This window comes from Rhineura floridana, chromosome 4 (genome assembly GCF_030035675.1).
Source record: "Rhineura floridana isolate rRhiFlo1 chromosome 4, rRhiFlo1.hap2, whole genome shotgun sequence".
NCBI classification, from domain to species: Eukaryota; Metazoa; Chordata; class Lepidosauria; order Squamata; family Rhineuridae; genus Rhineura; species Rhineura floridana.
This window is the reverse complement of record NC_084483.1, coordinates 21129077-21273255: the sequence shown is the minus strand read 5'-3', so window position 1 is coordinate 21273255 and position 144179 is coordinate 21129077. Positions and strand designations below refer to the sequence as shown.

At 43.2% G+C, this 144179-nt stretch overlaps 3 protein-coding genes and 1 long non-coding RNA gene across 8 annotated transcripts; 1 reads left to right on the top strand and 3 right to left on the bottom strand.

The window, feature by feature from the left end:
• Nucleotides 1-264: 264 nt before the first annotated feature.
• Nucleotides 265-20229, bottom strand: LOC133384275 (protein spire homolog 2-like). 5 transcript variants are annotated; one of them, XM_061626194.1, is made up of 11 exons: nucleotides 20106-20229; nucleotides 8481-8573; nucleotides 7499-7671; nucleotides 7033-7249; nucleotides 5928-6070; nucleotides 4891-5028; nucleotides 4730-4797; nucleotides 4582-4609; nucleotides 4084-4199; nucleotides 3636-3752; nucleotides 265-1428 (listed from the first exon to the last, which is right to left on the bottom strand). In XM_061626194.1, the coding sequence occupies exons 1-11, from the start codon at nucleotides 20119-20121 to the stop codon at nucleotides 1224-1226; spliced, it is 1314 nt and encodes a 437-aa protein (XP_061482178.1). In that variant the 5' UTR covers nucleotides 20122-20229; the 3' UTR covers nucleotides 265-1223. The 5 variants fall into 5 exon arrangements, with proteins under 5 accessions (XP_061482178.1, XP_061482179.1, XP_061482180.1 ...); XM_061626195.1 differs by having other exon boundaries at nucleotides 4891-5025; XM_061626196.1 differs by having other exon boundaries at nucleotides 7072-7249.
• Nucleotides 20230-48522: 28293 nt separating this feature from the next.
• LOC133382931 (PR domain zinc finger protein 1-like) lies at nucleotides 48523-97074 on the bottom strand. Its single transcript, XM_061622622.1, has 6 exons — nucleotides 96745-97074; nucleotides 70328-70394; nucleotides 68729-68981; nucleotides 62716-63767; nucleotides 51683-51811; nucleotides 48523-51213 (listed from the first exon to the last, which is right to left on the bottom strand). The coding sequence occupies exons 3-6, from the start codon at nucleotides 68916-68918 to the stop codon at nucleotides 51199-51201; spliced, it is 1386 nt and encodes a 461-aa protein (XP_061478606.1). The 5' UTR covers nucleotides 68919-68981; nucleotides 70328-70394; nucleotides 96745-97074; the 3' UTR covers nucleotides 48523-51198.
• Nucleotides 85177-93066, bottom strand: LOC133382930 (uncharacterized). Its single transcript, XM_061622620.1, has 2 exons — nucleotides 89992-93066; nucleotides 85177-89256 (listed from the first exon to the last, which is right to left on the bottom strand). The coding sequence occupies exons 1-2, from the start codon at nucleotides 91091-91093 to the stop codon at nucleotides 87026-87028; spliced, it is 3333 nt and encodes a 1110-aa protein (XP_061478604.1). The 5' UTR covers nucleotides 91094-93066; the 3' UTR covers nucleotides 85177-87025.
• Nucleotides 92251-112457, top strand: LOC133382932 (uncharacterized). The gene is made up of 4 exons (XR_009762124.1): nucleotides 92251-92355; nucleotides 95396-95477; nucleotides 96264-96791; nucleotides 110706-112457. It is a non-coding gene; the product is annotated as an uncharacterized LOC133382932 (long non-coding RNA).
• The last annotated feature ends 31722 nt before the right edge of the window (nucleotides 112458-144179 follow it).

Below are 144179 nucleotides of genomic sequence, written 5' to 3'. Positions count from 1 at the left end.
AGGCTCGGTGGTACATGTGGAAATAGGGTGTTGGTATTTGCAGCCTTTGGGGAGCCAAAGCCCTGCTCTCAAGGAGGACAGGAGTTGCCAACTGAAGCACAGGATCCTGCTGCCACACAGAGCTGACATTCTGTAGGCACCTGGCTTGGCCCATTGCCATCAACCACGCAAACCCCCAATTACAGCTCTGGTAGGCAACCACCTCCCATCCACTGGCTGCACAAGACGCACCGTGCGGGAAGTGCTCAGTCTTTGTCCAAATGCTTACAAAAATGAGGTATTTTATTGTTTGCTGTACAAAACAAAACAAAACACATTAATTCACAGGAGGGGGCGGGGGGAAGACACGTTAATTCGCAGGGAGAGAAAAGACCCCCATTCCTCCTGAAGTCACAGCCCCAACAAAAGCAAGGATTAGAAGGCAGGAAGTGATTGTCTGAACAGGCGTTAAAAAGCACCTCCCACTGCTTGGAAGGGGGAGAAAGGCAGACAGGAAATGAGGGAAAGGACAAGAAAAGTAGCTTGGAGGAGGAGGAGGAGAGACTGTGACAGCGGCAAGCAGCAGACAGACTGCTGCATGATGGGTCCACTTTCCACAAGAGCAGAAGGCGCACCAATAGGACATCCCCTGCAGAGATCTCAGAAAGAGCCTCTCTCACTATCATTGCTGAAAGGGCAGAGTCTGCAAGAGAACTCCAAGGCAGGGCAGGGTGTGTGGGTGGCCTTGCGTTCTAGGCTGCATTTGCAGCAACAGAGACAGCCAAGCTCCCAAATGCTCTGGAACTATCCTGCCCCAAATCTGGCTTTCTTACAATCCAAAACAAGTGCGATGGTGGCGGCGGGGATGTGGGAATGGGAAGACTGCCAGGGAGTTTCCTCCAGTACAGTCCTCATTTGCCAGGCAGGGGCATCACCACAGCAACTGATCCACAAATATAAATATAGTGTCTCTATAGGTTATGTATATATGTACACAGGCAGGCAGGCAGGGGACATTCATAGGGGGTGGGCAAGGGGGAAGGGATGGGCTGGACATCTGAGCAGACACAAATAAGCAAGGAGGCCAGGATCCTCAGGGAGTCCAGACAAAGCCAGCCAGAGCTTCCTGGGCCAGGGAAAGTGTGTGTCCCCCTGACTGGTGCTTAAAAATATGGAGCAGCAAAAAGCAAAGGTTGGGTGCAGAGGGCACTGGAGGGGGGGGACCAGTGGCAGAGGTGGGACATCTAGCTGGATGGGATGTAGAGAGATTGGGTCTTGCGGCTCCTGCACGGGGTGGTATTCAGGATGTCCATGGTCTTGCGGCTGGAGCTGACAATGTCCTTGACGAAGCCAGAACAATCACTGCAAACATCCTTGAGCACAGAGCCATGCACGTAGATGTAGGGGAACTCCTCCTCCACGCTGCGCCAGTGCATGCCCTGCAGGGAGCTGAAAAGACAAGTTTATGGGGGGAGGAAGAGGAGGATTTGTCAGAAATGCCCCAAGAGGCAACTAAACCTGGTTACTGGCAGCCCCTTGGCTTGGCCACCATAATGATGTAGTGGTACAGGCAGATCCACAGCATACATTTAAAGCACATCCAACACACGTTTAAAGCACATGACTTCCCCCAAAGAATTATGGGAAGTGTAGTTTGTCAAGGTTGCTGAGAATTTGTAGCTCTGGAAGGGGGAAACTGCAGTTCCGACGGTTTTTGGGGGGAAGCCATGTGATTTAAATGTGCGTTGGGTGTGCTTTAAATGAATGGTTTGGTAGGACCTGAGAGACCTGGGTTCATAGAATAGCAGAGTTGGAAGGGGCCTATAAGGACATCAAGTCCAACCACCTGCTCAATGCAAGAATTCAAATCAAAGTGTACCCAACAGGTTGCTGTCCAGCTGCCTCTTGAAGGCCTCCAGTGTTGGAGAGCCCACGACCTCCCTAGATCATTGGTCCCACTGTTGTACCACTCTAACAGGTAGGACGTTTTTCCTGATGTTCAACCGAAATCTGGCTTCCTGTAACTTGAGTCCATTATTCTGTGTCCTGCACTCTGGGATGATTGAGAAGAGATCCTGGCCCTCCTCTGTGTGGCCCTCCTCTGTATCTCCCTTTAGTCTTCTCTTCTCCAGGCTAAACATGGCCAATTCCTTCAGTCTCTCCTCATAGGGCTTTGTTTCCAGTCCCCTGATAATCCTCATTGCTCTCCTCTGAACCTGTTCCAGATTGTTTGCATCCTTCTTAAAGTGCGGTGTCCAGAACTGGAGATGAAGATGAGACCTAACTACTACCGAATAGAGAACTAATACTTCACTCACTCAATTTGGAAACTATACTTCTGTTAATGCAGCCTAAAATAACACTTGCCTTATTTGCAGCCATATCACACTGTTGGCTTATATTCAGCTTGTGATCAACAACAATTCCAAATCCTCAATCAGCCATGAAGCTCACTGGGTGACCTTTGCCCAATCATTGCCTCTCAGCCTAACCTAACTCACAGGGTTGTTGTGAGGATAAAACAGAGAGGGGTAGAATCATGTGTGCCATCTGGAGCTCCTTGGAGGAAAGATGGGTAATAAACAATCATTTCATTTCTAAAGCCTTCTGAATCCTGTTTTACAAACAACCCCCATCTCTCCAGTTTTGGAGTGCTTGTATGAGGGTAACAGCTCCACTCTTTGGTGACATGTATCTCTGTGATCTCTCCTCAGTCCAGAGGCCTTTTTCACTCTCTAAACCTGTAAAAGGCCAGCTAACAAGAAAACCCATCTAATTCCTGCTACAGTAGATAGCAGACTTGGAAGTATGTTAGGTTAGAAAAAAGCCAGGGTATTTTAGTTATGCGATTTATTTATTTATGCGATTTATTTATTTATGCGATTTATTTGTCACCCATCTGGCTGGAGACCCAGCCACTCTGAGCGATGTACAAAGTAAAGGTATATAAACATCACAACATCAAAAAAACAAGCAATAAAACTAAAACAACCAGGTAAAAGCTACTACAGTAAGTACAGTAAAAGCTACTCTAATTTTAAGTTAGAGTGCATTGTTGTAAAATCTAAACACACTCGTTTATATATCCCTTTCCCATCCCCAAACCTCATTAATGCTTCTTTACAATGCAGAAGCTCACGCTCCCCCCATGCCAGCGGGTAAGAGACAGAGGCCTCTGCCTGAGGATAGATAAATAGGGTGGCAAGAGAGTGTCATTCCTCAAGGTAGCGTGGTCAGAAGGGAAGGTCACAAGAGGCACGTGTGGTTAATTCTGCTCCCACCACCATGAGCCAGGGCAGAGCTCTGAAGCTCAGCCCTCCTGAACACTCAGCCCCCTCTAGCTCAAATAAGATTTCCAGAAACAATCTGATCATCGTAAGGACTAGAAGACTGCTTTAAAACGGAGTGCTGATCCAGGATTTGGAGGTGTGTTTATTTATTTATTTTTATTTATTTAATTTAATTTATATACCGCCCTAAGCCCAAGGGCTCTCTGGGCGGTGTACATAAATTAAAGCAATCAGGAATATATAAATACAATAATACAATAAAATCAAGCCAACAAAGGTAAACAAAAATAATCAAACAGGAGCAAAATACAACAATACATATAATAAAACGCATTAAAATGCCTGGGAATATAAAAAGGTTTTCACCTGGCGCCGAAAAGATAGCAGCGTCGGCGCCAGGCGCACCTCATCGGAGAGACCATTCCACAGTTCACAGAATCGTGGACACACAAGAGTCCCAGCAGAAAGTCTGCCACCTCTGCCCTGCTTGGACATAAGAACATAAGAAGAGCCTGCTGGATCAGGCCAGTGGCCCATGTAGTCCAGCATCCTGTTCTCACAGTGGCCAACCTGGCTCAGACCATGGGCAATTTGCAGTGGTGGCAGTCCAGTCCCTATTTGTTTGCAACAGAGCAGAGTCTGCTGACTCCAGTCTTGGGCAACAGGTGGGGGAAAAGAAAAAATGTTGCACTATCCTATTTATGGCCTTTCACCCCACCACTGATCAAACAAAGCAGCCTCACAGTGCCCACATGGACCAGTGGAAATGCAGGGGGGGGGATAAATGCAAAGGAAGCAATGGGGCACTACTTACTGGAAAGCCTCCCTCCTCCAGAATGGGGGTGCCTTGGTACCCAATGAGCCTGGCACAGTCTCAAAGCCCAGGGCATAGACAGGGATATGGGCAAGCTTCTTGGAAGGCAACTTGATCTACCAGAACACAAGAAAAAAGGTTCTCAGCAAAGGGGAAGGTGGGGAGCCTTGGAGCTCTTTGCCATGACAGGGAGCCACCAGAGCAATGGCCCACTGTGTCCGACTGGCAAAGAGAAGTTCGTTGTAGATCAGGGAGTTTTTAGACTATAGCTCCAGTCATTCCTGACTTTGGGGGCTCGCTGGCTGGGGCTGAGGAGGGCTGGAGTCCAACACTCCATGGCCCAGCGGTGGAGCCTCTGTTTGGCATGCAGAAGGTCCCAGGTTCAATCCCTGGGAGGGGAACAGCTTCTGAGCCTCCAGTGGGGCTCACCTCCTTTTGCACTTATGCTGTCAGGCATATTCAGGTCATGGAAAAGAGCTAAGTGAGAGCCTGGCTTACCTTTAGACTGCAGGAGCTGCAGACAGACCTAAAATGAAATGGGGGGGGGAGAGAATCAGATCAGTAAGGAGCCCTTTGGACAGCCAGCCATCAACAGCGCTCCTGGCCTGGAACCGCCCCCCACACCTGAGCCCCAGAAGTTGCTCACCTCTTGCAGAAGAGGCAAGTCGGGGGCCAGGAAAACAGAGCAAACTTGGTTCTGCAGCAGCAGCAGATCTAAGAGGTGACAAAAGGAGACAGGTGAGCATCAAAGGTGGCTCTTGTGCAAGACGCGTCTTCCCCCCCCCACCGGGATCACCCAACACTCACCTTCCCTTTCTTCAGGCTGCTGTACAGCTCCTTGCTCTGCAGGAACTTCTCCATCTCTGCTTTCGCCAGCACCTGGCGCACGTTGATCATCTCCTCCACGGTGAGCGCCAGGCTCTCCACAGGGTGGCTGAACTCCTGCTGGAGAGAGAAGAGGAGGACCCTGGGACATGGGAGCTGCTTTCAGCCACCAGGCCAAGGCATGGGGCCCAGCTAGCCCTGACCAGCAGCAGCTCTCCAGGGCCCCTTGTAGCCATCAACTGCCAGCCCTTTTCCACTAGAGACTGAAACTGGGGATCTGCATCTATTGCTTCAGGGGGAAAGCCCTTAAACTAGGGAATGGCTCTCTGAACCCTACGTTGCTCCTTACGTTGTGTCCTGACAGTATATATGTTGGAAGGAAACAAGGGGTGGTATCCAGAGCAGACTCACTGAAATGAAAGAACCTAAGTTAGTCATGTCTATTAACTCCAATAGGTCTACTCTGAGTAGGACAAACACTGGATCGCACCCACCCAATTTAAGGAGCAATCTAATATAAGGATAGTTTCTTGGTTTGGCAGTAACTGTTGTTTTTGCTTGTTTATTTGTTCCATTTCTCATGTATCATGGGTTGAAAACTAATCCTATAACAAACCCAAAATATACGTGTGCATGTGTGTATGTCCTGTATCTATATATGGTAATCAAATAAGGGCTAAAACAAAAAACAGAGGCAGCTAATCTGTGGCCCATACCCTGCCAACCAAGGGTGTTTTTTTCTTTTTTCTTTTTTTTACTGACTGCATTAGTCTCCTGCTGGAATACTGTGTTGTCAAAAGGTTTTTTTGTGCCTCCCACCTTTGTCAATTGTTTGGTAATGTTTTTAAAAACCCAGCTTATCCTTTAATTTTGTTGCTGTTATAGCCACATCCACTTTTACATTTCAGCCACATCATTGGATGGATGCCCTGCCCAGCCTCCTGTAGAAAAGGTGGAAGTGTGCTCAGTGCTGAGGCACGTCATGCTCCACGAGAGTTTGGTTCATACCAGATACTTACCAGCCGCAAATCTTTCAAATTGGCATCTGAGGCAGTACTGGAACCAGCCTCTGACTTCTCCTCCACTGAGCTGAGAAAACCGTGCTCGCGGGGGAAAGATCTGGCATCACAGAGAGCCTGGGGGTAGCTAGCCGGAACTGAACCTGGAGGGGGAGGGTGGAATGTCAACAAGACAAGAGTCAGCACTATCTCGGGGAGTGTCTATATATACACACATATGCACATGTTGAGAGAGAGAAAGGAAGGTTCTTACTCATGTTTTCCACACTGGTCAATGCAGGACTCAGGGCATTCAAGATGATTACCCCCCCCCCATTTAGTGTCAAAACTGCAAACCCTACAATTGTGGGGATAACCAGTAGTAAAATGCCAAAGCAAAAGCACTCACATGTGGGGGCGTGGGGCAGATGCCTGGTTTGCTACAGTCTTCACAGCTATTTGCAGACAAGTTATAACCATTGGAGAAGAACGAAAAGGGCATTCTGAGAGAAGATTAAGGATGGTGGAGAATTCCCCCAAAAAACAGGAACGGAAATTGCCATTATTCCTTTATTCGTCCAATGTCCAGAATGGAAATCAATCCAGTGAATACGATTGGTATTTGCTGCTGCTGTTGTTTTCAGTCCACAAACAATACGTAATTGATTATGTGTGTCCCCTGCCCCAAATTTGCATTGGAATGAATGGGGTGCAATAATGGAACAACAGCATGATTACATAGGGTTGTCCCACTCAGATTGGAATTAATAGACCTACGTTAGTCATGTCTGTTAACTCCAGTGGGTCTGCTCTGAGTAGGACTCACAGTGGATATAACCCAGAATTCCTGTAAGTCGTGCAATTATGTAAATTCCATAAATTCCATAATTTTGCTACAGTAGATACCGAGATAAATAACATAGTTTTTGGCGGAAGGTGAACTGCAGCAGAATGGAAACAGCGCTGCATGCAACAAACCCAAGGTAGAATGGAAACAAGGCCTTCTTACATTAATAGAGAAGATACAGACAACAGGTGGGCCCTCAAGTCAACACGCTCCTGCCAGTGTATGGACAGCTCAGGAAGGAAGGCTTGGGTGGTGTAGGGGGAGAGGAAGTGCACTTGCCCGTATTTTCCATGCTGGTCCATGCAGGGCTCACGGTACCTGAGCAGGGTCTTGGCTCAGACCCACTGGGTCCCAAGTACTCCGAGTCAGGCTGGCTGCTGCTGCTGCTCTCACTCTGAAACTGGGCCAAGTCTTGCTCCGAGAAGGAGCGGTCACGCTTCAGGGGCATCAGTGGACCAGGTTCCTGCACAGCCTCAGGGCTCGGAGAGTCTTCTGCCTGCAGAAAAGAAAAAGAGGGGGAACATCAGCACAGAGAAAGGCAAGACACTGGCTGGGAACCAAGGCATTGGCAGAGAAAGATGGTTGGTCAGCAGCAGCATCTGGGAAGGGGGTGGCCTGGAGAGGGCTAGGGTGAGAAAGTGTCCCCTCGCAGCCCGGCACAAGTTCCTGCAGCTCAAGGAATTCTCTCCACTCCTTCCCCCTCCTCCTGAAAAAAACACCAAGAGAGGCAGAGCCAAGTACTCACTTCAGAGGTAATCATCTCCTCCATCTCTGCCAGTGTGGGAGCCTTCAACAAGACCCTTGGCCTCTGGCGCTGAGGAGGGATGTTGAAGCCCGAGACCTCCAAGAGGCTGATGCAGGTGGTCAACTTTGCACCATCGGAGCAGGCATTCATAATGCAGGGCAGAGAGCCGAACCCTGAAAGAGGGAAGAAGAAGGAGGGCACAACTGTGGAGGTCGGATGGGAGCAAAACGACATCTACTTAACTTTCCACAGATTGCTGGGCATACTGAACATTTTCAATATGAGAGCCTGTGTGGCGTAATGGTTAGAGTGTTGAAGATCAGGATTAAAATCCCCATTCAGGCATGAAGCTCTCTGGGTGACCTTGGGCCACTCACTGTCTCTTAGCCTAGCCTACCTCATAGGATTGTTGTGAGGATAAAATGGGGAAGATGAGGACCATTTATGCCACCTTGAGCTCCTTGGAGGAAAGGTGGGGTATAACATTAATAATAAATAAAACATTTTAACATGGTTTCCCTCTTCATAAAACATTTGGAGTATGCTGGGCACATGACAGAATTTTGCTCCAAATATCTTTCTTTGGAGAAAGTGTTCTGTGAAATTCTAAAGAAGGCTTCCTCAACCTGTTGGCCTCCAGATGTTTTAGGCTGATGGGAGTTGTAGTCCAAAACATCTGGATGGCATGATGTTGGAGAAGGCTGCTCTAAAATTTTCTTCCAGCTGTCCCAATATTAGTTGGTTCTACAAAGGGTAATCTCTTCAGTGTTGTGGATTTTGGGAACACCTTAGAATTGCTAAGATTTGCACTGCGATTTTGGAGCTTCTCCGTGGACCAAATAACTTGGCCCCCAATTTTTGCCCCTCCCAGTTTCCACCTCATTCCAGGATAGGGACTGAATTTACTCTCTACCGACGGACATGCAGCTCATTCGCTTTTAAGGTCTCCCCTCGTTCTTCCTTGTCACGGAGGCAGACTTACCTTTCTGATTCTGACACTGTGACTCCACAGGCCGGAGCTTCCTTTCCTGCTTGATCTCCTCCAGAATTTTCTCATGGAGTGTCTGTGATGATCCTGTATTAGTGTAAATAGGGTAAGTGCTGTTTGAATAGAAGATACATGGTAAGTGGAGTGAAAGAGGAGGGGGGGGTGAATGGGCAGTAGAATGCTGGATGATTGGCTGAGTGTTTAAAATGGCTGAGCGTATAAAAGGAAGAGTGACAGTGGAATCTGGGTGGATGTGATGTGATGAAAGTGAGTGGGTTGTTTTGGTGGGTTTTAGAGAGTTGTTTGCCAGAAGAGCGTGGAGAAGGAGGGGGTGGAGTTCGTATTAGTATTAGATAAAACCATATGCTTATGTGCCTTATGAAGAAATCTTGTTATCCTTGTTATCTGTGTTATTTAATAAATACTATATTTGGTTTACCGAAGGCCTGATCCTTGGCTGGGGTTTCACAGACCAGAAGGGAGGGTAAGGTAATGACCAAGGCTGAAGGAAAACTGTAACAAATGGTGGCAGCGGTGAAGAGAATAACACCACAAGTATTCTGAGTCTCTGGGAATACTGGTATTAGGACGTGACTGGTGGTGCTGCCTAGCAGGGGGATCTGTTGAGATCTGTGCTAGAGCGGGGAGAGAAACCATAAAAAGGGACAGTCCGGACTGGTGGAGTCCCTGGTGGTGCCTAGTGACAGGCAGTAGCCACAAGCAGGTAGGAACCTGACAGGGAGAGCCAGGGAAGGGCGTCACATGTGGTGGCAGTAGCGGTGGGATCCGAACAAAGGAGACTACGTCACAGGTGTTGGCTGTAGCGGTGGTACGAATACTAGAGAATCCCTAACAGTGGTGTGGCAAACAGAAATAACAAAACAAGATTACTTGTGAGAGTGACTGGCAAAGAGTGTGTGGCAAAGAGTGAGTGAACTCAAACACCATGGCTGAATATATAAAAATGAAAAGAGAGGAGCTGGTGGAGAAGTGCATAACATTCAATTTACCTCACGAGGGTAAAGGGGTAGATGAATTGAGGGTAGCACTTATAGGATTTGCAACTGCCCAGCAAAAACAACCTGTCAGGGAAGAGACCCCAGAAGGATACTTAAGCAATCCCGCTTATATAGAGTATTTGAGAGAGAAGTTGAGGATGGAAGCTGATGGGAAAGATAAACAGCGAGAGTTGGAAACTGAGAAGTTGAGGATGGAAACTGAGAGACTGAGGATGGAAGCTGAGGAAAAAGATAAACAGAGAGAGTTGGAAGCTGAGAGATTGAGGATGGAAGCTGAGGAAAAAGATAAACAGAGAGAGTTGGAAGCTGAGAGATTGAGGATGGAAGCTGAGGAAAAAGACAAGCAGAGGGAGTTGGAAACTGAGAGATTGAGGATGGAAACTGAGAGAATGAGAGTGGATGCGGAGATACAAGGGGAAAGATTAAAATTGGATAGAGAGAAATTTCACTCTGAGGAGACAAGGAAAGACAGAGATGGAGCAAAAATAAAAATTACTCCAAAGGACTTTGCTGTCTATGAGCCTGGACAAGATCCTCAAATTTATCTCACAACCTTTGAAAAGGCAGCTCAGTTGTGGGGGCTACCTGAAGATAAATACATGCAGTATTTATCAAATCTGATTAAAGGGGAATTGGCTGAAGTGTATCAGTACTTCCCCTCAGACAGGCCAGTAACATATGCTGAATTCAAAGAAGCAGTGTTTAAAAGATTCAGACTAGGGCCTGATTATTTTAGAAAGCTTTTCAGAAACTGCCAGATACAGACAGGGAGGTCTTTCATGGAGCTGGGGGCAAAACTGATGGACATATTTGGGAAATGGCTGACAAGTGCAAAAGCTCAGTCTGTGGAGGAGGTGAAAAACCTCATGATATTGGATCAGTTGTACCATCAATTGCCGCCCGAAATTAGGTTGCTGGTGAAAGATCATTCCCCTAAAACTGTAACAGAAGCAGTGGAGCTGGCCGATCATTTTGCCTCAAACAGATCTGGGTGGATGGCAAAACCACAAAGAGATTTTAAACCCAGACCATATAATGCTGGCAGAAAAGATGTGGTACCACAGAGAGTAAACCCTCAAATAAAATCAGAAGGGCACAAGACACCTCAGTTTGGGTCTGTGTTCCCTAAAACAGAGGAGAAAATCTGTTACCGATGTGGGAAGCCAGGCCATCTGCATTTTCAATGTGAGGTTGCCAACCCCATTAGTAATCCTGCTTAGACAAGGGCAGTGAAAGCAGAGCCCAAGGCTTTAGAAACAGCGAAAAAGGTTCAGTTCTGCCAGATAAACTGGACAAAAGTAACAGACTTGGATTCGAGTCTAAGAGAGGAAGTGTGTGTTCAAGGGGCAAATTATTGGGCATTGCTTGATACTGGTGCCGCTCAGACATTACTGAGGGCAGATTTAATAAAATCTGAGGAAATATTACCTTAGGAAACTGTGACTATCCAAGGAGTGAGGGGACAACCAGAAAGCTTGCCTATGGCCCTAGTGAAAATGGAATGGAGAGGAAAAGGGGGAGAATATAAAGTCGGTATTAATGCCCAACAACAAGAACCAGTGATACTGGGAAGAGATGTTATGGGGGCACAAGGAAAAATATATGTGGTGACCAGACAGCAGCTTGGCAAAGAAACAGAAGCCATGTTAACACAGGCTGAAAAGACCAGGGTGGAATCTGTTAGCCAGCCTCAGGTCACCATAGCAACCACTAGCAGGCCTGCTGAAGGAGACAAACTGTATCAAGTGGTCTCTGGGGAAGAAGCAGATCAATTCAGGGAAGAGCTGCATAAAGATATAAGTCTGAAGCAGATAAAGGAACAAGCGCTGACCCAACAGATTCCTTTCACTGACAAACTGAGGAATCAAGTTGTGTGTGAGAATGGGATTTTATATAGACTGTGGATGCCTGCTGAGAGAAAGGATGAATGTGAACCAGTGAAGCAATTGATAGTACCTAGCAAATACAGAACCAGATTGCTAGAGGTAGCCCACGATGTCCCATGTGCAGGACATCTGGGAATAAAAAAGACCAAGAGGAGATTGGCTGCACACTATTATTGGCCAAACATCTCCAAAGATGTAAAACAACATTGTCTATTTGTGGAATATGCCAAAAGGTGGGGAAAAGTGGAGTAAAGACTAAGGCACCCTCAAAGCCCCTTCCTATAATTGGACAACCCTTTTATAGAGTGGGAATAGATTTGGTGGGCCCTTTTTCCAAACCCACAAGGCATGGCAAGAAATATCTAGTGGTGGTGGTGGATTTTGCCACCAGGTACCCAGACGCAGAAGCACTAAGATCTGTAGAAGCCCCTGTAGTGGCAGAGGCTTTATTAAAAATCTTTATGAGGCTGGGTTTCCCTCATGAAGTGCTGACGGATCAAGGCAGTGTATTCATGGGAGAAGTGATGCAATGTATGTGGAAATATTGTGGTCTAAAACATCTAAAGACCACTACTTACCATCCCGCCACTAATGGGCTAACTGAGAGATTCAATGGCGTTTTGAAGGGCATGATAAGAAGCTATGTGCAAGATCACCCACAAGACTGGGATGAACGTTTGGGATGCTTCTTATTTGCATACAGAGAAGTCCCTCAGGAGTCAACAGGCTTCTCACCCTTTGAACTAATGTTTACTAGAAAAGTGAGGGGACCTTTGGAACTGTTAAAAAATTCATGGGAAGGAACCCTGGGAGAGTACAAAACATCTGTAGTAGATTTTGTATTGGAATTCCGCAATAAATTAACATCAATGATGGAAGTTGTGAAAGAGAATCTCAGTCAAGCTCAGCAGAAGCAAAGTTACTGGTATGACAGAACAGCCAGGGAACGTGTGTATGATGTGGGAGATATGGTTATGGCGTTCATACCCAGGAAACATGACAAATTACAGGCTAACTGGGAGGGACCCTATACCATAGAAGAAAAGCTTGACACAGTGACATATGTAATGACAACAGTATTAGAGGCATTAAGAAAGGCAGGCCTCACAATAAAAGCGAAGAAATGCCAGTTTGGGTTGAAGGAGGTGGTCTATTTAGGCCATAAGGTGGGGAGTGGGAAAATCACCCCCTTATGGAGCAAGGTGGAGGCAATACAAGCGTGGCCTATCCCCTTAACCAAAAAGCAAGTTAGGCCATTTCTAGGTGTGGCTGGTTTTTATAGAAAGTTTGTGAAAAATTTTGGGGAAATAGCAACCCCCTTGCATGAATTGACCAAGAAAAAGTGTTCTGAGCGTGTGGTATGGACGGATGAATGTCAGAAGGCTTTTGATCTGCTGAAGCAAGCCTTGTGCAAAGGACCCATATTAATAGCACCAGACTATGAGCAACCATTCATCGTGCCTACAGATGCGTCGGACCTCGCGCTGGGAGTCGTCTTGCTGCAGGAGAGAGAAGGCACCAGACATCCAGTGGCGTATCTGAGTCGCAAGCTGACACCGAGGGAGAAAAACTATTTGTCGGTCCAAAAGGAGTGCCTAGCGGTCGTGTGGGGACTGAACAAGTTGCGCCCATACGTGTGGGGATGAAGATTCATGGTAACAACGGATCATCGGGCCTTGTTATGGTTACAGACTATGAAAAACCATAATACTATGCTGCAGAGGTGGTCCTGGGCCCTACAAGACTATCAAGTGGACTTCCAGTTCATCAAAGGCAAGGACAATGTATTGGCCGATGGACTGTCAAGGCAGGTGGCTGGGACTGCAGTGACGTGACCAGACGGAGGAACAAAGAAAGACACTTTCCCCAGAGAGACTTGTTTTATTTGTTAACACGGCGTATGAATCCTGGAACAGGAATAATACTCTGCCGTTATGTTAAGGGGGGGGGATGTGATGATCCTGTATTAGTGTAAATAGGGTAAGTGCTGTTTGAATAGAAGATACATGGTAAGTGGAGTGAAAGAGGAGGGGGGGTGAATGGGCAGTAGAATGCTGGATGATTGGCTGAGTGTTTAAAATGGCTGAGCGTATAAAAGGAAGAGTGACAGTGGAATCTGGGTGGATGTGATGTGATGAAAGTGAGTGGGTTGTTTTGGTGGGTTTTAGAGAGTTGTTTGCCAGAAGAGCGTGGAGAAGGAGGGGGTGGAGTTCGTATTAGTATTAGATAAAACCATATGCTTATGTGCCTTATGAAGAAATCTTGTTATCCTTGTTATCTGTGTTATTTAATAAATACTATATTTGGTTTACCGAAGGCCTGATCCTTGGCTGGGGTTTCACAGACCAGAAGGGAGGGTAAGGTAATGACCAAGGCTGAAGGAAAACTGTAACAAATGGTGGCAGCGGTGAAGAGAATAACACCACAAGTATTCTGAGTCTCTGGGAATACTGGTATTAGGACGTGACTGGTGGTGCTGCCTAGCAGGGGGATCTGTTGAGATCTGTGCTAGAGCGGGGAGAGAAACCATAAAAAGGGACAGTCCGGACTGGTGGAGTCCCTGGTGGTGCCTAGTGACAGGCAGTAGCCACGAGCAGGTAGGAACCTGACAGGGAGAGCCAGGGAAGGGCATCACAGTGTCCTCCGTTTCTGAGGCAGGGGGCACAACCTCCGCTCTGAAGCCTGCAGTGGGGTGGAAGGCCGCCTGTTTTCCACTTTCAGAGGAGCTACATCTTTAACCACCAGCACCTTCCTTACTAAGGATTCCTAGCAGATGTCGATCCCACAAGACAAGGGTGATGGAGTGACCAAGCTCCAGAAACCACAGAAGTAGTCCCATGTGCCAAAGAGGAGCCACCATAGGTCACGTTGTAGAACAATCCTGAACCTGCAGAAGGGTCCAAGTTTCAAGCCCTGGCACATCCAGTTAGAACACTGCTAGCCTGCAGACAGGGTGTCTCTCTCCCCTCCAGCATCCTTTTCCATCCCCCGAAGACACCCCCTGACCTTGTCAGTGGCAGCAATGCCACAGTGGCAAGAAAAAGGTAAACCAATGGGGCTTCACAGGAGGATCCTCTTGCCCTGCCTTTGTCTGCATCACCCAGTCCCCATTAGGAGGAAACCACTGGAGGGACCCAGAGTGTGGCTTAAGTAGAGGCCCATTCCTCCCTTGCTGTGTGCGCACACACTGTGGGCATACCCAGTGGTGTTGGTGTCACCCGGTGCGGTAACTCATGGTGTCACCCCTATGGACCTCCTCCCATACCAGACCATACAGAATCCTTAGTAATGTTTTTTGTACTAATGTTACTCGTAAATCGTAATTCCCGTATATCACTGAATGTAATGGCAATAGTAGTGACATAAACAACTAGCAAAATTAAAATTACACCTTTACATTACAATATCATACGCACAGCCTAAATGTATTTACATTTATACATAGTTTCATGTGGTTAAAGTGAAAATTTGGTAAGAAAACAATAGAATTCGAAATAAAAACGTTTAAGAACTACATCAAAATTATGTTCATTTTAACATTAAACTTTACTGTTACATGAGATACATTAATGGATGAGGTTTGCATAATCAGTAACGGCCCAAATAATGTAGAAGTTGTAGACAAATGCATGTGGAAATATACTCATAAATGAAATAATACCAAAAAAATAAACAGGAACAAATACACAAGCATTTCAGCACTTAGCGAACATCTCGACTAAATCAGAACTTTCCTTTCCTGGCCTTCAAAGCTGCGAACTTGTGAATCACTTCATCAAAATCAATGCCTTTCGCCAACTCATGTTCAATTGATAATATCGCAAGATCGGAAAGCCTTGACTGTCCCATGGTAGATCGCAAATAGTTCTTTACAAGTTTCAGCCTTGAAAAGCTCATCTCACATGAAGCCACAGACACACAAATTGTCAGAAATAATTTTAGGCTTATTGAAGGGGTTGGAAGAGATTCTACAAAGTCCCATTCAGCTATGAATGTCAAAATGTCTAATATTGCCCAATCTTTGACTCCTTCCAGATCAATCTCTGCTGCTTTCAGGTGCCTTCTCAGCCTTGGTATTTCTATTAAAAGCGCAATCTCGGATACCTCATTATAGAAAGTGGTCAATTTTGGAATGGACACCTTTAACTCTTCTTCAGTGGCAGATATGAGACTCTTCACTTGAACAGCCTCAAACATGGCTGCTACTTCCTTGATGGCTCTTGATCTGATCTGGAGTTCAGAATGAAAGCGATCAATGCACTCAAGCATCACCCTCTTATTTTCTTCTTGCAGAGTGAGTCCAGCATCGCTTGCTTGCTCCCCTGCCATCCTCTTCTTGAACCTGGCTCTTCTCTCTACTGCAGTTCCATATTCGTCTGATTTTAAAAGCGCCTGTTCAATTGCATGCTCCACTAGGTGACTGCGCTCCTCGTGCAGAAAAAGTCTGAGAGCTTCTAGCTTTGTCACCACCTTGTCGAGAGTTAAGCCCTTAGTCTGCAGGTACTGCTGTGTAAGATTAACTTCCTGAAGTACATCACACCAGGAGTACAGGTAGCGCAGAAAAGTGAAATCACAGACAGCAGGCAAAAGATCTTGTGCTGCACCTCTTGTGTCCAAATTTTCATGTGGATCACAAAGAGCTTCAATGGCCCCCACAAACGTATCAAACTTTTCTTTAACTGGCTTAACTGCAGCATGATGAGCACTCCAGCGTGTTGTTGATAGCCTTTTCACTGACACTCCAGTATGGTCAGTTAACCTATCCCATCGATGGGTGGAAGCAGCAAAGAAAGAAAACATTGTCTCAAGAGTTCCAAAAAATGTCACACACGATACATTTTCAGCAAAAGAGTGCTGACCGCACAAGTTAAGCGAATGGTCCACACATCCATTAAAAATAGCTTTCTTGTTCTTTCCCTTAAGAATGGCTTGTACACCTCCATGGATTCCAGCCATGGTGGCACCATTATCGTAACCTTGAGCGTGGCACATCATTATGTCCACTCCAGTCCATCACTTTCCAGATTTTTTAGAATGTCAGAACTGAGGTCAGCAGCTTTTTTCCCTTTTAAAGGGAAAAATCCTAGAAATACTTTGTTTGCTTCAACTTAGTTGCATTTATATCCCACCTTAAGAAGGAAACATGTTTAAAAGTGTTGGTGCACTAAAATACAGGAGAATGCCGAACCATATATATTTCTGGGAACACTGCAGTTTTATTTATTTATTGCATTGATATCCCATCTTTAAACTGAAAGCATATTTACAATGTGTTGGTGCACTAAAAAACAGGGAAATGCTGAAGCATAAATGTATTGTTGGGAACATCGCTATTTATTTATATTTATCGTTGCAGCGGCGCTGCTGGGCATCCTAAGGAGGAGGAGGAGGAAGGGGAGGGCTGAGCTGGACTGGCTGCGGCATCGGTGCTTTGTCCTCCGCCCAGCCCAGCCCAGCCGGGCGAGGAGGGAAACCCGCAGCTGCAGCCTATGGAGAGGTCAAGGGAGGCTGGGAGGTGGGGAGTGGAGCGGCTCCGCCCTCCAGGGGCGCCATGGCAGAGGTCCAGTGCCGCCAAGCCTCAGCCCTGATCCGGGACTTCACCGCAGCACCTCTGAGCGCGTGCAGAGTGCGACTGAAAAACAACACACACCCTTCCTATGGCGAGCCCATAAATACATGGAAAATATTCATTCACATCATAGGAGGAGGGGGAAGGAAGCCTCTATGCTCCATCCTGAGTAATGGGGAGCCGTGTCCACCGGTCAGAAAAATGCCAGAATCTAGACTGATGAAGAGTTCTGGAGAGCTCGAAAGCTTGCAGACTATTCTGCGACATTTTGGTTGGCCTGATAAAGGTATCACCCTTGGAATTATACATATCCGTATCCAAATTAGATCTTAGAAAGCGACAGATCATAAGAGGGAGGCCACTTTTTCCATCCACCACCACAGCCTCTAGCTAGGATCTACCTTCTCTCAGAGGAATGCTTTCTGTTAATTTTGACATCTCCGCCATTCTTGCAAGGATGGAGCCAGGAAGGGTGGACTCTGGACCTGGATTTCCATGCCAGCCCCAAAATAGTCAGCATAATACAGAGTGCCTCTGAGCACATGCAGAGTGAATTTCTTACACATGTAATTACTACAAGAAACTGCCACAAGACACAATGAGGGCCACTAGCTTAGGAGGAAATTAAATTCCTTAGAAGGGAATTAAATGGGACAAATTCATGCAGGAATTTCCATGCCCAGAGGCTTTGCTCCTGTGCATGTTGTTTGTTGCCCTCATGTCCTTCCTGTGAAAATGGAAATGAACTGCCTTCAAGTCGATCCCGACTTATGGCGACCCTATGAATAGGGTTTTCATGGTAAGCGGTATTCAGAGGGGGTTTCCCATTGCCTCCCTCTGAGGCTAGTGCTTCCCAGCTGGCCAGGGCCTGCTCAGCTTGCCACAGCTGCACAAGCCAGCCCCTTCCTTGTCTGCAATTGCCAGCTGGGGGGCAACTGGGCTCCTTGGGACTGTGCAGCTTGCCCACAACTGCACAGGTGGCAGGGCATGTAACTCCTGAGCCACTCAATGTGGGGGTGATCTTTAGCTGGCCCTTTACACCCAGGAGACACGAGTGGGGATTTGAACTCACAGACTCTGGACTCCCAGCCAGGCTCTCCTCCCCACTGTGCTATACCAGCGACCTTCCTCCCAAATTCAACTAGTCACTATAGGAAGCAGATGGCTGGACTAGGTGGACCTTTGGTGAGATCTAGCAGGGCTACTCTTAAATATTTGTATTTATTATTATGTTTATGTCCCACCTCCAAAGAGCTCAACATGGTGTACATGTATCTCCTCCTCCATTTTATCCTCACAACAACCCTGTGAGGTAGGTTAGCTGAGAAGGCACTTGAACCGGGCTCTCCTGGGTCCTAGTCCAAAACTCTAACCACTGCATCACGCTGGTTGTCTCCAGAAAACCCTGTTCATCCTCACCAGTTTTCCAATCAGGAATCACTTTAGACATGCACAGTGCTGGGAGTGTGAAGTCAGCCCCAAGAGACAATGGATAATCCAATCCATCTCTAGAAAGGGGGAATGCCAAGGCTCAACTCTGCCTGGGGGAAAAGAAAAACACCTTCCTAAGCCTGGAGGCTACTCCTAGGCCCAGATGTGTGGGAGCTGGCTGCAGCAACTCAGGAGAATCATAAAGCTGAAAGGGTTCTTGTGAGGTCATCTAAGCCAACCTGCTGCTTCATGCAGGACCTGGAATACAGGAAGCATCCACAGCATCCCTAACAGATGGCTGTCTGACCTCTGCATGACTACCGCCAGCAAAAGGAGAGCCTATGACCTTCTGAAGCAGAAAAACACTCTGCTTATGCTCTGAAGCACAAGCATGCTTATACGTGGTTTAAATAAGCCCCAAAGTATAAGGAAGTGTGTTGTTGCCCAAGTGAGAAGACTGTTCTCAGTGAGTAACACGCTCACCTTTCATGCTGACTGGCTTGTATGTAGGGATGCTGCTCCTGAAAAAGTAAAGGGTCTACCCCCTCCATACTCTGCATGACTACACCTTGCCCTTAGGTGTGAGATGGGGACACTTTTCCAGCCAGAGGGCTGCATTCTCTTGCAGGCAACCTTGGAAAGGGCCACATGCCAACAGAGAGCAGAGCCAGAGGGGAAAGTGGAATAGGAAATGGGATGTAAATTGCATTCCAGCAATGCACAAGTCAGATTTCTACACCCCTCCCACATCCCTCCATCCACAGAAACAAGAGGCGTGAACACAGTTCAAGGACACCTTCTAGCCAGGGAAAAGCACTCCTCAGGGAGGGCACAGAGCAGTGCAGGTGAGGGGGGGGGGAACTAGAGACAGAGAGGCCTGAAGGCCGGAGAGGTTATCTGGTCCTGCCTTAAGATATTCAGACCCAGTCTTACTAATTATGGAAAACAAGAATGCCCGACAGTAGAGGGTACATGTGAGATTTGGGAAAATCTCTTAGAGCACTTGTGGTTAGTCTTTAGATTTTTTTTAAAATTGTATTGTTTTGCTGTTCTGTTTGCTGCCCTGGGCTCCCTCAGGAGGGAAGGTGGGGTATTGAATTATAACAACAAAAAACAAGTATAATAATAAATAGTTTACTGATGGCACCAGAATATTCATAGTTGGAAGGTTTTCAAAGAACAGGAAAATACAGGCATATGAAAATAAATAATTAGAACAAGCCACCCAAAGAAGTCCTTTGTCAGGCAGAATAAGTAAGTAACCCATTTACTATCTTATATGTAAAGCAAAGGTTCAGAAGTACTGTTGGCCCAGGGCACTATTAAAATAACATCAGGCCTAGGATTACAGACAGTTAACAACTCTGCATAACTCAGGTTTGCCTAGAGAAATTGGCCCCATAAAACATAAGATGATCTGAGAGTCCAGCATTGCAACACTTTTCTATACTAGCCCAAACAGAATCCAGTTGGTAAGGTCCTCTGGGGTCAGCTGAATCATAGAATAGTAGAGTTGGAAAGGGCCTATAAGGCCTATAATTAACACAGCACGCAGAGCTTGGAAAAGTTACTTTTTTGAACTACAACTCCCATCAGCCCAATCCAGTGGCCATGCTGGCTGGGGCTGATGGGAGTGACAGCAGTTAATTTTAAAAAAGTATTTGGGGGTAATATGGAACACAGCAAAGTAACCATCGTATTTAACAGCACATACCTACAGACTGTTCCATTAAAACTCAGTTTTGCAGAGAAGCACCAGCCCAACTAGACTCTGCTAATTCCTCGGATCACAATGCCTTCCTGGTGAGGGAGACATTAATGAGCAAACAGAAGTTCAGCTGGTTAGCTCTGTGTGTGTGGCCTGAATTAAGCCACAGTTTTAAAGGACCAGGCAGCACATGAAGTGCGAAGGTGGGCATGTTAGAAGAGCACAGGCTTCTGATAACTTCCTTGGTGGTCATCACCACAAAAGGAAGGTAAAAAGAAGGAGGCAGATCCACCCATCTGAGAACTGGGAGTCCTGCGCTTAGAAATAGGGGTGATGGTAGCTGTATGAGATTTGGAGGCTGAGATAAATTATTTCTATTGATCCCCTTTCCAGCTTCTGATTTGGGATCTGCAAAGAAGGAAAACCCTATTCATAGGGTTGCTATAAGTTGGAATCGACTTGGAGGCAGTCTAGTAAAGTCCGAAGGAAGAAGCCTGCTCTACTGGTCAGACTAGTTCCATTCATAAGAATAGATTCAGTGAAGTCTGTCAAGTGCCCTCATTAACATGTGTCAGGCTTGATTGGCCAGGAGAGCTAAGTGGGCCATAAGAACTATTTCAGGAGAGGGCCCCCCCCTCCCCCAAGAAGGAAGTACTGTAGTTTGTGCGTCTGTGTTAGAATTAGTCTGGTTTGGAGAAGCTGGGAACTGGGAAGACATGCAGAGAGGCCTGCTCTCTGCACCACGGCTTTGGGGTGCCCCTCTACAAGCCTGATGGAAAAGCAAGATCTATTGGACTGTTCATGCTGGAAACCCCACCATGTTACGCTCAGATTGTATATACAGGCAAATAAAAACCATAGACACCACAGTCTTTGCTGACCTTCTTTCCAAGGAAACCAAGCCTAGGGTAAGCGCTGGCACCCATGGAAGACTTGTTTTGGGGTGTTTTTGGCATTTCTGTTTGTTGCCCTGGGCTCCTGCTGGGAGGAAGGGCGGGATATAAATCAAATAATAAATAAAATAAATAAGTCTTGTGCTGCTCAGAGATTGGGGTGTGTGTAACACTTGTGTCAGAAGTGGTAGCTCTCTTAAGAAATGCAAATTGCCTTGAAACAGAGAGAACTGGGAACCCATGGAAGGCTCCTGCTTCTGTGGCCTGAGAAGCATTTTGCTACAGGACAGTTTGCAGTTAGCCTCAGAGTTCCTTCACATATTATGCAATGAGTGAATGCATCATGTTTACCCATGGTGTGCCCCATAAGGTAGAAGGACTGTGTGCGCACTGTATGTACATATCATAGGGCAGGGTGCTGTGACTGATGCTCCTTGAACATTAATATGTCCCTCCCTACTATTATTATAAATCTAATCAATAAATAAAAATAAATGATATTTTTAAAAAAATATTTTTATTCCACCTTCCTATCCAATTATCATCAAGGCAATTTACAATATGTTGTTATAATACAAACCCACAATCAGTAGTCCTCTGAACTGGGCACAGATGCCAAACCGTGCTTCTACTCTCAGGGCAGGGAGTAGTGGACCTCAATGTTCTGGGGGCAGAGGAAGAAGCAAATCTCCCCTCAACTGCTCCTTCTCCAGCCCATGGATGGGACTAGGCTGGTCTTGCCCTTGCTGTGATGTTCTTTCTAGGGGCAGGGGGTGCACCCTTCCAGTAAAGCTTGGTCCTGTAATCAGTGTTTGTTGTTGTTATGTGACTTCAAGTTGATTACAACTTATGGCGACGCTGCTATCTTTTCGGCGCCAGGTTAAAACTTTTCTCTTCACCCAGGCTTTTTAATATGTTTAGTATGCGCTGACATTGTTTAATTTTTAACATTTTAAACTTTTATTGTGTTTTATATTGTCACATGTTTGTATTTTTGATGTTTCTTGTCTTGTGAACCGCCCAGAGAGCTTCGGCTATGGGGCGGTCTATAAGTTTAATGAAATGAAATGAAAATGAAATGAAATGGAAATGAAATGAAATGAATCAGTGACCTCCAATTGCATCTGTCGTGAACCACCCTGTTCAGATCTTGTAAGTTTTAATCAGTGAACATGTGCAAATACAGATGTGATTGACCAAAAACCAATCTAGTATTTATTATTTATTTATTTATTTATTAGGTTTATATCCCACCCTTCCTCCCAGTAGGATAGACAAGTGCCTGCATTAGTCTGTGGAAAAAACCAACAATGAACTTTTTGGCTCCATAAAGATGAGCCAATTTACTGGGCAAAAGAAACCACATAATCTCTTTTTTTATGTATTACATTTACAAACCAAGAGTACATACCTAGGATGGTTTAACAGTGATTTCTGTTAAGTTATTCTGAGTCTGCTGCACTCTTGCTTAAAAAAAATGTAAGCAAGAGGCTTCCTGGATCTGATCGAGGTTGATAGAAAGTCTAGATACCAGCAACCAGCATGCATCAAATGGTCTGTTGGATATTGGCCAATAGTCTATTGATGGACTGTGATCTGTTTTTTAAACCAGTTAAATAATGCATTACATGCTACACTAGAGGTGAACATAGTGCATATGTGTATGCACACGCGTGCACACACACACACACACACACACAAACATGCATGAGGGTCTGGGGGAGCTGGGAGGAGGAAGGGATATAGTGGTAAATCTTGCTGTGAGCTTTTAGCCAACGTGATGGCTACATGATGCTGATGCTGATTATTATTTATACCCCACCTTTCGGCCCAAGGCCCTCAAGGCGGCTTACAAAAAACACAAATATCAAAATACAATATAAGAATACATCAATAAAACAATAAAGCAATACCATTTACAAAACACAATTTACAAGAGTTAAATAACAATAGCCATCACAATCTACATTTACAACTTAACACTTGCAGCGCTAAAATTCGCCCCAAGGTACCGTCTAAAAGCACATAAGTCCATGAGTCATATAAACAACAACTTTAATTTGCTCTTAGCCATAGGCCATAGCATTGCTTAAGCATTACAACAAAATATACAGTAACATTTCAACTCACCTAAAATACATAAAACATGGTTAAAATTCGAAACTATTGATTTTTACAATATTGAACTCTAATATGTTTTGCAGCAAGTGCGAAATTTGCTACTGCCAATATAATTTTGCTATCATTATCCGAAAGTAGGTCGGCTATTAAAATATCTGAGGAGAGGCCAGCTCTAGGGACTATAAAAGTTGCTAAGAATTTGTGCCTAGGGTCATTATACAAGGGGCACTTTAACATGTAGTGTGCCAGGTCTTCGATCTCCTTGTTTCCGCAAACGCAGAAACGGTCAGATCTCGGAACCCCTTTATATCTGCCTTCCAGATAAGCTGTATTCATGGTCTGGAATCTAATTTCAGTATAGGCTCTACGTATCTTTGGATTGGTAAGGATGGTGAAATAAGGGGCGATGGTATGATTTAATTTAAATAGAGGAAACCATTTCGAGAAAGAGGATGATTCAATAAAAAGCCTATCTTGCACCTCATGGAAATTAAAAATCCAATTACTCAGTTCCTTTGGGGAAAATGATAGGAGATTACTAGAAGAAAGGTTGTAAGAGTCCATTAACTTTAAAACAGTGTGGGCCCAACCTCCCGATTGTAGTTGTTCTTGCCAACATACTTTAACAATAGAAGATTCATCAAGAAAGGAAATTTTCTTCCAGAATCTTAATGCCGCAGAATCAATTTTGGCTATCAGTGGGGGAAGGCCTGTTTCGGCCCTCACATGGGCAGAAGGTGCACCTCGTGGTAGACCCAAAATCTGTTTCAAAAATAGATTTTGTAGCGGGTCAAAAGTTGACTGGAGAGCATGGCCCCAGATTTCTGCCCTGTATAGCAATTTAGGGAGAGCTTTAGCAGTAAATATTTTTATCATTGGTGTTATTAATTGACCCCCCACGGGAATAGAAAAACCTTTTTAATTGCCCTGTTATTCTGGCACTTGCTAATTTAATATCTTCCGCGTGGGGTTTCCACGAAAGGTTATTGGTCAGAGTTATGCCTAGGTATTTAAACAGGTGGACTTGTTCTAAAGGAACCCCATTTACAGTCCAAAGGTTTTTGGATAGCCTATTCTTCCCACAGATCATGACTTTAGATTTCAAATGGTTTATCTGGAGGTGGTTCACTCGACAATAATTTTCTAGAGAGACTAACATTCTCTTTAAGCCAATCTTATTTAAAGAGAATAAGGCCAAGTCATCTGCGTATAACAACGCAGATATTTTTTTTTTGCCAATTGTTGGAGGGAAAAACTTAAGAGAGGATAAAGTAGGGTTTATATCGTTAATAAAATAATTAAAAAGGAAAGGGGCCAGAATGCAACCTTGCTTCACCCATTTCAGGGACGGGATTTCCTGTGATAGAGCTCCATTTCTGCTCAGGCTATTAGATTGATGTAAAGATCTTATTAACCATGCCAATCTCTTGTCTACATTAGATTGATCCAATTTGTGCCACAATAACTCTCTATCTACCGAATCAAAAGCCGCGGCAAAGTCAATAAACACTATATAAAGTGATGAATTTTTTCCTTTTTGGGCTTTTGAGATTAAATGCTGCAGGATATAGACTTGATCTATCGTGCTCCTGCCTTTTCTAAATCCTGCCTGTTCCTGGTATATGATAGAGTATTTAGTATCCCAGTCCACCAATTTGTTCAAGAGGAAGCGTCCATATAATTTAGCTGTTACATCAAGGAGGCTGATAGGTCTATAGTTTCGGGGGTCTGTTGGATCCCCTTTTTTATGGATAGGTACTATAATACTAGTACTCCAGCCTTTGGGGAAATCCCCAATATTATTGATGTGAGTGAAAAGATTTGCTAAAAGGGGAGCCCACCAGTCGGTTTCTACTAGAAACAGCTCCGGTGGCAACATGTCCTCACCAGGGGCTTTATTTGGATGGAGCGTTGAGATCAAATCTCTTATTTCAGTGCAGGTGACTGGTGGCCACGAAGGCAAATCCGCCTTCTCAATTGGTAGGTGGGACTGGGGCGATGATACTGAGCCAAAAAGGGAGGTAAAATGTGTTACCCAAGTATCTGGAAGGATCGGAGGAATAGGTACTAAGTCACGTTGAGAAAGACCACCCTGGACTAGTCTTCAAAACTGCTGATCTTTTTTGTGCAGCAAGGCTTGGCCTAAATCCCTCCAGTTATTTACGAAGAAAGCTCGTTTCTTCTCTTTTAAAAGACATTTATAAGCCCTCTTCAAAATTAATACTTGGTGGATCGAGTCTTCTGATGGGTGTTGGTGCATGATTTTAATTCGGGTTGTCAGCTCTCTTTTTTTTGCACGGCAATCCCCGTCAAACCACGAATTTAGGGCCCTTTGGGGTCTAGGGGGGATAGAGGTAGACACCGTATATTTGATGGACATGGCTATATGATCATAAATTGTCAGAATATCTTCAGGGAAAAAAGTGGCCTGGAAATGAAGATCTAGGAGTGTTTCTGACTGAAGAGATTGCTTTACTAAGGTTTCGATATCCAGGGACCATTTAAGCCGTCTGGGCCCACTAAGGCTATCCAAAGTTGGAATGAACATTTCTGGTCTACACTGAGGGTCGGGGACCCTTAGACTTAGGCAGAGTGGAAGATGGTCACTGTCTACCCTGCTTAAGACTGTTAGATCGTTTACTAATGGGAGTAAGGAAGGGGATCCTATGAAATAATCAACCACGCTTGCCCCTCTACTAGTGGTGAAAGTATAACTGCCTTTGGACAAATCCAAATATGTCACATTAAAGCAGATTAGCTGGTGTCTAATCAATAATTGAAATAGTGATTTTCCATTTTGGTTTATAGATTTATCATTTGAAAAACATGGGAGGACCGGGTAGTCCTCGAGCGAAATCCCGGCTATCGCGCCCACTAGAGGGTAAGACTGGCCTAATCTTGCATTGAGATCCCCACTGATCAATACCAGATGTGATGGATAATTAGTTAAGAGTTTTTCAAGATAAGCTTCTAAACTTAACCAATTTGAAAATGCAATTTGGGGAGAAGAAGGGGGAAAATATATATTTAAACATATAGTTGTTTGATCGGGGAAAGCAATTATTAATGCTAAACAAAATTCCGGGGGTTGCTCAGTGGGGATAGATATCAACACATCTAGCGAGGTGGATATTAAAATTGCTATACCCCCCCTTGCACGACTCCTAGATGCATTCCTTGTTGCAGGCATGGACCAGCTTTTGAAACCTTGGAGCTGGGGTAAATTAGGATCTCTAATCCAAGTTTCTTGTAGACAAAGGATGTCAAAAGATTGAATAAAACATAGAAAGTCAGAATCAGCAGTTTTGTTATTCCATCCTGCAATGTTCCGTGAGAGGAAGGATATTCTAGCCAGAGTGGTGTTAGAGGGATTCGTGGTGTGAGTGTTTATACTGGGCGTTAATTGTAGATCCAAGTTCTGTGGAGTGGAAACTGAGCAAGGATGAGCAAGGTGGATTTGACTGGGTCTGTCAGTCCTGAGATGATTTTTCTTTGTTTTGAACTCGAGGGACATCTACATTATCCATTAAATGAGTTGCAGAGATAAGATTTTGTGCATCTGGTAAATTGGATTCATCCTCTGAATTTTCCATAAGTCTTATCAAGTTTTTAAGTCTATTTATTGTCTCCTTTTTCTCCTCAGCGTTGAATTTGGGATATAAATCAAAGTAGTAAGATTTCTTCTGAAGAGAAGGTCTGTGTATTCGTATTGTTTAAAGCAGATATTAAATTTAAGTGTTGATCTTCTGTAGTGGTGCGTGTGTTGGTTTCCACGATTGTTTCTCTTACTTTTCTCAGTTGATTTCCTTGATGGTAAGAGTCATTTGTTAAAGATGTCATTTTCAAGAGATTACGTGGTGGATTGGAGTTGTCAAAACATCTAGTGACCCAAATATTATGGAGGGAAAATTTGCCTCTATTTGTGTATATCTTGTTTAATGTTTTAGGGTCATGGAAAGTTACAATAGCTCTGGTCGCGGATTTGGGATAGAACAAATATTGTACATTGTTGATTGCAGCTATATCTAATGACCCTGGCATGAAACTCACCAAAAACTCGTACATGTGTTGTCTTCTTTGGTGGTAATTAAGCCATATCTTTGGCTTAGGAAATTTTATAAATGCTAATTTCTTCGTGTTCAAGATCAACTTCCAATATGGTTTTTCTTGTTTTTTACTTTCCATTATACCATTAATATAGTCATTTCCTACTTGTATTTGTTCCACAATGGCCTGGATGGGTTCCTCTGTCTTTTGTATATGTGATTCTTGTTGTGAATATTGACCTAGATCAGATATTTCCAATATTTGCGATATTTTGGGTTCTTGGGATTTCATATTTTCATTAGTTTTCCTAAGTCGCTTTCTTCTTTTCTTTCCCTTTTTATTTTTCTTTTTTTGATCTTGTCGAGGGGCATCCAGTAGCTGAAATAGCTTCCCATAATTCATATATGTCTTCTTAGGTTTTTTTGTATTTTTTATATTTTTACTTTTCTTTGTTTGTTGTCTAATTTGTTGTTTTTTACCAGACTTATTTGTAATAATCTCGTTTCGTTGTGTCTTAGTCTGAGTCTCTTGTGATTTCTGTGTTTTATTACAACTCCTAGAGTTAGTTTGCGCATCAATTTTTGTTACAAGTTGAATTAGCGTTATTATGAGAGAATTTGACTCTGCTATATATGTCCCTATTTGAGCGAAGTATTTCGTTACCGATGCAAACCATTCATCTCTTGGTGAGGGTTCTCTCGCTTTATTTCCAGCGATGATTTCAACTTCATTTAGATAGGTTTTTTGTGCGGCATTTGTGGCTTCTTGCTCGCCTTCTACATATATTGAGTTAATGTAGTCTATAAAATCACATACACTGAGATCTAATTGATCTACAACATTCTTTTTTGTGGGGGAAGTTGTTAGGATTTCTTCATTTCTTGTTAACGTTAATTCTTGTACCGTCTCTTTATGGGATGACTCTAAAGAGGGCATAGAGCTAGAAGTTGATAGGTTATACACCCAGTCCACTGTGTATATATCATCATAATTCGAGGTAGCATCTTTTTGGCCTGCTTGTTTTAGCTCCTCAGCCAGGTTCATGCCAGAAAAGTTCTTTCTCTTCCGCGTCAGAATGTCTATGTTAGTTAAAGAGACATCAAGGACGTTCTTATCTTGTGTCGAGTTACATAAGGGTTGTATAGCTGTCGGTTTTGCATTCTTTGTTATTTCACTTTCTTTCGTGCTGGCTTTGTCGTTTCCCTTGTAAAATTGTGTAATTTCAGTTTGTTTATGTTTAAGATGTGGTTGTCTGAGAGTAGGCGGCGTCGACTCGGGAGTAACAGAAACACCCAACTTATTACAAGCACTTCTGGTGAGAACCATTTCAATTTGCTGCTATACTTCTAAATGAATTATTGTTTGTCTTCAGCTATTTTATGTTATTTTCCTCCTTAGCTTTTCGTGGGTCGTTAGTGCTGTAATTGAATCTTTGTCCTTGTAATTTCTCCAGCTCTTAGTGGGGAAACTCAGCCTCTTTATCTCGTACTTGATTTGCGTTTGAACTTAGGTCAGATCACATTAGCAGTTGCCTTTCATATTCACTTTCTTCTTTATTTAATTTAATAGACTCGTTATATCCCTCTTATAGAAATCTCAATAAGATGAATCATTTATTTAATTCAACTCACTGAACCAGTAATCCGTTGTCCGGGGAGCACCAAACTTAACGTCTTTTCCTCTCGGCAGCCATTCTCATCAAAACACAATTTACAAGAGTTAAATAACAATAGCCATCACAATCTACATTTACAACTTAACACTTGCAGCGCTAAAATTCACCCCAAGGTACCGTCTAAAAGCACATAAGTCCATGAGTCCACTAGCTAGCTGGAACTGAGCAGGTCTGGGTATGTCAGGCCTATATGGATATCTGCAAAGAAACCTCACGTACGCTGCCTTAAGTCCCATGATGGAAGGAGGCCTGGTGCCTACGGTAGGCCCTTCCCAGTAGTTAACTATGGTAGCCAAGTTATGATGGCTACGTAAGGACTAGCCCAGTGGTCTGCTGGATACTGAGAATGGTGCCAGCCATCAGATTTCTTTTCACAGATGCCAGGTTTCAAAAAATCACAGGGCTGGCCCCTCCAAAGCCCCGTGACAGAACTATGGGCATGTTCACTGTCTTCTCCCACAGAATTAACCATAATTAAAATCAGTGATGTAGTGGCAAATTCAGTGCAGGGTCCTTTCACGGTAGTCACAGACACACCCACTTCTAAAATCATACAACCTTCTAAGATTATAGAATAATCTGCCCAGGCTTGAATTACTGTCACCATTTGACTGTCCTTAAGGAACTAATAGGGACCCCTTTCACTCTGATTGGCTCCAATCAGCAGGAAACAACAAGGAAATAAGTTGGAAGACTCTTCTCAGGAGCTAACACACTCCTCTTTCATTCTGATTGGCTCATAGGATGCTGGAGTCATAGGGGCCCTGCTGGGAAACTGCTCCCCAAAATGTAAGGGGTCTAAGACCCCCGAGACCCTGATAAACAGAGCTCACCTATCCTGCTAAGAATAAAAGTAGGACAATGATCCGTCTGTGGTTAAATGCCACCATCTAGATGCTGCAGTTAATGTGTGCATAAACTCATGGACATAGATGTGCATGTCAGAAGGGGGTCTGGTGCAAAGAACAACAGGGAATAGGTTAATCTGCTCCAGAAGCACCATATTTTACTACTAGCACATGTATGTCAGTTGCATTAAATCTGTGGGGTTAGACCAAGAACCCTTCGGGACCAGAGACAGAACCTGTAAGACGTTAAAACTCTAATCCTATGCAGCGTTAGCTGCATCTAAAGCCAACTGAAAAGAATTTTTAAGTGCACCTAAAGCTATAACCCTAATCCCAATTACCTGAGAGTAAGCTCCATTAAATTCAGTAGCTCCTACTTCTGAGTAGACATGGTTAGGATTCTTTTTCTTATTCTTAATTAAATTTATCTTCATCCCAGTGGGAGCTAACAAAAACATTAAAAACACTATAAAACATCATTAAAAGAAGACATTAAAACATATTTGAAAACATATTAAAACAAAACATATTTAAAATACCTTTTGAAAAAAAGTTTTAAAAACATCTTAAAAAGCAGTTGCAGCACAGACACAGACTGGGATAAGGTCTCTACTTAAAAGTGGATTGTGTGGTAGCCTGCATAGAATCAGGCTGCATGGCTGCAGTCCTATGCACAATTAGTGGGAGTTACTTCCGAGTAAACATGCAGAGGATTGTGCTGCATGTTGACTACTTGTTGAACATAGGAAGCTGATGAATTCCAAATCAGGCCGTTTGTTGGTCCATCTAGCTTTAGTGCTGTTTACAGTGACTTGCAGCAGCTCTCCAGGGCTTCATACAAGAGTAATTTCCTGCCCTACCTAGAGATGCCAGTGAGGTGGGTTTTCCAGGGGAAAAAAATATGCAAATCTGGGTAGTTTACATCAGGTAATTTGCATTGGAAATTTTTTCATTTGGTTTAGGAAATTTTCTGATGACCTACAATGTGATCTCCTGCTGGGAAAAACAGAAGGGAGCAGAAAAAGAGGAAGGCCAAACGAGAGATGGATTGATTCCATAAAGAAAGCCACAGACCTGAACTTACAAGATCTGAACAGGGTGGTTCATGACAGATGCTCTTGGAGGTCACTGATTCATAGGGTCACCATAAGTCGTAATCAGGGGCATCACTAGGGAGGTGCGCACTGCACCAGGTGACACCATGAGAGGGGGGTGACACCCCCAGAGCCACCCCATCCCCTAGGCACCAGGAAGCAACACTGAAGGGGCACCAGAGGCTCCTCTCTCCTGGCTCCTCCGGTTTATCAGAGGCGGGCCTAAACAGCTGGCAAAGAGGCAAGGCTTCCCTGTGCGCCACCCCAACCATAAAAGGAGATCCTGCCCACGTGGGAAGTTCCAGCGTCTTAGGCGAAGAGCAAGGGCCGGGATGATGCGTCACGGTGGGAGTGGTGATGCTGTGGGTGGGGTGGGGGGATTTCGTGGTCTAATTTTTAGATCCTGCATCCCCGGACGGGTGCCAGGTGCTGTGCTTAGATAAAAGAATAATGAAATTAGCCCTCGGCAAGAGGGGGAAGGATAACGACATGATAGGTGTGAAAGACTCCTCCGGAGATCAAAGAAAGGAGAAGGATTCTGGTGCTTGAAATTAGGAGGAAGACATGCATTTTATCCCTCCCAAAGCAGCCCAGGGCAGTAAACACATATTACCTAACATAATGCAATTAACAGCAATAAAATACAGGAGAATGCTGAACCATGTGTATTGCTGGGAACACGGCAATTTATTTATTAGTTGCATTTATTTATTTATTTATAGAATTTATTAGTCGCCCATCTGGCTGGCTGTCCAGCCACTCTGGGCAACGTACAACATAGGCATATAATACCTAGACATTGAAAATCTAAAAACAATGAAGATAAAGTCAAGCCCACCCCACAAGCCCACGTTAAGAAGGAAGCATGTTTAAAAGTGTTGGTGCACTAAAATACAGGAGAATGCTGGACCATATATATTTCTGGGAACACTGCAGTTTTATTTATTTATTTATTGCATTGATATCCCATCTTTAAACTGAAAGCATATTTACAATGTGTTGGTGCACTAAAAAACAGGGAAATGCTGAAGCATAAATGTATTGTTGGGAACATCGCTATTTATTTATATTTAACGTTGTCTTTATATCCCAAGGAACTTTGGGTGGCTATAAACGTGGGTCTCCCCCTCTTGATTTTATTCTCACAACCCTGCGAGGCATTTATTTATTTATATTATTACATTTGTGTATGTGTGTATTGAATATCCCACCTTAAAAATAAAAGCGTATTTAGTTGCACCAAAAGGCTGTTGGTGCATATAAAATACAGGAGAATTCAGAAACATATATATTACGGGGAATCCTGTAATTTATTTATTGTTACATTTATACCTCACCTTTCCTCCAAGTAGCTTCAGGTGGTGTACAAACATGGTTCTCCTGATTCTGTCCTCACAACAGCCCTGTGAGGTGGGTAAGGCTGAGAATGACTGGCCCAAGGTTACACGGTGAGCTTCATGGTTGAGTGGGGATTTGAACCCTGGTCTCCTCCAGATCTTCAGGGTATATTTTAAAACGAATTGTTACTGGTTATCCATTTTTTTCATTCGAATGGCTTGCACGTTGAAGACTCTCTACCATGTTCAAGCCCTGATATTTGCATTGAGGCAAAAATGGTTCAAACTAAAAAAAGGGGGGGGAGTGAAGATGTTACACCCAAAAAGGTTCCTTTCATCTGGAGGAAGCTCCAATAACTCACCAGATGGGAAACCAGTAATATAAAACAACACCTTTATTGATTACCAATATCTTTTGCAAAAGAGAGACGAAGCATTCGGCTAACGCCAGAATCCTAGTCTGAAGCATAGCTACAGAGGTACACTGATATATGGCTTCTCAAACACTCCTAAAACAGCCCCTCCCTTATTGCTTGTTAGCAACACTTTCAGTGAACTCCATTGTCTCTGCATTTAGAGCGTTCTGGCCTTGAGCGTTCCTGCGTGTTCCTACCTCCCTCTAGGCACAACACATTCCAGCCTGAATGTATCTTGCTACATGGGATGAACAAGCTAACTGCCTTCACAGCACTTTAGAAATTTTGTTTTTCTGCTTCTATGTGGATCAGGTTAACCCGTTTTCTACTGTGTCAAATTAACACTACATACTATAGTTCCCAAACTATATATTTCATTGCATCACAATCCCCCCTCAAAAAGCATGTGGGGGTTGGAACTTGATTGCTTAGGGCTTGTTTCAACTCCCTAAATGCTTTTTCCATTAATTTAGTCCATTTTCAATCCTCTTAGCCCCGCCTTTGTCAGGGACTCATACAAAACAGCCACTTTTACTCCAAACTCGGGGATCCATTGCCTACAAAACCCCACTAGTCCCAAAAAGCTCTCAGTTCTTCTGGAGTTCTGGGGCCTGGCATACCACATATTGCTTCCCTTCCTTCAGAGCCCAAGGCCCTTTTTGCCTTTCTTGATTTCGTATCCCAGAAACATGACTTCTTCCTGACACAAAAAACTAAGGCTCTTTCTAACGAACAATGGGATTCACTGTAGGTGGGGGTGTATATGCCAAGGAATAAGATAACATTTATGCAACAGAATTTAACTCTGCCCTTGTTTTGCTTTGCACAAAACCTCTGGAACACATCACCAGCCATGTCATCAGGTGTGGGTGTGTGTGAGATGGGGTGGGAGTTATGGCTCTTGGCCTTGCACCTCCTAGATTCCACTTGAACCAAAATGGGGTTAGCCAAGCCGTATCACTCCCCCCTCTTTGAAATGTAGACGTATACGTCCTTTCACAGTTCTGCCCCCAGGCTCCAATGCTGACTTCCAGTCTGCCATATGAGATGGAAACACATTACAAGAGCTAATTAGACAAAAATCAGAATTCTCTGGAAAGCCAAAACCTCCACAATGGGGTGCATTATAAGGTTAAACCTCCTTTGGCGTCCTCACCCCAGCCAAACAGGGAATTTTACCATCCATGTGCCTCTATCTGTGAGAGCTTATCTATGATTTGAGTGACTGCATGATGATCATGTGTTATCTGACGTGTAACTTGCACTCCTGAACATTGCACTATTACTAACCATTGTTATGACAGAATGGGAAAGCAAACAAATGGGCCAAAAAATAATGATGCAGTAGGCCAATACTCTACACTGGTGAACCCCACATCTGAAATAGCCAAATCCTGTAAATCCCCTGTTACAAAATCACTCAGAGGGATTTAAAAAGCTAAAACATAGGAGCAAAACAGCCATAACATAACTATAAAACATTACATTCAATATTACAATGGGAATAAAACAAGTGTCATGGTCTTGAATCATACTGCAGGGTAGCTTGCAGTTCATCCTCTGGAAACCAGCTGATCATGTTCAATACAAACTGCAACTGAACTGTGTATGATTTGCCAATCCTAGGCAAAAAGACTGGAATCATGAAGAATAGTCATTCCCCTCCCCCCGAGTGACCGTAATAGAAATTGCAAGCTTGCACAACGTGGGACATCTTGAGTGGTGTCCATTTCAGGTTGATGGCCAAAGTAGACTTGCCAGTTTCTATAGTTGGGGAAAAATGAAGCAGGCCTCTATGCTTGCTAGCACATGCTGGAGAATGGCACGCCAATTGCTATGAGGCTCCAGTCAAAAATGCCTGCATTAAATCTCCTGTGACTCACACAAAAGAAAATGCTCCTTTGGGAGAAAATACTTCAAAAGTGGACAAAAACCAAAATGTTGTGTTGCAACAGACAGACAAACACACAACAGGACTACACATTCTAAAGGCCTTCAAGTTTCTCTAGCCTCTGTAGTCATGTACAGAGGAATACAAGGAGAGAGAAAGAAAAACAATTTGCAGCTGCATTCTTAAAGTACCAAAATATACTTATACTTTAAATCAGACAATAAAAAAACTTCTTAATTTCTTAACACTATACCAGAGTGACATAAAGAGAGATCCAGGCGATTCTCTTCTATACCTATATAAAATCAAAACAAACATTGTATCACATGCTTCTGCTCCATCCTATAATAAGAAAGGCAAATGAGATAAAAAGATTAGACTTTTTGATCATGTACAAATGCATAAAGAAGACCCTCTGTCCATGCAGTTCAGGAAATCTTGGGTCAGTTCAAGAATTAATTCCTGTAATTAAATCATGATTTATATGCAGGGAAACAACCACAATTACACAATAAACTGAAAGATATAACAGAATTATATCAGGGTGCACGGAGCTGCTTTGCTCTCTTGGCTAATTGCCTATCAAGTGGGGGAAAGGAAGGAGGGGTTGTAGACACACACATACACAGAAAACGAGCTGCAGTGTGAGAACGAAACCCTGTACTGGAGCAAAGGAAAAAGACTCTCTTTTTCTTCTCCCTAAAACAACCCACTAATTTAACCAAGACATTTCTTACCCATCACAAATAGTCACTGACTCTTGAACCTGTTCACTGTTTTTCTATGTATCTCAAAACCTTCTGTCTACATCCTGTATGCCTCAATCTTACAACTGCCCTTGTTCCTCCATAGAAACTGGGGTTCCTTCCACGTATCACCCTTCATTAGAGGTGATGCCACTATGCTTTTGCCTACTGTAAGGAAGCTCAAAACTCCCAGAACCATCTCTGTACTCCCTTTTCCTCAGCCTGTCAAATGGAAACGCTCTATTTCAAAGGCTTCCTCTGCCTGAGCCAACTTACTCCTTGACTCTTGACTTTAACAAATCTCTAATTTCTAACAAATCTGACAAATCCTGACATGCATTATAAAGTCCCCAAGCGGCTGGAGCACTTTTCTTTGATTTGGAAGGCCTGCACTCTTTGCCATATCCCGCATAGGCCTCAGTCATAGTTTTCATAGGGTCATCTGTCTTAAAACAATCATCATCCCACACGCACCTTCCTTTCTTAATCAACCATTTCTCTATTTCTGATAGGCACTGTACTGGACTCATAAAACATTTTGCCACTTTTGCCATAGCTTAGAAATCTCCAACACCAAAAGCCAAATGCAAAGAATGAAACAGTGCACTCACACAAAACAACCAAACCTAGTTTCAAAATAAGTTCAGGGATGAGCCACCTTCAAATGCCACATTCCCAAATCAAGTCACTCATGAGTGAAGCTGTTGTCACCAGCTTTTTCTCCCAGATTGACTCTCAAAAGGAAAAAACAGAGGGGGGGTGTCTAAAGAGACAGGAACCAGTTAGAAGTCTCTGCCAGCCAGAGCACTGAACATTCCCAGTGCAAATCCTGTTTCCACCTTTTCCAAGTACCTAGCCCCACCGGCTCAAAATACTTGCAAGGCTTCAATTCCCCAGGACTTTGCGGAAGGGGAGGGAGACAGGGGGGCAGACACAATTATTATGCCAGGGAATTTCTATACCTTAATCTCTGGATTTACCAGCATTTAAAGGACATTTCCCCACTCACTTTAAAACAAGGAACAGCAAAACATAGTAAGAAAGAAAAGGAAATCACACTCATTCCAGTTACATTCAGAACTTGGCTACCTGTTTCCCTGGATTGCAGGACTGTACTTTGTTCCTGCAACCCTTGCTGCCCGCTTGATTCTCCACCAGTTTGTTACGACATGTGCTCTTGGGAACCTACGTGTGTGCATTTGCCACCCTCATATCCCATGAAACACACCTTCTTGAGAGGAGGGGATCTTTTACTAGAGACAAAACAAATGCTTTGCCCTGAAATGTGCTCAAATGGTGCATATCTTCAACCCATTCATAACTTTAAAGTTAAGAAATCAAAGGACCCTGTTACTATAAAAGGTGAAAGGTAAGAAAGAGATTACCTATCCTGTGCCCGGAGTGGGCGGTTGAATACAGCTGAAGCCATGTGGAAGAGCTCTGCTCCAAAACCAGGAAGGAATCTCTTGGTCTCAAGGTTTTGCACCGAGACCCAGAGTCTCCCCAGCTCTGCCCCTGCAGTCCTTGATGCGTTCCTTGAGAGCATAGTACACATGTGTGGGAGCTCTGATATTCCTCAGCCTCCCTTCCTCTATCTCTCTTCAAGCCTCAGTTTTTAAAAGACTTTTTCTTTCTTCTCTACCCCTCCAAGGAGGGTATGAAAGTCTGGCAAAAACCTCTCGTTCCTTTTCCTCACTATCTCTCTCTCCCTTGCTTAAACAAAACAGAGCAAATCTCTTAGGCACTCTTACTTAAAATATTGCTTTTAGCTACTAAAGGAACAAATTAAGTTCTTTGAGTCCTGTGCCAAACAGGGGCAGCAAACAGAAATAGTAGCATGGACAGCCGATCCACGCAGCAAGGAAAACAACAACAACATGTTTTATGAAGTGACAATAAAGGGAGGAAAGTTCCCTTGTCACATTCCCACAGAAAACCTTCATACAGACACTCAATTCACACCTGAGTACTCAGCTCATACTCTTCTATTTAAACAAGATCATTCCTTAAGATTCCAACCACATCTTGTGCTCAACCACATGCACCATATGCATTTTTAAAATCTTTAAAATTTCTCAAAAAACATGCTAACGGGTTCTGCAGCCTTTTTTCTTTCTTTCTTGAGACGCCTCTGCTCCCATTTTACTTGGGTTTTTCAACTGCCTGCTGTAGGTCAGTTCCCTTGGGCTTTTCAGCAGACCCTCGTCTTTCAAGCTTCCCTTGTGAAGTCACTCCCTACTCCCGCAAGCAAATCTTTACCGGGCTTTTCAGTAGGCCTCTGACTCTCACAACCACACAGTCATCTACAGCTTCCCCGTTACTCTCTAAGGTGTTGGTTTCTCTGGTTTCACTATTTGGAGCTCCGGTTGAAACTGCTGTGCCTTCTGCTCTTCGCACCCTTGGCCCCCAAGGCAGGTTAAAACAACCTGGAGCACTCTCCTTGGCCCGGCAGGGGCGACCCAGATGGCCAGTAGGTTAGCCAAAAAGCTCCTGGCTGGCTGCGCCAGAATTGTTACACCCAAAAAGGTTCTTTTCATCTGGAGGAAGCTCCAATAACTCACCAGATGGGAAACCAGTAATATAAAACAACACCTTTATTGATTACCAATATCTTTTGCAAAAGAGAGACAAAGCATTCGGCTAACGCCAGAATCCTAGTCTGAAGCATAGCTACAGAGATACATTGATATATGGCTTCTCAAACACTCCTAAAACAGCCCCTCCCTTATTGCTTGTATTACTAACGGGTGGTTTAGATGTATTGTTGTTTAATATGGTGACTGTTGTATGAATATGTTTTAAATTGTATTTTATATTGTGTAAGTCGCCCAGAGTGTCTGTTAAGTCAGACAGATGGGCGACTAACAAATAAAATTTTATTATTTATTATTATTATTATTGCTTGTTAGCAACACCTTCAGTGAACTCCATTGTCTCTGCATTTAGAGCGTTCTGGCCTTGAGCGTTCCTGCGTGTTCCTACCTCCCTCTAGGCACAACACATTCCAGCCTGAATGTATCTTGCTACATGGGATGAACAAGCTAGCTGCCTTCACAGCACTTTAGAAATTTTGTTTTTCTGCTTCTATGTGGATCAGGTTAACCCGTTTTCTACTGTGTCAAATTAACACTACATACTATAGTTCCCAAACTATATATTTCATTGCATCACAAAGACACCCTGCCCACCCTCCAGTAAATACATGAATTAAAATTAAATTAAATTAAAATTAAAAGCTGCTGCTTATGATTCATACCCTGCTGTAGCAGAGTTCTTACGAAAAAAGAACAAAGATACAGAGAACTAGACATCACAGTGTAAAGGGAGAGAGATTTTGTTAAGGCGTTTTTCAGAAAGACTCTGGGTTTGAAATAACCCTAAGAATTATTGTGTGAAATGTCCCCCTATGTTCTACTGTTTCTATTCAATTTCACACAAAAATCATACCTCTAGTCAGTGTTTCAGTGGCTTCCAATCTGAATTTGTGTTCTTGGTTCATTGATTAAATTTAATGTGTCTCATCTTTGTGTCCACAAGTTAGGCCTGGGTGTCCATTTGGATACACAACTCTTACTTAAAAATGCCTTGCAGATCCTAGTCCAGCATTCTGACCACTATGCTACACTAGCATGCACTTTTTCACCCCCACTTTGTTTCCATCTCTCCCTTCCTTTAGTTCTCTTTGCTTCCCACTTGTCTTCTAATGCTCAAATAGGTCATGTATGGGTATTGTAATGATACTGCTTTGCATTTGTATACATTTGGTCTGAAACACTTATTGAGTTCTGTGAAGCCAATAATTTGTTTCTTGCAAACACCTTTTTGATCAACCAAAAAGACAACCGTACATGTGGACAACACCAAATGGTCAATATGGGAATCAAATTGATTATATAATTGTGAGCAGAAGATGGAAAAGTTCCATACTTTCTGCGAAAACAAGACCAGGAGCAGACTGCAGTACAGATCATGAACTGGTCATATCAAACATCAGAGTAAAGCTAAAGAAGAACAACAAAGCAATCATAATGCCAAAATACAATTTAAATAACATCCCAGAAGAATATAACAATCAAATAAAGAACTGATTTGAGGCTTTAAACTTAGTTGACAGAGAACCAGAAGAACTATGGAGTGAAGTCAGAGACATTATCAGCTTTATTGAGCTGCTGCATTCTCAGACTGTGACCCCCTCAAGTGTGGCAGGAGCTGGCTCAGCCCCTTCCCTTTTTCTCCTTGGTTGCTCCTCACTATTATTTGATTTGCTGCTGTGAAGAATGTATGAGCGAATCTGATCTGATATTGGGAGTGGAGTATGTTGAGCACAGCTTGGAAAGTGCTGCTTCTGCACAACCATGTTCATTTTCATGGTGTTTTGGACCAGTTTTCAGTCATTGTTCTCTTTCTTGCCATTATCTCAAAGCCACTATCTGCCAGATCTGCAAATGGTAGGTGCCAGAAAATGGTATTGGTAGCCCTGAGGTCTAGAACTTCATTTCTTTCCCCACCTGGCTTAGGAGTCTCTTCCTTCTGCTGTATGACTTGGTAGCAAAGAGCAAGCATGCAAATTGGTGTTTCTTCTGCTTTGCATCTTCAGTAGCCTTCTCTTCCCCAGCTATCTTCTCTTGTTGAACATTTTAGATAACAATTTTGTAATCTTTGTTAAATGTGAAGATGTGTTAAAAATATTTATATATTATTTCAAAAGTTTGATTTTTAAATTTGCACATTTTTTTTAGTATGATTACTTTTTATTTCACTTTCCCTCCGAAACTCTGTGCAAGTGTGTAACTGGGGGAGAGGGAGGGAGGGAAGGGGAGAAAATTTGAAAGTAAAAATAAATTATTTAAGGATTCATTTGTTTCTTATTCTTACAATTGTTAGGAAATGTGTGTCATTCCAATCTAGCAACAGTTGTCCACAAGTAGGTAAATGTGTCTGCTTATACTTTTGGTCTATCAGGGTGGGCAGAGGAAACACCCGAACATCCAGCATGAACATCCAGCATGCTAACAGATTATCAGGGGCACTGGGTCCAAGAGCGCTGTTCACCTATTTTGCCTGCAGCAGAGGAAGGTGAGTAAGCAGCCTTTGCTAATTTGGGGCTCTGTAGCTCTGGCAAGGGTAGCAAGGAAAGGACAGGAGAATATTTATTTATTTATTTATTTATTTATTTATTTATTTATTTATTTATTATATTTGTATACCGCCCCACAGCCGAAACTCTCTGAGCAGTTTACAGCAATTAAAAACATTAAAAGAAATATGCAAATTTAAAAACACATTTTTCAAAAAACAATTTAAAAACACCATTTAAAAAATTTAAACACAATTTAAACAGAGATAAATAACAACAAAAGTGAACATGTAGTCAGGCTTCCAAGGAGGACAAGATAGTTGGACAGTGCTCTGTCACAGACCTGTGGCTGCTCCTTAAGGGTTTTGTAAGCAATAGGCAAGTGTTTGCCAACTTTTCTGTCCAGTGGGCACAACTCAAATTGGGAGAAAGTGAATAGTTATGTAACATGATAGGAACATGGGGGGGGGGGAAGTGAGAGAGTGTTCTCAATCTGTTCCATCAAACGATTTGAGCTGCTTTGAGGTTAAAGCTATGTTTTAAATCTGGAGGATATTTATTTATGTATTATTACATTTTATCCCCCCCCTTTCCTCCAAGGAGCTCATGGTAGCATACATGGTTCACTTCCCTCTCCATTTTATCCTTACAATAACCCTGTGAGGTAGATTAGGCAGAGAGACTGTGACTGGCCCAAGGTTGCCCAGCAAGCTTCCTGGCTGAGTAGAGATTTGAACCCTGGGTTCCCAGATCCTAATCCAACACTCTAACAACTACACCACACAGTCTCCAACCGAAGACCCTTTGCCCCTGCACTCTCCCCTACAAACAGAAATGATAATTACATTTCTGTAATTGTACTGTTACATAGTAGTATTATTTAGGCATTCGACGAACAAGGAGGGAGGGCAATATAGAATAAAGGGGGACACATGCATCTGCCCACATCTTGTCCCTGCTCCCTCCACTTCAGCTTTTCCACACTGAGTGGGGAGACTGGAGGGGAATTTAGCCGAGTTTGCTTAGAATCCGCCATGTCATCAGAAACCCTGATTCTGTGAAGTCCCCAGTCATGGGAAGGATTCTAAATGGGGGAGGGGTAAAAAGTTAACTCTCCTACTCCCCATCCCATCCTCTGACACTTTTGTACTTCCCAGGGGAGATGAACTGACAGCATTAAACCAGTTTAGGCCTGTGGTGTAAAGATGTCCTATGTGATAATAGGCTAGTTTAATTAGGAACTACAAGCACATGTGTTCCCTCTTCCCCTTGCAGATATAGTTTCATTTTTGTTTCTGCAGTTTAGCAAAAACCACAGTTTGCTGTGATGACTGAAATTGACAAACTATGGAACTATGCAACATTGCAAACCCTGGTTTTCTGGGCTTTGGAGCATGCCTACATAGCACCTGCATGTTCAACTTCTGCCCCTATGGAGCAAAGAGTTGTTAGAGTATTCAAATCAGAATTAACAGCACTTGTAGGGTCTGAACCCTTCCTCCCGAAGTGCCACAGCCCAGATCAAATCTCCTCCCCCTCTCATGGTGTCACCCGGTACGGTGCACACCTCCCTAGTGACACCTCTGCCGCAGAGGCCTGTGTAGCTGCGAGGACGCGGCGTCTGACTCCAGCAGCGACTTTGAGGAAGCGCTTCGGGCCCAGGGCGGGAAGAGACCGGCCCGGGGCACCCCGCAGCGGAGCCAGGTAGGCGTAGGTGTCTCATCCCAGTCCCCCACCCTCGCTCCCAGGCCTGGAGGGGCGCCTCTGACCCCCCCCACGAGGGCCTTCTCCTGCTGCCTGCCTGTGCCTGTTAACCCTGTCGGTGTGGGATGGGGGCTCTTGTTCTCCCGCCTCAGGTGGCCAAGCGGCCAAGGAGAAGCGGTGCTGCCCCGAAGGAGCCCTCTGCCCACAAGCGCCCCCAGGAGCCCAGGCAGCGACCTCTTTGAGGTGGTGAGGTTGGGCAAAAGCGCCATGGAGGTGACAGCGGGGTGGGTGAAAGAGACACAGCACGAAGGGCGCTCCTGGGCTCTTCCTCCAGGGAAGATGGCCAGGGAGGGCAGTGGGGGCCCCTCTCTGCCAGGCCCCCCAGGCTCGCAGGGAAGGCAGCAGGTGCAGTAGGGCTTTCTGTCTCTTTCGCGGTCACAGGTGTGCACCGCATCCTTTGTCTTCTGGGTTCAGAGGGCTTGGAGAGTGCCCTGCCTGGCACAAGATAGTATCGTGAGAGCCAGATGGCAACCAAGGGACTAGACGTGCAGTTGTTCCCTCATTCTGGCTTTCTTGTTGTAGTTCTTACAACATTTATATCCCATCTTTTCTCCCCAAGGGTGGTCTAGAAGCTACTGAAAGAAACCCCTGTGCTGCGTTTTAAGTCTGGAAGGCAGAAAAAGAGAAAGCAGTACAGAGTAATGTTCTCCCTTAACAAGGCCGAGCTCAGGCTGGTCTAGTCAAGGATATGAGGTGCTGGTTCTAGAAAGTATCCCCGCTTAGTTCAGGGCTCTTCCTTCTCACTTTCCAGGAAACAGCTAACCCTTGTATCTTCACCTGTGGGCAATTCTTTCTCATGGGGCAATTAGCTGAGTGGGGTTTTTTTGCAAACAATTCTAGAGCTGGAGAATTGGGTGGGTTATGGTTCCAATGGAGAAATAATTGATGTAGTGTCATTGGCACACAGAGCCAGTGCACTGTAGTGGTTAAGGTGTTGGAACACGACCCGGAAGACCAGGGTTCAAATCCCCACACAGCCATGAAGCTCACTTACCACTTACCCTGAAAACCCTATTCATAGGGTTGCCATAAGTCGGGATTGACTTGAAGGCAGTCCATGTCCATTTTTCCAGTTTCATTGGCACACAGGATGTTTTACAGAGTAGCAATTAAAAATATTTATGACCAGCTAATATGTAGTCTAAAATTAGCATTGGGGTGAGAAGAGGCAAAAATGGCAAGAGGTGGATGTAAGGAAGGGGTATTTTGGTTGGGAATGACTACTGGTACCTAACAGGAAGGTATCACGGAAAAAGTGGGTTTTGAAAGAGGATTTGAAGAGGGAGAGAGAGGTGTCACTCGTCATGTGTTCTGGGACAGAATAGCAGGTGTAAGGGACACAATGACTAAATTTTCGAAAGTGTGGGAGATAATGGGGCAGATGAGAGTGACAGTTGGGTGGAGAAAATTAACAAGCAGAAAGGTGCTGGGAAATAAGGGCAGAGTAATAAGGCAGGGCACCTACTGGGAGGAAGGGTGGGAGAGCAATGAAATAAATAAATAAATCCTTTAGCTTGTTTGTGCTTTTGGGTGGTCATTGCTCTCTCTTGCTTCTGTGTGCATGTCCCTGCCCTTGTCCCCTCATTGACTACTTTTCTTGGTCAACTGGCACAGTCTGTAGTTGATGACTGGCTCGAGAGTTATAAGACAGGGAATCTGGGCTCCTGAAGCTGTTCAACTTCTTTGTACGTTCCTGTGGTTGCAGAGGTGAGTCTGGTCCCATGTTTCAGCCTCCTCCCAGTTACCTGCTTGATCTGGATTGGTATAGGGTTATGAGGTTGAACTAGCATTTCCCCCCCTCCTTCTCTGGCATGTGTAGTGACCCTGGGGATGCTGAAAGGTCTCCAGAACTCAGAGATCATCCGGCAGCAGACAGAATCATTTGATGAGCTGAGAGCTATGGGAAGACGGTGGCTTCTAGGAAGGCTGAATCCACACAGTGTTCTTGGAGTGAGGGTGACAGAGACACGCTGGTGGACTCAGGTGAATCTCCTTCCAGGACTCAGCGGAGTACCCATTGATGTTGAACACACTGGCCTGGTGACGGTTCCTGGTGGGGTTCTGTGAGCTGGTGGCAGTTCTTGTGCACCGTACCCAACATGCAGTTGGCTATGATGAATATTTGATGGACAGTCTTGTTGCCCTACTTACTGGCATGTCGGACTCTCAAGTGCGTGCTTTCTGTCACACCAGCACCCTGGCAGGTAGGAGAGCAGCTTGGACTAGGACTAGGAAGGCAGATGCATCCCTCTGGAAGGAGCAGGGAAGTCCCATGCTGTGCTTCTGTCTTTCGCTTTAGCCATGAAGCTGATGACAGGCTTGGTGCGCGTGGCTCTGAGTGTCAGCTTGCAGAAGGACAACAGTCAGTGGCAGTATGAGGCCGAGCAGGTCAAGGGACCAAGCCGACGGGCCCTGGAGAAGCTGGAAGGGCTGCTGGAGTAGCGCAAGAAGGTGAATGGGGCAGGGCTGCAACAACAGGCGGCTTGGCAGATGAGAAGAGCCTTGGGGTTAGACCTGGGTCCATCCCGCTGAGCAACTTGTCCCTTGGTCAGGTGGATATTTCTGGGATTCTTGATGGGATAGAGAGGGCCGTTCTTGGTATCTTGAACTCTGTTGCACCTTCCCTGTCCTTTTACCTACGTAAGCTGTTCTTCCTCATTGGAGGAGGGTTACTCCTTCCACTTGCTCTATAGGAAGGGCCGTGTCAGTCCCTGCAGGTTCTTGATCTTCCTTGGGAGGAGTCCTTGCCTGCCTACCTGCTCGGGAGCTCCTGCTCCTCTTGTCTTGTTTACAAGGCTGTTTCCCCCCCCCCCATTTCTCTTCCTCTCCAGATTAGGAGGAAAATCTAATTAGGTTTTTCAGTGCCTTCAGGCCAGAGGTGTTGAGAGAGGAGTGCTCTAGCTCTGGGTTTCCTGAACTGAGCAAAGGGTTGGACTGGATGGCCTACAAGGCTCCCTCCAGCTCTGCCATCCTGCGAGTTTGGGCTATTAAGCCACTAGAGAGTGAAGAACAACTTTTTACTGTTCAGAGGTTGGGAGGGGGTTGGGGGCAATAATAATCTTTCAGTTGGCTTCACAGGCAGCGCTTAAATGGTTGTTATTTTTGTTAGAAAAAAAAGGAAAGGGAATTTCTGGAAGCTGTAACCATCTCCCAGTGGATAGTGCTGTAGCAGTGCTACTTCCTGCCAGTTTGGGCCCAATGATAAAACTGGGATAGCCTGGCTTCAGTTTTCCATGCTCTGGTGACCTTCTGTCTGGACTGTTTGTAATGCTCTGTACGTGGGTTGCCCTTGAAGATGGTCTAGAGGTTGCAGCTAGTACAGGATGTGGCTCTTAGTCTGGTCAGTGAGCAGCTTCATGGGACTGTGTGTCACCAATGCTGAAAGTGCTGCATTGCCTGCCAGTGAGATACTGGCCCCAATCCAAAGTGTTAGCATTCGCATATGAAGCTCTGAATGGTTGGGACCCAAGTATCAGAGTGTCTTCTCCACTATCGGTGATTTCAGACCCTATGATGGCAGGTGAGGCCTTGGTGCTGGTGCTGGTGCTGCCGCCGAGGGCTGCCTGCATAGCATTTATAGCGGCAGGGCCTTCTCAAGGGCAGTTCTCTGTCTGTGGAATGCCCTTCTTGTGTCTCTCTTCTCATTATTAGCTTTTAGGAGGAATTTTAAAACGTTCCTGTTTACTCAGGCATTTGATGGCTGGCAGATACTGTTCCTGGCACCTGAGATAATGTGATTATTTTTACACTGTTTTGGGGATCTTTTAAATGAGATCCCAATTGATGTATTTCGCCACCTTGGGCTCCTTTGGGAGGAAGTGTGGGATGTAAATTGAAATAATAATAATTCAGCGACCCTCACACACACTGGATATATATGTGTTCCAAGCATGACAAAGAGGTAAAATTTCTAGATACTCTAAATGACTGTGCTGTAGAACAGTTGGTGATGGAACTGAGAGGGATGGCAACTTTGGACAATCTTGAATGACACCCAAGACCTGGTGGGAGATGTAAGTGTTGTTGAACCAATTGGTAACAGTGACCATACTGCTATTAAATTCAATACACATGCACATGGACAGTTGCTAAGTAAATCCAGTGTGGTCCCATTTGAGTACAAAAGAGGAAACTTCCCAGAAATGAGAGGATTGGTAAAAAGGAAGTTGAACAGCAAAGTCAAGAGGGTCAAATCTCCCCCAAATGGTTGGGAGTTCTTTAAAACCATAATATTAGAACCTCAGCTAGAATGTATGCTGCGTGTGAAGAAAGGTACCATCAGGACCAAGAATATACCAGTGTGGTTAACAAGCAAGGTAAAGAAGTAATTAGAGGGAAAGTGGCATCCTTTAGAAAATGGAAGTCTTGAACAAAAAGGAACTCAAACGTTAGCAAAAGAAATGCAAGCATACTCAACAAGAAATGCTAAAATAAAATAAAATGAGGTGTCCATCCCTAAAAACATAAAGACCAACAACAAAACTTCATTTTTAAACACATTATAGAAACAGACCTTAAAATATGTTAAAACAAAACATCTTTTAAAACATTTTTAAAAGCTTTAAAAAATGGAAATGAACTGCCTTCAAGTCAATTCCTACTTATGGCGACCCTATGAATAGGGCTTTCATGGTAAGCGGTATTCAGAGGTGGTTTACCATTGACTCCCTCTGAAAAAGCTTTAACATCTATTTTTTTTAAAAAAGGTTTAAAAACATTAAAAAGCAATTCCAACACAGATGCAGACTGGGATAAGGTCTCAACTTAAAAGGCTTGTTGAAAGAGGGGAAGGTCTTCAGTAGGTGCCCAAAAGATAACATATTTAAGGGGAGTGAATTCCAAAGGGTAGGTGGCACTACACTAAAGGTCCATTTTGTATGTTGTGCAGAACGGACCTCCCAAAAGTTGCTGACTAACTCATTCAAATGTATATTTTCATAGAATCATAGAATAGTAGAGCTGGAAGGGGCCTATAAGGCCATCCAGTCCAACCCCTGCTCAATGCAGGAATCCAAATCAAAGCATTCCCGACAGATGACTGTCCAGCTGCCTCTTGAATGTCTCCAGTGTCGGAGAGCCCGCTACCTCTCTAGGTCATTGGTTCCATTGTCGTATGGCTCTAACAGTTAGGAAGTTTTTCCTGATGTCCAGTCGAAATTTGGCTTCCTGCAACTTGAGCCCATTATTCTGTGTCCTGCACTCTGGGACTCTCTCCTTCTCACTCCTTTCCCGCATCAGAGGCCGGCAGATTCTATAGCCGAGTGAGCGTGGCCAAGAGCAGTGGCAGCCCCTGCTAGGCACTTACACCATTTTCCTCCTCCCTCCTTCTCTGTCAGTGCCTGCATACTGGAAATCAGGGTCTGGGCCATGAATCACCCGGGCAGCTTGAAGGGCCAAGCCAAGCTACTCAGGCTGCCCCCACCTCCTCACCTAGGCCACTTACTGGTCTCCCACCCACCTTGCTCCCGCCCCCGCCTTGAGTCCAGTGTGGCATGGTCTTGCTGCAATTCACAGTGCCACCAATTACAGCCTGACACATTTTTATTATATGTATAGGAAAAAAAACCCTCAGAGGAGCAATGGATGTGACTCTTGCCTTTCAACAGTATGCTACATTCTAGCCATGCAAAAGCTAGAGGTTTCCCAACACATCTCTTGCTGTCTGACATCTCTGAATAGTAAGAGTATTTTAAAGTGGCTTCTCTGTAACACAGAGATGCTATAATGGGGCATATGTCTGGGCTCCTACTGGGAGGAAGGGCGGGATATAAATCTAATAAATAAATGTCTAAAAAAACTAGGGAAGGGCTTGGTGGTGATACATGCATAAGTTCTGTTGATGTCTTTGAAAGTAACGGCGGTAGTGCTATACCCATTGCTTGGATTCACTGAAGTCAATGGGCTTATTCATACCTGACCATGGGACTGCAGTGACAGGGTTTCTTTTGGAGGAAAGGGTGTCTGGAACAGAGCTTGGAAAAGTTACTTTTTTGAACTACAGCTCCCATCAGCCCAATCCAGTGGCATGCTGGCTGGGGCTGATGGGAGTTGTAGTTTTAAAAAGTAACTTTTCCAAGCTCTGGTCTGGAAATGTTGTTCAGTTGTTAGAGCCTGCATTAAGATTCCAGGAACAAGGCCCAGAGGCAAAAAGTGGCCCTCCTGGACTCTCCCCAGGCCACACTCCCCTTGTGCTCTCCTGAAGTGTTTTTGCCTGACTGGAATGCATACCTGAACTGGGATAATACGTCTACTTTTGTTTTTTCTGGAGTGCAAAGATACGAGCTGCATCCTTGGCACACTTTTGCCTGTGGTGCTGCCCAGCACTGGCATGTGGCTCCTGGATGTGTCCCCACAAAGGAATGTGACCCTCAGGCTGAAAAACGTTCCTCACCTCGGTCGTATACCAGAAGTGACTGAAAACTGGAAATCAAATGCCACAAGTTATCTAAGAAGTGGTGGTGAATCATTGGTAAAGCAATTAACATTTTATATTTAATTTACATTTTGACAATTTTGCACATAAATACGTAAACATAAGATAGTTTGTTCTAGCAAAGTAAAAAGCCTGTTAGCTTTGGTCAGAGCCTGTTCTTTAGAAAAACACTGATCGTTGCTACATTCACATGTAAAGGTCCTAAACGGAGAGAAGATAGGACAGAGAAGCAAATTTTAAAGCTGATGCATATAAATCTTTGTAAAATTTGTATCAAATACAAGAAAGCACTACAGGCAATTAACAAAAGCAAGTGTGTGTCCAGTGATAGTAGTGGTACTTTGGTTTATCCTAAAGTTGCTACATTTAAATATGTTTGCCTCACAATTTACGGGAGCAGAAGTGTAATGAACTGTAGTCCTTCCTTCAAAAGCTATATTTAAAAGATTTTCCTTGGGCTATTTTTAGGTCAGATATATGTTTGGTATTTTAAACAAGGCAGCATTAGATTGATATCATTTCTGAAACGGTCTAATTCCTGGAGACTGATGAGATAGGAATATATACACATAGTAGAAAAGTGTAATAACGCTGTTATTCCTGTTAAATATATGTGATCATGCAACTTTTTAAGAAGCAGAGGAAATTTCAGCAGACTTCTCAGAACATTTAAACAGCTCATTCTATTTTTTACCACTCTGTATTTTATCAGTGAATCAATTTATTGATCCAGTCAACAGACTTTACAATAAAATGAATTACCATTCTGTATCATATTTATACCATACATCGGTGAGTGAGATTTAGTTTCTTTTATTTTTTTCAGCAAAAATTTCTCCACTGTTTTTTTCCCCCACAGTCAAAAGTCCTCAGCAAGAAAATAAGGGGGATCAACATAGAATTCTGTGGGAATCTATAATATAATATGTGGATAAGTAGCTTGTGAGTAACAGTTTGCAGGACTAAGGAAAAAATACTGTGCCATGTAAGTCTTTAGCACAGCAATATGGACTGGAGATAATTCATCCCATTGGAGGGTGAAGCAAACTATGTAAATAGATTTTATAATAAGGTTTGGCTCACAAATTTAAGTGGTATATAATATACGCATGCACACACACGGTATATTGGTATAAATATCTATAAATATACATGTATGCTTTGCTACATCTTGTATGCTGACATGTTATCTTTGGGCTTAGCAAAACAAAAAAGGTTTACAAAAAAACCAGAATGTGCATTCTATCTTCTCCTCTGCACATTTTGGTTTATTCTCTAAAGTAGCAAAGCATTAGATAAAACAATGTTTTCTGCACCACTGGACACACTCAATGAGGTAACTTGTTCAGCAACTTTGCAGTGCCCTTTTCATCTTTAATTAAATTAACCACAAAACGTACTAATACAAATACTGAGAGAAATCTTGAGTCATACAGGGGAAGGGGGGGAACCCCAATAGAGTATGCCAAGAAGGGACTTTGTTAACAACTTCCACCCAAGTGGATAGGTGGAAGGGGAGGGGGGAAGAAAAAAAATCTGTCACATCTTTCCCAGGAAACCTAGAAATCAGATTTCCCCATTGAACTCCACTGGCAAAAAATTTCAGCAATACTCTCTTTTTCAGGCAGCATCTTTGGGGTATTATTCCTTGCATACTTATACAAACAGTTTGTGAGAAGAAGAAAAATAAGTAATTTTGTAAAACTATTGCCCTAAATTTTATGATGAACAATAAGATGTTTGTTTTAAAAACCTATGTGATGCATTATTTCTGGCAGAGGATTTTACTTTCCCATGCATCTGAAACACGAGATGTACTGTAGATGGAAAAACCCTCTCATCACTCTTTTCTGTCCCTATACCAGTATGACTTTATGTCTTTGACTGCTGCATACATTTTGGGGTAATTTCACATTTTCCCCACTTCATTCAGTAACACAACACAAACTAAAGGAATTTCTAGGATTTACCTTTGGCAAAACAAAAACCTCATTTCTGAATCAGGAATGTAACATTTTCCCCCTGTGCTTCGCTCCTCCTGTTCAATCTAAGGCTGTTTGTTTTTTTAAACAGATCTACAGGAAGAAATTCTACAAACAATAGTCACAAGACAATATCTATTTGAATATTTATATTCAAAATGATTATGGATAAAATATTGTCTTTTTTTGGAAGTAGAAGAGGTAATATACAATCCTTGCCACTTTTCATGCCCTGAGAATATAACTTTGGAGTTCCTTCTTTCAAATGGAGTTAAACTACTGTAAGCCAAGATTGCTTTGCAGCATTGACACTATATACAAGCAATTGCTACAGGCACCCTGACTTGCCAAGTCATAAATTTTTAAAAAATTACTTGGTTGCCATACATACAAATGCACATGTAAGCATGCACATGAGTGCGCACACACATACTCTCTCACACACGCATACATAGGCATGCACATCGTACAGCATTTAAGGGTCCATTGGTTCAACTGTTTCTTGCTTGACCTTTATGCGATTGAGGCCCTCTATAGAAAGGTGGGATGCATGAACAACAGGGCAGTTGCCTTTCAGGTGGACCTTGAGCCTATAAAGGTGGATATAGCTCTTATGGCAATGGATACACTTGTGTGGGCGCGCTCTGGTGTGGAGTCGTTTGTGCAGTTTCAAGTGCACAAATTGGGTAAATTTAGCAGTGCAAAGCTTGCACTGATAAGGCTTCTCTCCAGAATGGATCCGCAGATGGGTCTTCAGGTTGCTTGTGCTGCCAAATCATTTATGGCAGACCTAATTAGGGAGAAAAAATGAGATCATTAGGAGGATGATAAAGTTTCCTTTTTTACAAAATGCATTAAATAGAAAAGAATAACAGATTCTGGCAAGTCTCATCCAGTCTTTTCTCTTTTCATTTGAAATAACATTCTTCCCATTTTTGTTTAATCCATGATGAATAATGTGTAGGCTATAACTGATTAGAACATCATGTCTGCCAGCCTTGTTCAAAGTAACCAGGGATAAAACTTAAGAGTTGTGACCCAAAGAAGCACGTAACCAAAGCTTTTTTTTAATGCTTGTGAGGCAACAGTTGTCGCTGCCAAACAGAAAACCAGTTATAAAACAAAACAAAATGAAAAGCAGTGTGAACGGACAACATAAAACGGTACTCCAGTTATATCCTCAATTCTGCTCTAAGTGTGTCCCAGAATATTACTCTGTACTCAAGTCATGATCTCATTATATACAAATTGTGACATACCTGACACTCATGGGGCTTTTCTCCTGTGTGTACCAGATAGTGATTTTGGAGGTGAGTCAGTTGAGTGAACCCTTTATTGCAAGTAGTATATTTGAATGGTCTTTCTCCGCTGTGTACTCGAAGGTGAACCTTTTAAGAAACAGAACATTTATTGTAATCTCACAACAGTTGCAAAGGTAGTACGTTAAATATTATTATTTACTTGTTGAGTATCAAAAATACCAGGCATTGTTGTCTTTATCACTTTTGTATGAAGTTCTAATATATTGTTACTTAAGTAGGCTTTAAAAAGGCCCCCTATAAAGGACAGTTTTAAAAATGCAGCAATGCAGCTGTTTTCCAAGGTGTAGGACCATTTTGCACTTATCATTGATGGTCAAAGAGAGAATACTGCAGAAATTAAATCAGGTTAGCACCAGTTTATAAAAAAGCCAGTCCTATTCTGAGGGGAATTAGCATAAATCTAGTTATGCAGTGATATTATGGTTTAGACCATGGGTGTACCATTGTTTTCCTGATTACCATTCAAAGATTTTCTGCTGACGACATTTTTTTAGATTCTTCTTACATGCTATATTTTATTTATTTATTTAATTTATTTCATTAAACTTAGACCGCCCCATAGCCGAAGCTCTCTGGGCGGTTCACAAGAAAAAACAACATTAGAAATACATAGGCATATACAATATAAAACACAATTTAAAAGTACAAAATATTAAGAATTAAAACACTTCCAATAAATGCAACATGATTAAAATAATTAAAATGATTAAAATGCCTGGGCGAAGAGGAAAGTTTTAACCTGGCGCCGAAAAGATAGTAACGTTGGCACCAGGAGTATCTCCTCCGGGAGGGTGTTCCACAATTCGGGGGCCACCACTGAAAAAGCCCTTTTTCGTATTGCCGCCATCCGAGCTTCCCTATGAGTAGGCACTTGGAGGAGGGTCTTCGATGTTGAGCGTAGTGTACGGGCAGTTTCATATCGGGGGGAGGCGTTCCAGCAGGTATTGTGGTCCTGTGCCATGTAAGGCTTTGTAGGTTAAAACCAGCACTTTGAACCGGGCCCGGAACCATATAGGCAGCCAATGCAAGCGGGCCAGAATCGGTGTTATATGGTCGGACCATCTGGTCCCCGTTAACAATCTGGCCACTGCATTCTGCACAAGCTGCAGTTTCCGAACCGTCTTCAAAGGCAGCCCCACGTAGAGCGCATTGCAGTAATCTAATTTTGAGGTTATCAGCGCATGAACTACTGAAGCGAGGTTCTCTCTGTCCAGATAGGGACGTAGCTGGGCCACCAGCCAAAGTTGGTAAAAAGCACCCCGTGCCACCGAGGCTATCTGAGCCTCCAGCGACAGGGATGGATCTAAAAGAACTCCCAAGCTACGAATCTGAGCATTCAGGGGGAGTGCAACCCCATCCAGAACAGGTTGAACATCCACCATCTGGTCAGGAGAACCACCCACCAGCAGCATCTCAGTCTTGTCTGGATTAAGCCTCAGTTTGTTAGCTCTCATCCAGTCCATTGTCGAAGCTAGACATCAATTCAGCACGTCGACAGCCTCACCTGAAAAAGATGAAAAGGAGAAATAGAGTTGCGTGTCATCAGCATACTGATGGCAACGCACTCCAAAACTCCTGATGACCGCACCCAGTGGCTTCATGTAGATATTAAAAAGCATAGGGGACAGAACTGACCCCTGCGGAACCCCATATTGGAGGTCCCAGGGTGCCGAGCAATGTTCCTCAAGCACTACCCTCTGGAGACGGCCCGCCAAGTAGGAGTGGAACCACTGCCACGCAGTACCGCCAAAGCTTGGAAAAGTTACTTTTATGAACTACAACTCCCATCAGCCCCAACAAGCATGGCCACTGGATTGGGCTGATGGGAGTTGTAGTTCAAAAAAGTAACTTTTCCAAGCTCTGAGTACCACCCACTCCCAAATCAGTGAGTCATCCCAGAAGGATACCATGGTCAATGGTATCAAAAGCCGCTGAGAGATCAAGGAGAATCAGCAGGGTCACACTCCCCGTCTGTCTCCCGACAAAGGTCATCGTACAGGGCGACCAAGGCTGTCTCCATGCCAAAACCGGGCCTAAAGCCCGACTGAAATGGATCCAGATAATCGGTTTCATCCAAGAGTGTCTGGAGCTGGTTGGCAACCACTCGTTCCAGGACTTTGCCCAGGAATGGGACATTAGCTACCGACCTATAGTTGTTAAAATTTTCCGGGTCCAGGGACAGTTTCTTCAGGAGTGGTCTTACTGTCGCCTCTTTCAAGAGACCAGGGACCACTCCCTCCCGCAAAGAAGCGTTAATCACCGCCCTGGCCCAGCCGGCTGTTCCAGTCCTGCTAGCTTTTATTAGCCAAATACAAATACAAAAGTTTATTTGCGGTCAAAGACCCATAAAAATCGGCGGTTAATATACAATAGTTGGAAGTGTGGGAATAGGATTAAAACAAACTAATAAATAATACAGAGTTAATACAAAAATATAAAGGAATTTAAAGTAATTGTTACAAGAATAAATAAAATAGTTGTTCTCAAGTATCATCAAGAGATCTGATAATTAGAGTTTCAATGTTAATACAATCACTTTAAAAGGTTTGAACGTTTAAGCTGAGCTACATACAGATATTTAGCTACTGCTCTCGTATATTGTTCGTTCAGACCGCTCAAGAGGCAAGTTATGAGTTCCTTAGAAGATTTACTTGGGTATTTTTCTATAATTGGAAAAATATAATTATGACGTTCCCGAGTATATAATGGACACTCCAACAAGGTATGAGAGAGCGTTTCCATTACCCCCTCATTACACAAACATAGCCGTTGATCATACGGAATTCGCTTATATCTACCATCCATTATTGAAGAACTTAAGCAGTTAAATCTAGCTTTTATGAACATATGACAATATTTAGGAATTAACTGATAATTAAGATAGCTCGGATACTTAAGGGGGTCAAAGGATAAAGCATGGGACAAGGGTGAGCAAGTTTTAAAGGCTGCTGCTGTATCGGTTTGTCTGTCTATATCTTTTAGTCTGGAGCATATGGTATTTCTGGCAGTAGTTATGTCAAGAGAAGCTAGATATTGTGAGGAGAGACCTAAATGAGAAAGTTTATCAGAGTACGATGACATCCATCTGGAAGTAAACGTATCTCCCCAGATTTTAGCTAAGTATCCTGGGATTTGGTTGTATGCAAGTTTACACCAATAATTAAAGGCTAGTATCCAGGCCTTACAACCGATCGAAGTTAAGCAGAGTTCCAATCTCATCGCTGCACTCGGGACGCAATTTGGTAGTCCTAAAATTTGGTGCAGAAAGGTCGAAAGCACTGCTTCTAAAGATGGTTTAAAGGCAGCAATCCAAAGAGGGACCCCATATAACAATTGGGGAATAATCTTTGTGTTGAACACTTGTATAGCCGCTGGAATAAACTGTCCCCCTTTAGTGAAAAAGTATCGAATGATATTTTTTGTTGTGTTTCGGGCTGTCATAATTGCCCTACGTATATGCGTTTTCCAGGAGAGGTTTGACTGGAATGTAATGCCCAGATATTTGTAAGAGGGTACCTGGGCAATTCTTTGCCCATCTATTAACCGGTTGAAGACTTTTGGTGACTTGGAGAAGGCTACAATTTTAGTTTTACTATAGTTAATGGCTAGTTGGTTTTGTGCACAATATGCCATAAAAGCACGAAGCAAGCGTTTTAGGCCGATTCTGGAGAAGGCTAGTAAGGCCGCATCATCGGCATAGAGCAATATTGGACATCTATGCTCGTTAATCTTAGGAGAATGGAAGGAAGGGGAAAGACAACTATTTCTCATATCGTTAAGGAAGAGGTTGAAAAGCAGGGGTGCTAAAACACAACCCTGCCTTACACCTTTCATAATAGGGATGGAATTAGACAACCCTCCTTCTATGCCACAGCGAATTCTGAGGGAGGTGTTTTTGTGAAGATTGTAAATAAGAAAGAGCAGTCTTTTCTCGATCGTTGTACTCGCTAATTTGTTCCATAGAATATTCCTAGGTATCGAGTCAAAGGCCGCTCTTAGATCCACAAACGCTGTGTATAAGCCACTGCCCACATGATTTCTGTACTTCTCTGCCAGATGGAATAATAGGACGCAGTGATCAATTACCGAGTGACCCCTTCTAAACCCTGCCTGTTCGTAACCTAGAATGTTTTCTTCTTCTATCCATGAAACCAGTCTGTTTTTCAGATAGATAGCATATAATTTTCCTATAACGGAAAGCAAACTGATTGGTCTATAGTTATTAGGGTCTTCTCTGGGACCTTTTTTGTAGATTGGTATGATTATGGCTTCACTCCAAGCCGGAGGAATAAGTCCTGTATTGTTTATTAATGTAAATAGATTGGCCAAGACCGGAGCCCACCAATCTTGATGATTTTTAAGTAGCTCTGGAGGTAAGTTATCTCCTCCCGGTGCCTTTGACGCTTTGAGCTGAGAAATTAGGTCTATTATTTCAAGATAGGAGACTGGATTCCAAAGTGGCACCGATTTTAGATCAAAGATAAATGAGTTATTTGGTGTTGTGTATAATACATTTTTCTGCGTAGCTATATAATGTTCTTCCCATATATAGGGGGGGATATTACAGGGGATGTAATTTGTAGGCCTAAGGTTTCCAGATATTAAAGACCAAAAGTTTTTTGTATTTTTAGATTTAACTGCTTGTATTAGAGAATTCTAGCCTGCCTTTTGGAATTGTCTCTTTTTGTTTGCTATTATTAATTTATATTCGTTTTTAGCTTTGTAGTATTCCAAAGGAAGATTTATAGAATTGCAGTGTCTATATTGTAAGTATAATTGTTTTACATATATTTTTGCTTGTTTGCATTCCTGGTCAAACCAGTGGGGCAAATGCATATTAGATTTTGTTTTTTTATAATTGGAATTGGAAACAATGGAATTTAAAGCTTCCGTAAGTGAAGTATATGAAGATAACGTCTTTAAATTACTAGTGGTATTGCTTAGTTGGGATTGTAGTGCCAATGCAGAAGGGGAAACAAGAAACTCTGCTACTTTGGAAGCTACAAAAGAGGACCATTTGTGTCTTTTATGATATTGTTGTGCAGGATTAAATGACAAGTTATAATTCCGCTCTAGTCTTATTTTCTCATTTATTCGAATTGCGCAGGTTAACGGCAGATGGTCACTATCTTGCCTAGTGCCTATTGCCTATCTATAGCCTTGAGCAGTCTGAGAGGAATTATTATGTAGTCTATGACACTACTTCCTCTGTTGGAAATAAAAGTGAATTCATTAGAAGACCCCCAAGTTTCTAATCCATTTAGAATTACCAAATCACAATTCCCTACCATACGGGTTAAGCAAATGCCTGAATAGTTTACTCTGTTGTCTTTAGAGGATCTGGCTTGGTGATTGACAAACCGTTCCTTATCCTCCCCCCCCCACAGTTTAGATGAGAATAAGGTATCATTGTTGGGGCCAGTTCTGGCATTAAAATCGCCCATGAAAATTGTTAAAGCCTTCGGGTAGCGGATCTCCAATTTTAATACATAGCTGTCTAGTTCTTCCCACATTTGATCAGTTTCTGCCCTTGCTGTGGAAGGGGGAATATAAACATTAAACAATAGCAGAGATAAAGACTGAAATGTAAGTATTACCGCTATAGCAATATTTTTACAGGGGGCTAGTTTTACCAGTTGCATCTTAAGTGAGGTAGAAAGTAGGATTACTAGGCCACCCTTTGCTCTGCCTTTTCCTTCCGCTGATACATGGTATGCTGGGAGTTCTATAGAAGTGTATCCATCCAAGGTTATTGCTGACATGATCCATGTTTCTTGCAAGCAAATGACATCAAATTTATGTAAATAGCTATTCATGTCAGGGTTGTTAAGTTTAGAGGACCAACCCGCAATGTTCCATGAGATATATTTTAAGGGTAAGTCCGCCCCAGCCCTTTTTCTGATAAAGGGTGCAGAGGGAGGACTAGGAGATGGCATTAAATTCTGTGGCATGGCTACTGTCTCTAAGGCGGGTCAATGCATTACTTCTATTTGTTCCAGGAAGCCAGTGTGATCAACAAATACTGCTCCTGACTGGTTAACTATATGTTGTTTGATGTTATTTGTTTCCTTTACTTGCACTGGCATTACATCCGATGAGCTGTGCGGGGACTGCCTCTGCATTCTTATGTTATTCCTTTCATTTTGGTCACTCAATAGATGCTGAATTAATTGATAGAATTTGTCAATGATCAGCGACCGTTCAGTGGTTGGTAACTGGGAATATAATTCCTTAAATTGTAATTCTTCGGGGATTAATTCACTCAATAAAGTAGTTGAAGATTGGGACACCGCAGGCAATACTGGCAAAATCGGACCCATTGTCGTATTATGTTGTGTGTGAGCTCCCAAGTTATCTGTGGTGATGGAGGAGGCAGTCACGAGCGAAGTGTCTTGAGGAGAATTGGTTTGTATTAGTGAAATAGGTGAAATTGAGTTGATGTAATATCTCTGTAAAAATAAACCTTTCTTCAAATTTTTCTCTTATTGAATATATCCGATTGACATCTGCTGTAGAATGAAAAGTGATTATCATGCGAAGGTAGTCAGAATCCGAAGATATATTAAGTAATGACCTAATATAATTTGTATTATGTAAAGGTTGCATCAGTTGGGAAAACCACTTATCCAAGGACGTTATACTTGGATTTGTAAGGTTACCTCCTGAATATTTTCGCTTATAAGACACTGCCAATTTGTTCCTTTACAGAACTAGATTCCATGGTTGTGCTTGCGTATTAATAGAGAGTACTCTTGGGTATGTTCCTGGCAGTTGGAGTGTCGACTCCAGAGTGTTACCTGTGTTATTCAGTTCTGTTCAGTGTATCCGAGCTAATGTTATTGCTCTGTTGGGCAGTTATTTTTACAGTCTTATTTGAGTGACGTTTGTTAGAAGAAGTTGAGTTTTTTGAGTCTATAAGTTTAAATAGCGGCTTAAAGTTCATTTTGTTATTAGTTGACGATTTGGTATTTGTGATGTTCTTAGTTTTCTTAGTCTTTCTATTATTGTTTAAAGTTCCATTTTTAGTGTGCTTTTTCTTTGCTGACTTCTTGTCTTTTTCCTTTATGTCTTTCAGTTCCAATCCCTGTTGTTTCAAGTTGGTAGCAGGAGATATTAAAGAACTCAGTCCGTTTTGCTCCTGGGAAAGATGAGGGCTTAATGCATTCACTAAGGTCGTAAGTAAGTTGTTCGTTTCAACAAGAAATCCTTTGACAAGACATAATTCTTCTGAGATGAGGACATGCCAGCCTAAGATGGCGTTCGTAGAAGCTGGGGGGGGAGTAGATGATTGAATGTTTGCTTCAGGGCTCAATATAGGCATAGATGTTAATTCGCTTTGTGCTTCTCTTAGAGAATCAAGAGAATCCAGAGTAATCATCTCTATTATTGAGCTCTCTGACCCCTCCTCTGAGACACATTTAAAACCAGCGTCATGAAGTTCCTCTGCCAAGGATTTGGCTGCTATCTCTGCTGCATATGCTTGCACTGAAAAGGTATTTCCTAGCGTCCATTCGTGTGGGGCAGTTAGAACGGGATCGTTTTGTATAACTTTTTTAGTGGGAGCTGAAGTATAAGATAGATCTTTTTCACACATGAAATAGTCCGTAATTCTTGTTTGAGCATTACTCTTCATTTTATCACCCTCCATTACACTCCCACCTCCTTTGGTATTTCCTTAATGAGCAGTTGTCTAGCCGGGGCTTATCGGCATTTCGAGTCTGAATACAAGCTAAAGAAAAGAGTCTAAAGTTTGTTTGATATATATGCTGATGTAGCAAAAGCTACAAAAAGAAGTCAGCTATAGAAAAAAGGTAACAAATTGCTGCCAGTAAGATTAATTAGCAAGTTATGTTGAGAATAACGGAGCGGCTGAGAAAACGCCTCTTACTGGAAGAAGTACCGGAAGGAGCTCCCCAGCTTTTATTAGCCAAGAAGGGCAAGGATCCAACCTAGAAGTGGTCGCACGCACCAGTCCAAGCACCTTGTCAACATCCTCAAGCTGTACCAACTGAAACTCATCCAAAAAATCAGGACGAGACTGTGCACTGGACACCTCAATCAATTCAACTGCTATAACATTGGAGTCCAAGTCCTGGCGGATGCACGAGATTTTATCCTGGAAGTGCCTAGCAAATTTGTTACAGCGCGCCTGAGATGACTGCACCATGTCCGTAGGGCCAGAATGTAATAGCCCTCGGACAATTTTAAAGAGCACCGCTGGACAGCAGATAGATGATTTAATAGAGGCAGCAAAATGTTGCTTTTTTGCTGCCCTCACTGCCCCTAAGTACTGCTTAGTATAGGCACTTACCAGCGCATAATTGCATCCGTCAGGAGTCCGCCTCCATCTGCACTCAAGCCGTCTCCTATGCTGTTTCATCGCTCTCAGCTCCGAAGTATACCATGGAGCTGCATGAGCTCTACACAGCAGCGATCATGTCAACTGCCCGGGTCATTTCTGCATTCCACAGTTCCACCAGGGCTTCGACAGGAACACCAGCCCTATCAGCTGGAAAACTCCCCAGAGCCCTTTGAAAATCCTCAGGAATCATTAGTCTCTGGGGGCGGACCATCTTAATGGGTCCCCCACCCTTGCAGAGGGAAGAGGTCGCTGTAAGTCTAAACCTCAACAAGCGGTGATCTGTCCATGACCAAGGGACTGATGTAAAGCCCCCTATTTGCAGATCACCATCTCCCTGTCCAGTGGCGAAAATTAAATCCAGAGTGTGTCCTGCTATGTGTGTTGGGCCAACAACATGTTGTGACAGCCCCATGGTTGCCATGGAAACCATGAAGTCCTGAGCCGTCCCAGATAAGGCGGCCTCGGCATGGATGTTGACATCCCCCAGTACCAACAGTCTAGGGGATCTCAGCAGCACATCCGAGACCACCTCTGTCAGCTCAGTTAGGGAGTCCGTTGGGCAGCTGGGTGGGCGGTGCACCAACAGAATCCCCAATCTGTCACGTTGACCCAACACCAAATGCAGACACTCTAGACCAGTAACCACATGGACAGGGTGATTGGAGAGCGAGATGGAACTCCTATAGACCACAGCCACCCCTCCTCCCCGACCTTCAGATCTACCCTGATGCTGAACCAAATACCCCGGTGGGCACAGCTGGGAGAGACTAACTCCACCCTGCTCACCCACCCAGGTCTCAGTAATACACGCCAGATCAGCTCCCTCATCCACAATTAAATCGTGGATGAGGGAGATCTTATTTTGTACCGATCTGGCATTTAGGAGCAGCATCCAGAGATCTGAGAGCTGGCTGACAGGACAACCAAAAAACCTGTGGATGTGGGGGAGACCGGAACAAGGCACAGTTGTTAGCTGCCTGGGCTGAGTTCCCCTCACCTGGCAAGTCTTCCTCACAATGCTGTATCTCCCTCAGCCCATCACCACGCCAATTGTGGTCCCCTCAAAGCACCCCACTCGACTCTGGAACCTCTCACCCAGGCACATGATGTAAATCAAAAAAACTCACACACAATTCACATACACACACACTCTCACCACACACCAACTACACTCACAGAAAAAAGCTGCAACTACATGCGAACGGAATAATATTCGCAGCTCTCCTCAAAAAATAAACTTAGGGCGATGGTAACAGCCTGAGAACGACAACGATGGCAACCAGCAACAATCACGACTCTCCCTCCTCGAGTAGCAGTGATGCTCTTCCTGACCAGCAGGTGGAAAGGATTAATCGCAGCTGACGGGCATCCAGGTCACGATCCTGCAAAGCACCACACCAGCCGCCTACAGCAATCCAACCAGGAAAAAATTATTGATGGTAAACAATATCAAAAAGAGCAGCAGCACAGTCACAGATGATCGCAGCAGCTTCATCCTCCAGCAGACAACAGCGGTGACGTCCTAGGATCTCCCCCACAACATGCCTCCAGCAAACCAGAGAAGCGGAGCAGGCAAAAACGCACAGACAGCAACCGTAAAAGAGGTACGGGGAGGCAACAAGGCACACACAGCCACCCTCTCCCTGCCACTCACAAGATGACAACAACAGCAGCGGCAAGCCGGATGGTAAACCAACCAAGCGTCGGAGTCCATGTAGAAGAACGGCAGCGGCAGCTGCAGCTGCGAAGGAAGCGAGGGGAGCAAGGGCGCAACACAGCCTGATGAACTGGCGGTAAGCTCATCTACCTGCCCGCTTGCCCAAGACAGTCCGGTAAGTCGACCCTCGTCCTCACCCTCGTCCTGAGCTGGGATATCAATGCTGTAGTATTGTTCCACACCGTTCCCTCGGGAGTAGATAAAAAGTAGAAAGCCAAGATATTCCAATTAATTGTTTAACGGAGGAGAGGATAAAACAATGCTCCTCTCCCCGTGGCGGCCATCTTCTCACTGGCTCATCAGGTACAACTGAACGATCTGAATGGTTTATCCCATGGATGCGCTCCTTTTTGTAGCAATTATTAACGCAGAAGTCCCTCAAGGAATGAAAAAGACAGGATTATGCTCACTACATATTATATTCAACTTGCTCAACTACTGCAGGGACTCAATGCAGATATTTTCATTTGAAAATGCCAAAAGGTAATTGAACCTCGACAAACACCAAGTTGAGAGAAGAAGGTCACCAATGATTTCTTGGTTTAGATGCAGTAATTTGTATAAGAAGTACTTATAGTTTGTTTTTAAACTTTGTAGTTATAAAGATTAAATTGCATAATAACTTAATCTTCACCATTTTTGGAAAATATCCTATAGTCTGACACCTAATTTTCAATTTTTTAAAATAGGACAAAAGCATAACCATCATATGAAGGAAAAATGCATTACCAGGATGTCAAAATACAATACTAAATCCAACATAGGTGACTAATCCCTAGAAGAAAACTGATTCTTAACCAAGTTAAACAAAACAAGACAGTAATGGGATTAATTTTTTGTTTGTTTATACATGAAGAGATCTGTCGAGAAATGTTTCCTTCAAAGGCCTACCTTCAGATTACAGATGTGACCAAAGGTTTTGGAGCAGACATTGCATTCATACTTTATTTTACCATTCTGTTTCTTCAGTGGGTATGGAAGGGTTCTGTATCCAGGCATATTTTGCTTGCTCTTGATAAGATTCATGGCTTCTTCACTGCTGGTGGCAGCCAATACTGCTGAGGTAGGTTTGGGTTGCATGATGTGTTCTGAAGTAGCTGCTGTGTCTGTTGTGGGTGACCCACTAGTTGGGCTACATGGCTTGTCTTTCATGCTGGCAGCAGCTCCTGTGATGAAGAAGGCACTGTTATGTGCAGGGATGAGGAAGTCGCTTGGATGGTCAGGTTGCAATAGTTGGCGGTTTCCATCAGATGGCAAGGAACTTGGAAGACCTGATGAGTTCAGCATATGATTAGAGATGCTCCCTCCATTGAGTAGGCTGCTGTAAAAAGGATACATCCTTGGAAAGAGATTAAAATTGTTGATGCTCATGCCATATGGTGGTATCAGAAATCTGGGATATGGAAAGGTTTGTGGGAGATGGCTCGAGTGTGCATACCTGGAATATGCCCCCAATCCTTCTGAGTTATAGAGTCCATTCAAGTAAGGATAAGGTTCTCTGTGCTCTTGAGTCATAGAAGCTAAGGGTGAAACTGTAACAGGGCTACTGTGAGGGCTTGAGCTTTTGAAACTTTGGTCTGGACTACTTCTCGCTGTGGGACTTGGTGTGGTAGAAGACAGGATTGGTGAGTTGGCAATGTAACTAGGCCTCTCAAGCCCATAGACTAAGGAAGCCTTCAAATAATCGTCTGGAATGTGCGGTCGGATTGGGTAGACAATGCGGGGATAGAAAGGCCTTTCAGGGCTACAAATTTTTCTCAAGCCCTCCAAATCTTTTTCTTGAATATGTGCAGAAATGTGGCTATAAAATAAGTCCCTTCCTTTAGGATTACTGGAATCAGTTTTCAGGATTTCCTTCACACTGTGTTCTCTTCTGGGAACGTTTTTCTGATAAAGTTCATCTTTGTCATTAGTTTGCTGCTTTGGACTAACGTGGCTTTGTGCTGAAACATAAAAACAAGACAATGCATTTTTAAGGTCAATGAAAAGACAACTTATAGACAATCTTTTTTAAAAAAATCTTTGAAGTGACCTTGATTATTAGTCTCTGTCTCTTAAAAACCATGAAGAGTCAGTCTCAAACATTTGCATTAGTCGAAGGATTAGCACCAGGTTAACAGAAATAAAATCAGTAGCTACTTATTAAATATTGGAAGATTATAATAAGCCAATTTCTACTACATTTGTTCTAGTCTCGCCTTCATCTCTGCTTTCTTGAATATTATGGAATTAAATTGATAACAGAAAACAAAGTAGCACCTAATTCTTACATTTATAGAAAACAAGGCAGCTTCCTAAATATCTTTCTAAGAGAGGATTTGCCTGTTCCAGCTCCCTCAACTGCTTCCAATGAAAAATCAAACAAGTCTCAATACTCATCACTCTGAAAGGTAATTGAGTGCCTTGCAGTCATGTGAATAATAGAACTATGGATGACACATGCAAAGGTGCTACCAAAAAAGGTAATAAATCAATTAATTTATTCTGGCATAAGCTATGGTAGACCCACTTCCTCAGATGCATGAAGTGAAATCTTAGTTGGTAGGCATGCATAAAAGAGAAAATTGTAAGTTGGAAGTTGAATGGTAATGAGATGCAAAAATACAGTCAGTGATAATTATGGCTTAAACAGACACACCTTTTACAGTAGCAGATTAATGATAATTGTCTCAGCATCGCTGAGATGACTGTATTAAAATTTGCAGGGAAACAGGAAGACACTCTCAAGAAACAGTCATAAGTAGTACCAATATCCTGGCACTAGTAGGGTAATGAACACATGTAGTATGATAAAAATCCTCTGTCTCACTTTAACCCACAAGTGATGGCACTGAACCTATTGCTTCAAGCTGTTACTGTGGGTCTTCATCTAGACCAAAATTTAAAATCTTGAGTTAGGCTTCATACCCAGTAGGAATTTTCCTTTATGCTTACTTTTCTCTTGTGTCCTTGTTGCAGCTTCCTGCACACAACGATCCAACCTATTTGTTTGCTACCAGAAAAATATGGAACTTGGCATGCCACCCCAGTAACGGACGATGTGGAGGGGTTGCGCCACTCACCTGACCTCCCTCTGGCTGGATTGCTGCTGTATGTTGCGATGGGGATGGGCAAGGCTGTGGCAAGGTTGGTGTGGCACAAAAAATGCTGGCAGGAGTGCAGGATTGGCTCTGGCAGCATGTTTCCATTGTGCCGACCTTGCCTTCCCCCCGTCTCTGTATGCACCAGTGACTCAACCAGAGGGATGTAATATGAGTGGTGCAGCCCTGTCGCCCACCTGTTATCTTCCTCTGCAACATCCATGGTAACATCATCAGAGGAATAGCTGGTGAAAAAGTATCAAAAACGTTTGTGTGTGTGTGTACACACAGTGGGAAAATGGAGTGACAGATGTGGAGCCATCAGACAAATATTAATCTATCATGCTCCTAACAGCCTTTCAGCAAAGTCAGGCAGATAGACAGTTAAAACTGTCACTTGTCATGGTGGTGGTGTTTTTTAAGATAAATGGCAGAGGAAAAATAACAGTACTGAACAAGGTACAGGAACTAGAGCACCTTACTGCTGGTTCACATGTTGGCCTAGTATTTACACACTCTACATGCAGTGAGTGAGGCTTTTGGGCTTGCGTATGCCCCCTTCACTATATGTAGAATATGCTGGATGTTCAGTCTCATATACACAAAAATTCCTATAAGCCTATGTCCCACCCACACACAGCAACTGCCCCTTTTTTGTGGTGTGCAAAATATTATGCGGGGAAATCAGATTCAGATGTCTGTACATCACTAGATCTCCCTCCCCCTCTCTATACTGATAGACAGGCAGTGAAGCACAGATACAGGAGCCTGATTTCTCAGTATGCGATATGTGTATATGAAGCCAAGGTTCACCCAAACATGTAAAGGTCTTGTGTCAAGCTGGTGTGTGAATCAACCTTTTAACTATGCTAAGTTAGATTTTTCCTCACACTGGGGATATATATGATATTTTGAGTAGCAGATACAGAAATTGTGTAAGGAAGACAAAAACATACACTTTATAATGGAGTTTTTTTATCAAAAGGTCCAGCATTGCAGACTGCACCAACAAACTGTTTCCACTGTAGCTATACAAACACTGTTCCCTGTCCAACAGATCCATGCAAATTGTGAGATTAGCATATTTTCCGCATATATTACACCCAATCTGATTAACATTTTTGCCAGTACTGTATAGTTCGTTAGTAGTTAATGAAACAACCAGAGCTTGGAAAAGTTACTTTTTTGAACTACAACTCCCACCAGCCCAATCCAGTGGCCATGCTGGCTGGGGCTGATGGGCGTTGTAGTTTAAAAAAGTAACTTTTCCAAGCTCTGGAAACAACATAAATGTCAAATCATGATCTGCCCTAATCTAATTTGAGGGCCCTCTCCTTTGTGGATCACCTATTAGCTGTCTGAGAGATTTAATTATAATTCTTTCCCCTGAGACCTTGAAAAATAGCTGTGGGTGTATAGAGTAGTTTCTGAAGTAGATGCTGTTGAACATTTTGACTAGCAAATTTTAATAATGCTGATTCACATTTTTGTTCTAAATAAGGCGTCTATTTTGCTACATGAAAGAGAACCTAGAAATTCTGAGGTAAAAGTTTTTCCAAACAAGCTAGGAATGAAGACTAATGTTTACCACTACATTCATGACCCATTTAGAAACAAAGTATGTTCATGGTCAATTCTGCTGAAGCCTTTGGTCATGATCCAGAACCACCGTGAGTGTTCTGAGTCACCTACTATAGTTACTGGGGGGATGAGGGACTTGAATCTTTTGCCCCTGCTGTGGTTCTGACCCAGATAGAGGGCTCCATGCCTGCAATTTGCAATGGAGAAAAAGCCTTCCCCACAGCAGGGGTTGTATTCAACATAGTGCTTAGGAAATTGTCCTGTCAGCACAAGGATTTGTCCTTGTGCAATGAAACATTCACCTCTTCTTGTCCCCCCACATGCCCCCTAAATCTATTCTGGGTTTTTCCCCAATGGGCTGGAGCAGATTTTGGGATGGGGGCATGCAGGATGGGAGGAGAGGAGCAAAGTCCTGTTGCACTTGCAGTATTTGGTTGAATATCGCCCAGGGTCCCAAATTAGATCAGGTCCTCTGTGCTGGCAATTTATGGAAGAAAAAGCTTGCATTCAAGGGCAAACTTCAGAATAGATTTTATGTATAATTTGGCCCATACTGGAGGTATAATGCAGCAACCGTCAATGGAACTGCATCTACCACAGTAGCATAGTTAGTCACAGAACTTTAGATGGCTAAACAGGATGCCGCCCTGGGCTCCTACTGGGAGAAAGGGTGGTATATAAATCTAATTAATTAAACAAACAAATAATTTGAAATCCCCAATCAAATTTCCTAATTTTATCCAAGCTAGCAATGCTATAATGTCAAATGGTCTCAAAAGAGTTATCATTTACTTGAAGTTATGATCAAATTAGGCTGAAATCTTATGCAGGTAGGCACACCTGAGTCCACTGATTTCAATGGCTGATATCCAACATTAATCATACTCAGAGTAGACCCATTGAAATAAATGGATTTAAGTCTACTCTGAGTATGATTAATGTTGGATATCATCTAATGGGATTGGCACTACTAACTTATCAGTAGTTGCTAACAGAGAGCAGCTGATCTATTCCTAAAACAGATGCTGTCAGGACACCCAGCCTACAACCCTGTCTCAAGTAAGCACTCTGCCCAGCCTTTTCTTGAAAGGTTCCAATAAAGAATATTTCCCAGCATCCCTATGCAACTTGTTCTGTTGATGAACTAATATAATTAGGATGCTGTTCTTAATGTTGTGTCTATACGGGGGTTTATACTTATAATTAAGGCTGTTTGCTACATCTCATCCAGAAAGAACTCTCCCCTAACTAGTTCATTTCTGTTTATTCACTTCTTTTCTCTTATCATTAGCTAGTTCAATTATTTTCTTTACTACATGAAGAAAACCAGGAAGGTTTCTTTATTTTGCATTTCAATTTTTTAAATAGCTATGGAGAAAGATTACATAGGAACAATCTGTTCTATGCTACACAGGACATCAGAAAGCAATTTTTTGCACTGATAAAATTCACTGAAACAAAGGTGGTTGTCAGCTTTGGAATAAGATTAGAGCTGAGCTCTATCAAAATATTAAAGTAACAAATTAAAACTTATTGATCAATGAATAACATGGCTAAGATATGGAAGGAATGTTTCATAATATTTTCTGGTGTAAAATAAGACATAATTGGGTTATCCTATCAAAAAGTGCTGATGGACCTTAATGATGAAAAGATATATAATTTGTACATGCCATGGAAAAGACATGAAGTCCATCTTTACATAAAATAATTATATTAGAGCCTTCACAAGACCCCAGCATAAATACTCAAAGCAGATATGTTCACAGATAACAGTCTTTTGAAACCACAATCAGTCTTGAAATGGAGGTTTCTTCAACAGCTCCAAATTCCTCCTGTGAAGATGCTGGAATTAGGTTATTCTACATTACTCTAAAATGTTATCTGTGATTTTTGTCAGAGGTCCTTCAACTAGCAGGTTAATAGCCACTTGAGAATATCTATAGTCTGAGTTGCCTTTCCAGTATATAGCTAAATGCTCAGGGTGACCACTGAAAGAGCTACATCCTTGCAAGGCCACAAACTGGATGTTCAGCTGCCATTGCACCTAAGTTTTCCCAGCAATGTAAGTGAATATGCTGGTGAATTACCAGCTGGTGAGTTATCTTAAAAGATAAGACAATTCTTTTGTTTTTGTTTTAATGCCTTCTACTATAAATCTATTTTGACCCTAGACTCATACAATATGCACCATATCGTTAGACCCCCACTGACAAACGGCACAGTTGTTATAATCTACTTACTGATATTCATTGTCACCAGGTCTCCAGTGGAAGGATAGTGTAACCTATCTGCAAAGTCCCGGCAATACGACACTAGCAATTCCTGGCCAGGTGGTATGGGTTTAATAGTGTAAAAGTAGATGTCCATTCCATTCTGACAAGCAGCCAGGTTCTGCGCCTGAACAGAATGTGCTGGGTTTACATAATGCATCCAATTGCTCTTTTCCTCATTAAATCCGTCAATGAAGTGAAGAAGCTCGCCACCAGAATATATCTGCAGAAAACAGGACATAGATTTGCAAGGTATAAATGGAAGGATCCTTTTGTAAAGAAACAAAACAATGAAATTCACCATGTTATTGAAATGCCGCCACCCCATTTTTTTCACAAATACAAGTAACAGAAACACTATTAAACACTCCCCCCCCAATGAAATATGCTTTGTAACCCTTCTGATGCTTCTGTATTTTGAAATGAAAACAAACTGCTTGAAGTTCAACATTCAGTGCTTTTGCTTTAAGAATCTCCTTTAAGGTGGTATTATTAACAAGTGGGTGGTATTATCACCTTCAGGTCTGACAGCGTGCTTGCAATAATGTGGTGAGTCACTTGGATAAAGACTGATTAGTTTGGTTATGTCACAATTAAAGTCTTTTTCCTTGTCTTTTTCCCCCTTATAGCCTCTTTGCTTGCAGTTTCCTACCAACACCACCCAAAGCTTTAAGCTATGCAAATATCCCCCAAGCCCTAAAAGTAACACTTGCTCATTCTTGGAATGTAACCCTTTTGTTAAAGGACTGGGTGGGGTAAGGTGAACGGTACTTGGTATAACTTAAGTGGAGATCTAGAAGCAGGCCAGATTTTGACAGTAAAAGGAATGCTTTCCTCTCTCAGGTGGTAAGTTCAAGAAAATATAACTATAGCAGGTGACAGAAGAACAAATAATGTGGCGATTCAAGTTATCCTTCTTTTCCAATGTGCCTCTGACAAAAATGTGTAGAAAGATTCTGACAAACCCTACACCTGAAAACTGAAGTATAGGATTGCTATCAGTTTGCTGTTGAAACTATGACACATCAGCTGGTAACTATAATTTTTTTCTTTTAGTTTCCCCCAAAATCATAATAAAATAGGAAATATTTATCTCTCTTTCCTGTCTTGTTCCAAATGGCTTTGAGCAAGTGGCAATATATATCCTTGTTTCATTTTAGTCTAAAAAAATTCCCAGGAAGTAAGTTAGTGTAATGGGTTAGTGTCACAGCCGAGAAAGGATTTCAGTTTGGCCTTTCCATGTTCAAATACAACAATGTACCATTTCCCTGTATTTTTTGGCATGCATGTTCAATTTCTACTGAATGCTATTTGATGTTAGAATTGACTGAGAAGTCATTAAAAAAAGGGGCAGCAACAAAAGCTTTTAACACAGGCAGTAAACACCAGAATCACTTTCTTACTTCCTGTCATTGGAGGCTGAGGAAATACAAGTGGTGTTTTTGTTATGAGAATTATGCTCTCAAGAGGAGTTTGTTCCGATTTGCACATCTACTACATTTTCCATAAATACATAGATACATATACATATTTGTTACAAAGAAAAAAATTAAGCCCAACATCACTCACAACAATTAGAAGGGAAATAATTTTGTAATTCACGTTCTTCTCACATCACTGACTGGTTTCATTATGCCTGCCAAAATAATGAAAGGACACAACTGCATTATGGATCCACTATACTTAATGTGAAAATAGATCTATTAACTACAGCATAACATCACAGTACCTCCTTCCTTTACTCGAGTCTACTGTAATATAAGTACTTAAATTACAGTGTGTAAATATTAGTAAATGTAATACATTCAATATTTTGCAAAATTAACTAGCTCTTGACACACAGTAACAATTGTAGTGTTTTTAAACTGGAAGAGTGGAGGCAAATCTCTCATTTTTTAAAAAAAAAGATTATTGCTTCATAGACAACAAAGGTGGAAATTAGGGAAGTTTAACAGTATGCATCCTTCCCATCCTTTTAACCATCCTCCATCTGGTGTTTGAAGAACTTCTTTAGGAAAGAATATGCGTCAAAGCTCCAGATATTGAAATGTGTTGGTTATATTTAACATTGTAACATCTAACTGCTTTAATCTACAATTAGCATTATTCAGTTGATCAAACTGTAGTCAGTCTGCTTGCCTCAGTATGATCCTTTGTGCCAACACCCACCGACCCACCCCTCTATAGCCTACCAAATAAACCCTTGAGGCCCTGACTCTCATACAAACACATACTTGCTGTTAGCTGTAATGGCTTCTCAAAGAATTCTGGGAATTGTAGTTGCATGATATATTGACAGTTCTCCATTACAAGTCCCTGCCCCTCCTGCAAAACTGCAACTGCTAGAGTTCTCTGATAAAGTTTAAGCTGGTAGAGTGGAAATAACCGTCATAGAACAAGAACTACACTGAAACATAGGATTCTGCCCGCTACGAGTCTGACTGGTGAGTTTGTAGCCACTTTTTCACACATGTTTTTAAAGCTTTTATGTATATATATATACATATATACATATACACATACATACACCAGCCTACATCTGTGCTGAAGACAGAATGAGCAGGGACTTTCAAAAACAAGTAGAAACATGCCCAATGGCTGTGTTTATTTTTGTCACTCCTGTGCATTTTTCATAGAGAGGTGAAAAAGGCAGATGTTCTTCATGCTTTCCCCATCTATCTTCATTTACATTCTGTTAAACTTTCAAGAAAAGTTCACAGCCAGTATACAAAGTGCACTTGTAGTTTGACCATAAGGTTTGCTCTTATATAGTTTACACATACAAAGATATTTTAGGTTTAATTCAAACATATACTGAGGTTTTCAGAACATATAGGAATGAGTATTACTTGGAACTTGTCAAACAGAAACAGTTAGGGGATTTTTGTACAATCATTCAAAGTATATATGCCCCAACATTACTTTATTCTTTGCAGTATGCCCTCTGGAAAGATGATTTATTTATTTATATTTATTTATTTTTAAAACTTATATACCGCCCGACTAGCAATAGCTCTCTGGGCGGTGAACATAGATACAATAAAATACAATATAATACAAAAACATCAGTCTAAAATCAAATTTCACAATCTAAAAACAGCAAAGGCTAAAATCAAATTACAAACATTACAATCATTAACAAAAAATTAAAATGCCTCAGAGTAGAGAAAGCTTTTAACCTGGCGCCGAAAGGATGATAGTGTCGGCGCCAGGCGAACCTCCTCGGGGAGACTATTCCATAGTTCGGGGGCCACCACTGAGAAGGCCCTTGATCTTGCACTGCCCTCCGGGCCTCCCTATGAGTTGGGACCCGGAGGAGGGCCTTCATAGCAGACCGTAGTGTACGAGCCGGTTCATAGCAGGAGAGGCGTTCCGACAGATATTGAGGTCCCGCGCCGATTGTATGATATCCTATCCCCACGAAGAATAAGTGCATGGGTGGTGGTGGGGATGAGTGGCAAATAGATAGGTTAATCCTACGGATGGCCAGGGTGGTGGTGGATGAGGACAGAGTGGCATATTTACAACATTCAGCCATCCTGCTCAGAATTCTTGCCAGTTTCAACCATACTGCTTGAAGGATGCACACTATCAATGGAAACAAAGTGGACATCCTTCCCAGATTTTTTTTCTAAAAATAAATAAATCCCATCATATAAAAGCCTCACAAACGGTAGATTATTGCTAGAGGAGGAAGAGAAAGAACAAGAGTATTGCTGGTGTGAGAGAAAAATAGAGAAAGCTGTCACTTGTTACCATTCACTTCACAGACAGTAACCAACAGGTGGCCCTTACAGTTGCACAGTATTCCAGAAAGCAATACAATAGCATCAGAGGTGCTTTCTGAGGAAGAACCTCACTATTTCAGAAGTAAAATGCAAATGCATCCAGGGCTGGGATAATGTGCATTAGAACGATATCTAAACTATGCGCATCAAATGAGTAACGTTTATTGCATGAAAAACATCTGGCCTCGAAAAGCCTACTTGACTAGCTTCTGTGATACAATATGACAATGATACTTACTGTTAAGAGCACATAACTCTTTCACAATATGTGCAATATTATCATAGTTCACTAACCAGTAATTAAACATACGTTTTAACGAATACATTTTAGAATGCCTATATTTAAATTGTGGTTTCCAGGGATTTAATTACAGGCAAAAACCATGTAATACTAAAACAGATTCTGAACACTAAAGTCCTTCTGTAGACATCCGAACTTTAGCCTAAACTAGGGAAGAGGCTTTGGCTGGGATTTACTTGCAAATTTCTATCCAGGTGAATTGGTACACTTCATTGCTATGTTTGTTCTGAGTAATCACAATGGCCTTAGGTTGTACACAAACACCAGAAAAATACTACTATTACAAACCAAAAGGCAGAAATAGAAGTTAATTAAACCTTATTGGCTTTTCCAGGCATAAACTGACATTTCAAACTTGTCCACAAGGTGTCATTAAACACACCTGCTTTGTAATGATGCTGTAGAAAGTTAGAACATCTTGCTAATACACTGCAGACCTATTAAAAATTATTGGGTGTGCTCTTATTACTGTTAAAAATGCCCCTTTAACACCTATCCTCTGTCAAAGTTTCATGTAAATCTTTGTAAGAATTTTTTGAAGGTTCCTACATGGTTCCATTATAAGATTACCTACATCTATAACACACCAGCACATTTTCTTTTTTCCTGTATAACAGGAGTGAAAACCAGCAGCCTTCCAGATGGATAACTCCCATTCTTCGCCACTGGACATGGAGATGGTGATCTGGTGGTTGGGGGTTTTTCATCTACCCCATTGTCATGGACAGATCACCGCTTGCTGAAGTTTAGGCTCACAGCGACCCTTTCCCTCTGCAAGGGTGGGAGACCTATTAAATTGGTCCGCCCCCGGAGACTAATGGATCCTGAGGGTTTCCAAAGGGCTCTGGGGGATTTCCCGACTGAGAAGACTGGTGCTCCTGTCGAAGCCCTGGTCGGATTGTGGAATACGGAGATGACCCGGGCGGTTGACACGATCGCTCCCATGCACCCCCTCCTATGTAGAGCTCATACAGCTCCATGGTATACCGTGGAGCTGAGAGTGATGAAGCAAGAAAGGAGGCGGCTTGAGTGCAGATGGAGGCGAACTCCTGACGAATGCAATTATGCCTTGGTGAGTGCCTCTTCTAAGCGGTAGATAGTAGCGGTGAGGGCAGCAAAAAAGAGATATTTTGCTGCCACAATTAAGGCATCTCTCTCCCGCCCGGCGGAGCTCTTTAAAATCGTACGAGGGCTTTTACATTCTGGCCCTCGGGACATCATAGATTCATCTGTAGCCCGCTGTGATGAGTTCGCGAGGCACTTCCAGGATAAGATTGCATGCATTCGCCGGGACTTAGACTCCAATATTATGGCAGTGGGATCTAATGAAGCAACCAGAACACGGTCTTGTCCTTGTTTATTGGATGAGTTTCAGTCTGTACAGCTTGAGGATGTTGACAAGATCCTTGGACTGGTGCGGGCGACCACATCTGTGCTGGACCCTTGCCCCTCTTGGCTGGTGAAAGCTGGCAGGACCGGAACCGCTGGCTGGGCCAAGGAGATAATAAACGCCTCTCTGAGAGAGGGAGTGGTCCCTGACTGCCTAAAACAGGCGGTTGTGAGACCGCTCCTGAAGAAACCCTCTTTGGACCCAGATAACCTGAACAATTATAGACCTGTGGCGAATGTTCCGTTCCTGGGCAAGGTGCTGGAACGGGTGGTTGCCGGCCAGCTCCAGGGGCTCTTGGATGACACTGATTATCTTGATCCATTTCAATCCGGTTTCAGGCCCGGTTTTGGCACCGAAACAGCCTTGGTCGCCCTGTATGATGACCTTTGTCGGGAGAGGGACAGGGGGAGTGTGACTCTGTTGATTCTCCTTGATCTCTCAGCTGCTTTTGATACCATCGACCATGGTATCCTTCTGGGAAGACTCACGGAGTTGGGAGTTGGGGGTACTGCTTGGCAGTGGCTCCGCTCCTACTTGGTGGGTTGCCACCAGAAGGTAGTGCTTGGGGAACACTGCTCAATGCCCTGGACTCTCCATTGTGGAGTCCCGCAGGGATTGGTACTGTCCCCCATGCTTTTCAACATCTACATGAAGCCGCTGGGTGCGGTCATCAGGAGTTTTGGGGTGTGTTGCCATCAGTACGCTGATGACACGCAGCTCTATTTCTCCTTTTCATCCTCTTCAGGTGAGGCTGTTAACGTGCTAAACCGCTGCCTGGCCGCGATAATGGATTGGATGGGAGCTAACAGACTGAAGCTCAATCCAGACAAGACCGAGACGCTGTTGGTGAGTGCCTTCTCTGCCCAGATGGAGGATGTTCATCCTGTTCTTGATGGGGTTACACTCCCCTTGAAGGAACAGGTGCGTAGCTTGGGGGTTCTTTTTGATCCTTCCTTGTCACTTGAGGCCCAGGTGGCCTCGGTGGCACGGAATGCTTTCTACCATCTTTGCCTGGTAGCCCAGCTACGTCCCTGTCTGGACAGTGACGACCTCGCCTCAGTTGTTCATGCTCTGGTAACTTCTAGACTGGACTACTGCAATGTGCTCTACGTTGGGCTGCCCTTGAAGACTGTTCAGAAACTACAACTAGTCCAGAATGCAGCGGCCAGATTGCTGACGCAGACCAGAAGGTCCGCTCATGTAACACCTGTTCTGGCCCGTCTGCACTGGCTTCCTGTTTGTTTCCGGGCTAAATTCAAAGTGCTGGTTTTGACCTATAAAGCCCTACACGGCATGGGACCGCAATACCTGGTGGAGCGCCTCTCCCAATATGAACCTACCCGGACACTGCGCTCAACATCTAAGGCCCTCCTCCGAGTGCCATCCCATCGAGAAGCTCGAAGGGTGGTGACTAGAACCAGGGCCTTTTCTGTGGTGGCCCCCGAACTGTGGAACAGCCTCCCCGATGAGGTGCACCTGGCGCCGACGCTACTATCTTTTCGGCGCCAGGTGAAAACCTTTTTATACTCCCAGGCATTTTAATGTGTTTTAATGGTATTTTCATCATTATTTGTATTTTTGGGTGTTTGGTTCTTTTATTGTTTGTTTGTTTTGTTTTCTTGATTTATTGTATTTATTGTATTTATATATTGCTTGTTTTTTATCTTTTTGTACACCGCCCAGAGAGCCTTCGGGCTTAGGGCGGTATATAAATTAAATAAAATAAATAAATAAATCCCTGATTATAAGCAATGCTGGCTGAGGCTGATGGCAACTGACATCCAACAACATCTAGACAGGTTCCCTACCCCTCTCTAAAAATGCAGTAATGGAGAATTTCATAACATTGACACACACACACACCCTTCATATTTTTTCCCCAACAAAATATTCCCACACTTAATACTATCAAATTATTCCCTCAGTGCTAGAAAGTTATGTATGTGAAGCATAGAAAACCAAAGTTTCATAGCACTGAAAGGTAATATTAATGTGTTCCTCACCTAGCGAGTTACATTTTCACACAACATGCAGTATCTGACAATGGCTTCATCCTTTCACAATCGGCTGAAAGCCAACTGCTAGCATACAGAAAATGAAGAGAGAGGCAGTTGTTTCTTTTCTATCAAAAGTAACAGGATCTCAAATATTCCAGTTCATCCTTGTCATAACAAGACCATTGCAGTGTTTTAACTAGTGCTTCGGGTGTACACATTACAGGATTGCTTCTCTACCCGAGTGGTGTAGTTGGGAGAAGACCCTAGATCTTGTCAGCACCCTCCGGGCCTCCCTATGAGTCGGGACCCAGAGGAGGGCCTTCGTAGTAGACCGTAGTGTACAGGCGGGTTCATATCGGGAGAGGCGTTCCGACAGATATCATGGTTCCTCCCGTATAAGGCTTTATAGGTTAATACCAACACTTTGGATCTGGCCCGGAAGCATATTGGAAGCCAGTGCAAGCGAGCCAAGACAGGTGTTATATGCTCAGACTGCTTAGTTCTTGTTAGCAGTCTGGCTGCCACATTTTGCACTAGCTGTAGCTTCCGAACCGTCTTCAAAGGTAGCCCTACGTAAAGCACGTTGCAGTAGTCCAGACGCGAGGTTACCAGAGCATGTACCACTGATGTGAGGTCTTCCTTACTCAGATAGGAACGTAGCTGGGCTACCAACCGAAGTTGGTAGAATGCATTCCAAGCCACCGAGGCTACATGAGCCTCAAGTGAAAGGGAAGAGTCTTAAGACGACTCCCAAACTACGAACCTGCTCCTTTAGGGGGAGTGTAACCCCATCCAGGACAGGGTATATATCCACCATCCAATCAGAGAAACCATCCACCAACAGCATCTCAGTCTTATCAGGATTGAGCCTCAGTTTGTTAGTTCTCATCCAGTCCATTGTCGCGGCCAGGCAACGGTTCAGCACATCGACCGCCTCACCTGAGGAAGATGAAAAGGAGAAGTAGAGCTGCGTGTCATCAGCGTACTGATGACAACAGACTCCAAAACTCCTGATGACCGCACCCAACGGCTTCATATAGATGTTAAAAAGCATGGGAGACAAAACTGAACCCTGCGGGACCCCACACTGGAGAACCCACGGTGTCGAGCAATGTTCCCCAAGCACTATCTTCTGGAGACGGCCCGCTAAGTAGGAGCGGAACCACTGCCAAGCAGTGCCTCCAACTCCCAACTCCACAAGCCTCTCCAGAAGGATGCCATGGTTGATGGTATCAAAAGCCGCTGAGAGGTCAAGGAGTATCAACAGAGTTACACTCCCTCTGTCTCTCTCCCAACATAGGTCATCAAACAGGGCGACCAAGGCCGTCTCAGTGCCAAAACCAGGCCTGAAACCCGATTGAAATGGATCTAGATAATCGGTTTCATCCAATAGCACCTGGAGCTGGTCAGCAACCACTCGCTTCAAGATCTTGCCCAGGAATGGAACATTCGCCACTGGTCTGTAGCTGCTGAAATCCTCTGGGGCCAAGGAAGGTTTTTTCAGAAGTGGTCTTACCGCCGCCTCTTTCAGGCAGCCAGGGACCACTCCCTCATTAATCACTTCCTTGGCCCAGCCAACTGTTCCATCCCTGCTAGTTTTTATTAGCCAAGAGGGGCAAGGATCCAGTACCGAAGTGGTTGCACGTACCTGTCCAAGCACCTTGTCCATGTCCTCAAACTGAACCAACTGAAACTCATCCATCAAAACATGACAAGACTGTGCTCCGGACACCTCATTAGGACTAACTGCTATTAAATGGGAGTCTAGGTCTCGGCGAATGCAGAAGATCTTAATAATAATAATAATAAATTTTATTTTTCAGCCGCCTATCTGTCCGGGTTAGGGACACCCTAGGCGACGAACAACAAGAATAAAAACAATACATATAGATATGTATATGCTGGAAGTGCTCAGCAAACTCATTACAGCGGGCCACCACTGTATCTACAATGTCCTGTAGGCCTGGATGGAGTAGACCTCAGACCACTCTAAAAAGCTCCGCTGGGCAGGAGAGAGATGACTGAATAGTCGCGGCGAAATGTTGTTTTTTCGCAACCCTCACTGCTCCTATGTACAGCTTGGTAGAAGCACAAACCAGCTCATAATTGCATTCGTCGGGAGTTTGTCTCCATCTCCGCTCAAGCTGTCTCCTATCTTGTTTCATCGCTCTCAGCTCTGGCGTGTACCAAGGAGCTGTATGAGCTCTACAGAGGACAGGGCGCGCAGGAGCGATCGTGTCAACAGCCCGGGTAATCTCTGCATTCCACAGATTAGCCAGGGCTTCAGCCGGAGCGCCAGTCCTATCAGCCGGGAAATCCCCCAGAGCCCTCAGAAAACCTTCAGGATTCATAAGTCTCCGGGGGCGGACCAATTTAATAGGTCCCCCACCCAGAGCTTGGAAGATTACTTTTAAAAAGTAATAAATTACAGTTACAATTACTTGGCCCAAAAAAGTAGTAATTACCGTTACAATTACAATTGCTCTGAAAGTAACTGATTACTTTGCTTTTTCTCAAAAGTAATCACTACAATTACATTTCAGTTACTTTTTAAAAAAAAACTCCTACAAGGTGCTGGCCTTGGCTGCTGCACATCTAAGAAGCCTAAAACAATATTAAAAATAAACACACACACGGACTTCCGGGAAGGGTGACTTCGCTTGTGCCTGCTTTTGAGACGGGCTCCCGCCTCAGAAGAAGCTTATTCAGATATAAATCAGTCAGAACATTTTTTGTTTTGACTGATGAAATTTCTCCCGGGCAGGGAGAAACGTAGAGATCAACCTGAAAAGCCTGTTTTTGTTGGGAGGACTGGATTTCATTAATTTATGAGAAAAGGTCCAGCCAGCATTGCCGGACGGACTTCCAGACAAGCTCTATCTGTTTAATGCGATACATTTATCTTTTCTTCAAAGAGAAAACAGACTAACAGGCAAGCACCCTTCTTTCTATTATTCTTTTTTACTTGGTTTAAATTGTTGCAGCAAAAAGAGATTTGTCAATTTAATCAGCTTTGAAGAGCTTCTGGGTGAGTTATAACTCTTCTCTGTTATTCACGAAATTAACAGCTTATCTCTGTTTCTATTGCAAAAAGCTGTCCTGGAAGTGCATTCTAAAGATATACACAGAAGAGGGATTTCTATTCCGAGGAACATTATATTGTCTGGGACTATTCTCTTTTTGGTCTATTTTATTTTGACGAATCTGCTTCTTCAAGACGCCGCTAACTGTTTTGATGCTGGGAACTAAATTTGTTTTGTATTCTTGAACATAGAGAGATAAGGCAGGCTGCTCTGTTTATACTGTGATGTCATCAAGCCTGGAATATTAACCCAATTGTTGCTGAAATAAGAAGTGGTTCTTCTTTATTTTTGTTTTGCTTTGTTTTCGTGGTTTTAAAAAATGGCAATCAAGAAAGTGGCTGAGAATCTGGAAGTAATGTTTCAGAAAATAATGGATGAGATTGAGATAACGAAACAAACCCTGCGACAGGGCAGTAAGGAGCTGAAAATTGAACTGAGCAAAATGACGCAGGAGCTTAAAGAAATAGGGGATCCTGTGAGAGAGGAGAATGAGATCAGAGATGAGAAAAGAAAAAATAAAGGGAAGATACAAGCCCTGGAGATTGGAACAAATGTGGAATTGGAAAAAGATCTGGAGTTTATGGATATTAGAAATAAAATCTACTGTTTGGAATTTAACGTTATCTCTGAAGAAATTAATGAAGATATTAGAGATAAAGTTATCAATGGCTTGGATAATCTTCTGGACTGGAATGACGTGATGGAGCTTGATATAGAGAAAATCTATGGAATTAACAGCAGCCATGTGACAATGGAAAAACTCTCAAGAGATGAGCCAGTGCATTTTGTAAAAAAGAAGAACAGAGATATGACTTTACAACAATATTTCAGCAACTTATTCAGAATTGATGGCAAGAAAATATTTGGGATAGAGGAAATTCCCATGAGACTCTTATTATATGACTATGGCTATGACAGCAAGATTATTATGGAATACTGATAATGGAAGATTGGACACTGAAATTACTGGACTTAACAGGACTATTGAAGATGGAAGATGGAATTAATAGGGATAATGGAATAATGGCTATTGAAATTATTGGACCTAACAGATTTTGATGAGATGGATTAATCGATATGTTTATTTGGACTATGGTTATGACAATAAGATTATTATTATTATTAACAAGATGGATTAATCGACATGTTTATTTGGAGAAAAATTGATAGATATATTTCTTAAAGAATTGAAACCTCTTTGACTTTTTGTGGAAAGAATAAAGTAATGTTTATGAGATTTGATGATTAATTAAGATAACTACTGGAGGAAAGTGATTTTATAATATAATTTAAGAGACAGGATTGTTATATATTGTAGACCTATAACTGATTTGATCTGCGACAAATGGGAAGTCAACATTTTATTTTTTTGTTTAATCATTTTTGTTTTGTTTTGTTTTTTGTCTTTGAATGTTTTATGATTTTGTTTTGTATGTTTTATGAAAATTTGAATAAAAATTATTGTAAAAAAATAAAATAAACACACACACACAGGGGGTAGTAGAATAAAAAAATGTATCCATAAGATTAACATAATGGCATAACAGAATCTCACATCCCCCCAAGCAATGAAGATACCCCAACTCTTGAAATCAAATTTTACACTTGAAATGCTTTTATAATATGTTTCTGTTATGTCTCAAAAGAACAAGATGCTCAAAGAGCATGTCAGACAAGGAATGTCTTTTTACAGTCATTACGTTGCCACCAGTACTGAACAGGCGTTCTACTGCGGCGCTTGAAGGCATGCCTGTGTTGTGCTGGAGTGATGACACTTCCCTGCTGGGAGACCTCAGGTACCTCACCAGTTCCTCCTCAGCAGTGTCCACTGCTGACTTCTTGCCCTGGGGCAGAAAGTTAAAGAAGTCATCTTCTAAGTCATCTCCTTCCTGGTCTTTATCTGAAGACTGATCACTGTCCTCATTAAGTACACCCATCTTTATTTCGGCTTTCAGCAAGGCTTCCATTGTGTATCTAAGAAAGAGAGAGGATATGTTAACACATATATGTTAGGAAACCATCATCTGCTCTTCATTTCCTGATGCTTGTCATGTCCCCTGGTTCAGGGTCCAGCCTGAGCCTGTGGATGATGACATGGAAGGTAGGAAGGTGACCAAGTCACCACACTCATGGGGCAGCACAGCAGACCCTTAAGGATTACCTGCAGCAACCCAAGGTTGTGATGAGGAGCCCCAGGAAGAAAAGGACCAGCCCCTGCCTACCACCTTAAGCCCTCTGATGCCTCCCTTGAGACAACATTTCCCTTGGAGTAATCCACCCAAAGGGCTTCCCTAATGTTCTTACTTGTTGGTATGGGTGATGGCCTGACACGATTCCAGCCGATCTAGTTTGAAGCGAGGGTGTACGCAGGCTGCCAGAAGAAGCAGATCCCTGCCAGATCCCCACCTCTCAAGGGTTGTCTGCTGCTGCTTCAGCATTTTGGGAGGAGGGGTGTCATGCATTGGTTCAGGAAGGCCACGTCTCCTTGCCTTTATTGCTTCTTCAATTGCTCTCAGCTTCTCAGGGTGTGCCCTCTGAGGAAGAAGAACAAAGCATGAATCCAAGAAAAAATGGAAGAGGAACTTCACAATTTAAACATAAATAGACAATGGACACTCTTTGAGGACCAGCATGACAAAGGCTTACCTCAAAATGTTTCTTCACATTGGATGAGGAGGAAACAGCTGATCTCAGATTTTTGATCCTTGGAAGGCAGTAATTGCATCGTACAACAACATTTTTCCCACTCTGGCTCACAAATGTACAAGCTTTCTCAAAGCCAAACCATGGTACTTGCTGTTCTGCAGATGTGGCACTGCTTCATGCCCTCCTCCTCCTCATGCACAGGGTCTCCTTTCTGAACCTCACTTTCTAGTTTTGCCTCCTCAGGATCAACAAGCTGTGACTCAAGTGGCCACACTAACTGACTGCTGCTCTCAGCAGCAAAACCTGCAATAGGCGTCTCTGTAATAAACAAGAGATAATGCTCCTATATGGGTGAACTTCAGCTGTGATGTGCCCCCATCTCTTCCCCATGCTGCAAGATGCCCCAGTCAGAGTGGAAGTAAGCAGGTCGATAGCACAATTAAAAGAGATCCTATTTGCATCATTTTTGCTCACTAAATAACCCTGCCTGGGCCAGTCTAACCTACTATCTCACAGGGTTGTTGTGAGAACAAAATGAGACTAGGCTTCAAATCCCCACATAGCCATGAAGCTCACTGAGTGACCTTGGGCCAGTCACTGCCTCTCAGCCTCATGAATACCCTATTCATAGGGTCACCATAAGTTAGAATCAACTTGAAGGCGGTACATATATTTTTTATTTTGAATATGATGATTATGATAATAAATATGCAGCATTTCAAATTAATTCTGTATGAGAAGCATTCCATGCCAAGCTTGGAAAACCAAGGATGAGGTATAAAATGTAGACAAAAATACTTTTGACAAAATGCCGTTTATATTGTATATATATGAGCCTGGGTAGGGAACATTTAATCTAGCCTACTTGCTTTCAGCAAGAAGGGTTAAGTGCCTTCAGGCTAGGGCAGTCACCAGAAGGCCACAGCAGAGACAAAGGAGCCTAGTGTTGTGGAGATGTTAGATGGGAGCTTTGGGGAGTAAAGATGGAGGCTCCTGAAGGCTGCAATTCTAAACACACTTACTAAGGGATTAAGCCCCATAGAACTGAACAGGACTGACTTCTAAGTAGATATAGTTTGGACTGTGCTGTTGGTAAACCTTGACTAGGGTTCTTCTGCAAAGACATCCATATCCAAGCAGGGTTGGCAACCCCCTGCCTGGAATACCCTGCCCTTATCTTTTAATGTGGCTGCTCCAAATGTTTTTACAGATTTGACCCTTTACTTCAGAAAGAGGTCTGAAAAATGAGTAAGAGTAAGAAGTATCTTTTAAAATTGTTCTTTTCAATTCACTCTTGAATGAACATCATACCTAGGGCAGATCCACACCATTCCTTTAAAGCACATTCAACACCCATTTGAAGCACATGAATCCCACCACAGAATCATGGGAACTGCAGTTTGTTAAGAGTGGTGAGAACTATAACTGTGAGGGGGAAATGACACTTCCCAGAATTCTTTAGGGGAAGTCATGCGCTTTAAATGCGAGTTGGATGTGCTTTACACATATTGTGTGAATCCGCTTAATAAATTTTGCCTGCATGTAAATTGTTTTAATTAATTTTTCAAAATGAAAATAAGCTATAAAGTGTAGTGGGTGACCATGGGCTACTCACCATTTCTCAGCCTATCTGCCCCTCAGGATGAAAACAATGGAGAACCATGACTACCCCAAGGCATACTTAAAATGTAAAGGAAGTATTGTACAACCATAGTATGCAATTGGATACTTATAGGGACACAGCATGACAAAACTGGGTGGAAGTAAAAGTTCTACACTTAGGAAAAAGAAACCAAATGCACAGTTATAAGATGGGGGATACTTGGCTCAGCAGTACGACATGCAAGAAGGATCTTGGAATTGTTGTTGATCACAAGCTGAATATGAGCCAACAGTGTGATGTGGCTGCAAAAAAGGCAAATGCTATATCAGGCTGCATTAACAGAAGTATAGTTTCCAAATCATGTGAAGTATTAGTTCCCCTCTATTCAGCACTGGTTAGGCCTCATCTTGAGTGCTGTGTCCAGTTCTGGTCTCTGCACTTCAAGAAGGATGCAGACAAACTGGAACAGGTTCAAAAGAGGGCAACAAGGATGATCAGGGGACTGGAAATAACGCCCTATGAGGAGAGACTGAAGGAACTGGGCATATTTAACCTGGAGAAGAGAAGACTGAGGGGAGATATGATGGCACTCTTCAAGTACTTGAAAGGTTGCCACACAGAGGAGGGCCGGGATCTCTTTTCAATGATCCCAGAGTGCAGGACACAGAATAATGGGCTCAAGTTGCAAGAAGCCAGATTTCGACTGAACATCAGGAAAAGCTTCCTAACTGTTGAAGCCATACAACAATGGAACTAATTACTAGAGAGGTAGTGGGATCTCCGACACTGGAGGCATTCAAGAGGCAGCTGGACAGCCATCTGTCGGGAATGCTTTGATTTCGATTCCTGCATTGAGCAGGGGGTTGGACTTGATGGCCTTATAGGCCTCTTCCAACTCTACTATTCTATGATTCTATGAAAATATTTATATAAGCATGACTATCAAATATGTTTATTTATGTAACCTGTAAAGATATTTATAGTGCAATCCTATGTTTGTTTACTCAGAAGCAAGTCCCAATGTATTCAATGGGGCTTACTCAACCAGGGAAAACTGCAGCCTCAAGTGATAAGGAACTTGTTCTTTTAACAAGTCCTTTAAGTTGAGAGCTTATCCCAGTCTGCATCTGTGTTGAAATTGCTTTTTAATATGTTTTTAAACTTTTTCTTAAAAAAATGTTTTTAAAGCTTTAAAAAATGTTTTTAAAGATGTTTTGTTTTAATATATTTTAAAGTCTGTTTTTATGATTTTTAAAGTGTTTTTAGTGCTTTTGTTTGCTGCCCTGGGCTCCTACTGGGAGGAAGGGTGGGATATAAATAAAATAATAAAAATAAATAAACTTCATTCATTTTTTTAAAAAATGAGTATTAGTTTCCTACATAATAAAAACTGTGATAAACCCTGCCTAATTTCTTTAAAAATAGGGTTGGAGGAAGAGAGATTTACAACACAAACACAAGTCTGCACTTTACTCACAATCATGAAAGGGCCGGGTTGCAGCCAGAGCTTTGAAAAGTTACTTTAAACTACAACTCCCATCAGCCCCAGCCAGCATGGCCACTGGATTGGGCTGATGGGAGTTGTAGCTAGAGCATGGTCTGTTTAAAAAAAAAGTTTTGCAGGGGGGGGTTACGTTTTGGTGTATATCTCGGGAATTAGACCACCTAGAAACTTAATTTTTTTGAAAAATTGAAGCAGAGAGGCCAGAGAGTAAGAGGTGGTAGTCAGAGAGCCGGAGCCCCCCCAAAACCAGAGACTCCAGCCGAAAACACACGCACCGGGGCACACACACACACACACACAAATAATCGTCACTCACCTCCACAGCTCTTCGCCATTCTGCTGCAGCCTTCTCCTCCGTTGTTGTCCTTGCCCTGGCTTTTTCCTCCGGCGTCCATTTTTTCCTCTCAGAGTCAGACGCTAGCAGGCTCCCCCTGCCTATTCAACCTCTTCCCTCGTGCCTCCTAACACAGATCACGAGGGAAGAGACAGTCTGCGCAGAGGTCCAATCAGTGTGAGGCACATGTCTTGGGTTAATCAATCACAGCCAGGAGCTGACTTCCCCTTGTTCCCGCCCCCAAGTAACGTCCAACCTAACGTGGAAACGTTAAAGTTGAAGCTGAAAAGTAGGGAAATTACTATTCGTTACGTTACTTGCCAAATGTAATGGAATTACCCACTCGTTATTTAAAATTGTAACGAATTAAAAGTAACTCGTTAAAAATAACGAGTTACTTCCAAGCTCTGCCCCCACCTTTGCAGAGGGAAGAGGCCACTGAAAGTCTAAACTTCAGCAAGCAGTGATCTGTCCATGACAACGGGAGGGATGTCCAGATTACTATCCCCATATATACTGATTTTTGGGAGCCACCTAGATTAGAAGGGTGGTTTATAAATTATAAAAACAAATATTGAAACTCATACTAGTCCTTCTCAAGTGTAGTTCTAACAATGTGTTGTATGTGGGTATGCCTTTTAAGATGGCTCATAAACTGTAGTTAGTATAAAATATGGCAACTAGGGTAGTAAACTGGGAAACATATATGGAACACATCTCACTAGCCTTAAAATAGCTGCACTAATTTCTGGACCCAATTCAAGTTGCTGCTGGCTTTGACCTTTAAAGCCTTAAATAGTTGGATCCAGGATACCTCAAAGGAATACCTTCTCCCACATGATTCTGTCCAGGTATTAACCAGGCATTCTGCAGGTCCTTCGTGGTGACCTTTGACAGGGCTTTCTCTGTTGTAGTAGTAAGTCCATGTTGAGAATGTTCTCCCAAAGGCGCTTGCCTAGTGCCAACTCTGTTTTCTTTCTATATACCCAGGCTTTTTGTGTGTATTAACTTTTGATAACTTTACAATTTAAGTCTTCTGTTTTCAGTATTTAATTATATTTTTACTGTTGACTGTTATTTTACTTTTTCTAAAAACAGAAACCAGTTTGGGAGGTTCACCTAAAACAAGAGTGTATCATTGGTCTCACCTGAAAGGTGATTTTCATAGGAAGGGGCCATCACTGTGGGTAACAGTTCCACCTATCGTGCGAAGGCAAGAATGTTTTTGAAGTCAAGACTAGGGATGTCATGCCCCTCCCACTCTCCAGTTCATTCGTAGCGAGTCTAAAAGAGATATCTAAAAATACAAGAACAAGGCCAACAGGCCCGCCAGGAAAATAACATAATAGTCACATGCATAACAACATGACTCTAACCTAACTACATAACATAACAGAACTAAAAGTCTTGACTTCACTCTTACATTTAAATATAATATGGAAACAATAACATATAACCCATTGATAAAATCACTAGTCATCCTCCAACTGGGAGGGTCGTGATGGCCCCTTCCTATGAAAATCACCTTTCAGGTGAGACCAATGTTACATTTTCCATAGGAAGTGGGCCATCACTGTGGGATGTACCAAAGCAACCCATATAGGGAGGGACCACCCACATGTTAATCCTCATTAAGAACCTGTTGCAACACTCGTCTGCCAAAAGAAGCATCAGCAGAGGCATAACGATCAATTTTATAATGTCTTATAAATGAGTGTGGGGAAGACCAGACTGCGGCCCTACAAATATCGGCAACAGGAGCATTAGTAGCAAAAGCAGCCGAAGTGGCAGCTGACCTAGTAGAATGAGCTGTTATACTAGCAGGAACTGGCAGCTTCAGGGACTCATATGCTAAGGTAATGCATGCCCTTAACCAACGGGATAAGGTAGGATTGGATACTTTATGCCCCATAGACCCTGGATGAAAGGATACAAACAGAGACTCCGTTCGTCGAATCTCTTGGGTCCTAGACAGGTAGGTCTTGAGAGCCCTCCGGACATCCAACGAATGCCAAGCCTTCTCGAGAGGATGGGTAGGATTCGGGCAAAAGGAAGGCAAAACAATGTCCTGGTTGCAATGAAAAACTGAATCGACCTTGGGACGAAAGGAAGGGTCAGTCTTCAGCACAACAGAGTCCTTATGGAAGACGCAGAGGTGTCTAGCGGAAGACAATGCGCCCAACTCCGAAACGCATCTGGCAGATGTGATTGCAATCAGAAACAGGACCTTGAAGGACAGAATACGTAGGGGCACAGTTCTGATGGGTTCAAACGGAGGGCGTTGCAAAGCCTGCAGAACTTTCGGCAAACTCCATGAGGGGAACCGATGGACAACAGCCGGAGAGCGTAGGGCGACTCCCCTCAAAAAACGTTTGATGAACGGATGTGAGGAAATATGATCTCCAGGAGAGGACACTGAGAGAATGGATGACAGAGTAGACGCATGTCGACGTAGAGTGTTGGGTCGAAGTCCCGTCATAAAGCCACTATGGAGAAATTGGAGCACCTGGTGCACATTGGCCTGGGATGGGTCGTGGTGGTGGGACTGACACCACTTGGAGAAAGCCACCCAGGTATGTTGATAAATGCGAGTGGTAGATGGTCTTCTCGAGGCCAAAATAATATCAATCACAGCGTCAGACAGTCCAGCTGACCTCAAGTGTCTCCGTTCAAACGCCACGCTGTTAGATTGAGCCAAGTAGGGTCCTGGTGCAGTACTGGACCCTGGGATAAGAGGTCTGGCGTTACTGGAAGTGTCCAAGGGTCCATCATTGACATTGCCAGAAGATCTGAGAACCACGGACGGCGTGGCCAAAATGGTGCTATCAGAACCAGCTGTGCCCTTTCGGTTCGCGCCTTCCTCAAGGTTTTGGCTAACAATGGTATGGGAGGAAAGGCGTACAATAGACCGTCTGGCCACGGTGTTGTCAGAGCATCCACTGCTTCTGCTGTTGAGTCCAGGTATCGGGCAAAGTACCTGGGAAGCTGGCAATTGTGACTGGAAGCAAAAAGGTCGACTGAGAGGGCGCCGAACCGACACTGGAGACGATGGAAAATGGCTGGATGAAGTTTCCATTCTCCCGGGAAGACCTGTTGTCTGCTGAGCCAGTCTGCTGTCACATTCAAAATCCCTTTGAGGTGCTCTGCTTTCAGGGATTGTAGATGTTGTTCTGCCCAGACAAAGATGAGGGAGGCTAAGTCCTGCAGAGGACGAGACCTGGTGCCCCCTTGTCTGTTCAAATGTGATTTTACACACGTGTTGTCTGTTCGAATGAGCACATGATGCAAAGGGAACAGAGACTGAAAATGACATAGAGCCAAGTGGACAGCCTTTAGTTCCAGCCAGTTGATGCTTCGAGCTCGCTCTGCGTTGGGCCAAACCCCCTGAACATACTGGGAGTTGCAGTGGGCTCCCCAACCTATGAGGCTGGCGTCTGTGGTCACGACGGTTCTGCGGGGTTCTCTGAACGACGTGCCCTTGGAGAGGTGTTGAACCTTGGTCCACCAGCGGAAGGAGAGGCGCAGAGCGGGGCTCAAACGAACTTTGCGATGGTTGGAGCTGGCAATGTCTTTTTGAAAAGGCAACAGAGTCCACTGAAGGGGCCGAGTGTGAGCTCGAGCCCAGGGTACAATGTGGATTGTGGAGATAAACATCCCGAGCGCTCTGGCGAGAAGCATGACGTCTGCGGATGTTTGTTGCATCAGGGACCTTGCGATGCTTGTGATGGCAGTGATGCAATCTGGAGACAGGAAGACCATTGCCTGCAGGGTGTCCAACATTGCCCCAAGATGTAGTAGGCGTTGGGTTGGTTGGAGATGGCTTTTGTCGAAGTTGACCAGCCAGCCGTAGGTCTGCAAAACATTGAGGGTGATCATTAAATGATGATGAGCCAGCTCTTCAGATTTGGCCCGTATAAGCAGATCGTCCAAATATGGGTAGATATGAACCCCTTGGAGTAGCACCTTGGAAAATACTCTTGGAGCAGAGGAGAGGCCAAATGGCATCGCTCTGTATTGAAAATGTTGGTGGCCAAAGGCAAACCGAAGAAACTTTCTGTGGGCTATGCAAATGGGTACATGGAGATACGCTTCCTTAAGGTCGATAGAAGCCAGGAAGTCTCCTTCATGCAGACTCTCGGTAATGGAATGGAGAGATTCCATTTTGAACCTGCGGTATGTTACAAAACGGTTGACAAACTTGAGGTCCAATACCGCCCTCCAAGATAAATCTCGTTTTGGCACAGCAAATAGGAGGGAGTACACCCCTTCCGATCTCTCAGTTGTGGGAACTGGCTCTATTGCCGCTATGTGCAAGAGGTGATGTATAGCTGTCTGCATGATTTTGTGCCTGGCTGGTGCCCTTGGGCAAGGAGACGGGTGGAATCTGTCTGATGGGGTTGCCCAGAACTCTATGGTATAGCCATAAGTGAAGAGGTCCCTGATCCAGGGGACCGTAGTAAGGCGCAGCCATCGATCTCCAAAATTAAGTAATCTGCCACCTATGGGGATGGCGTTAATACTACTTGTGTAGGCGAGGACCTCCCCTATATGAGGACGATGAGTTGCCCCTGCACCCTTGGTACTGACCTCTGCCCTGGGGGCGTCGGTTCCAGGAGCCCCTGAATGCGTTGGAATCATAGGGTCTGAAATCGCGGCCTCGTCCTCCTGGTCGCGTTCCTCGAAAGGGCTGGTTAGAACGAAAGGAGGGAAATTGCCTGAGGGGCCTGTGGTCGATGTTCTTGATTGTGGCTAGAACCGGTTTGTGGGCGTCTTTTGGATCAACCAGAACTGCCTTTAGAGCTTCCTCACCGAAGAGTAGAGATCCGGAGTAAGGAGCCTTGGACAGGTTCAATCTAGCCGCTGAATCAGCTTGCCAGTGGCGAAGCCAGAGGGTGCGACGAGCGACTATTTGAGTCGTCATGGCTCGTGCCCCTAATTGGGTGGCATCCAAAGTGGCATCGGCCACAAAGGCTGCTGTCTTACGTAATTTCAATAGTGCTCTTTTGAAGGCGACAGGATCAGGGTTATCATCCTCTAGAAGGTCATCCAGCCACATCATAGATGCTCTGGAGAAGATGGAGGCTGAGGCAGAGGCACGCATGGCTAGGGCAGTGGCCTCGTGGTTCTTGCGGAGGGCGAAGTCTATTCGACGTTCAGTAGTATCTTTTAGGTGGGATTCCCCTTCCCTGGGCAAGATAGATCGTGAAACGAGGCGAGCGATCGGTTCATCTATGCCAGGGACATCTAACTTGGTGGCGAAGTCTGGGGCTAGGGCGTAAAGTCTGTCAGCCATGTTCTTGAAGCGTCGAGCTTTGAGCGGGTGGGCCCATTCTTCGGAAGCTAATTTGGCAATTGGGTCCGGCACCGGGATGTAGTGTTCAGTAGGTGCAGGGGATTTGAGGACCTTGGCCCCTTTGAGAGTTGGAGCGGACGAAGTTGAGGGCGCAGTCTGGAGACCAAGGGTATGAAGTACCCTACGTGCGAGCGGTTGGTAATCTGAGGTATTGAACAAGCGATACGATGTATCCTCCTCATGATCTGAATAGTCGCTCCAGTCGTCTCCTTCAACATGGTCAGTGAAAGTTAACTCCTCCGCATACGAGGCTTCGTCCGTACATCTGCCTCTGGCTAAATCGAAGGGATCTGGCGAGCAGGAAGGATGAGCAGCATGGAACGCACGTTGGTCCATGTTGAGTGGGGGTCTGGCAGGAACCTATGGTAGTGACTGCATTTGTGTGAAATAAGCCAGCATGGCTTGGAGTTGGGAGAGGAAATCAGGAGACAGCTGCAGACCAGATGTGTGAGATGTATGTGCCTGGTGGGCTATTGGAACAGATGTCTGAGGCGGTAAGCCAGAGGTAGGTTCGTTAGGCGAACCGTGAGGGGGAAAGCCAACAAACTCTTCCTCGTCAGAGGCAGGAGCAGGAGAATGGAAAATATCACTTATGTGTGTCTGTGCTGTGGTGGTTGTTGGCACAGAGACATAACGAGGGCGCTTTGGTTTACTATGGCTGGAAAGATGTTTTGTCTTAGCCAGTGCTTTGGCATGTCTGGTCTTAGACGTGTTAGTATGTTGTGGCTTGGCTGATTGTGGCATGTCTGGCTGATCTGGCACCATGTGTGTTGATGGTGACATGCCTGGCTGTTCTGCCATCTTATATGAACCTGGGTGCAGTACACTGCCACGGAGGGGGCAGGATGTAAAGACCCGAACTGGCACAGCGTACTACCACGGAGGGGGTAGGATACACTGGCAGATGGCGAATGCACTGCCACAGAGGGGGCAGAATGCACAGAGGTATCAACGTTAATATAATATAGGCTGTTTTAGAGTTGGCACACTCAGATTAGTGCTGTAGGCTGGGTTTTTGGCTTGTTCACGGCCCCATAGGGGGCAGGATATGTAATGTAAATCAGATTTAGTACAAGTCAGCCACTGATATTAAAGCTCCAGCCTTGATAATGTAATCCAGCCACTAGGATTAAAGCTCCAGCCTTGATAATGTAATCCAGCCACTAGGATTAAAACTCCAGCCTTGATAATGTAATCCAGCCACTAGGATTAAAGCTCCAGCCTTGATAATACAATCCAGCCCACTAGGATTGGAGCTCCAGCCTTAATAATACAATTCAGCCACTATGATTACAGCCACAGTAAAAATGTGTGTAAATCAGCCTTGTGTAAATTTGTCAGCAGCACATATACACAAACATACAGATAGATAGCCTGCAGGGGAGGTATCCGATGCTTAAAAAATGGTAACGAAAAAGGCGGGAATTTTGAATTTCAAAAAATGGTGCCCAGAAAAACGGGCGGGAAAAAAACGATCAAAAGGGGGCTGAGGAAGAAGGAGCAATGGCGGCCGTCGGAAGCGAACTGGGAGAAGGGCTGTACAGCACGGACTCGCCGAAAGCCGCAGTAGCGGCTCTGGAAAAACTCTGGAAGGGCAGGTAGAGGCAAAAAACGGCAGCCGCCGCAGAGAGAGCCGCAATAGCGGTCTGTAAAGCCCTTCGCAGTGGGATTTAAGCCACGTAGCGAGGGCAATCTGCGGTAAGGAGTAAGAGCGGGAGCCGCAGCTGCAAGCTCCCGCTGAGATCGGATCAGCCGCAGCAACGATCGGGGGGGGGAAGGAGGGTGGATTCCCCTTCCCTCACAAGCGATCAAGAGATCGGATCAGCCGCAGCCGTGGTAACGATCGGGGGGGGAGGGAGGGGGATTCCCCTTCCCTCACAAGCGATCAAAAGCGATCAAAAAGAGAACCGCAGCCGCGGTCACTGAGGGAGCCCCCTGGCTACGGATACGACAGAGCCGGGGGGGGGGAGGGGGCTTGAAACTGCCAAAACAAAGAGAGCCGCAGCCGCGGTCTCAGAGGGAGCCCCCAGTCAAGGAAATAAAAGAAATTAAATAGCCTTGAGGAAAGGGGGAAGAGAGCCGCAGCCGCGGTCTCTGAGGGGATCCTCAGTAGGCTAGACACAAAAAACGGAAAAAAGGAAAAAAGGTTTTAAAGAGAGATAGACTTAGCTAAATGCTACGTGAAATTCCAATCTTGTTCGTACGAAGGCAAGAATGAACTGGAGAGTGGGAGGGGCATGACGTCCCTAGTCTTGACTTCAAAAACATTCTTGCCTTCGCACGATAGGTGGAACTGTTACCCACAGTGATGGCCCACTTCCTATGGAAAATGGGGGATCTTTGGTCCTCCAGATGTTGTTGAAGTACAGCTCCCATCAGTCCTAGCAAGCATGGCCAATGACCAGGTATAATGGGAGTTGTAGTTCAGCAATATCTGGAGGGCCAAAGGTTCCCCACATCTGACTTAAAAAGTGGCAAAGACATATTCAAAACTATAAATAAATTTTATGTAGGAGTATTTACAACAAAGATCAATGGTCCATTTATGACAAATACTTTCTCAAATTTCACCAAGGAATGATTTAGCAATAATCAAAGAGCTGAATATACCATATAATGAATTTTTCTATATAGATAATAAAGCCTTAATAAACAATAAAGTCAGTCACTTTAAAATGCTGCTGCTACAGAATCTCCAACAAAGGCCAAGCATAAGACATGCCTTCATTTAAAAGTGAGGTTCTGGGATTAGCAAAGCAATGAGAGATAAACAAAGATAAAACCCAGACACACACACAAGTGTACATATAAAACACAGGAGTATCTCAGAATATTACTCTAAACACAGCTGTTAATGACAGCATTAGTATTTCATAATAATATTTTTCTCCATAAAAAACAGTTCATTACTTGCATAATTACATGTGGTGATGTTTGAGTAATCTTCAAAAAATATTAGGACAAACAAGAGAAGCTTATTGTGCCAATATAACTCAATAAAGCTAATACTTCTCATTTATCATTATTATCATCATTTATTACCCACCCTTCAAAGGGACCAGGGTGGGTTACAACAATTTCAAAATACAAAATTAAAAACAATTTAAAAACAACCTAAAAAAGGAGTGGGTGAAGAACTGAATATTTTCTGTTGTCATGGGCCTAAAGTTTTAGGTAGATTTTGATAACTGAACATTTTTTTCCCATTAGTGGGAAGAACCAGTGTTAATCAGCTGAAATCCAGACTTGGATTTTGACTAGGGACATGGTTCCAAACAGCCATAAGAGGCCTTGAAGCATTTGGCTCTGTGCAACTCACCATCTCTTCGTCTTAGCCCTCTTATCCCCTGCTGATCAAATGACAATTAATTGTGCCCACTATACTTATGTGGAAATGAATAGTGTAAGATTGTAAAGCACAGTTAAATCTGAAACAGCACTTAAAGTTAAGAATATCTTAATTCTAAAGGAGATGCAAGGGATATGGAACCAGGAATAAAGATTTCCTGTTCACTTTCCACTTAGCAAAGGAGACTAGAATGAAAGCAAGTGAAGGATATCATCTCTCCAGACTCCTTGTAAGAATCCAGATAAGTAACAATTTACTAGAAACAATCAGAAACCTATCAGGAACATAAACATTGTTCAAAACAATCTCAGCAGTATTCCCAGAGCTGTGCTACAATCCCAACACGAAAAAATGTTCCACTGAGGGTCAGGGACTCTGCTGAACGGGTGGGCTATGGGCAGTGGCACTTTCTATGGGTGGAGCTCCCACCATGGAAAGCGTCTCTGCCCAATTTTGGGGGATCCCCCTTCCCCCATATCCATCCCATTTAGTAGGGGCTCACAACTCTTGATTAAGCTTTTGGGGAGGCAGGAGGATGGGTGGATTGCCACAGAAAGAAGGAAAGTCAGCTTCTGCTAGCTCTGTGCTTAACACTGGATCCAATCTTCTATTGACACAAACTGTATTTACGTTTGTAAACAAGAGTAATCAGATTTTTAAAATGTTTTTCAGCCAGGTTGTGATGTGGCAGTGAAGATTAAACCAAGCAAGGCTATTCCAGCACTCACAAAAAATTGCTGATAGCAGCTTTCTACATCTTAGCCTTAGCTCAGGCGAATCAATCAAGTGTTATTTGTCACCGTTTTACATCATCACCACCTAAGTCTGGTACACAATATATACTAGGAACATTTTAAAGCTTCTATTTTCCACAGCTAATCATCCTACTGAGATACAGAATGTGAAATAATATAAATAACATAATAGAAATAACTAGCCTGCTACAACTTTCCCAACCACAGTGACATCTGCATCCAGTTTATATCAGTTAAAGTTCTGGTGCCCTTTCTACATGCAAACCTTTCTGTGCTATTTGTTTTAGGAGGGTACATTTAATAACTAGAAAGGAATGAATTTACACCCTCCCTTAGCTCTGTGGTAATTTTTTTTGGCCATAGTAGCAGCACAGGTTATAGCTGTTCCACCACAAGTCGCAGGTCAGGGACAAAAATTATAGGCTGTCCCTACCATTATTAGCCAGCTGAACCTCACGCCTAGCTATAATAGCTACTCTATATGAAGGAATAAACAGGCAACCAGTTGCTCATCCAGGATTATTTTTTCCCCAGCCCTTCTGAAACAACAACAAAGAATGTACCCACTCCAGAGACAAGGGCAGAAATATACCTGTGTGTCCAGCTACAAATAAAGGTATACTGCACTGGATAAACTTTCCTCAATATCAGAACAGTAGGAAGTGGGGGAGGAATTTGCAAGCTCAAGGCTTTGTGCGCCTTGTGTGCAAGAGACGCTGTGAAAAAGCTGCCTTGGAAAAGTATCATAAACAAGGAAAGGAAAAGGAAGGAACTGCTGTCTGCATCTGAATGGGCTAAAAATGGAAAGTGCAGGTTGGAAGAGCAGAACACAGCCTTGCCTTTTCCAAATGGGGAATGTTGAACGTTCCCACCAGCTTCTAACACACAAACAACTTTCAAAAACAACATCTCCCTTCCCTTGTATTGACATTATCTTACGGCATGGGCAACTGAAGCAGACTATATCCTATCAACACCAGTCCAGAATCAGCCTGTCTGAAATAACTAGAAATTTCATCAATACAATGTCCTGGAATTGAGGTGCTTTGGATATGCTGTATGCCAGTGGTTCATAAAGTCCCTCGTAGTTCAAACTTCAGCTATGCAGTCACCAAATCACAGGCAAACCAATCTCTCTTTCTCTCTCTCAGCCACTGTTCCCCATCTACGGTATCAGGATAACAATAATTATCATGAACTACATTACAGGGTTGTTACAAATGTTATTACTTATTGTGTTCTACTCCGATTTGGAAAAGAACATTGCATTTTAAATGGAGCAGAGTAATAGCATCATGTGAAAAAGAACATATCTAAAAAACACATTTACAGAGTTCAGTTTTACCAAATTCTAATTTACCCATTAAAGAGACAACATTAACCTATCATTTTGTTTCCCCAGGTATCAAGTTACTGGATTAAACTACAGCGTTTTCCAAAACAAAGGCTTGAGGCTCCAATATTGTACTACTAATCCTACCAGAGACTTTCATTTGGATTTGAGTAAAGCAGGGTCATATTTCTAACTCAAAGAAATATTTTGCAGAAGGAGAAATGTTTGAACAGACAAAGCTACCAGCTTAATTCCACACTTCCTCACAGCATTTAACTTTCACAGATTTAATAGCACTTCATACAGTGCTTATTACAGACTTGAGGAGATCAATTCTCCTTACACTGGTATTGAAACTCAGTAAAGTGGCAGCTGTCACTAACAGTGAAATAATTAATCATTGTAAAAAACAAAGGTCCTGTGAACTTATGAGAGAGCCTCCATGGAGAACATTTGCCATTTCCAACATGTTTGCTGCCATATTCATTCAAAAGAGTGCTCAAACGATCTGTCTCCTGGGTTCAGGAGGAGAAGGAGAAAAGTTGTTTACCAAGGTATAGTCCACAAATATTTCCAGTTGGCAGTGCAGCATTTCAGGTAAGTCTCACACATATCTACAGAGTAAACATTTCTTCTTCCTTCCACTTGCCGGGTTAAAGTAATACTGACTCACACTTATAGAGGTGCTTGTGCTTCTGCCTCTGCCTCTGCCTCTCTCTTTATTGTCAGACAGGTGCTGCTGCACTTACTGCTTTAACTTCTTTGAAACACTGGAGGACTGAATGTTACAATACTTTCAGGCTGTGTTAACCAAACAGACTCTTCCTTTCGCCTCCCTGTTCAGGTTTGCTATTAGCCACTCATCTGATTTACTCACAGTCACAGCTGCCAAGAGCAGGGGGTGGGGCTATACCTGTAACTCACACAGAGATTATCCAATGAAACTCTGATCTAGTCAGAAGGAATTTTTCCTTTCAGCAGATCACACCAGTACAGATTTTCCCGTTAACACGTTTACCTGCTAACATTTTGCTGGCATCCAACTTCACTTCCATGCGAAAGGGGGAAACATTTGGTGGTGTAACACACTATATAACTTTATGTCTTCTAAAAGCTATTACCCAGTACCTAAATCTGTGTTTTTTTTAATTGGGCATTTTTAGAACAAACATGCTTATGTTTTTTTTAAAAGAAAAAATTTACAATATTGCTTCCCAGATTGTATGTTTCTTATAATTTTACCTAGTTTTATATTTTAGAATGTAATCTTATATGTATACTCAAAAGTCAGCCCCACTGAGTTCAACAGGACTTAGTCCCAGGTGAGTATAGGATTTCAGCCTTAACCTTATTTGTGCTATTTTAAAAGTGCATCATTTCAAAGAGGGAACTATTCCCACTCATGCTTTTACAAAAAAACTGGTCATATGCTAACACAGAAATAAAAGCACTATCATTAATGCTTTCATTAGACATGATCACTTCAAGAGCATATTGCTAATGAAAGAACTGATGGGAAATAAAGAACATGTGCTCTTGCAATTTTTTCCCCTCCTGTCCATGTTAGTGCACTGCCTTGAAGGAAAGACATCCTGTTATGATGGCATACGATGTCTTGTTTGTTTATTATTAAGCACACAGACCTTGCATTCCTATTTCTTATTACCAAACAAACCAGATGCCTAACTTCCTTCAGTGGTCCTGGCCCTTTATTGACAAATTCTTCAACTCACAACAGTTATGATGATGCATAGTTCCAATTATAATCACTCACAATATTACAAATATTATCCAGTCAGTTCACCAAAGGACAAGTCTCCTACTTTTCCTTTTTACATCACATCTGCAGACATGTTTTTGTCATGCCTTTCCTCTTACGTAGGCATAATCTTGTTTTGACTTGTTATAAAAATGCAAAACACAGGCCTATGTGGGAATTTGTATTCAAAGAAATGATCACCTTTTCCATTTTATGAAGTTAAAGACCATTCTGTCTGACACACATGCCACACCATCACCCTGCTGAAGTTCTTACAGGAGTAGGTAAAAGGGTTTATATTTCATTCTAGGCAACACAGTACTGAGGATAGTACATATCTGTGTAAAGACCTTTCACATCTTCTAATAAAGAAGCACTCATACTGTTGGACATAAGTAGGGACAACAGCGCCAAACAAGTGTCCTGGCTTAACTGTTACTGGTATGTAATTCCATAAGGGCATCACACTGATGGGTATAAAGGTAATTAGATATGCAGTAGGAAGAAACTTCATTTCAAGCAAAGAAATCTGCCCACCTTGACTTCGGTAATTAATTGATGCCGAGGTAGAATCAGAAGACTATTAACACAGTGGCTGCTTAAAAACATACTCTGCATTGAAATAGTCACCCATGATATGTGGTAACCCACTCATTAACATATTCCTACAACTACTAAGAAATATGTTGCTGTGAGGCATTTTTATAACTCTGCTTTATCACATAGCTGGAAGCTACAGCTGTCTTCCTTTTCAATCCAGAAGTATAAATTAAAATGGCCATCATGCAGCTAGCGGTTGTCTGATTTCATTCTGAAGAATCAGGGTGGCCAGGGACCTGTTTCTGTACATTGTGCCAGTAACATCTGTAGGAACAAATCATGTAAATCATGTGGCTGACATGGTTTCTTCCCATGTCACTGTCCTCCAATGGTGGGACAACCTGGACAGCATTGGATATCCATGGTAACTGACATGACAGCTTCCTGCATATGACAGGCGCAGAAACTTGCCCTAGTGAAGCAGTGAACATGCTACTCACATAACATGAACTGGCCTAAGGCAGCTCACATGGGGTGGAAAAACAATGTAATACTGAAGTGCTCTCTCCCTACACCACATACACCAAGATGTAAATCTCACTTTGATATGAGTATGTTGCATAGCTTTCTATTTATTTATTTATTCATTGCATTTGTATACCACCCCATAGCCGAAGCTCTCTGGGCCGTTTACAACAATTAAAAACATTAAAAACAAATACACAAATTTAAAAACACATATTTAAAAAGCAATTTAAAAACACATGCTAAAATGCCTGGAAGAAGAAGAAAGTCTTGACCTGGCGCTGAAAAGATAGCAGTGTTGGCACCAGGCGCATCTCGTCAGAGAGATCATTCCATAACTATCTGTATCTATATAAAATTATACAAATTCTTTCATTTATTTAATGAAAAGGGAACAAAGCATTTATGCAGAAGGAGCAAAGAGTAGATCTTTACAAAAATTAAGTTCACAAGTTTAAAAATTAGATTGCAATCCTAACTCCACTTGCCAGGGAGTAAGCGCCATTGTATTCAATAAGACTTACTTATGAGTAGACAAAGTTAGAATTTCTGGTCTTTAGATATGGGCCATCCTGAACAGAAAGCCTGATGAACCATTTATGTAATAGGAATCTTGGTAATAACCTTTATTGACAATACAGACCAAGATTTTATCCTGAACGTGCTCTGCTGGCAGGACCACCGTACACTTTCAGTTTGCTTGTAATATGTTGGATGAATGCCACGTAATATACACAGCAAATCATATGTGTGGTAAATTAAAGATATCTACATATGGTACAGGGGCATTCATAAGTGAAAACAGTCTGAAATACATGAGAAAATATATTTTCCACTAAAATTATTTTGACCACTCACAGCATCGTTTCAGCACCACACAATCCTTGTGATTGGGTACACATGGGCCACGATCAAACACAGGATTAATTTTGAGGGTCTCAAGTGCACTTGGTGCTGTTTTGGAATATAGCAATGGTCAGCAAGGACCACAATGGACTGCAGAATCTAAAAAGTGGCCTTCTATGCTCATCACTTATCCCAGGAGAAATATATTATGCTGAGACATTTCTTATGCCCCTAGTTGTGTGCTACAGTTGTAGACCAGTGGTACAAGACATCACAACAGATAAGTAGGTCCATGGTAATTTTAAAAATATAAAACAAGTAGGGGAAAAGTCAAAATATGATGCCCAAACAATGTTTCAATGTAGAAATTAATTGTATATACAACCAAAGACCAGGAATATGTGTGATGATTTTTGTTGACTATCATTAAACAGCTATTCTATTTCTATCTGATAGAATGATTGTGGGAGTTGCAAGCAGCTGGATTAGGCCAATGGCCAATGGCCCATCTAGTCCAGCATCCTGTTCTCACAGTGACCAACCAGTTGCCCATGAGAAGCCCACAAGCAAGACCTGAGGCCAAGAGCACTCTCCTGTGGTTTTTAGTAACTGTTATTTAGAAGCAAGTTGGTGGCCATCACCACCTTCTGTGGGAGCAAATTCCATAGTTTGTCTTTACACTGCATGAAGAAGTACTTTCTTTTGCCTGTCCTGAATCCTCCAACATTGAGATTCACTGGATGTCCACAAGGAAGAAAAACCTTTCTCTATCCACTTTCTTCATGCCATGCATAATTTTATAGACTTTTATCTTGTCACCTCGTACTTGCCTTTTCCCTAAACTAAACATGTTCCCCTAATGCTGCAACTACAGGGAGGAAGGGCAGGATATAAATTTAATTAATAACAACAACCACTTTTCCTCATAAGGGTGTTGATCCATTCCCTCTGTTTGCTCACCACTGATAGTATGGACACTGATGATATTCAGCGAAGTACATCAGAAAGCTGGCATCATAGTGTTAATTACTGTTGCTTAGCACAGATGCAGTTATTATTCACTAACAGGCAAAAAACCTTGTGGTTTAAGAACATACCTATAGCCCACAGCTATATCTATCAAACTTTAAAAAGCAGGGAAATTGGGCAGCTATAGTGAATGCACCAGGGGAGCAGGAGACCTGAACTCCTCTCTGAGATATTGGACTGCCCTACAAATTGGTCAAAATGCAAACACCATTTGGGTTGGTCTTTCACAGTCCAATCCACTTCCTGTGTAGCTTGGAAGAATTTGGTAACATGTGCCTCTGAGCATATGGTGAGTGGTGGCAACACCTGCCATCTCCAAAGATAGGTGTTCTTCTTACTTTGCTTCTTTCCTGTGTTACTAATGTTTCTACAGAGAATCTAAGCTAGAAAATTTTATTTCCCTCATTATTCATCCCAGAAATCTGTGTCAAATTTATTTTTATTAATTTCAAAGCCTTTTTTATTGGTCAGTGTCATATGATAGTGAAGACAGCCTTTTGTGTTTCAAATTGGAGGTTATGTTCTATTTCTATTTTGCGTGCATTAACAGTGGAATCTGAAACTGCAGTTTGATGTAAAATCAGACTGATTACAATATGTTGCTACCTCAGCAATGACTCTAGTTGTTGGAAAAAAGAGGATGCATGTTTTCAGCCTGCTATATTTAAACCACTTCATTTAAGGCAAGGTGGGCATAGTCAATTAAAAACATAGAGCACACCTAGCATTTTGCTAGAATATATTTCACCTCCCACTGTTTTATCTTGTGCAAATTGACACACTCCTGAGGTCCACTGGAGACTGTTCTGCATAAGTCACTCCCATTATTCGACAATTATGTTTGGAGTTTTTTTAGTGTACGTTTTGCAAAGTGTTGCTGTACTTCACATATTCACAGAAATAGAAACAAAAGAAAATGATTTCCTATAGGAAACTTCACTAAAATTGCAAAGGAAATCAGACATATTCAAAGTGACCATCTGAACTATATTAACTGTTTTAATAATGTTGCTTTCTCCCTGCTAAAACAAGATCAGCACAGCACATGTCTTCTTTCTATTATTTGGGCTGATTGCAGGTGTTGCCACCACTCACCATATGCTCAGAGGCACATGTTACCCAATTCTTCCAAGCTGCACAGCAAGAGGATTGGACTGTGAAAGACCAACCCAAATGGTGTTTGCATTTTGACCAATTTGTAGGGCAGTACAATATCTCAGAGAGGACTTCAGGTCTCCTGCTCCCCTGGCGCATTCACTATAGCTGCCCAATTTCCCTGCTTTTTAAAGTTTGATAGAAATAGTCGTGGGCTATAGGTATGTTCTTAAACCACAAGGTTTTTTGCCTATTAGTGAATTTCCCTGCTTTTTAATCCGGGAGGTAAGAAATGGGATCCTGTGCAAGTTTTCTGAGAATGGATGGATTATTTGGATGCTTATTGAGTTCAGTGGGATTTACTCCCCTGCAATCATGCTTAGTATAGATGAAACTGACCACAGAGGATGGGGAGAGGAGGAGGAGGGAGAGGAGGAAACGCAGAGTGGAGGACTGGGAGGGGAGTAGGCAGGAGGGGGAGGGGAAAAGCAGGTCTGATCATTTGCATGCTTATTGAGTTCAATGGGATTTACTCCTATGCAATCATGGTTAGGATAGGAAAAAGTGACCGTGGCGGAGGAGGTGGGAGAAGGGGAAGGAGTGTAAAGGAAGGGGGAGGGGAGGGCAGGTTTGATCATTTGCATGCTTATAGAGTTCAATGGTATTTACTTCCATGCAATCATGCTTAAGATAGGTAAAACTGACTATGGGGAGGAGGAAGGGGAGGGGGAGGATGGGATTGGAAGGGGAGGGGGAGGATGGGATTGGAAGGGGAGGGGGAGGATGGGATTGGAAGGGGAGGGGGAGGGAGGGGGAGGGAGGGGCAAAGGAAGAGGGAGAGAAGGGGCAAGAGGGAGGGGATAGGAAGGAGGAGAAGGGAGGGTGGGTTTGATTGTTTGCATACTTTTTGAGTCCAATGGGATTTATTTCTGGGCAGTCATGTTTGCAAATGGAAATGGATTGCCTTCAAGTTGACCGAACTTATGGCGACCCTTTGAATAGAGTTTTCATGGTAAACGGTATTCAGAGGTGGTTTTATCATTGCCTTCCTCTGAGGCTGAGAGGCAGTGACTGTCCCAGGGTCATTCAGTGAGTTTCATGGCTGTGTGGGGATTTGAACCCTGGTCTCCCAGGTCGTAGTCCAACACTGACCTGGGGGAGGGGCAGGGAGGAGAGGAGGAGGAGATTGGGTGGGTACTGGGCAGAAGGGAAGCCCCTTTCTTTTATTTATTTATTTATTATTTGATTTCCTATAAAGTACTATAAACAAATATCTATCAGCCTTAAATGTAGATTGACACTGGTTTTATGCTTTCTATGTGAAATTTTACCTTTGTAGTCCCTTTAGTACCAATCCCTATATATATGTATATATGTGTGTGTGTGTTGTATTTTATGTGTTTTAATTGTATTTTATGTATTTTAATTAATTTTAATGTTTTTGTGATTTTATTGTTTATAATTTTATTATCTAGATGTTTGATTTTATTTTTGTAAGCCGCCGTGAGTGCCCTATTATAGGGTAGAAGGGTGGGATAGAAATATTTTAAATAAATAAATAGATTAGCTCAGAGTAAGTCTCTTTATGTCTTAACAAGTAAGTCTACAACACAGTGTTTTCCCCCCACTTCACCAGAAATGAAGTGATGGAAAAGGTAAGAATAAGTAACTTCACAGTAAATATAAAATAGGAAATATTAAGTCTTATATGCACTTCGGAATGTTGTTCCCACACTCTGGCAGGGGTGTTTGCCCTCACTGGGGAGTTTGGGCTCTTGAAGAGAGGGGATTCTGTGGAACTCATGGTGTTGATGGGGAAGCTTGCCGTATAAGATGGCTCCACCCCCACCTACCCCTCTGCTTTGCTTTGCTGTGCCTGCCCTCCGTCCCTCCCTATATGTAGTGTGGGCCTGTCTAGTTTCTTGACAAGGAGGTAAGTAGAATTTTTTTGGGGGAGGGAGATGCCTTTGTTTGGATCTTGCCTTTTTTGCCTAATTCACATTGTTGGGATTTATTCAGTTAGCCTAGGGACTTGGGAGTGGTGTGGTTGTTGCCCTGTGAGGGCACGGAGTTTGGGCAGATAAGGAAGGTGGGGAGAAAACTAATAGATATACTGAGGCATTATTGGGTTAAGAGCACAGCTTGGAAAAGTTACTTTTTTAAACTACAACTCCCATCAGCCCCAGCCAGCATGGCCACTGGATTGGGCTGATGGGAGTTGTAGTTCCAAAAAGTAATTTTTCCAAGCTCTGGTTAAGAGCACCCTCTAGAGATATACCAGTGCTGTATGCCTGGGAGGTGCCCTTTGACCAGACATGCACAGTTCAGGTGACCGCGGGTGCAGAGCGGCCTGGCTGTGCATGTTGGGTTCATACCCAAGGTTCAACTAGCAAGAAGGGAGTGATTCTTCCCCACTCTTTGCTGGGAAAACCACAGCTCACAGCTGTACCACATGCCCATGGGTCTGGAGGGATGCTTTCCTCCTAGAATTAGTTACTACCTCACCTGCCCTTGTTGTTTGAATTTGGTTAATCTGGTTAATCGGTCTGCAGGAATTTATATATGAGTATACTTTAAAATAAAACGATGATGAGACAACGCAAAACTATTTGAACTAGATTATATAGTAGTGTTCTCTGAACTTTTAATTTGTAGAACCTACAGTTATAAGCATAGTCTATCTGAAACTTTATTTTGAAACATAATGTATTCTGGCTTCCAAAACAACAGTTTGTTCTTGATTTCTTCTATATGAGAATGCACTGTGACACACTTCCCTCATTTATATGCAGAAATCTGTTGGTTAAAAACCAACTTTTTAAAAAAAATGTTCATCAAAATTAATGTGTAGAACTCATTATTAACCTCAACATTGTCAGAAATATATCACTGGGAGGATAAGCTACAATGAATTTAGAGCAGATGCTCTGCAAATGTAATCTTCACCATTGGAACTCCCTGCCACTGTAAAAACAGCTAAAATATTATTTTAGGAATTTATATACTGATGCTACTAACATCTCTTTGTTTTACACTATATCAAAAGGAACACATAAAGGTAAACTAGTATAGGTTTCAATTAAGCAATCATGCTTAGGATAGGTAAAACTGACCGGGGGGGGAGGAAGGGAGGGCTGGAGTGGGCAGGGGAGGAGGAAGAAGGAAAAGGGGAGGCGAGGAAGAAGGGAGAGGAGAGGGGAAGGAGGGGGAAAGCAGGTCTGATCATTTGCATGCTTATTGAGTTCAATGGGATTTACTCCTATGCAATCTTGGTTAGGATAGGAAAAACTGACCATGGGGGAGGAGGAGAGGGAGTGGGAAGGGGAAGGAGTGTATTGGAGGGGGGCAAAGGAAGGGGGAGGGGAGGGCAGGTTTGATCATTTGCATGCTTATAGAGTTCAATGTATTTACTTCCGTGCAATCATGCTTAAGATAGGTAAAACTGACCATGGGGAGGAGGAAGGGGGGAGGAGGGGATTGGAAGGGGAGGGTGAGGGGCAAAGGAAGGGGGAGAGAAGGGGCAAGAGGGAGGGGATAGGAGGGAGGAGAAGGCAGGGTGGGTTTGATCCTTTGCATACTTTTTGAGTTCAATGGGATTTATTTCTATGCAATCATGTTTGAAAATGGAAATGGACTGCCTTCAAGTCAATCCCCACCTATGGCGACCCTTTGAATAGGGTTTTCATGGTAAACGGTATTCAGAGGTGATTTCACCATTGCCTTCCTCTGAGGCTGAGAGGCAGTGACTGGCCCAAGGTCACCCAGTGAGCTTCATGGCTGTGTGGGGATTCAACCCCTGGTCTCCCAATACAGCAAAGTCTTTCACAAAAGTGGGGGGCAGTGGTCAACACAGGACTAATTTCAGATGGGGGTTTCAACACAGGACTAATTTCAGATGTTTGTGTGAGTGAGTGTGTGAAAGAGATTTAAGATTAAACAACCAAGAGCTACACACTCATCATTTATAAACCCATTTAAGGATTTATACCACCAGCATCAACCCAAACACAAGAAGCCTCTACTTTTATCCCATGAGTGGGAAAGCAATGATCCCTCCACCCATTGCCGCCCTGGGCTCCTTCTGGGAGGAATGGTGGCATATAAATATAATAAATTAAAGAAATAAATGCTGCTGCTACAGTCAATTTAAAAGTTCTTTTCAAAAAAGAAAAAGAAAAAACACAAAACCAAGAGACTGAACAACACTGGACTACACTTCAGGGTTGCCATACACAACTCCCTCTCAGTCCCCCCCCCAATATCTGTACAGCCACACTAGGCTACTTTGAAGGGCTGCTGTAACCTATGCATTCTCAAGCACTATATCCACCCCTCCCCACTGATGCATTATGAATATACTAATGATGAATTTATTTCCATTTGCTTTAGCAGGGTAATTTAGCAGTCTATGTAATTTTACATACGGGGGGGCAAACTTTTTAAAAATGAAATTAAACCTAAATTAGATGCAGCATGAGATTATCTTTGCTGCTACCTTTTGCTTTTGGGTGGATTTGTTATTGTCCTGTTAAAGCTATGCTAAAATCCTATATTTTTCTGTTATCTAGACAACAATCCCTTCTGTACTAGGGAAGTGACTGAAAATGAGCCAGACTTCTCCACTCCTTGAATCAAGAGAGAAAAATGTCTCACACATACACATGCATGAACACTCACTTTCGTTCTCTCTCTCTCACACACACATACCAGGTGGGGGGAGAGAGTGGGGTATGGGGGGGCAGGGCGATTGAGTGAGCGGAGATGAAGGCGGGGAGAGAGCAGGGATGGGGGATGAACTCTACATTGCAGTGTATGGATGCATGAGAATTTTTTGTTTAAGTCACAAACAGTGGTGTAGTCGTCCAGGGTCTCAGGGGGTCTTAGACCCCTTACCTTTTTGGGAGCAGAGTCCCAGCAGGGTCCCTATGTGTCCAGCAGCTTATGAACCAATCAGCATGAAAGGGGAGTGTGTTAGCTACTGAGAAGAGTCTTCTAACATGCTTTCTTGTCCTTTCCTGCTGATTGGAGCCAATCAGAGTGAAAAGAGGTGAGTCAGTCACTGACAAGACTTATCCTATGGATGTCTATTGTTATGGGAGAAGGAATTAAAAAGGATCTTATTCTAAACCCAGCAGCAAAAAAAAGAAGGAGGGGCATGGCTGTGACTATCATGAAGAGACCCTGCACTTTTTAATTTGCTACTGCACTACTGGTCACAAACAGAAAAACCACTTGGCTACCTCATTAGTGTAACAAGGTATTACATTAACTGCAAATGTGTGATGCCCCTGCAAATGAAGACCATCTGTTCTCTGCAAAAGATGAAGAGGAAAATGCCTCTTCCCTATACAGGAAATACTTTCACAAAAGTGGGAGACAGTGGCCAACACAGCACTAATATCAGATGGGGGCTTCAACACGGGACTAATTGCAGAGAGAGGGAGAGTGTGTGCGTGTGTGTGTGTGTGTGTGTGTGTGAGAGAGAGAGAGAGAGAGAGAGAGATTAAACAACCAAGAGCTAAATTCAAGATTAAAGTGTTACAGTCTAATAAAATCTCAAAATTATACAGCCACGAGGCTGTATACTATAGCAATGTTAAACAGCCACACACACTCCAAACAAAAAGTATTTAAGTGTTTGTTATTTATAAACCATTTAAGGATCGGGGTGGGGGGTGGCAGGGCGATTGAGTCAGTGGAAAGAGCAGGCTGCGGGAGACAGCAGGGGTGGGAACACACACACACACATCACCGTCACTCACCTCCATTCTGCTGCTGCCTTCTCCATCATCCTTGCCCTCCAGCTTTCTCCCTTCACCATCCATTTCTCTCTCTCTGTCTCTCTGGCTCTCCACTTCCTCCCTCATGCCTCCTAACATGGAGCACAAGGGAAGAGCGACATGTGCAGAAGGCCAGTGTAAGGCACATGTCTTTTGCCCACCAATCACAGGAGCAGAAGACTTCACCTGCTTTCCCCAAGTAAGGGGAGGGGGAGGGAAATGAAAGAACTGGTTTCTACTGTGCTTGCGTGATGTTATAATCCACGGTAATGCATTTTTGTATAAATTAATTAAAAATAAACCATGCGGGTTTTTTTTACTCTAAATCTACTGAAGATGAAGCTCTGTGTTTGGGGCAAGTGCAAGGATTTGATTAGAGATATGTTACAGTCATCTCTGATTTTTAATGAATTTTAACAGATTATGAGAACTTCTGAAGAAAAAAGTCCAAACTGCTTCTTGTTTCTTTCTCTCCCGTTTTTCACTTTAACTTGTGAATTCTCCGTGTGGGGGGGTGTTGTGGTGGAAATTCCTTCTTATACCACTTGTTGAAATGGTTCTAGCCCAGGGGTATTTAGTGCACATGAGACTTCCAGACAGAAAGCTAGCTTTTATTATTACTTACGTAAGGAGACAGCGATCACACAAGCATGTCTGCTGGGGCAGGCATCAGCACAGTCTTACATACAGCAAACAGCAGAATTCTTAGCTGCGACATGCTCTATAAAGGCTGCGCAGTAATTCCCTGCAGACAGTTAGATACAGGCGGGACATTTGAAACACTTCATAACTCTTCCCACACACCACTCTTATCTCTACTCGCTACTACACACTCTCATCATGACAGTTAAGTGAAAAATTCCACTTCAGTGTATCACCAGGAAAACTTACAGGGTTGTAGAGCAAGCGATTCTGAATCCAACAGTATAAGACTTGTACGTTTTTGTTTTGAATTGGGACTATAGAAAGCACCAGAAAGGGGTGAGGGTGGTATTTTCATTTAATATGGTAGAATGCGAAAAATCCCTGCTGACTATAGTATACAGCCACTCTCGTGGCTGTATAATTCATATACATATACCTGGTTTGCCTAGAACTAAGGGCCCTTTTGGTAGTTCCACCACCCTCAGAAACTCAGGGAGTGGCGGAGTTGTGGAACTCCCTCCCCAAAGAGGTGCATCTGGCAGCTTCACTACAGAGTTTTCAGTGAATGCTGAAGGTGCACTTTTTTATTCTGACGTTTGACACCTGAGATATATATTTTTAGGACCCACCTTATTTGTTTTTTATAATGTGGTCATTTTAGGTTCTTTTAATTGCTTTTAATGATGCATTTTAAAACTGTTGTAACCCGCCCTGGGATCTCTGGGTGAAGGGCAAGTGATGAATTTGAGTAACAACAACAGAACATTTGGATTCAAATCCCTGCTTATCCATGTAATATATCTACCTCAAAGGTTAAAATGAGGATAGAAGATCTTGTATGGTAACAAAGCTTTTTGGAAGAAATATTATACAAAGATTGTGGTCGCTGTTAAAAAACAAACAAGGTGAGACTTATGTGTGATGCTGCAAGGAAAATAGGAATGAGACGTGCAACTGTCTCTTTCTCCCCCCCCCCCCGGCCATCATGCTTATTCTGGACAATAGTGATTGTGTCAGTGTGTCATAGGAGTTGCAAGAACTGCATGACACACCTGTGGCTGTTCAGAAGGTAATGAAGTATTCTAGTGACATTTTTTTAAGGCATGATCATTACTCTGTAAGCAGTGATGTAATTGTCCTGGGTCCCGCGGGGGCCTTAGACTACTTACATTTTGGAATCAGGGTCACAATATCTCCAGCATACTATGACCCAATAAGCATGAAAGGTGAATGTGTTTGCCGCTAAGAAGAATCTTCTAACATGCTTCCTTGTCCTTTCCTGCTGATGGGAGCCAATCAGAGTGAAAGGAGGTGAGTCAGCCACTGAGAAGACTCTTTCAGTAGCTAAGACTCTCCCCTTTCATGCTTATTGGTTCCTAGGGACATCTGTTGTTGTGGGAAAAGGCATTAACAAGAACAGGCCTGGCGCTAGCAGGTGGTCAGGTGGACACTGGTCGAAGGCCCCTGCAGCTGAGAGAGGCCCCTGCTGCTGGGATTGGGCAGGTGTAGCTCCCACTTGGCAATCTATGCTAGCATCAGGTTGCAGAGTGTGTGCACCACAACCCATGCTGATGTGGGTTGTGGAGCCTCCCAGACACCCCTCCCCGCAGGCTAGACACACCACTTCCCATATCACCACATCACCACTTCCCGCATCAGCGCACACATGCTTGCCATAATCCAAGATGGCAGTGTGGGCATCAACACACTGCCACCACCATTTTGGGTGACGGAGGGCATGTGTGCACAGTGCACTAACCCACTGACACGGCCAGACCTTTTTAAGCCCCTGGCGGCAGCACTGATGGTACTGCCACGGTGTCACTGCCACCACCGAGACCCGGCTGCAGTCCTGAACAAGGATGCCATTCTCAACACATAAACAACAAAAAGGGGAGAGGGGTGTGTGGCTGTGACTATAACGAAGGGACCCTGCACTTCTGAATCTGCTGCTACACTATTGTCTTAAAGTCTTTCTCAGTATTAGTTTTGGATCAAATATAAGATCTCTGGCAAAGCAAAGCAAAGATGAACACATATCATAGGAAATACATTGGATTATGGCAAATATGACAGAAATCTTGTCCTTTATATATGCAAGTGTATATGTGTGCGTGTGTGCGTACGTGCACTTGTACCTATATTTATCAAGAAATGTGTTACATGACTGGCAGTTTATTGTTTTTGCATAGGATTCTCTATGTACTGTCATCTAGAATTTGCAGTCTCAGTGTTGTTCATTTCAGAACAAGGACTTCTTAATCATTTTCATTTTTCCCTCTTTGCTCACAGAAAACCTCAACTACCTTATTAGTCAGCATTTCACAGCATTTCTGAGACAGGTCTCTCTGTAAAAGCTCCCAGTCCAGCAGCAAATCATGAATGGCTTCAACAGGCGCTGATGTCAGAAACTCGCTCTCCACCCCACTTCCTTTGATACTATCGCCACTTGAGCTCAACAGCAAACTGATGCGACTCAACCTTCAGCAGCTGCTGCTTCTTCGTCATTTTCTTTATGCCTAATACATGCACATCATTTAAAGGGGAGGGGGAGTGGTGGAAAGAGAGCAATGAATCTGAGAAGCTGGCTTGAGAAACGTTCTGCTGTAGGGGTGTTAAAGAGCACAGAAGATTAAAGCACAGCCATTTTTACATCCTCCCCCTCCTTACACAAAGAAGGTCAGGGACAGACTGACCACATCAACAGCAGCAACAAATTCCTTCATCTTCCACTTCCTCCATATAGGCATCTTTATGGTTGCAAACATTTTGAAAGCGACCCTCATTATTTTCCCAAAAATGTGGATACAAGCAACTATGGATGTCTTTTACAATGTGATATGCTGAAGAAACAAATCCTAATGAAAGAAGTCTGCTCTATTCAAAATGTTTCATCTCCTTGATTGCAAATCTTGACAGAAGGCTAATCCAGGGAAAGGGGGGGGGGATAACAATGAACACCATGCAATAAGAACTACATTGCTAAGGAAGATGAATCTGGTCACTGCAGGCCCCATACAATCTTGCAAGAACAAACCACATACTTCAAATATCAAATTGAGCACGTTGGTACTCCAACATGCTTTCTTCTGACAGATACTTTTTAGAAGGAAAATATGGGTGCATTCGAAACTTCCTTGAGATTTAATATTTTCAAACACTGTTCCAATGCCCACGTTAATTTCCCCCCCTTCCTCTGTTCCCTCCTGCCCGCCCCCAAATCTGTTCCAGAGGGTTGAGAGGGTGCTCTGGAGCAGATTTGGGGAGTGTGTGAGGGAGGCAGAAAAGAAGGGGAAGTCAGTTCACGCAATGTTTAATGTTGCATGCAGTGTACAAGTGTTTGTGGAACAATGTTAGTGGCCATTCTCTTTCCACCCACAGAAAGAAGCCTATGTTACTAAATGCCCCAGGAGTAACAACCCAGAGTGAGAGCTAGCTTTATCCTACATATATGCCATTTATTATCTTTCTTTCATAATTCCAAGTAACATTTATTTTTATATTAAAGTTGCTGAAATACACACACCTCTCTCTCCATTAAAACACACGATTACCCAATAGAATCAGATAAACACACAGTTCCACAGAACTTATAGTCTTGTTTGGATACAGTACTATGGATTGGAACTGATTCTTCTCCTGCCCAAGTTGTGAGTCTAAATGAATGCTCAAAGTATTTGTATTGGCCCGTGGGCAAGTTCAGCAGCTATATTAGCAGAGTAGCTGCCTGTAGGCAAGGGGGGCCTTGTATTCCCCCCCGCCTTAGTTCCAGGCTATTTGACAGATCGTATCTCCCTACATGAACCTGTCCGGGATTTGAGATCTTCAGGTGAGGCCCTTCTTGTGCTCCCCACACCTTTGCAAGTACATATGACGCAGACATGAGATAGGGCCTTTTCGGTGGCTGCCCCTAGGCTATGGAACTCCCTTCTGAGTGAGGTGCAATTAGCTCCCTCCTTGCCGTCTTTCCGGCGACAGGTAAAGACTGTTTTATTTCAACGGGCATTTGGGATAGAGAACGAACAAGATTAAATGTCATAGGATTGGTGTCTACAGTATATGATTTTATTATTTTAAATTGTCCGCTGTTTTTAACGTATGTTTTATGGTTTTTAATTTTTCTCATAGTTTAATTCTATTTTAATTGTATATTTCTGTATGTTTTAATGGTGTTTTTAGTTGTAAGCCGCTCTGAGTCCTATTGGAAAAAGGGCGGGGTAGAAATAAAGTTTATTATTATTATTATTCTCTAGTTTAGCATTCAGTATCTAAGCATGCGGAAGATGGTTCAAGGAACGGTGAATGAATTAGCTCAGAGCCACCTGGAGTCTAATCTGGGGTTCCTAACAAGCATTCGGAGTGATGCTCTGCCAAAGAGTGCTGTGGGATGCTGGGAAGGTGCCTCGTGAAGCAGATAGCATAGATTTTAGAGCAGTTAATGCCCTGTCAGGCAATTAGGGGCATACAGCTTATCAGTTGTTGTTATGTTGTATGATGTAGCCTTTCCTAGTAATTAATGCTTGTTTGAAGTTGCCTTGTTAATCTAAAGATAAAGACTGGGTAATTACCAGTCTGATTGCCTCGGACTCCCCGCCCCGGATGGAGCCCGCGGCAGCGAAGGGACACCGGTATATAACAGTATATAAATTGATGAAATAAAATAATTAAGTTAATTGGGACTTATTCCCAGGTAAGTAGGTAGGATTGTAGCCTTAGGAAATTCTGTTTTGTTGGAGGAGGATGTTCTCTAATGTAAAAAAGTTTAAATATTGTGTAAGCCACTCAAAGCCTTTCATCATGCCCTCTCTGCACAGTTTCCAGCTGGCCCTACTTTTGGGGGTGGTTGGGTAAGGAAAGCGGAGCCTCAGTTTAGTTCTCAGAAAGGGGGAGGTGAATACGTTCAACACTCCCTACTAGAAGGGCTTAATCGGAACCAAGATTCGGCTTTAGGAGACCCTTTTTGGCTAAGGTCCGGTGTGGCTTTAACAATAGGGAAGGAACCGCCTCTGAGTATGTGCAGAGAGGTGATTTCTTTTCCTTGACTGTTTGAAGCTACAACCACCACCCTCCAAATATATGTAGAATTCCAGAGAACAGAGAGCAAATTAGTTGCACATTGCTAACGTGTTGAAAAAGTGTGTGTGACTTGACCAAAGCGTTTAGGGTTAGTATGTTGCCTCCAGAACAAGACTCTTTGTAGGGACACTGGTCTCTCGGTTGCATGCCTGAGCTAGGAAAACAACCTTTGAGAGAAGGAATCCCCTGACTGGCTCAAGACCACATTCCAAGTTCCTTTGTCTTAAAATGTTTTGGAAATAATGACTCTTATAAAAAAAAAAAACTAGTGCTAACGGCAAAAAAAGTCTTCTACTGTGCTCCTTACTTACCAAGTTTAGCTTGGGGATAGAGCCCACGCTTTGCATGCAAGAAGCAGCTGGACTCAGTTCCTGGCATCTTCAGTTAGGACTGGGAAAGACCCCTATCTGAAACCTTGGAGAGCTGCTGCCAGTCAGTGTAGAGTGCAGACAAGGCTGAGAGAAGAGGTGGATCATTGGCCTGACCGAGGTAGGTGGAACAGTGGCTTGACAGATGCTCTTGGAGGTTGCTGATTCATAGGGTTGCCATAAGTCATAGTCAACTTGGAGGCACATAATAACAACAACTTCAAAGTACTGACAAGCCTCTTGTTTTAATTAAAATAATAATTATAAATTCTTGCTCTTATCACTAATGGGAGTTAATTATCTTGCATATGCCCATGGTAAATTTTCAGATACTTTCAGACCCTCAGCAATTTTCAAGCGGTCTATGTAGAAGAAAAGTTTGGGAACCCCTGGTATAAGACATCTGCTGATGTCCCTATGCTGCTCTCACCCCTCATTTAGGTGCCTGCGATGCATGCGTGTGGACATACCTCCTTACAATTATGGAAAGTGATTCTTAATCATAAGTCTTCAGACACAAAGCTACATAGGTATTTATCAGTTGTTTAGTAGAAAATTCAGAAGTGCAGAGTCCCTTCATGATAGTACACCCTTTTTTGCTCCTGGATTAAGAATGAGATCTTTGTTAATGCATTCTCTCACAACAACAAACATCTCTAGGAGCCAATCAGCATGTAAGTGGAGAGCGTTAGCAACTGAGAAGAGTCTTCTCAGTGGCTGACTCACCTCCTTTCACTCTGATTGGCTCCAATCAGCAGAAAAGGCAAGGAAGTGTATTAGAAGACTCTTCTCAGTGACTAACAAACTCCCTTTTCATGCTGATTGTAGGATGCTTGGAGACATAGGGAGCCTGCTCCCCAAAAAGCAGAGGGACTAAGACCCCCTGGGCGACTACCCACCCGGTGCTTATGGACATGACCATAAAATATTTTGTGACGTGCAAGTTTGATATTATTTATTAAGTGTGTTTAGGATTACAAAAAACGTGAAGTGTTCAAAGTGTCTCAAACTCCCGTAAAATGATGCCCAAGATCCAAAATGGCAGAAAAAGTGGGAGGAACGTGTCTCCCTGCCCTAGATTCTGAAGAATCTGGACAAACCTGAGTGCAGCTCAGCAGACAAAAAACGGCAAAAAACGTGACCCGCGGGATTTCCAAAAAATATGAAAAGTCTTCAAAGTGTTTCATACTCCCCTAAAATGATGCCCAAGATCTAAAATGGCAGAAAAAGTGGGAGGAACCTGTCTCCCAGCTCTAGATTCTGAACAATCTGGAGAGAAGTCTGTGACAACTAGGGCTCTCAACAAAAGTTTCAACAATAAGCTGTTATAAAATATTGAGTATACTGTATTGAAAACAATGGGCGATGGGCCGATGGCGCTTGTTCTGACATAAGAAGAGTAAGGGGCATATTGTGATCTTTAAAACAATAGGATAGAAAAACTGCTAGCTGATAAATATGCAGTAGTAACAAGTTTATTGTCAAAAAATTGTTCAGAAGTAAATAATTTGATCGAATTTAAGGCCAGACGCCTTTGTTATGATCATCTTTTCTGATCTCCTGTTCTGCCAACCCAGGCATCCTGAAATTATTAATTGAGCTCTACAAGAGGATTAAATACTGTTTTGAATCTAGTAAACCTAGATATACAAAGTTTTCTCTGCTATTACAATACATTAACGAATATAAATGATTACCTGTTTTGCGAAAGCTATATGAAAGGCTCAGGATTTAATTTACTGACTGAGGCTGCAATCCAATACATTTCTACTCAGAAGTAAGCTCCATTGGGTTCAATGGAACTAACTCCCAGGTAAGTGTGTATTGGATTGCAGCCTTAGGCTACAATCCTATTTCCATTTAGTGGGAATAAGCCCCACTGAATTCAGTAGAACCTACTTCTGAGTAAACACGGCTAGGATTGCACTGTTCACGTTTTTTAAGTAACAAGGTCCTCTGGGCGCAGTCTCGTCAGAGTGGCGCAAACGCACCGGAAGCGGCGAGCATGACCAGCAACAGCCTTCTCATCTTATCTGTACGGTTATTCCCTGTCCCTTTAGGAACGTCGCAACTGAATTGTTGGGAAGGGGAGTGTGAGTGAGAGTGTGTGAGCACAATAGAAGACTGGCTAAAGACCACATTCCAAGTTCCTTTGTCTTAAAATGTTTTGGAAATAATGACTCTTATAAGAAAAAAAACTAGTGCTAACGGCAAAAAAGTCTTCTAGTGTGCTCACACTCACACTCTCACTATCACTCACACTCCCCTTCCCAACAATTCAGTCCCGCCCCCCCATCGTCTCTCGCAGGTTGAAAAGCAGCGGGAATCTGCTCCTAAGAGGAACACGCAAGTGTCGTATTGTTGGCAAAAGCACCGGCTCCCTTTTACCTTCATTGGACGGTGTTCACCATAGAGTTGGGAAAAGAAGAGCGACTCCCCTCTCACGGGAGCCAAACAGAAAGCGGGTTTATACTGGGTCAGACCGTTAGTCGATCTAGCCGAGTCCTTGTATGCACCGCCAGGCCGCAGTAGCGCATGCGCCGTGCGCCATGACGGATGAGGGCGGGAGAACTACAGCGCCCCGCTCCTTCGTCGCCGAAAGCGACGTTCCTAAAGGGAAAGGGAATACCCATAGAGATAAGATGAGAAGGCTGTTGCTGTTCATGCTCGCCGCTTCCGGTGCGTTTGCGCCACTCTGACGAGACTGCGCCCAGAGGACCTTGTTACTTAAAAAACGTGAACAGTGCAATCCTAGCCATGTTTACTCAGAAGTAGGTTCTACTGAATTCAGTGGGGCTTATTCCCACTAAATGGAAATAGGATTGTAGCCTAAGGCCGCAATCCAATACACACTTACCTGGGAGTTAGTTCCATTGAACCCAATGGAGCTTACTTCTGAGTAGAAATGTATTGGATTGCAGCCTCAGTCAGTAAATTAAATCCTGAGCCTTTCATATAGCTTTCACAAAACAGGTAATCATTCATATTAGTTAATGTATTGTAATAGCAGAGAAAACTTTGTATATCTAGGTTTACTAGATTCAAAACAGTATTTAATCCTCTTGTAGAGCTCAATTAATAATTTCAGGATGCCTGGGTTGGCAGAACAGGAGATCAGAAAAGATGATCATAACAAAGGCGTCTGGCCTTAAATTCGATCAAATCGCAATCAACCATAGCATAACACATCTGGTCGTGTTCAGTACTCATATTGATTTTTAATTGTATTTATGTTGCTTTTTTATTGTATTACAGACTGAACTCTGGAATATAATTAAGACGGAATGCAAATAAAATACAATATCTAAGAAGTAAAAGAAGCAATAAAAATACAACTGGATATTGCACACCTGGCACAGCATTATGACAATGGCTACAACAGACAGAAAAATCATTTAAGTGGTCCATCAAGACCATCAGCAATTTTCAAGTGGTCTGTGGGGGGGATTAATTGGGGAACAGCCAGGTACCCCTGGGAACTCTGAAACTGGGTAGGAGAGAGGCTTCCCTTGTTGTTTTTGGAATCTGGTATTGAGGGATATCCTGCTCCTGTATATGGAAGCTCCACTGAGCCAACATGTTAGACTTTCTGTGGTGAGTTTGTATCCAGGATGGGGAATTATGGCCCTCTAGATGTTGGTGGACTACAGCTCCCATTATCCTAGACCGTTGGCCACACTGGCTGGGGCTGATGGGATTTGGAGTCCAGCAGCATTTGGAGGGCTGCGGGTTCCCTATTCCTGGTTTATAAGAACACAGGAGGTGCCCAAGGGACCGCATAGTCCAGTATTATCAAAAGGCCATCCAGATTCGTCTGAAAAGTACATGAAGAGGGCAGGGACAACCTTTCCCTCTTTGTCCTTGTGATCTGGTATTCCGAGGTAGATTGTCTGAAGATGTAGGTTCCATTTAGCTGATAGCCACTAATGTTATTTTTGTTGTAATATTTTAAGACATGTTAATAGAATACACTTAGCTTAAAGTGTTTAGATTTTTCTTTTGTTAAAAAATGATTTTTTAAATTTTAGATTTGTCTAGTACTGTATCCATTCCAGCTGACCATTCTGGGATTGTGTCCATTATATGTGTTTATTTTTAAGACAACTTCTAAAACTGGAAAGTTTTCTGCAGAAAAACGTGACAGTGGAAATGTTTAATTTTCCATCTCTGAGGTGGATTAGGATAGGGTAAGGCTATCACTGTAAGAAGCAGGACTGTAGTTGTCTGGGGTCTCGGGGGGGGGTCTTAGACCCCTTGCTTTTTTGGGAGCAAGGTCCCTATGTCTCCAGTGTCCTATGAGCCAATCAACATGAAATAACATGCTTCCTTGTCCTTTCCTGCTGATTAGAGCCCTCAAAGTGAAAGGAGGTGAGTCACCCACTGAGAAGATTCTTCTCAGCAGCTAACAGACTCCCCTGACATGCTGATTGGGACGTCTGTTGTTGCATGACTATCATGAAGGGACCCTGCGCTTCTGAATTTGCCACTACACTACTGGTAATAAGGTCCTTGGGGAATTGGTGAACCCCATTTTTTCCACTGATCTAAGAACTTCTGTCTCTTGTAGTGGTGGAACTTTGCATGTTGTACAGGTTGAAAGAGAGTGACCTTGCGGAAAGAATAATAGTTTTTGCTCTGACGAAGCAATCTGTTCATCTCACGCTCGATTCTCTGAACGTCTTCGAACATGAAGTAAGGGAGCTTTCCAAAGAACCTGTGGCAGATAAATGTTTTGGTTTGACTGTTTGTTAGACGGATGCATGGTGGTTAAGGCCCCCTTTGTACCAGACATTGAAAGCACCATTGTACCACTTTAAACAGTCATGACTTCCCCCAAAGAATCGAGGAACTGTAGTTTGTGAAAGGTGCTGAGAGTGCTGAGAGATCCCTATTCCCCTGTATTAGGCAGACACAGTCATTGTACTCTTTTCAGCACCTGCTAAAAACATTTTTGTTTAGGCAAGTTATCCAGGCATGTAGAAGCTGTTGTGTTTTTTATCTATTTTTAACTCATTGTTGGTTTTATTATTTTGAATTTTAAATACCTGCCTTTAACTGTTTCTGCCAATAATTTCATTGTTTTAATTCCTTCTGTAAACTGCTTTGAATTTTTTTACAATAAAACGGTATAAAAATGTAAATAAAATACAGAAATAAAGTTTGGAGTCCCTGTGGCCCTTGGGTCTCTTTCCACTTTTAGGAACAAAGGAATCTGCCTTATACCGTCTCAGGCCATTCGGTACCATGTAGCTCAGTACTGATGACATGGATTAGCATTGGCTCTGTTTAAAAATTATCTTTTTTAATTGCTCTTTTCAATTCACTAATGAATGTGCAACATACCTAGGGTAGAGCCACACCATTCAACATACATTTGAAGCACATGAATCCCACCACAGAATCATGGGAACTGTAGTTTGTTAAGGGTAGTGGGAACTACCTCTGTGTTGGAATAGTTTTTTAATACGTTTTTAAACCTTTTTAAAAAGATGTTTTCAAAGCATTTTTAAAAATGTTTTTAAATATGTTTTGTTTTAAAGTCTGTCTTTATGGTGTTTTAATGGGTTTTTAGTGTTTTTGTTTGCCACCCTGGGCTTCTCCTGAGACGAAGGGCGGGATATGAATCAAATAATAAATATAATAAAATATAAATAAATATTGGGTGAGTTTTCATGCACTGTTACCTTGGCCTGAAGGAGCTGCCACCAGAGGGCTTGAAGCTTGAAGTCGGTGGCCAACACTGCTGGCCATTGCCCACAGCATGCTGGAGGAGAGGGCAAGGAGGGGTGCCCAGAGGAGCAACGTACAACGTCTGGAGTGAGGAGCCACTCACCGCCCCACCACATGCAAAGTTGCCAGCCAGCCTGCCCGCTCACCCTGCTGGCTGATGCCGTGTCATGGAACCCAGTGCAGACAAGTGAAGCGCCGAGAGACGGAGTGAAGATGCTGAGTGATGCTGAGCTATGGCTTCCAAGGAGCATTTTTATGAACTCTGGATTTCATCAAGGACCCGATGCAGTCTTGGTTGGAGGCCGGGCCTGGCAACCAAGAGGTCTTCTGTATCTTTAAAAGTTGTGCAGGGGGAAGGGAGAATTTCACCTTGTGGTTTTTCCCATTACAGTGCTGCAAGAACACCTACACTTGGCTGACTTTCTCTTCTCCTAAAGATACAGGGTCAGTCTCAGGCACTGAGCCTGGCAACCCTAATATTGTCTCAGCCTAAGTTACCTCACAGGGTTGTTGCAAAGATAAATGGGGGGAGGGAATGGCAATAGTCGTGGCATTCACAAATCAAAGTAAGTCTGGCGAGGGGGGCACACACAAGTAATAAGATGTCTGATAGATAGAATGGTCACAGGTGAAGCTTTCCCCATAATTATATTTTCATGCAAAAAAGGCTTACTCCATTTAATTTCTACCTGCCCCACAGCTGTCCATAAGAGCCTGATCTCCTGCAATGCCACCCCTAAACCATGCAAAGAACTCAAGTAAAAAAACCCACAATCACAGAATTTGGGGGATTTTTTTTTTATATTCCATGACATGGTGCAGAGAGCCACTCTCTCTCTGCCTTCCAGTTCCCAGCAATTCTCTAGACACACTAAAACTACAAGCACACTTTTGCTAGCTGCCAGGAGTGGGGGGGGGGAGGCTCTCCTGCAGAGTTTAAATGACAAAAGGGGTCTTCCTGGCCCATTCTCGGTTGCTGGGCAACTGACCGAGCCCATTATCTTACCTGGCCACTCTATTTGATTAACAGATTCATCTGGCTAGCAGAGCCAACCCCCAGGGCATAGGATTCCAAATCAGAGGCTGGAAAGGGGACCCACAGAAATCATCCATCCCAACCCCCATGCTCATAACAATATAATGGAAAGTTTCAGTTCAGAGCACTTCATGTAGCAGGTTACAGACTACACAGGAATCAGCTTCATTACTAAGGAAGGCTATGTAGAAAATACATAAGGAACTGTGGGTTTCCACCATCAGACATGCTTTGGGCACTGCACATGCATTCCGGAGAGGTTTCCCACCCAATTCAGAATTTCTTGTGTCTGTATGGCACACACAAGGGCATATATGTATTAGAAAATATAGCGAATATGTACAGGAAAAGAATAAGGAAATGAGGTGCCCATCACAAAAGATGGTTTGGGGCACCATAAAACACACTTCATTGAATCTGTCTTCTCTGAGATGTCATCCATGAATGCTTTAGAGTGTCAGCTATGAAATTACATCTTCAAGAAATCATTGTTGTTTAACCTGCCACGTTTCCTTCTGTCACCAATACCAATGACTTTGTAAACTAATAATATTTGAGTAAGGTGAGTAAAATTAAACATAAAAAATCCCATCAGAGATCATACACTTCATCTTACAACAACCCTTTTAAAGAGAGACCTTGTCCCAGTGTGCGTCTGTATTGGAATTATATTTAAGATGTTTTCAGCCATGTTTTGTAATTTTCAAAAGGTGTTTTTCAATGTTTTATATTTGATTTTGTAAAGATCTTTTGATGTAAATATGTTTTTAAAAGACTTGGGGGGGTATCACTTTTTTGCCACCCTGGGCTAATGCTGGAGGAAGGACAGGATAGAAATACAATATTTTTTTAATTTCTTTTAATATTATACAAAAATTTAACATAGATAATATAACAATATAAAAGTAACCCTAATGCCCCCTCCCTAGAGCCATTATTTATGAATTGATTTTGTGTATATGCAAAGCTGTAGAAATAAAAAATCAAGTATTAATATACAAGTGAGTGTTTTGAAGCTTGAATATTTAGCATAACATAATCATAATTAAGAGATATAAAATTATAAGGAATTAATTAATTGCTCAGGAAAACCAAATAGCCTTTGCTGATGGGGAAAGTTGTTTGTGTAGATCTTGCTGTGAAGTGAAGTCGATAAATCTCCACCATATTGACATAAATGTCTTAGCCACTGCGAAGAGCCCTGGCCTGCTTCCTTGCAAATTCCCGCTGTTTGGATCTATTTGAGCTAATACTGGAGGAAGGACAGGATAGGAATATAATAAATAAACAAATACATACATACAACCATACTTTTAGAGGTACTTTTTGTTTACTATATATATAAAAAAATTAACAAGTCAGTATTGTTGTTCGCTTGAATATTCAAAGAAATAACCATCTTCTTTATCATCAAAGATAAGGATCCAGGTGGGGAAAAACACCCTGGGGCTGGGATGTAGGTCAGACTCTCAGCTGATTGCCAAAATATCCATCAGTTTGCTGTGTGTACACCTAACTTGGCTGCAATTGAAAACTAACTTAAGTTACCATTCCAGTTCATCTTGCCTAACAGTTAGCACCACAGTTATATTTGCAAATGTGGAGATTTCCTTTAAGATGTCATGGAAATATTGAAGTTCTGCATTAGATGCTGAAGAACAGATAATACATGCTTTCGTTCAAGAAGTGCAGTATTTGAACAAAGAAGGTTACAGAAATGAGATGTCTTGTTGGGGTAGGATATCTACTAAGCTTTATAGAAACCCTGAGAAGTGTAAGAAATGGCTTTATAATTTATGGAAGGAAGATCGAAGAGCCCTGAGAAGTAGAACTTTGGGAGAAGCTGGGATCAAAAGGTTTTATATTTGGAAGAAGCCAGAAGATTCTTCATCTTATGTTCAATGTGATCGTTGCAATGATTGGTTTCACCCAAAGTGTATAGGTTATAAATCTGCACAGGAGTTGGTTGATATTACACCATGGTTTTGTCCAGCATGTGAATCAGAACAGAACTGCCGTTTTAAACAGGACTATCAATTCAGTAATTTCTAATGAAGTAATTTCTAATGAAGCTACCCAAAATGAATCATATTTTAATTCACTGACTGAATCTGTGGATATAGATGCTACTCTCCAAACTGAGCACAATGATCCAAAGTTGGAACATCAAACTATATTTAGACAGAAGAATGGTAGTGATGTTCTCAGACCCAAATGGAAGGAATTTCAAGAGTGTCCACGAATATCACATATCAGTTTCTATGCCGTCTGAAGGGATGAAGAGAAGACGATTATCAATTCAATGTTACAGAAAAGGGGTGTTTGCTTGCAACATGCCCATCATCGTTTATAGTAATTTTAAATACATCTGAATGAAGAGAGATATACTCGAGCAAATCACAATCTGGATTACAGAATGGATGGGCTAGTACGTTAGCAAAACAGTTGGAGCAAAAGAACATATAAAAGAAAATATATTGCTGTATCACCATTTACATTGCACATGTACATGGAAGTTCAATTACATCTTTTGTGTTATCTTCACAGGGCGGGTTTATCCAAGCTGTATCTTGATGCCACAGGGTCCTTAGTCCAGATACCGCCTTCAGTGAAACACCATATTTTGTATTATGCTTTGTGCATAAAGAAGCCATCGAACACATCCTGCCAGTAGCAGAGATGCTCACTTCTGACCAGAGCACTCCATTTCACACCGGCTGGCATTGTATTCAAGGAACATGCTAAAGGTGACTGGACAACATCTCAGACCACAAAAAGTTGAATGTGACTTCAGCTGGGCTTTAATTCGTGCTGTCACTGAAGTGTTTAACAAGATGCCTCCAAAGCAATACCTCAAAGCATGTTTTGAAGTGTATTCAAATAAGAGCCCTGTTGAATCTACAATGATTCACATTTGCGCGGCACATATGATAAAGCTAATTGTTGGACATGTAAGCAGAATAAAAGTTTCACAAGAAGTTAAACATTTTTTCATGTATGCTTTTGCATTACTGCAAAATGGGGGGGGAATGACAGAATGCAAAGAGATGATTAGGAAACTAAACATCATTTTTGGGACTAAGCAGCTAACATATGAGTGTAAATGTGCAATAGATACAGTTAAGAAATTTTTAAAAGACCAAAAAATATCCACTACTGATCATGGAGGAAGGAATTCTTCAGACACAGGATTTCATGTGTAAAAGCTCACCTTTTCCCAAACTTATTCCAACCCAAAATCGGGAAAGCATTGGAATAAAGAATGTGATTAACAAATACAATATCTACTGCAATAAAGAAAAAAATGTGTCAAGGTATGTTGCTACATTGCTGTTGTGGAGTGGCATTATGCTTCAAGACCAAAAATGCCACCAAACTCGAGACTGTAATGCCACTGTTGAAAATTGGTTCAGAACAATTACAAACATAACACAAAAGATGTAATTGAACTTTCATGTACATGTGCAACGTAAATGGTGATACAGCAATATATTTTCTTTTATATGTTCTTTGGCTCCAACTGTTTTGCTAACGTACTAGCCCATCCGTTCTGTAATCCAGATTGTGATTTGCTCGAGTATCTCTCTCTTCATTCAGATGTATTTAAAGTTACTATAAACGATGATGGGCATGTTGCAGCAAACACACCTTTTCTGTAACGTTGAATTGATAATTGTCTTCTCTTCATCCCTTGTATGTGTTTCAGAGGGCATAGAAACTGATATTTGATGTTTGTGGACACTCTCTTGAGTCTATGCCCTCTGAAACACATACAACGGAAGAAGAGAAGAAGATTATCAATTGAACGTTACAGAAAAGGTATGTTTGCTGCAACATGCCCATCATCGTTTATAGTAACTTTAAATACATCTGAATGACAAAAGATGTCATTGAACTTCCATGTACATGTGCAACGTAAACGGTGATACAGCAATATATTTTCTTTTATATGTTCTTTTGCTCCAACTGTTTTGCTAACGTACTAGCCCATCCGTTCTCTAATCCAGATTGTTATTTGCTCGAGTATATCTCTCTTCATTCAGATGTATTTAAAGTTACTATAAATGATGATGGGCATGTTGCAGCAAACACACCTTTTCTGTAACATTGAATTGATAATCATCTTCTCTTCATCCCTTGTATGTGTTTCAGAGGGCATAGAAACTGATATTTGATGTTCGTGGACACTGTGTTGAAATTCCTTCCCTTTGGGTCTGAGAACATCACTGCCATAACACAAAAGATGTAATTGAACTTCCATGTACATGTGCAACATAAATGGTGATACAGCAATATATTTTCTTTTATATGTTCTTTTGCTCCAACTGTTTTGCTAACGTACTAGCCCATCCGTTCTGTAATCCAGATTGTGATTTGCTCGAGTATCTCTCTCTTCATTCAGATGTATTTAAAGTTAGTATAAACAATGATGCGCATGTTGCAGCAAACACACCTTTTCTGTAATGTTATTTTATTATTATTTATTTATTTATTAAACTTTTATACCGCCCGACTAGCAATAGCTCTCTGGGCGGTGAACAGAGGAATACAATAAAATCACACAATATGGAATGTTCCATTCCTGGGCAAGATCTTGGAACGAGTGGTTGCTGGCCAGCTCCAGGCGTTATTGGATGAAACCGATTATCTAGATCCATTTCAATCGGGTTTTAGGCCTGGTTTTGGCACTGAGATGGACTTGATCGCCCTGTTTGATGACCTATGTCGGGAGAGAGACAGAGGGAGTGTAACTCTGTTGATTCTTCTTGATCTCTCAGCGGCTTTTGATACCATCGACCATGGTATCCTTCTGGAGAGGCTCGCGGAGTTGGGAGTTGGAGGCATTGCTTGGCAGTGGTTCCGCTCCTACTTGGCGGGCTGTCTCCAGATGGTAGTGCTTGGGGAACATTGCTTGACACCGTGGGTTCTCCAATGTGGGGTCCCGCAGGGGTCGGTTTTGTCTCCCATGCTTTTTAACATCTATATGAAGCCGTTGGGTGCGGTCATCAGGAGTTTTGGAGTGCGTTGTCATCAGTACGCCGATGACACGCAGCTCTACTTCTCCTTTTCATCATCCTCAGGTGAGGCTGTCGATGTGCTGAACCGTTGCCTGGACGCGACAATGGACTGGATGAGAACTAACAAACTGAGGCTCAATCCTGACAAGACTGAGATGCTGCTGGTGGATGGTTTCTCTGATCGGATGGTGGATACATACCCTGTCCTGGATGGGGTTACACTCCCCCTAAAGGAGCAGGTCCATAGTTTGGGAGTCCTTTTAGACTCTTCCTTCTCACTTGAGGCTCATGTAGCCTCGGTGGCACGGAATGCATTCTACCAACTTCGGTTGGTAGCCCAGCTACGTCCCTATTTGAGTAAGGAGGACCTCACATCAGTTGTACATGCTCTGGTAATCTCGCATTTGGACTACTGTAACGCGCTCTATGTAGGGCTACCTTTGAAGACAGTTCGGAAGCTACAGCTAGTGCAAAATGCGGCAGCCAGATTGCTAACAAGGACCAAGCGGTCCGAGCATATAACACCTGTTCTGGCTCGCCTGCACTGGCTGCCAATATGCTTCTGGGCCAGATTCAAAGTGTTGGTATTGACCTATAAAGCCTTATATGGCGCGAGACCACGATACCTGTCGGGTCTGTAGCTGCTGAAATTTTCTGGGTCCAAGGAAGGTTTTTTCAGAAGTGGTCTCACCGCCACCTCTTTCAGACAGCCAGGGACCACTCCCTCTCATAAAGAGGCATTTATCACTTCCTTGGCCCAGCCAACTGTTCCATCCCTGCTAGTTTTTATTAGCCAAGAAGGGCAAGGATCCAGTACCGAAGTGGTTGCACGTACCTGTCCAAGCACCTTGTCCATGTCCTCAAACTGAACCAACAAACTCATCCAATAAAACATGACAAGACTGTGCTCCGGACCCCTCACTAGGATCAACTGCTATAAAATGGGAGTCTAAGTCCCGGTGGATGCATGAGATCTTATGCTGGAACTGTAAATGTAAATGTAAATTTAATTTTTAGGTCACCTATCTGGCTGAAGCCACTCTAGGTGACGTACATATCAAATTTCAATAAAATACAATAAAATACAGTAAATACAATAAAATACAATACAGTCAGCAGTAATAAAACAACAGCATATACAGTACAAAACAACAGGCATTCAGTATGTAATTAGCCCATCCCGGTGGTCCCAAAGGCCTGTCCAAACAGCCAAGTTTTTAAGGCTCAGCGGAAGGTGTCTAGGGAAGGGGCATGCAGAAGATCAGATGGGAGGGAATTCCAGAGAGTGGGGGCCGCCACCGAAAAAGCCCTCTCTCTAGTCCCCACCAATCTAGCTGCTTTTGTTGGTGGGATTGAGAGAAGGCCTTGCGTGGCTGATCTTGTCGGGCGGCATAATTGGTGATGCTGGAGGTGCTCCTTCAGATACACTGGGCCGAGACCGTATAGGGATTTAAAGGTTAACACCAACACCTTGAATTGGGCCCAGAAAACTACTGGAAGCCAGTGTAGATTAAATAATACTGGTGTAATATGATCACGGCGACGACTGTTGTAAGTAAACGAGCCGCCGCATTCTGTACCAGTTGAAGTTTCCGGACCGTTTTCAAGGGTAACCCCACGTAGAGCGCATTGCAGTAGTCTAATCGAGAGGTGACCAGGGCATGAACTACCAGTGGGAGCTGATGAACAGGGAGGTAGGGTTGCAGCCTACGTATGAGGTGTAATTGGTACCAGGCTGCCCGGCTCACTGCCGAAATCTGAGCCTCCATGGACAGCCTGGAGTCAAGAACAACCCCAAGGCTGTGGACCTGGTCCTTCAGGGATAATTGTACCCCATTAAACCTCAGCAAACTCATTACAGCGGGTCACCGATGTATCCACCATGTCCTGTAGGCCTGGATGAAGTAGCCCTCAGACAACTCTAAAAAGCTCCGCTGGGCGGGAGAGGGATGACTTAATAGTGGCAGCAAAATGTTGTTTTTTCGCCACCCTCACCGCTCCTACATACAGCTTGGTAGAAGCACAAACCAGCGCATAATTGCATTCGTCGGGAGTTCGTCTCCATCTCCGCTCAAGCTGCCTCATATCTTGTTTCATCGCTCTCAGCTCTGGAGTATACCAAGGAGCTGTATGAGCTCTACACAGGAGAGGGCGTGCAGGAGCGATCGTGTCAACAGCCCGGGTCATCTCTGCATTCCACAGATTAGCCAGGGCTTCAACAGGAGCGCCAGTCCTATCAGCCGGAAAATCCCCCAGAGCCCTTTGAAAACTTTCAGGATTCATTAGTCTCTGAGGGCGGACCAATTTAATAGGTCCCCCACCCTTGCAGAGGGGAAAGGCCACTGAGAGACTAAACTTCAACAAGCAGTGATCTGTCCATGACAAAGGGAGAGATGTAAGACTCCCCACATCCAGATCACTATCCCCATGTCCAGTAGCAAAGATAAGGTCTAGAGTATGCCCCGATATATGTGTTGGACCACTAACATATTGAGACAGCCCCATGGTTGTCATGGCGGCCATGAAGTCCTGAGCTGCCCCGGACAAAGTAGCCTCGGCATGGATGTTGACATCCCCCAGTACTAATAGTCTGGGGGATCTCAACCATACCTCCGAGACCACTTCCGTCAGCTCAGTTAGGGAAGCCATTGGGCAGCAAGGTGGGCGGTACACCAAAAGGATTCCCAGCCTGTCCCTCTGGCCCAGCACAAGGTGCAAACACTCCAGACCAGTAACTGCATGGACATGGTGCTTGGTGAGTGAGATGGAACTCTTGTAGACCACAGCAACCCCACCTCCCCGACCCACATGTTGACCATGATGCTGAAATTGAGGAAGCATCCAAACTAGGAAATGTGGTAGTAATGGGTGACTTCAACTACCCGGACATAGACTGGCTGCATATGTGTTCCAGTCATGACAAAGAAGCAAAGTTTCTAGATATTCTAAATGACTATTCCCTAGATCAGTTGGTCATGGAACTGACCAGAGGGACGGCAACCCTGGACTTAATCCTCAGTGGGGACCGGGACCTGGTGCGAGATGTAAGTGTTGTTGAACCGATTGGGAGCAGTGACCACAGTGCTATTAAATTAAACATACATGTAACTGGCCAATTGCCACGAAAATCCAACACGGTCACATTTGACTTTAAAAGAGGAAACTTCACAAAAATGAGGGGATTGGTAAAAAGAAAGCTGAAAAACAAAGTCCAGAGGGTCACATCACTCAAAAATGCTTGGAAGTTGTTTAAAAACACTCTATTAGAAGCTCAACTGGAGTGCAAACCGCAGATCAGAAAAGGTACCGCCAGGGCCAAGAAGACGCCAGCATGGTTAACGAGCAAAGTCAAGGAAGCTCTTAGAGGCAAAAAGTCTTCCTTCAGAAAATGGAAGTCTTGTCCGAATGAAGAAAATAAAAAAGAACACAAACTCTGGCAAAAGAAATGCAAGAAGACAATAAGGGATGCTAAAAAAGAATTTGAGGAGCACATTGCTAAGAACATAAAAACCAACAACAAAAAATTCTATAAATACATTCAAAGCAGGAGACCATCTAGGGAGACAATTGGACCCTTGGATGATAAGGGAGTCAAAGGTGTCCTAAAGAACGATAAGGAGATTGCAGAGAAGCTAAATGAATTCTTTGCATCTGTCTTCACAGTGGAAGATATAGGGCAGATCCCTGAACCTGAACTAACATTTGCAGGAAGGGATTCTGAGGAACTAAGACAAATAGTGGTAACGAGAGAGGAAGTTCTAAGCTTAATGGACAATATAAAAACTGACAAATCACCGGGCCCAGATGGCATCCACCCGAGAGTTCTCAAAGAACTCAAAGGTGAAATTGCTGATCTGCTAACTAAAATATGTAACTTGTCCCTCGGGTCCTCCTCCGTGCCTGAGGACTGGAAAGTGGCAAATGTAACGCCAATCTTCAAAAAGGGATCCAGAGGGGATCCCGGAAATTACAGGCCAGTTAGCTTAACTTCTGTCCCTGGAAAACTGGTAGAAAGTATTATTAAAGCTAGATTAACCAAGCACATAGAAGAACAAGCCTTGCTGAAGCAGAGCCAGCATGGCTTCTGCAAGGGAAAGTCCTGTCTCAGTAACCTATTAGAATTCTTTGAGAGTGTCAACAAGCATATAGATAGAGGTGATCCAGTGGACATAGTGTACTTAGACTTTCAAAAAGCGTTTGACAAGGTACCTCACCAAAGGCTTCTGAGGAAGCTTAGCAGTCATGGAATAAGAGGAGAGGTCCTCTTGTGGATAAGGAATTGGTTAAGAAGCAGAAAGCAGAGAGTAGGAATAAACGGACAGTTCTCCCAATGGAGGGCTGTAGAAAGTGGAGTCCCTCAAGGATCGGTATTGGGACCTGTACTTTTCAACTTGTTCATTAATGACCTAGAATTAGGAGTGAGCAGTGAAGTGGCCAAGTTTGCTGACGACACTAAATTGTTCAGGGTTGTTAAAACAAAAAGGGATTGCGAAGAGCTCCAAAAAGACCTCTCCAAACTGAGTGAATGGGCGGAAGAATGGCAAATGCAATTCAATATAAACAAGTGTAAAATTATGCATATTGGAGCAAAAAATCTGAATTTCACATATACGCTCATGGGGTCTGAACTGGCCATACACATGATCATTCTGGTTGCCCTCTTCTGAACCTTTTCCAACTCTATAATATCCTTTTTGAGATGAGGCAACCAGAACTGTACACAGTATTCCAAATACGCCCGCACCATAGATTTATACAACGGCATTATGATATCGGCTGTTTTATTTTCAATACCTTTCCTAATTATTGCTAGCATGGAATTTGCCTTTTTCACAGCTGCCGCACACTGGGTCGACATTTTCATCGTGCTGTCCACTACAACCCCGAGGTCTCTCTCCTGGTCTTATATACACTCACAACACACACTCATACACACACCCACTCATCCAAGTCAAACCAACACAGCAAACATAGTCCCGCACTCTGTGCACGTGGGCGCCAGCTCTGAACCTCTCTTCTTCCCACGAAAAACGCCACCCTCAAAGAGTCCAGATGATAGTGATGACGAAGAGGCATGGGCCGCCAGGTAAAGCATGAACCGCAACATCGAATTGATAATCGTCTTCTCTTCATCCCTTGTATGTGTTTCAGAGGGCATAGAAACTGATATCTGATGTTCGTGGAGATTCTCTTGAAATTCCTTCCCTTTGGGTCTGAGAACATCAATGTAAATGGTGATACAGCAATATATTTTCTTTTGTATGTACTTTTGCTTCAACTGTTTTGCTAACGTACTAGCCCATCCATTCTCTAATCCAGATTGTTATTTGCTCGAGTATATCTCTCTTCATTCAGATGTATTTAAAGTTACTATAAATGATGATGGGCATGTTGCAGCAAACACACCTTTTCTGTAACGTTGAATTGATAATCGTCTTCTCTTCATCCCTTGTATGTGTTTCAGAGGGCATAGAAACTGATATTTGATGTTTGTGGACACTCTCCTGAGTCTATGCCCTCTGAAACACATACAAGGGAAGAAGAGAAGAAGATTATCAATTGAACGTTACAGAAAAGGTATGTTTGCTGCAACATGCCCATCATCGTTTATAGTAACTTTAAATACATCTGAATGACAAAAGATGTAATTGAACTTCCATGTACATGTGCAACGTAAACGGTGATACAGCAATATATTTTCTTTTATATGTTCTTTTGCTCCAACTATTTCTTAACGTACTAGCCCATCCGTTCTGTAATCCAGATTGTGATTTGCTCGAGTATCTCTCTCTTCATTCAGATGTATCGTTTATACACACACACACACGGAGTGCCCAGCCACAGTGTTTTTAACAGGAATATTTCCTGATCGGGATAATTCTGCCCAGTAGCTCTTTTGGGGAATCAGGTTCAGATACCAGTGTGGGTGGCAACAATCTCTTACTAATGATAAGTAACAAGAAAGGTGGAAGGCAGACACTTGGATATGTGTGAAGAGGCTATAGCCAAAGAAAGAATGGAAGAATGAGAGGGAAATGTCTTAGCCACTGCAAAGAGTCTTCTAGCATGCTTCCTTGCCGTTCCTGCTGATTGGATCTATTCATGCTAGGTCACAGGAACGGTGGCAGGCAGCTGCATGGACATATGTCAAAGAAAGAATGGTAGAATGAGAGGAAAATGTCTTAGCCACTGCGAAGAGTCTTCTAGCATGCTTCCTTGTCCGTTCCTGCTGATTGGATCTATTAGTACTAAGTCACAAGAAATGTGGAAGGCAGCCGCATGGCCATGTGTGAAGAGGATATAGTCAAAGAAAGAATGGAAGAATGAGAGGAAAATGTCTTAGCCACTGCAAAGAGTCTTCTAGCATGCTTCCAGAGTGCCCAGCCACAGTGTTTTTATTTATTTATTTATTTATTTATTTTATTACATTTTTAGACCGCCCTATAGCAATAAGCTCCCAGGGCGGTGAATAAAAGGAATATTTCCTGATGGGGATAATTCTGCCCAGTAGCTCTTTTGGGGAATCAGGATTGGATATGAGCATGGGTGGCAACAGTCTCCTATTAGTGATAGGTCACGAGGCACAGACACACACACACACACACACAAACACCCAGAGAAGCTCTACTTCTGTTTGCTTGAATTTCAACTATTTCTCTAAATTGACTGTATGGGTCTTTCCTTTCCTGCATAATAAACTTCCTCGATATACACACAGCTAGTCTTTCAGCTTTTTTGGCCATAATGTGGGGGCCTGGCAGTGGAGGTGACGCATTGTCATATTATGCCATGGTAAACATTTCTACATGTTAATGTTTTCATTCTGGACCCACAGTAAAAAAAAGGCATGCCACACAAAACATCGTGTTCAGCAATGCCTCTACATCTCCCCCTCTCCCCCCGCAACGGTTACTCTTTATTTATAAATTAAAGCTACAAACAATAGCAAAAAAAACCAGCATGTGTGTTGTGCGGTTTGGAGGACAGACTGTCTTGATCTAGACTCTCTGTCCTTTCTGACCCCTGTGCAGGTCTCCTTGGTTTAAAGTCCCACCTGAAGGCCCACTTTCAGTACAAAAATGAAGAAAGCAGGGGACTGCTTTTCCTTGACCATTTTTTGTGTAAGGCAAGATTAAGTCCACTGAGAAGACTCTTCTCAGTGGTAAGCACAATCCCCTGTCATGGCAAAGGTCTCCCAGTAGCTCTTTTCGTGAGTCAGGTTTGGATTCCAGCCAATTGCTTGAATACTAGAAACAGTTCTGCATGCAGCACAGAAGATCTTCGTAAGTGATGGGGTTTGACCAGTTCCTGCAAAGTGCTGTGTTTATGACATATGTTTCATTTGTTTACACACATAGCCACCTCGGCTTAAGATGGGGGTGGGGGGAGGTATGAGCATCAGCAGTCCATGAGATATCTTATTTGAACACCTTTAGCATGTTCCTTGAATACAATGCCAGCCAGTGTGAAATAGTTGGAGTGCTCTGGTCAGAAGTGAGCATCTCTGCTACTGGAAGGATGTGTTCGATGGCTTCGTTATGCACAAAGCATAATACAAAATACGGTGTTTCACTGAAGGCGGTCACTCGACTAAGGACCCTGTGGCATCAAGATACAGCTTGCATAAACCCGCCCTCTGAAGATCACACAAAAGATGTAATTGAACTTCCATGTACATGTGCAACGTAAATGGTGATACAGCACAGCAATGTTCTGTTTTATATGGTGCTATTTCTGAAGCGTCTTGCTTCTTTTCTATGTTAACACAGTCCTGAGAAAGGTTTTGATCGGTGCATCCTTCAAGGTTTCCCTCACTGGACATTTTTTCTAAGACTGCAGTACTTTTCACTTAATTATAGTTGCCAGCTATTATATTAAACATTGGCTTATAAGTGTGTTCCTTAGGCTAGTTGGTGTTTCTCCCTTGGTTTTTTTTTCCAATTCCTTCCTTTCTGGGATACGTGCATGCCTTTTGTATGACTGGTCGATGGTGTGTCTGAGTGATGTTTATCATCATCCTTCTTTGGTCTCTCTTTAATAGTCATTTGTAGCCAAATACAGCCATCAAATTTACATTTTGCTTTTCTATGCCAGAATGGGGCATTTATTTTTTGTCAGCTCTTCCTTTTAAATCGATTATATTTGAAAGCAAAGAGACAAAACATGTTCTTTTCCTCCAACTTTTTTGCTAACGTACTAGCCCATCCATTCTGTAATCCAGATTGTGATTTGCTCAAGTATCTCTCTTCATTCAGATGTATTTAAAGTTACTATAAACGATGATGGGCATGTTGCAGCAAACACACCTTTTCTGTAACATTGAATTGATAATCGTCTTCTCTTCATCCCTTGTATGTGTTTCAGAGGGCATAGAAACTGATATGTGATGTTTGTGGACACTCTCTTGAAATTCCTTCCCTTTGGGTCTCAGAACATCACTGCCATTCTTCTGTCTAAATATAGTTTGATGTTCCGACTTTGGATCATGGTGTTCAGTTTGGAGAGTAGCATCTATATCCACAGATTCAGTCGGTGAATTAAAATATGATTCATTTTGGGTAGCTTCATTAGAAATTACTTCATTAGAAATTACTGAATTGATAGTCCTGCTGAAAACGGCAGTTCTGTTCTGATTCACTTGCTGGACAAAACCATGGTGTAACATCAACCAACCTGTGCAGATTTATAACCTATAAATAACCTATAAAGCTTAACTTTGGGTGAAACTAATCATTGCAACGATCACATTGAACATAAGATGAAGAATCTTCTGGCTTCTTCCAAATACAAAACCTTTTGATCCCAGCTTCTCCCAAAGTTCTACTTCTCAGGGCTCTTCGATCTTCCTTCTTACACTTCTCAGGGTTTCTATAAAGCTTAGTAGATATCCTACAAGACGTCTCATTTCTGTAACCTTCTTTGTTCAAATACTGCACTTCTTGAATGCACTTCTTGAATGAAAGCATGTATTATCTGTTCTTCAGCATCTAATGCAGAACTTCAATATTTCCATGACATCTTAAAGGAAATCTCCACATTTGCAAATAAAACTGTGGTGCTGTTAGGTAAGGTGAACTGGAATGGAAACCTAAGTTAGGTTTCAATTGCAGCCAAATTAGGTGTGGAGGCATGAAACGACATTGCTGTTTCAGGAAACACACAGCAAACTGTTGGATATTTTGGCAATCAGCTGAGAGTCTGACCTACAACCCTGGCCCTGGCCCCTGGGTGTTTTTCCCCACCTGGATGCTTATCTTTGATGATAAAGAAGATGGTTATTTCTTTGAACAGTCAAGCGAACAACACTACTGACTTGTTAATTTTTTTAAATATATATATATATAGTAAACAAAAAGAACCTCTAAAAGTATGGTTGCATGTATGTATTTGTTTATCCATTATATTCCTATCCTGTCCTTCCTCCACCATTAGCACGAATAGATCGAAACAGCGGGAATTTGCAAGGAAGCAGGCCATCACTCTTCGCAGTGGCAAAGACATTTTCCTCTAATTCTTTCATTCTTTCTTTGACTAGAGCCTCTTCACACATGTCCATGCAGCTGCCCTCCACCTTTCCTGTGATCTAGCACTGATAGATCCAATCAGCAGGAACGGGCAAGAAAGCATGTTAGAAGATTCTTTGCAGTGGCTAAGACATTTTCCTCTCATTCTTCCATTCTTTCTTTGACTAGAGCCTCTTCACACATGTCCATGCAGCTGCCTTCCACCTTTCTATGACCTAGCATGAATAGATCCAAACAGCGGGAATTTGCAAGGAAGTATGCTAGAAGACTCTTCCCAGTGGCTAAGACATTTTCCTCTCATTCTTTCATTCTTTCTTTGACTAGAGCCTCTTCACACATGTCCATGCGGCTGACCTCCACGTTTCTTGTGACTTAGCACTGATAGATCCAATCAGCACGAACAGGCAAGGAAGCATGCTAGAAGACTCTTCGCAGTGGCTAAGACATTTCCCTCTCATTCTTTCTTTGACTATAGACTCTTCACACATATCCAAGCGTCTGCCTTCCACTTTTCCTGTTACCTATCACTAGTAGGAGATTGTTGCCACCCACGCTGGTATCTGAACCGGATTCCCCAAAAGAGCTACTGGGCAGAACCATCCCCACCAGGATCCCAAACTGCTCCAGTTCTGACACTTGACTGGATTGGGTCTCATGGCTATCACGACAACAGACATCCCTGGGAGACCTTTATCATGACAGGGGATTGTGTTTGCCACTGAGAAGAGTCTTTTCAGTGGCTGACTGACCACAATTCACTACGATGAGATCCAATCAGCAAGAATGGGCAAGGAAGTATGCTAGAAGACTCTTCGCAGTGGCTAAGCCATTTCCCTCTCATTCTTCCATTCTTTCTTTCACTATACCCGCTTCACACATGTCCATGCAGCTGCCTTTCACCTTTCTTGTGACTTAGCACTGATAGATCCAACCAGCAGGAACGGGCAAGGAAGCATGCTAGAAGACTCTTCGCAGTGGCTAAGCCATTTTCCTCTCATTCTTCCATTCTTTCTTTGACTAGAGCCTCTTCACACATGTCCATGCAGCTGCCTTCCACCTTTCTTGTGACCTAGCACGAATAGACCGAAACAGCAGGAATTTGCAAGGAAGCATGCAAGAAGACTCTTCGCAGTGGCTAAGACATTTTCCTCTCATTCTTTCATTCTTTCTTTGACTAGAGCCTCTTCACACATGTCCATGCGGCTGCCCTCCACCTTTCTTGTGACTTATCACTGATAGATCCAATAAGCACGAAAGGGCAAGGAAGCATGCTAGAAGACTCTTCGCAGTGGCTAAGCCATTTTCCTCTCATTCTTCCATTCTTTCTTTGACTAGAGACTCTTCACACATGTCCATGCGGCTGCCCTCCACCTTTCTTGTGACTTAGCACTGATAGATCCAATCAGCACGAACGGGCAAGGAAGCATGCTAGAAGACTCTTCGCAGTGGCTAAGACATTTCCCTCTCATTCTTTCTTTGACTATAGCCTCTTCACACATATCCAAGCGTCTGCCTTCCACCTTTCCTGTTACCTATCACTAGTAGGAGATTGTTGCCACCCACGCTGGTATCTGAACCGGATTCCCCAAAAGAGGTACTGGGCAGAATTATCCCCACCAGGATCCCAAACTGCTCCACTTCTGACACTTGACTGGATTGGGTCTCATGGCTATCACAAGAACAGACATCCCTGGGAGACCTTTATCATGATGGGATTGTGTTTACCACTGAGAAGAGTCTTTTCAGTGGCTGACTGACCTCAACTCACTACAATGAAATCCAATCAGCAAGAATGGGCAAGGAAGTATGCTAGAAGACTCTTCACAGTGGCTAAGACATTTCCCTCTCATTCTTTCTTTGACTATAGCCTCTTCACACATATCCAAGCGTCTGCCTTCCAAATTTCCTGTTACCTATCACTAGTAGGAGATTGTTGCCACCCACGCTGGTATCTGAACCGGATTCCCCAAAAGAGCTACTGGGCAGAATCAGCCCCACCAGGATCCCAAACTGCTCCAGTTCTGACACTTGACTGGACTGGGTGTCATGGCTATCACAACAACAGACATCCCTGGGAGACCTTTATCATGACAGGGGATTGTGTTTACCACTGAGAAGAGTCTTTTCAGTGGCTGACTGACCTCAATTCACTACCATGAGATCCAATCAGCAAGAATGGGCAAGGAAGTATGCTAGAAGACTCTTCGCAGTGGCTAAGCCATTTTCCTCTCATTCTTCCATTCTTTCTTTGACTATACCCGCTTCACACATGTCCATGCAGCTGCCTTCCACCTTTCTTGTGACTTCGCACTGATAGATCCAATCAGCAGGAACGGGCAAGGAAGCATGCTAGAAGACTCTTCGCAGAGGCTAAGACATTTTCCTCTCATTCCTTCATTCTTTCTTTGACTAGAGCCTCTTCACACATGTCCATGCGGCTGCCCTCCACCTTTCCTGTGACTTATCACTGATAGATCCAATAAGCACGAACGGGCAAGGAAGCATGCTAGAAGACTCTTCGCAGTGGCTAAGATATTTTCCTCTCATTCTTCCATTCTTTCCTTGACTAGAGCCTCTTCACACATGTCCATGCAGCTGCCTTCCACCTTTCTATGACCTAGCATGAATAGATTCAAACAGCGGGAATTTGCAAGGAAGTATGCTAGAAGACTCTTCCCAGTGGCTAAGACATTTTCCTCTCATTCTTTCATTCTTTCTTTGACTAGAGCCTCTTCACACATGTCCATGCGGCTGCCCTCCATGTTTTTTGTGACTTAGCACTGATAGATCCAATCAGCACGAACAGGCAAGGAAGCATGCTAGAAGACTCTTCGCAGTGGCTAAGACATTTCCCTGTCATTCTTTCTTTGACTATAGCCTCTTCACACATATCCAAGCGTCTGCCTTCCACCTTTCCTGTTACCTATCACTAGTAGGAGATTGTTGCCACCCACGCTGGTATCTGAACCGGATTCCCCAAAAGAGCTACTGGGCAGAATCAGCCCCACCAGGATCCCAAACTGCTCCAGTTCTGACACTTGACTGGACTGGGTGTCATGGCTATCACAACAACAGACATCCCTGGGAGACCTTTATCATGACAGGGGATTGTGTTTACCACTGAGAAGAGTCTTTTCAGTGGCTGACTGACCTCAATTCACTACCATGAGATCCAATCAGCAAGAATGGGCAAGGAAGTATGCTAGAAGACTCTTCGCAGTGGCTAAGCCATTTTCCTCTCATTCTTCCATTCTTTCTTTGACTATACCCGCTTCACACATGTCCATGCAGCTGCCTTCCACCTTTCTTGTGACTTCGCACTGATAGATCCAATCAGCAGGAACGGGCAAGGAAGCATGCTAGAAGACTGTTCGCAGAGGCTAAGACATTTTCCTCTCATTCCTTCATTCTTTCTTTGACTAGAGCCTCTTCACACATGTCCATGCGGCTGCCCTCCACCTTTCCTGTGACTTATCACTGATAGATCCAATAAGCACGAACGGGCAAGGAAGCATGCTAGAAGACTCTTCGCAGTGGCTAAGATATTTTCCTCTCATTCTTCCATTCTTTCTTTGACTAGAGCCTCTTCACACATGTCCATGCAGCTGCCTTCCACCTTTCTATGACCTAGCATGAATAGATTCAAACAGCGGGAATTTGCAAGGAAGTATGCTAGAAGACTCTTCCCAGTGGCTAAGACATTTTCCTCTCATTCTTTCATTCTTTCTTTGACTAGAGCCTCTTCACACAAGTCCATGCGGCTGCCCTCCATGTTTTTTGTGACTTAGCACTGATAGATCCAATCAGCACGAACAGGCAAGGAAGCATGCTAGAAGACTCTTCGCAGTGGCTAAGACATTTCCCTCTCATTCTTTCTTTGACTATAGCCTCTTCACACATATCCAAGCGTCTGCCTTCCACCTTTCCTGTTACCTATCACTAGTAGGAGATTGTTGCCACCCACGCTTGCATCTGAACCGGATTCCCCAAAAGAGCTACTGGGCAGAATCATCCCCACCAGGATCCCAAACTGCTCCAGTTCTGACACTTGACTGGATTGGGTGTCATGGCTATCACAACAACAGACATCACTGGGAGACCTTTATCATGACAGGGGATTGTGTTTGCCACTGAGAAGAGTCTTTTCAGTGGCTGACTGACCTCAATTCACTACGATGAGATCCAATCAGCAACAATGGGCAAGGAAGTATGCTAGATGACTCTTCGCAGTGACTAAGCCATTTCCCTCTCATTCTTCCATTCTTTCTTTGACTATACCCGCTTCACACATGTCCATGCAGCTGCCTTCCACCTTTCTTGTGACTTAGCACTGAAAGATCCAATCAGCAGGAACGGGCAAGGAAGCATGCTAGAAGACTCTTCCCAGTGGCTAAGCCATTTTCCTCTCATTCTTCCATTCTTTCTTTGACTAGAGCCTCTTCACACATGTCCATGCAGCTGCCTTCCACCTTTCTTGTGACCTAGCACGAATAGACCCAAACAGCAGGAATTTGCAAGGAAGCATGCAAGAAGACTCTTCGCAGTGGCTAAGACATTTTCCTCTCATTCTTTCATTCTTTCTTTGACTAGAGCCTCTTCACACATGTCCATGCGGCTGCCCTCCACCTTTCTTGTGACTTATCACTGATAGATCCAATAAGCACGAACGGGCAAGGAAGCATGCTAGAAGACTCTTCGCAGTGGCTAAGACATTTCCCTCTCATTCTTTCTTTGACTATAGCCTCTTCACACATATCCAAGCGTCTGCCTTCCACCTTTCCTGTTACCTATCACTAGTAGGAGATTGTTGCCACCCACGCTGGTATCTGAACCGGATTCCCCAAAAGAGGTACTGGGCAGAATTATCCCCACCAGGATCCCAAACTGCTCCACTTCTGACACTTCACTGGATTGGGTGTCATGGCTATCACAAGAACAGACATCCCTGGGAGACCTTTATCATGATGGCATTGTGTTTACCACTGAGAAGAGTCTTTTCAGTGGTTGACTGACCTCAACTCACTACAATGAAATCCAATCAGCAAGAATGGGCAAGGAAGTATGCTAGAAGACTCTTCGCAGTGGCTAAGCCATTTCCCTCTCATTCTTCCATTCTTTCTTTGACTATACCCGCTTCACACATGTCCATGCAGCTGCCTTCCACCTTTCTTGTGACTTAGCTCTGATAGATCCAATCAGCAGGAACGGGCAAGGAAGCATTCTAGAAGACTCTTCGCAGTGGCTAATACATTTTCCTCTTATTCTTCCATTCTTTCTTTAATTACAGCCTCTTCACACATGTCCATGCAGCTGACTTCCACCTTTCCTATGACCTAGCACAAATAGATCCAAGCAGCGGGAATTTGCAAGGAAGTATGCTAGAAGACTCTTCCCAGTGGCTAAGACATTTTCCTCTCATTCTTTCATTGTTTCTTTGACTAGAGCCTCTTCACACATGTCCATGCGGCTGCCCTCCATGTTTCTTGTGACTTAGCACTGATAGATCCAATCAGCACGAACGGGCAAGGAAGCATGCTAGAAGTCTCTTCCCAGTGGCTAAGACATTTTCCTCTCATTCTTTCATTCTTTCTTTGACTAGAGCCTCTTCACACATGTCCATGCGGCTGCCCTCCATGTTTCTTGTGACTTAGCACTGATAGATCCAATCAGCACGAACAGGCAAGGAAGCATGCTAGAAGACTCTTCGCAGTGGCTAAGACATTTTCCTCTCATTCTTTCTTTGACTATAGCCTCTTCACACATATCCAAGTGTCTGCCTTTCACCTTTCCTGTTACCTATCACTAGTAGGAGATTGTTGCCACCCACGCTGGTATCTGAACCGGATTCCCCAAAAGAGCTACTGGGCAGAATCATCCCCACCAGGATCCCAAACTGCTCCAGTTCTGACACTTGACTGGATTGGGTGTCATGGCTATCATAACAACAGACATCCCTGGGAGACCTTTATCACGACAGGGGACTGTGTTTTCCACTGAGAAGAGTCTTTTCAGTGGCTGACTGACCTCAATTCACTACGATGAGATCCAATCAGCAAGAATGGGCAAGGAAGTATGCTAGAAGACTCTTCGCAGTGGCTAAGCCATTTCCCTCTCATTCTTCCATTCTTTCTTTGACTATACCCGCTTCACACATGTCCATGCAGCTGCCTTCCACCTTTCTTGTGACTTAGCTCTGATAGATCCAATCAGCAGGAACGGGCAAGGAAGCATGCTAGCAGACTATTCCCAGTGGCTAAGCCATTTTCCTCTCATTCTTCCACTCTTTCTTTGACTAGAGCCTCTTCACACATGTCCATGCAGCTGCCTTCCACCTTTCTTGTGACATAGCACGAATAGACCCAAACAGCAGGAATTTGCAAGGAAGCATGCAAGAAGACTCTTCGCAGTGGCTAAGACATTTTCCTCTCATTCTTTCATTCTTTCTTTGACTAGAGCCTCTTCACACATGTCCATGTGGCTGCCCTCCACCTTTCTTGTGACTTAGCACTGATAAATCCAATCAGCACGAACGGGCAAGGAAGCATGCTAGAAGACTCTTCGCAGTGGCTAAGACATTTCCCTCTCATTCTTTCTTTGACTATAGCCTCTTCACACATATCCAAGCGTCTGCCTTCCACCTTTCCTGTTACCTACCACTAGTAGGAGATTGTTGCCACCCACGCTGGTATCTGAACCGGATTCCCCAAAAGAGCTACTGGGCAGAATTATCCCCACCAGGATCCCAAACTGCTCCACTTCTGACACTTGACTTGATTGGGTCTCATGGCTATCACAAGAACAGACATCCCTGGGAGACCTTTATCATGATGGGATTGTGTTTACCACTAAGAAGAGTCTTTTCAGTGGCTGACTGACCTCAACTCACTACAATGAAATCCAATCAGCAAGAATGGGCAAGGAAGTATGCTAGAAGTATGCGAAGACTCTTCGCAGTGGCTAAGCCATTTTCCTCTCATTCTTCCATTCTTTCTTTGACTACAGCCGCTTCGCACATGTCCATGCAGCAGCCTTCCAACTTTCCTGTGGCCTTGCATGAATAGATCCAATCAGCAGGAACGGGCAAGGAAACATGCTAGAAGACTCTTGGCAGTGGCTAAGACATTTTCCTCTCATTCTTTCATTCTTCCTTTGACTAGAACCTCTTCACACATGTCCATGCAACTGCCCTCCACCTTTCTTGTCACTTAGCACTGATAGATCCAATCAGCACGAACGGGCAAGAAAGCATGCTAGAAGACTCTTCGCAGTGGCTAAGACATTTCCCTCTCATTCTTTCTTTGACTATAGCCTCTTCACACATATCCAAGCGTCTGCCTTCCAAATTTCCTGTTACCTATCACTAGTAGGAGATTGTTGCCACCCACGCTGGTATCTGAACCGGATTCCCCAAAAGAGCTACTGGGCAGAATCATCCCCACCAGGATCCCAATCTGCTCCAGTTCTGACACTTGACTGGATTGGGTGTCATGGCTATCACAACAACAGACATCCCTGGGAGACCTTTATCCTGACAGGGGATTGTGTTTACCACTGAGAAGAGTCTTTTCAGTGGCTGACTGACCTCAATTCACTACGATGAGATCCAATCAGCAAGAATGGGCAAGGAAGTATGCTAGAAGACTCTTCGCAGTGGCTAAGCCATTTCCCTCTCATTCTTCCATTCTTTCTTTGACTATAACCGCTTCACACATGTCCATGCAGCTGCCTTCCACCTTTCTTGTGACTTAGCTCTGATAGATCCAATCAGCAGGAACGGGCAAGGAAGCATGCTAGAAGACTCTTCGCAGTGGCTAAGACATTTTCCTCTCATTCTTCCATTCTTTCTTTAAATATAGCCTATTCACACATGTCCATGCAGCTGACTTCCACCTTTCCTATGACCTAGCACAAATAGATCCAAACAGCGGGAATTTGCAAGGAAGTATGCTAGAAGACTCTTCCCAGTGGCTAAGACAATTTCCTCTCATTCTTCCATTCTTTCTTTGACTAGAGCCTCTTCACACATGTCCATGCAGCTGCCTTCCACCTTTCCTGTGAACTACCACTGATAGATCCAATCAGCACGAACGGGCAAGGAAGCATGCTAGAAGACTCTTCGCAGTGGCTAAGACATTTCCCTCTCATTCTTCCATTCTTTCTTTGACTAGAGCCTCTTCACACATGTCCATTCAGCTGCCTTCCACCTTTCTTGTGACCTAGCACGAATAGACCCAAACAGCAGGAATTTGCAAGGAAGCATGCAAGAAGACTCTTTGCAGGGGCTAAGACATTTTCCTCTCATTCTTTCATTCTTTCTTTGACTAGAGCCTCTTCACACATGTCCATGCGGCTGCCCTCCACCTTTCTTGTGACTTATCACTGATAGATCCAATAAGCACGAACGGGCAAGGAAGCATGCTAGAAGACTCTTCGCAGTGGCTAAGACATTTTATTCTCATTCTTCCATTCTTTCTTTGACTAGAGCCTCTTCACACATGTCCATGCAGCTGCCTTCCACCTTTCTATGACCCAGCATGAATAGATCAAAACAGCGGGAATTTGCAAGGAAGCATGCTAGAAGACTCTTCCCAGTGGTTAAGACATTTTCCTCTCATTCTTTCATTCTTTCTTTGACTAGAGCCTCTTCACACATGTCCATGCGGCTGCCCTCCATGTTTCTTGTGACTTAGCACTGATAGATCCAATCAGCACGAACAGGCAAGGAAGCATGCTAGAAGACTCGTCGCAGTGGCTAAGACATTTCCCTCTCATTCTTTCTTTGACTATAGCCTCTTCACACATATCCAAGCGTCTGCCTTCCACCTTTCCTGTTACCTACCACTAGTAGGAGATTGTTGCCACCCACGCTGGTATCTGAACCGGATTCCCCAAAAGAGGGACTGGGCAGAATTATCCCCACCAGGATCCCAAACTGCTCCACTTCTGACACTTGACTGGATTGGGTCTCATGGCTATCACAAGAACAGACATCCCTGGGAGACCTTTATCATGAT

What these genes read in the sequence shown, in the direction of transcription:
- LOC133382930 (XM_061622620.1), bottom strand. Translation starts at nt 91,093, where the DNA reads ATGGACCAACGTGCGTTCCATGCTGCTCATCCTTCCTGCTCGCCAGAT. An exon ending in CCGACGCCCCCAGGGCAGAG is followed by an intron (nt 89,257 to 89,991) that starts GTCAGTACCAAG and finishes AATGTTTTGCAG; the next exon opens with ACCTACGGCTGGCTGGTCAA.
- LOC133384275 (XM_061626194.1), bottom strand. An exon ending in ACAGTGTCAGAATCAGAAAG is followed by an intron (nt 7,672 to 8,480) that starts GTAAGTCTGCCT and finishes TCCCTCTTTCAG; the next exon opens with GGTTCGGCTCTCTGCCCTGC. An exon ending in AGGAGATGATTACCTCTGAA is followed by an intron (nt 7,250 to 7,498) that starts GTGAGTACTTGG and finishes TCTTTTCTGCAG; the next exon opens with GCAGAAGACTCTCCGAGCCC.
- LOC133382931 (XM_061622622.1), bottom strand. Translation starts at nt 68,918, where the DNA reads ATGCATTATGTAAACCCAGCACATTCTGTTCAGGCGCAGAACCTGGCT. An exon ending in CCTGGTGACAATGAATATCA is followed by an intron (nt 63,768 to 68,728) that starts GTAAGTAGATTA and finishes TTTATGTTTCAG; the next exon opens with CACAAAGCCACGTTAGTCCA. An exon ending in GTCACATCTGTAATCTGAAG is followed by an intron (nt 51,812 to 62,715) that starts GTAGGCCTTTGA and finishes GTTTCTTAAAAG; the next exon opens with GTTCACCTTCGAGTACACAG.